Source organism: Meles meles, chromosome 4, assembly GCF_922984935.1.
Source record: "Meles meles chromosome 4, mMelMel3.1 paternal haplotype, whole genome shotgun sequence".
Classification (NCBI taxonomy): Eukaryota; Metazoa; Chordata; class Mammalia; order Carnivora; family Mustelidae; genus Meles; species Meles meles.
This window is the reverse complement of record NC_060069.1, coordinates 25,143,635-25,265,530: the sequence shown is the minus strand read 5'-3', so window position 1 is coordinate 25,265,530 and position 121,896 is coordinate 25,143,635. Positions and strand designations below refer to the sequence as shown.

At 42.5% G+C, this 121,896-nt stretch overlaps 1 protein-coding gene across 1 annotated transcript; it reads right to left on the bottom strand.

Annotated features, from left to right (window-relative positions):
• Positions 1–10,311: 10,311 nt before the first annotated feature.
• Positions 10,312–98,954, bottom strand: TGFBR2 (transforming growth factor beta receptor 2). Its single transcript, XM_046002105.1, has 7 exons — positions 98,472–98,954; positions 63,757–63,922; positions 59,064–59,254; positions 30,261–31,060; positions 28,455–28,596; positions 15,638–15,765; positions 10,312–13,051 (listed from the first exon to the last, which is right to left on the bottom strand). The coding sequence occupies exons 1-7, from the start codon at positions 98,563–98,565 to the stop codon at positions 12,872–12,874; spliced, it is 1,701 nt and encodes a 566-aa protein (XP_045858061.1). The 5' UTR covers positions 98,566–98,954; the 3' UTR covers positions 10,312–12,871.
• Positions 98,955–121,896: the final 22,942 nt, after the last annotated feature.

Below are 121,896 nucleotides of genomic sequence, written 5' to 3'. Positions count from 1 at the left end.
ACATTTTGAACTGGGCAGCACAAAACAAAAAGTTGTTAGGAGTATTCTATCAACAGGAGCTAGAGTTAGAGAAGACACAGAAGCAGAACAAAGAAATTATTTGATTTGCTATAACTTAAGTGATTGCATTATTTGGGAAAAACTAGTTTGCTGTTTGTGATTGGTTGTTCTTCTTAACTTTGAGGCTTTCATAGAAATTAACCCTGGGTTGAACTTTGGTTTGCTTACTAGGCTACCAAGGCATCTGAGCCGCCTCATTCTACTGGCATCTTTGTTTGATTAATTTAACATGGGATAAACACTACATGGCAGTTAAAATGAATAAGATATGTATCAACATAGATGGATTTCAAAAGCATAATCGTAACTACAGAAAAAAGGTGGTAGAACAATACGTATAGAGTTACACTTAAAGAAATTTAAAAAAAAATTGTACACAGACGGTAACACTCCAGATTGTAGATATACACATTGATGGAAAGGATCCACGTTTAATCCATAACAGGAATGGGGTCTGGGAAGCTCAGTAGGAACAGGAATTAGGAACTAAGGATAGTTACCCAAATGGTGGTGAAATATTTAGAATATTTTGTTTCTTCTTAAATGAAAGGTTAAATTATGCATTAAATATGACAAAGTACATTTATGAAGTCTAGCTATATGGTATAGGCTTGGGTATGTGCTGAATTTTTTTTTTCTAATTAAAAATGAATGAAAACCAGAAAAAGCATGAACAACAACAACAACAAATAAAAAGCCATAGTGTTCAAGAAAATTCCAAGAATTGAAAAGTAGAAACACTGATTAGAAGTGACATTATCTACAGCTGCCTTGCACTGAAATTTGGATAATGAAGCAAAGTAGTCCAGAAGTAGTTTCTATTGCAAAGACAAATCTACTGTGTCCTGAAGGAAATAATACAAATCAATCATTAATGAGTTCCTCATCTTCACCCCACATTACCGGATATCTATCAGGATATCTATCTGGCAATTAGAAAAATATAAATGATCTTCCCTCAAGCCCATGCCATACACCTAACTACATTCTAGAGTAAATAAATAATTATTAAAAGAGAGTGTCACAGAAAATCTTTAAGAAAAGAGCATTGGGTATATTTGTTTGGATTTTTGGAAAGATAGTTATTTTCTAAATCTGAATGCTGGAGAATTCATACGAAAATAGAGTGAGGATTTAGTTCCATATATGTTTTACATTTTGGATATATTAAATACATATTAGCAAAATGAAAAGGGAGATAAAAGCGGGGAAAGTGTGGCAACTATTATAACTTATAAGATCATTTAGCCCTAATAGATAAATATGTAAAGGACATGACAGATAATTCTCAGGAATAAAACTACAATCTCTAAACAAACATGAAAAAAGTTCAACCTTTTATGGAAGAAACACAAATAATATCAACAGTGATGTTTAATCATAGAATATTAAATTTTTTTAAAAAGGGATAATCTGTAAAGCTGGTGAAAGTGCTGGTGTTCTCATGTATTATTGGAAATAAATATAGACACATTATTCTGGGAAATAATTTGGACAGAGATGACAAGAACCATGAAAACATTCATAATTTCTTGTAATTTATCTTAAGGAAATGAAAAGTCCATAAATGTTAATATATGTAAAGATGTTCTTCAAGCCAATATTCCTCATGGTGGAAAATGGAAAATGAGAAATAACAGATAACAGATAAACAGATAACAGATAAAAAAGCAGATAAAAATGCGAGAATGATAAATTAATGAGCATAGATATATGTGGAAGACAAAAAAAATTAAAACGGGATAAAAGTTGTTTGGGGGTTTCTAGGTGGCTTGGTCAGTTAAGGGTCTGCCTCAGCTCAGGTCATGATTCTGGGGTCCTGGGATCCAGCCTCAAGGCTGACTCCTAGCTCAGCAGGGAGCCTGCTTCTCCCTCTTCCCTCTGCTGCTCCTCCAGCTTGTGCTCTCTCACTCTCTTTAGGTCAAATAAATAAGTAAATAAAATCTTTTTTTAAAAAAAGTTGTTTGTTTCCCATGATTCTTCTCAACTTCATATTAGGTTATGCATAGCAGTCTACAGAACTTGTCTACATGATTATCCTCTGACTGTAATTTACTCAATCACTTTCAAAATATTGACTGTTAAATTTTTGAATGTTCAGTGTTTGAATTTAAACTGAGTATTAGCATTTTAAGAAATCACATTTAGTATCAATTACTGAAGATTTATAACTTGTGAATGATTTAATATCTTTACGCAATGCTAGTGCATGAATGATTTAATTTCCTAACACAGTATCTTTATTGTTAACAAAATACTTGTCTCATAAAACAAAACCACAAGGTATTGCTTACATGAACAGCTTTTTTCCTGTCCTGTTCTGTGCCAACGGCAGAGACATTCCTTCCAGTAATCATGACTCGGCATAGTCTAAAGGGGAGGTAGAGTGAAGAGGCATTCCAGCAAAACCAGTTCTGTTTCAGAAATAGGGTCTACTACCCCCAACCAGGAAAAGCTGAAGAAAATATACTGCTTCCTGGTTTTGGAAGATTTTCAGCTGATTCCATTCAGTCCCAAACAAGTTCAAGTGTGAAGGCTGAGAAGTGGGAAGGATTTCAGCTAAAGACCACCACCATTATATTTCTAGGTATAAAGTGTTCCACGCTCTAACTTGAAGGGCTCCTGAGTGCCCTGGGAAATTGAAAAGGAATTACCCACCAAGAACCTCAGATAGTGAATTGTAGTCTGCACTTTACTTTCCAATACTTCAGCACATATATTTGAGATACATATTATATAAAATAACTTTAAAATACAGTCCTCAGATAGATAGCTGCTCCAGTCTCAATAAATATTCCAAGGATGGTTAATTCATATATAATTAAATGTCACACTTCATAGACTGTGACTGTAAAATTGCTCCTGGGTAGGGACTTGAGGATATGGTGGGTTTTAAGGGAGTAGTCCAGGTGCACCAGGAAGCAAATCTGGAGCCGTGGCACCCAATTTTTCCAAAGAAAAATACCAAGTGCCCAGCAAGGCAAGGGACCAGAGTGGAGGCAGACCTGAACAAAGCCAGCAAGTGGGATAGTGGGCACACCAGGGGAAAATCAGGGAGCCAGAACTGTCCCACACGTTGCTCCTTGTTCTTACTGCAGGAAACCCAGAACAATGGTAAAACTTCAAGAGGTTAGCAGGGAAAGAACCCACCAAAATAAAGGCTGAATTTCCCAGCAGTCCAGCAGGATAGGGGCTCAGAATCAAAATTAGGTAGATTTATAGAAAAATAAGACATGTGACATTTCTTACATGCCTGAGTTTGTAATCTGAGGTTAATAACCACTATAATTGAATTAGGATTAGTTATAACGGTAAATTGTTTCTCTTAAAAGTAGGATTCCAGAATGTCCTCCTGGTTTAATTCTGAGAAAAAGATTCCAAAATGGTGAACTGGTGAGTTTATCACACTCACACACACACACAAAAACACACACGTAGAAAACAATTCTAAAAATTCATACAAGTCTAAGGAGTTTATGGAATCTTTTCTCTCCTTTTCTCCCCCTAATTTTCTGTAATATGGTTGTTTTGTAATAGGAAAGAAAGGAAATGAAATAAATATCAGGGGCGCCTGGGTGGCTCAGTGGGTTAAGCGTTTGCCTTCGGCTCAGTTCATGATCCCAGAGTCCTGGGATGGAGCCCCATGTCCTGCTCCTTGCTCAGTGGGGAGCATGCTCCTCACTCTCCCTCTACCTGTAGCTCCCCCTGCTTGTGCTCCCTCTCTCTCTTGTTAGCTCTCTCTGTGTCAAATAAATAAGTAAAATCTTTAATTAAAAAATCAATATTAATGTGAGCACATTAAGACAATGAAAGGAAAGTACTTCATAGGCTCTAAGTATTAGGGGAGTCATAGAGAGAATATAGTTCCATTTTACAGATGAGAGACTGGGACCCACATACTGCAAAGGACCTGTGGCAGTTTTTAGGCATTGCCTAAAAGTCTTCATCAGTTCTCCCATTGGGAGATCTGAGGCCCTGTGTCCTTGCTTAGAATTTGAGTGACTTACAACTGCTTGGTTCAAGAATGTGGGAGAAGTGATGTTCTAAGACTTCCAAGAAAATGTCATAAATGTCCATGCAGTTTCTGCCTGGTTTTCTTGGCACATCTGCTTAGAGGAAGCCAGCTGCCATTAAGAACTCTAGTCCTCTGACACTGCCAGCTGGAAAAGCCATGTGTAGGTGTTCTTGGTGTTCTAGATGATTGTCCCAACTGAGCTCCCAGTCAACAACCAGCATGAACTGCCAAGTGAGGCATCTTGGTCATCCAGCTCAGCTGAGCCATTAGATGATTCTAACTCCAGTCAATATGGAAATTCAATAGCAGAAGAGACCCCAAGTGATCTGTCCAGCCCAAGCCTTTCCCAAATTCCTGACTCACAAAATTTGAGGAAGATAAAATGGTTGCTTTAAGCCATTAGGTTTTACAGTCATTTGCTATGTTAGAATGATGACTAGAATCCCCAAGGTCATGGAACTAAGGGATTGAGAAACAGAACGTAGGCTAGAACCTAACTTCTTATTTTCGCCCTTCCTGGGTTCCAAAAGAATCAGATGGGACACTGGAATAAGGCACATGTGTATTTTCACATAGTCATAGTTTATTGCTAAGCTTGGTACCGATGTGAAATTCCCTAATATGGTTGGAGTGCCATGAACTGCTCCCGACATGGTATCAGGAGCTGTTAAACACAGGATGGCATCCAAGGAAGGTGTAGTGGGTGGGAAAGGACATGCCAACTTCATCGCATTCCCATATTTTTGGAGGACATATGCTGCTGGAAAAATGATGGGTGTGCAAAAAGAACGTGAAGTTATTGACATAAGTGGTAATCCTGAAATGATACTTTATTTGTACAGTACAGACATACCGTGTGTGTGTGTGTTAAGATAGAAAATGAAACCAAATAAAATCTTCAAAGTCAGAGTCCTCTTTGCAGATGCCTCAAGTGACCAAAGGAGAGAGTCTTAGACTTGCAATCATTTCATCTTGAAAGAATTTATACCAGAGGAATTGGCTAAAGCTCTGTATTGGGTTGAATGATGGTCCCCAAAAAGTTATATCCATGTCCTGATCCTTAGACCTGTGAATGTGACCTTATTGGGAGAAATGGTCTTTGCGGAAGGCATTTAGTTAAGAATCTCTAGATGCGATCATCCTGGGTCATCCAGGTGGGCCCTAACTCAAAAGACAAATATCCTTGTAAAGACACACAGAAGAAAAGAAGAAGGTAATGTGAAGATGGAGGTGGAGATTGGAGTGTTGTGGCTAGATGCCAAGAACTGCCAAGAAATGCCTGGAACCAATGGGATCTGGACACATCAAGCTCTAGTCCCGATGATTCCCCGGAGACTTTAGAGGGAACGAGGTCCTGCTGACATCTTGATTTTTGGACTTCTAGACTCCAGAACTGTGAAAGGATAAACTTCTGTTGGCTCAGATAATGATAATTTACACTAGGATTAATTTAATTACAGCAGCCCTAGGGAACAAACATAAGTTCCATGGGAGAGAGTTCTAGGGGAAATTGACAGAGCAAGGTCATCCTGTCAGGGGTAACCATGGTGGCAGGAACATAACTTCCACAGGGGCAGGTATGGGACAGCAGTCAGGTTCTCACTGGAATTTCTCTGCAGAACCTAGGCATTTTTGGCCTCAGGCTATATCATTCCTATAGGTATTCTCAAGGTCAAGAGCCTTCTTGTCTTCCCTCAGAGAACAACCGTTATGTGCTCCACTCTGTGCTAACTTCCCATATAAAATACCGGGTAACACATAGTTCCTGTTTTCAAGGTGCAGGTAGACCTTGGGTGGTACACCACCTTGCATTCAACAAATGTGTGCTGAAGGAAGGAAGGAAATATGGACACGACAGCTTGGAGGAGTGGATGGATTGTACTAAGAGATCCTGGTGCACACTGTAAACTGGCATAAGATACTTATTTTAATTTCCTTACCTGCAAAATGGAGAAAATAATCTCTACCCCATAGGGTTGCCAGGATGATTACCATATACATATATTCTGTTATTAATGAATGAGAAGCTCATGTTCCAGCCAAGTTTCAGCATATCTATCCATGCCCCGCACCCACCAAAATACAGTCTATCTTGCATCAATGATATCCAGAACTTTTCCCAGGCATTTTTATTTAGTGTGTCATTTGATTTTTCTCCAGCTTCCTAATGTAGGTAGGACAGGGAGAGATATCAGGTGAGGCACAAGGGCGAGAGACTAAAGTCAAGGAAGAACAGAGTATGGGTGGGAAGCAAGACTAAACCCGGAGGATGCCTGTCTCCCAGAGCCCTGTATTTACCACCACAGCCATGCCAGGCACACTGAGTGAAAACAGTCCCTTCCAGGATATGGGGTGGTCTGCTCCCAGTTACAGACAAATAAGGCTCATTTTCCTCAATAGCCTATTTTGCCCCCCAATTTGGGGAACACTATGTCTGCAAAATATTACAACAGAGCTTCATTTTCGAGTAGAATGGAAAAAATGATCATTATCATCCTAACAACTAGTGCTTATGTGCACCAATCTCTGTTCTAACTCCTTTTAGAATAGGAACTCTGTTCTTGTGGCAGTTCTTACCATTCTCTTAGGTAGGTCCAACACCCCCTCCCCCCTTTTATGCATTAGGAAGCCAAAGGAGTAAAACGGTTAGGAGGCTTGCACAAAGTCACATAGGTAGTTGGTGGCAGAACTGGGATTTGAACCAAGAGGGTCTGGCTCTAGAGGTCCTGATTTTAATGATTTTGTTATGAATGGTTAGACAAAACGTGAAAATTCAAAGGCATTTCATCTTTTTGATGACCCGATGACATACAGGCTATAGTTACTCTGTTGCTTACCATGTGACTGCATACAGAAGTGATTTTTTTTTTTTTTTAAAGATTTTATTTGTGTAACAGAGAGAGACGCAGACAAAGAGGGAACACTAGCAGGGGGAGTAGGAGAGGGAGAGGCAGGCTTCCTGCTGAGCAGGTAGCCTGATGCGGGGCTCCATCCCAGGACCCTGGGATCATGACTTGAGCTGAAGGCAGACGCTTAATGACCCAGGCACCCCTACAGAAGTGATTTCTAAGGACCACGTGTGTTTGTGTGAGTATGCGCGTGTATGTGGCACACACACAGGCAAGCCTGCATACTGAGTGAAAGAGAGCGAGCATTTCACAGTGTGCAGCTTTAGCTTAATTAGAATGGCAAGACTATTAACAAGTTATTTTGAAATGCAGCAAAGCTCAGGAGGGGTACTAGAATGAAATTCTGCTGTGTGAGGCTGATTGGCAGGCCATGTCATATGAGAAAGTGCATAATCTCGTCTTTATCAGCAGAGTTAGCAAAATGCCTGGGAGCTGTGGCCCCAAACCCATAGTCTGGAGCTATAATTATTCAAGTAAAAAAAAAAAAAAAAAAAGGTAATTGGAAATGTGATAAGCGACGATTAGAAAGCCTATTTCAGGAAGAAAGTGAACAGCATAAGCAGATGCCAATTGTCGAGACTTTTGTGAGCAAGGATGGACACGCTAGTTGAAATGACGTTTCCTGTCTGTCACCTAGCAGAGAGATTTCCTTCCGCACCGCACCCTTAGCGGGTCACCCGCAAAGGGAGCTTAAAATAGAAGTTGCCTCTTGGACACAGAACCTCCTGGGCGCAAAGAAAGTCTGCATTGAAAAGCTGGTGACTGGTATAAGAACCCCTGCTGAGGGCACTTGGAGACTTACTGCCAACCAGGAACGCTCCTGACCTTGCAGTAGCCGGCACTGAAATAGCCCCGGCAAAACGGAGCCTGCGCCGGGGGTCAGAAGACCTTGGCTCCTGTTTTGGCTGAAGCTCTTGGGCTGGAGCCCAGAGTCCAAGTGCCTTTGAGGAATGACTTTCTCTCCCTGGGCTCCCTTATGGCCGACTCCCTCCCCTCCAGTGCGCACATTTTCCTCTTCCCTAGTTTAAGCTAAGGAATCAGGCTCAGGAGCCCCTGGCTGTGCCCTCGTACACCAGATTTTATCTTGTGTTCAAGGTGGGAAGATGGGCTCTGGAATCTCATTGCTTCAGCTCAAATCCTGGCCTAGAGATCGTTAACTGTAGGACTCTTGGGAAAAGCTCACTCTCTGCCTTGGGATCCTCATCACTGACATGGATAAAAGGCTCCATCGCAGGTTTGTGGTGAAGATTAAAGCAGATAAAGTAAAACAGTGAATAGTGTTTGATGCTTCTGAATACTCAATACACGTTAGTGATTAATTCGGATTCATATTTGTGAAACCCCGTTTTGAAGGGGTTTTGTCTTCCTCTGTTGCATGTTAAAATAAAAATAGCCCCACTAAAGCCATTTTTTTAAGGGTTGACGTAATCTGAAGTCATCTGAAGTCCTAATGTACATTTCGCCCATTAGGGAATGCTGTCCACATATATTCACTCATCTTCCAATTGTTCTCATCAAGGCTATAGACAACACTTATCATGTGAGTGGAGAGCAAGCAGACAATAGAAATACCTCCCCTGAGCCAGCAGATCCATGGTGGGGAGATGAGAACAATGACCACGCCCTGTGTAGATGGAGTAGAACGTTTCTTCCTGGTGTGGTCTCTCTTTCCACTGGGTGGGCCAGTTCCCTCAGGAAACAGTATGAGGTAGAGAAAAGCACCAAGCATGATTCCAAATTATTCTAAATTCTAGGACAATTTGGCCTTGTACCCAGATTCTATATCTGTGAGACCCTAGGCTTCTTTCTTGAGTTCTCTCAGCATGACTCCTCACCTGTAAAATGGGCACAGTTCTACCTCAGGGAACTAGCGGGGGGTTAAACGTGATGACACAGCAGAGTTCTCCTCAGACCGCCAACGCACAGGGACAGAAACGTTCCTGTTCTACAGGTCTGTAGCGTGTTCCCAGATCGCTTCCGTGTTGTGAATGCTTTCTAGGGTCTGTCTCAAAATCTCCCTCTTTGTGGACATTCCCTCTTTGTGGAGAAGTGAGTTGGGGGAAATTGGAGGGGGAGACAAACCATGAGAGACTCTGAGAAAAAAACCGAGGGTTTTGGAGGGGAGGGAGGTGGGAGGTTGGGTGAACTTGGTGGTGGGTAGGATGGAGGGCACGTATTGCATGGAGCACTGGGTGTGGTGCATAAACAAGGAACGCTGGAACACTGAAAAAAATAATAATAAATTGGAAAAAAAAATCTCCCTCCTTGTGAAAGCAGCCATTGGCATACTAAACCAACTTAATCTTGGCCAATATGCATTGCAGGCTTTCCACGTTCAAGACAATTCCAAAAACCTTTGCATGTATTCCCATCACACTGGTATCTTGTATAAGATGAGGCCTGTAAAATCCTATTTTATATATAATTAAGCTGAGGCATGGAGAGCATAAGAAATTTATCCAGTTCGTGTAGCTGGTAAATGGAGGAGCAGGTAACCACTAAAATTGCCAAGCTACTGGTTAAGAAAGGACTATAACTCATGCCCACAGTAGTATAGGATATCATCTAGTTCAGTGATTCTTAGTTGGGAACGATTTTGTTCCCTGGGGGACATTTGGGGGTGTTTGGCAACGTTTTTGGTTGTCACAGCTATGGGGTAGGTACCAGGAACATTGTCTGTGACACATGGGACAGGTCCACTTCCCCAATCAAAGAATTATCCACTGCAGAATGTCAGCGGTGCCATTTCTAAACTTCAGCATTATTACATTAAATATGTATAATCTTAACTATTTAGAACTCAGTTGATTACTTAGAAGAAGCAAGATTACAAAACAGGTAGCCTGAAGTTTGGGCAGCAAATCATACCAGAAACCCTTCAAGCAATGACCTGGAACCCACAGCCTAAGGCACATTCATCTATGATGAAGATTAACTGAAAGGAAGAGGAGGAACCATGATGCACAACAGAAGTCAAAAATATACAGTTAATGGCCTGCTGTGTGGGGGAAGAAGAAGATATAAGAAACAGCAACAGTGAGCGTTGGCTGTGCCAGTCATGTGGATGGAAACAGTTCCTGGGACAGGAAAGATGGCAGCTGCAAGGCATAGACTCCATGCCCAGGCCACCAATGATAACTTGTACATCTCATATTATGGATCTTTTGCAATTTTTTTTAAAGGACTCGAGACTGTCAGCTGAAGGAGACAATGAATATGGGAAATGTGGAGAGAATCTGTCCTGTGACTTTTCCAGCATAAACTGTAGAATAACCAAGTGAGTTTAAATGGCTTAATTACAATGAATGGGATCAGGAGGCAGGAAGCTGACCTGAGTATTTTTGCTTTATTCCATCTAATAAACATTTTATTTATATAAAAGACAAACAATGCATAGAATGAAAATAAGTGCTTGAGACATTTGATATAAGAAGAGTATATAGCATTCACATTCCTATTTTAATACATGAGTACTGCTGAAGTGTTCCATAAAAGAATAAAACTTTCCCTTTCTTTATAGTAGTTTAAAAAAATCAGTATTTTTAGGAACTACAGAATGTTATTCCTTGGTCTTTTTCTTGACACAGAAAAAAGAAATAAAACAAGCCACAGTATCATCTGACACTACATTCCAGTTTATGCTGATGACCACTCAGAAGTGATAGTGCTCTTTTGAATCTTGGAAAATCCCATTAATGGACCAGTATTCTACAAATTCACCACTAGAGGCCGATGAGCAACAGCTATTGGGACAGCATCGACAAGCCCTAAGGTGCGTGGAACTTCTGGGCCCTTCCAGGGTACTGCTGGCAAGCTGTCCCGAGCTCTCTCAGCTCACGCCCACTGAGCACGGTGCCTCCGAGGTTCACCTAATCCCCAATCTCTGCATATCTGCTAAAACCTCAACGAGATGAGATCTTCCAAAATCCAAATGGAACTCATCTACTTACTCATTGCCAGTCCTCACTTATATTCCTATTTGGCTGAAAATAGGTAGCTTCGAAAACATTTTAGAAAAAGACTTTTTTTTTTTTTTTTTTTTTGGCAGCATTAACACTTGTTTGTGGATTAACAAGTTCCTATGGAGTATTAAAGCTCATTCTTTATTCTTGCCCACATGGACACAGACTTCCTAACTGCAAATGGGACTCCTGTGTCCCACATTCAAGTCCTTCTGGGCAAATCCTGCAAATGGATAGTAAGGTGGAGAGAAAGATAACCGTGGCAAAAGCTTCTAGATAAGAGCTCCCCTCCCTAATGGGGCGGGGGGCAAAGCTCTTAATATATAGACAAAAATAGATTTGGCTTACCTGGGACCGCTTAGAGGGGATCCCCTTCAGTCCGAAAAAAGACCAACTTCAAATCTAATACCAGACCAGGAATAGGGAGGGACTCAAGCTCACAGAGCCAGAGAAGGACTGAAGGAAAGTACAGTTCTTACAAGAAGCCTTGGTTTGGGGTGGGTTTCATACCCAGATGGGGGTGGGCAGTGGAAAAGGCAAATGTTTACATCGAGAAGTAAAGCAGCTTTATAAGTGTGTCTACACCTTCGTTTTGTGAATAATGTGGACTGGGAAATCGTGGAAACCATCTGCTATCTATCCTCACTTGCGAGATCCAGATTTTTTTTTTTTTTTCAAAATCTCCAAATATTTAAAAAGTGGCTCAATTTTGTCAAATGCCATGCTGGCCAAGCAAAACACATGTTCAGAGTGCCTGAGGAAACACTTCTGACCACGGCAATGCTGTGCGGCTCAAATCCTCCTGACGAGGCCAAAATGTACCTGAGCATTCAGGAGTCAGACAGATGGAATCCACAGGTGTTTGCATAGAAAGCTAGAGACTCGAACCAAGCCTGATGAAAAACCGAACACAGTGAACCCCGGCGGCGGGGGGGATTGGTTCTCTTTAAGGAAAGGGAACAAATTTTTATAGTAGCATGGGAATATAGTAGCATAGTATGGGGGCAGGGGGTAGGGGGTAGAGGGTGGGGCTTAAAGAAAAGAAAGAATGATCTCTCTTTAGTAGAATACGTGATGATTTCCTAAGTGGGGAAATTTGTCCTGATTTTTATGCCTGTGACGCCTGCGAAGGTGAAAAACTGGGCTTGCAGCTTTCAACTCTCAAAGATGGGATAGAGTTTCTGAGCTGGTTGAGGAAAGTGGCTCACAAACCAGATGTGGGCTTGAAGCTCAAGTGAAAAGTCCAGGAACACGCAGGGGCACACAGGAACTCCAGGATCTGGTCCCCAAACAGTGGGATGCTAATTGGCTCCAAAGCCAGAAAAGAACCGCCACGCAGGGAATGACTATTTTGCAAAAGCCAGTGTGGCGTGGCCACGGCGGGCTCTGAGACTCGGAGCCCCTCTCCTAAAGCAGAGCCCCCACCTCGTGCAGGTGGAACGCCAGCGCCCACATTGATTGTCAAGTGCTACTGCTGTCACGGATCCCTTCCTTCTGTGCCTGGTTCCAGAGCTCTCCAAACAAACCAGTTTCCTAGGATATTTGATTTTATTTTCCTTGTCTCCTTCCAGAGTATGGCTGTATATATATAGATATAGACATATATAGATATATATATAAAACATAGCTATTCCATATTTATATACAGGCATTAATAAAGTGCAAATGTTATTGGCTATCTCATTTCCTGAGGAAGTGCTAACACAGCTTATCCTATGACAAAGTCAAAGGCATAGAATGCTTCATGTCACCCACTCCCCGCTGCTGGTGGTTCTGCTCAGCCCCACCAGCTTACAGGGAGGGCAGTGACCCCCTGGGCTTCCAGGAAGCATTGGTTCAGGTTCAGGGACAGCCTCCTGCTGCCTCTTGTTCTTTGGTGACAGGGGCAGCCTCTTCAGACGTAGGCCAGCCTGCCCCCAGAAGAGCTATTTGGTAGTGTTCAGCGAGCCATCTTCCGGAATCTTCTCCTCGGAGCAGCTCCTCCCTGAGAGCCTGTCCAGGTACTCCAGTTCGCTGAAGCGCTCCGCCACGCACTGGGCAGTGAGCCGGGCCTCGGGGTCGTGGTCCCAGCACTCGGTCAGAGTCTCGCACACCATCTGGATGCCCTGCGGTTGGGAGAGAAGGCGCAGACACCTTGACTTGCTGTACCCATTTGCTCCCAGGCACCATTTGATCACCACAGGTCGTGAAATGGAGAGCCAGCACGTTTGATCGTGACAAGGCTTCTCCCGGAGGCCTCTGGGGTACAGAAGCATCCCAATGCTGGAAAACTCCCCTGAAGAATGGCCTTCAATATCCTGTCACCCTTACCTATTTTTTTAGGGCACTTTTTGGCTTTCTTGTTTCGGGTGGTTTTAGGTTCACAGCAAAATCGAGTGGAAAGCACAAAGGGTTTTCACATACCTGCTCCCCCACCACGAACATCTCACATCCGTGTGTTGTATTTGTTTCAAGCAATGAACCAACACGGACACATCCCTACCAACCACAGTCCACAGTTTGGAGTGGGGAATGTGTTAGGGGTTCTGACAAACGTGCGATGACGTGCACGCACCATTACCATATCCCAGAGAGTAAGTTCCCTGCCCTAAAAACCATGTCTCTGTGGTTTTACCTTTCTAAAGTACCTTATAGTTGGGATCCTAGACACATTTCTGTTTAAACAGCACTGAATACCGCAATCAGAGTCAAGTCTAGGCTTTAGTCTGGTTTCATCTTGGAAAGTCACAGTTTCTGTGGACAGCTTCCAACAGCTGCCAAGGATGGTCCCCTGGACCCCACGTCCCGTCCTCCCAACCCCCCAGCAACATCAGACTGCACGGTAGAAGCAGCTGTCTTGTAGGTCAGCTGGGCTAGATTCTAGGCTATGTCAGAGGGTTTCGTCCAACCCCACGAAGGCCCCATTCAAAGGCCCATCAAGGAAATGCTGCCCAGTATGGTGGCAAGGGTTTTCTCTCAAGGCTGTCATTTTTATTTTGCATTGCAAATACTTTCTATCATTTAAAGCCCCTTTTTGGCAATAAAGCAGGCAGGGGTTAAATGGATGGGAAGAAGTAGAACCTGCTCCTGGCAGTTAGAGTCTGGTCTTGTCACCAGTGATCTTTCCCCAGAGTGGCCCAGGCAGACCGGATACATCCCAGCACTTTTCCATACAACATCTACTACCGATAACTTTCCCAACATACCTAGGAGTCTCTCCTTCCCTTCCCAACCTGTGAGTGAATTCATGATGTTGAGTTAATTGTATAATTCACCTAATTGACGGTATTGATTGATGGCCTGTTAAGAGTAGAGTGGTATTGTTGGTACACAAGTAACATTTATTTTACTCTGGCACTATAATTACAGGCAGTAAATTAAATTAAATATTAAGCATTAACTTGAAATCAATAGGGCAACAGATCTCATTAAGAGAAAAAATGTATTATGCAAATTCTTTCCAGAATTTTATCATCATGAATAATGGCTTCATTGCTAGAACTGTACAGCGGAGGAGGCAACAGAATCTGAGAGAAATAACACCGGTGCCTTCTGACTTCAGAGGTAACACAGAACAGCCTTGCCTTTTCAGTCAGAGAGGCTTTGCCTGAAACCCCAGGGGAAGCCCAGGGCCGCGATGGCCTGGTTCGCGCTCTCTCCGCTGACTTCATTAGGGTCTGTCTGCTAAGTGGCTCCAGGCCAGGATCGGCACAGACTGGGCTTCCTGCTCCATCTGTCTTCCTGATTGCGCGTGATTTGTTGTTTCTGTTTCTTATCTCTATTTGCCTGGTCCTGAGGAAAACCTAAGACTTCGCCCCAGCCTTCACTGGATAAGGGAATTCTTCCCAAGGAGGCAATAAAACTATTCACTCCATAGAAAGATCAGCTCTGTCGGTGAGATGGGAGTGCACTGTTCTCTCTCGTTCCTCCTTCACGCTCTCCTGGGTATGTCACATGGCCCTCTCGGCCCTGCCACCCGCCACTTGCTTCTTTTTCTCTGACCACTGACTGCCCTCCTCGAAATGCCCCCAAACAAAGAATCTGGGTTGTTCTCCCTTGCCCTGTTAAGCCCAGAGCCGCTATCCTTCCAGAAATGGCCTAACCTACCATCTCTTGAAAGCAAAAAAAGCAGCAGCCAGGAAGATGTTCCCCACAGACACATTTCCTGTTTGTTCACTTGCACTTTCTTAATTCTCTTGGCTTTCTTCTTTCCTGAACTGGCCTCATCTTTGCAAACTCTGTGCACCCAGCCCAATATGGCCCTGAGCACAAGGCAATGGGCGCCCCCAGTCCAGCCGGCTGACAAACTCTGCTTACTTCTCACTCTGCTAAGTATTTCCTTCTAGAGCTAAAGATTCCCAAGAGAAAATATCTGGAACCCAGAAGGCAACAAAACATAAACACTCTATATAAAGTCTTAGAGGCTGCAAACAAAATATCTCAACCCAGAAACAAGCGGGCTTGCAAAGTGGGACAGATACCCCTCAAGCGATTATCTGAGAGCCTTCTTTGAATGTCGTGTCTATCTGCTGCTTGGAACTCAGAACAACAGGTCCACACCATTTGACTGAAATTTTCCTTATAAACAAAACCTAACAGGACCCTAGAACACAAAGGGACCTAGATTAAAGCCCAATATTCTACAATCCGCTCCTCCCTTAGAGGCTACTTCAGAGAAATCTTATTCTCCCCTCCTAATGGCCGTTCCTTACCTGGTGGTTGAGCCAGGAGCTGGGAATTTCTGGTCGCCCTCGGTCTCTCAGCACGTTGTCTTTCATACTCTCAACACAGGGATGCTCCCGCACCTTGGAACCAAATGGAGGCTCATAATCTTTCACTTCTGTTAAAGAGAGCAGGTGAACATGGGGCCATTGAGAAAGGCGTGTGCAGCTGGGGACCTGAGCAGGTTGAAAGCTCTGAATGAGTAGCCTGAGGCACTGAGCATCAAAATATATCTCTGATTACTCTGAGACCCATTTTTAAGAATGGTGGATTAAAATAAGAAGGAAGGAGTGGTTGTGGAAAGAGCTTGAGAGATAGTCAACAGATCATCATCGAGGGCTTGTTATGAGCTAGGTACTGTGCTAACTAACAGCTGGGGACTGTGAAGAACAAGACCAACAAGGTCACTGAGCTTTCATTTCATTTAGTTCTTAAGTTAATTAATTGATTATTTTAGACATAGTGAGAGAGAGAGAAAGAGCACGAGTTGGGGGAGGAGCAGAGGGAGTGGGACAAGCAGACTCCATGTTGAGCTCAGAGCCAGCCTGGGGCTCGATCCCACAACCCTGAGATCATGAACTGAGACGAAATGAAGACTCAGATGCTCAACGGACTGAGTCACTCAGGCCCCCCCCCTGAGGTTACATTTTAATGCAGGCATTCTCAGTGGGGTGATGTTGCTCCAAGGGGGACAAAACTGGTTCTTGGGAGGTAGAAAAATCTTACACATTACGATGATTGGTAGCCTAGTGAAGGTCCCTAGTATATAAACAGGTTTAATGTGTGGTGGTAAACTTCACGGGGATATCTAACCGAAAAGGGAATGAAATTGACACGATATAACATGGATGAACCTTAAGAATGTTATGTTGAGTGAGATAAGGCAGTCATAAGAGGACAAATACTGCATGATTCCGTTTATGAGGTACCTAAAATAGACGAATTCATAGAGACAGAAGTGGAATAGTGGTTGCCAGGGACTGGGAGATGAAGAGATGGAGGGCTGTTGTTTAATGGGTACAGAGTTTCAGTTGAAGGGGGGATGAGAAAGTTCTGGAAATAGACAATGGTGATGGTTATACGACATTGTGAATGTACTTAATACGAGTGAATTCTATCTACACTTAAAAATGGTTGAAAGAGTGAATTTTAGATTATGTGTATTTTTCCACGATGGAAGAAAAAAAAATTGCTATGGAATACTGATTAGGGAAAAAAAATGTCAGGGCACCCGGCTGACTCAGTCGGAGAGAGCATGTGACTCTTGATTTCAGGGTTGTGAGTTCAAGCCCCACGATGGGTGTGGAGCCTACTTACCAAAAAAAGAAAGAAAGAAAGAAAGTAAAAAAAAAAGCAAAGAAAACAAGGTCTATAAAGGCTCCTTACCATAACAATGATGACACAAATGTTGAGCAATGCTGTTTACTGGGATGAGGAGGAGATCCATTAACAACACATCAACAAACAAAATTTATAAAGGTACTTTTCCTTTAGTGATCCATGGGACAAAGAAGAGAGGAGAGGATGATATACCCCTTGCCTAGGGCTTCAGGTTTCTGCTAAAGTCAATCTCTTTACAGAAACTTCCTTGAATATCCTCAAGCCATTCCTGGCCAGAGGTCCCGGGCAGAGCTCTATTTTAGCCTGTACCATATTGTGACACAATCACATGTTTATTTGTCTCATCTAATAAGACTGTGAACATCTGAGGGCAGGTTCCGACTCCCTTTTGTCATTCTTGAATCCCAAGCACCCTTGACAGAACCTCCGATACAAGAGGCTCTCAGCACACACTTTATTGAGGAATGAATGAATGAATGGATGGATGAATGATTTTTAGATCCGGTCCGAAGTGGCAATGCCTCAACTCTAGCTGAACACTAAAACAACACACTAATTTAAGTGGGGGGATCAACACACACATCACCGCGGCGCAGGACAACCTAGAAGATAGAAAACACGCCTGTATTTAAAATGTGTCTGTGATGGAAAGGGGGGATGGGTACTTCTCAGAAAGTAGGACCTTTGGCCTTTAGCAAAATAATCTTGTTTAATGAGTAAAACTTTCAATAATTTGCCCTTCCAGGCTAAGAAGTGAAAAAGCTTTCAAGGCACTTTTTGAACAGGGATGGCCTATTCTTACTGGTTTATTTGTTTTCTCCCCTTTCCCAGAACCCCCTTGCATATTCATCTTCTGTGATACCCCCACCCCCACCCCCAAGTAGAAGAGCGACCAGGACATCGTCTTTTCTCAGGAGATTTGAGATGAAGGCCTCCCATCACATTGAGACAAGCACAAACCATCCTTCTGTGTGTTTACTTTTGTCCTCGAGTGCCATAACGCTTCCTCCTTACTGTTCTAGAGGTGAGAGTGGAAATTTGATCAGCATAATACTCTTCGTTCTTTCTTCCATTCCCTTATCTTCTATAGACTTTAAATTTGTAAGGTCCAAGGCAGAGGCTGAGTCTTGTGTCTTCCAATTCTCCACTTAGTGCTTAAAATTGTGCCATATACATAGCAGGCATTCATTAGATAGGAGTTGGGCTGAATCCAAACGAAAGCAGAGGACTGGCAATCAGAGCTGGTTCTCAGTACAGTTGACTCTGACCTAACCCGTCTCTTCTATAAACGGAAGGGGCTGAACTGGCTGACCTCCATAATTCCTCTCCAGACTTATCTTGTAATCCAATCTAATCGAACAATATGATGACCTCTTAGCACACTGACTTGAGGCATGTATATTCTAATACAGTATAATGGGATAGGATTTGTATAGGATATAAAGTGCTCTTTAGATAATCTATCAGTCCACAGAGTGTCCATTTCCAGCTGTTTTGGCTGCCGTACATACAAGGTATCACTGGCTCCCTGCCCAGATCCCTTTACCCGGCCAGCAGTGCCAGAACTCAGCTGCCACAGGTGTTGAGTTCTGAGGGCTCACACCCTTGCCCTCTCTGGAGAACTGCTGCTGGGCCTGGAGATTTCCAGAAAGTCTCATCCCCACAGGTACCCTGCAGCCAACAATAAATTTATGTAGGGGTTTTCATAGTCTAACCCTTTGCCTCTGCAGGGAGATGGCAGTGGGCAATTCACCTTCTAGAGTTCCCCCATGAGATCAGGCCAAGGCTAGAACTCTTCAAACTACAGGTTTGCTGAGCTTCTCCCATTCCTGCTTCTCTTACTCCCTTCCTCTGAGACCTATCCTCAATGAACTATTGCACAAAAATCTTTGTGTCAGACTAGTTCTAGTAAAACTGGCCTAAGGCAGCTGCCAAAGAAGTGCTTTCTCTTTAGGTCAATCTCTCAGCGAAACTGCCCCCTCTGACCCCAGTTAAAGAGCCACCCTGAGGAAGACTTGCTAGGGCTTCTTCTTGAGAAACTGAATGTACTAACCCACCAATGATTCTCCCAGCACAGTGCTCAGAAAGGGGCAGGGGATGACCATGGTCAGGGAAGGAAAATGGCAGGATCAGAATCAATCCCAGGTGTCGATCTCATGGCTGAGATTCCTTCACAACAAAGGAAACCATCTTCATAGTTGAGGTTATAACCCAGGGCCAATTTATTTCATTTCTAGTCCTAATCTTCAAAGTCACATAAACCACAGTGTCTAATTTTTCAAGTTCTGTGGGGACCAAAGCAGGTTTCCATGGGGAATGGGGGAGCACTCAAGAGAGGCCCGCACAGGGCATCAGGGTCAGGCTTGTTTTCTGGGTAAAGGAAAAGTCATGAATGCGCCTTTGGAAAAGAAGACAAAGACGACAGTCCTTTCCCAGAGCAAGAGAATTTTAACTGGATTACTTCCTACTTTTCCTAAAACCTTGGAAAGTTGTGAGATTCTCTAGTATCCCTAAGGGGTATGAGGCCTGTTTCCATTATGTGACTTGTGGGAGAGTTCATAGGGAAGGAAGGTCAAGGACAGCCTGAAAGCAGCTGGCCCTGAGCCAAGCTGGGAGAATGTGAATCCATGAGTCTCTTTCTAAGTTCAAATTAGACAAGTCTGGGTGAGCATCATTTGACCCAAACAGGCACACCCCAATTCCTGAACAGTGAAGTAGTCTTTCAGGTGAGGAACCAAGATGGAGACTTAAAACACATGCATGTTTAAAAAAAGTAAAAAGAAGGGTGCCTGGGTAGTTCAGTTGGTTAAGCGTCCAACTCTTGATTTCAGCGCAGGTCATGACCTCAGGATCCTGAGATAGAGCCCCACGTTGGGCTCTGTGCTGGGCATGGCACCTGATTATGATTCTCTCCCTCTTCCTCTTCCACTCCCTCCCCTGTCTCTTTCTTAAAAAAAAAAAATAAAAAAAAAAAAAAACATATGCATGTTTTAAGCTGACCTTTCTTCAACTCGCGGCGGATGTCCTACTTATATAATACATATTTTCCAAGACAGCTAATTTTTGTCTTTTTTTGGTCTTACTGTGGATTTTTACAATTCCTCTTTCTTTGCTCTTTGCCCACAGTTTAAGCACACTATTCCCACCTATTTTTTTAGTCATGCTCTAGAATGATTACCTACACTTGGCAGCGCCCCTCGGCCACCAGCTTTAATATCTGATCGTGGCAGCATGAAAACCACCGTCAACCAGTAATGCCTTTTTCCCCCCTTTTCCCCTGTTTTGTGGCTGTAAAGGCAATGTCATTCTCAGACCTCCACCCCGATGCAGAGGATAACCGCTGACAGACATTATGCTGGAGGCCTTTTCTTCCTGGAGCGCCTTGTGCTAACTGCTCCTCAGGTCTGCCCAGAGGCCCTCAGGACACAGAGCACATCTGCTTTGTCTCCAGCGGAAGGAGGCGGCCACAGACACCTGGGTGGAGGCCTTAATTCGGGAGCAGGGGTTTGAGGGCAGGAGGTCTCTGCCAGCCAGGTGGGCACTGAGGGTCCTCCCTGGGACGGGATATCAAGCACAGATACCCGGATGGTCCTGAGGTATTGAGCAGAGCAAGTGATCGGCCAAACCAGGGGCCGGTTTTAGCTCTTTCTCCCATGGTTTCAAGCATCTAGAGGCTGAGACGCTTCAACCACTCTGGCAAAAGTGCTGGGTCCCGATTCCATATCTTTTATCCCTACTTATCCATTATCCTTATCTATTTATTTTTCATGTTGGTGCTTGAAGTATTTTTATTTTAGAAAATGCACGTGAAGGGCACCTGGGTGGCTCAGTCGGTTAAGCATCTGCCTTGGGCTCAGGTTGTGATCCTGGGATCCTGGGATTGAGCCCCACATTGGGTTCCCTGCTCAGCAGGATGCTGCTTCTCCCTCTCCTCCTGGCTTGTGCTCTGCTCTCTCTCTCATTATCTCTATCTCTCTCTCTTTCAAATAAATAAATAAAATATTTTTTTAAAAAAGCAAAGGAAAAAGTGCATGTGATTAAAACTCCAAAATTACTAAATAGACGGATATGGCAAAAGCAAATCTTTCTCCCACTCCTCATCCCTAGTTGCACAAAACTGGCTTAGGTTGAATGCTGGGATTAAAGGTGACTTAAATTTTCCCCTTACTATTTACGAGGAGCCCTTCTCAATCATAAAAGATGAGGTGTTTCACTCCCCAGCTCACTGGAGACTGAAGCTTGAGTAAAATATTGCAGAAACAAATCACAAGACAAATGAAAGCTACTCGGGTGTCGTGGGCAACACCAAACTGCTCTTAAAGTCACAAAACACCCGCTCTGTCCTCATCATATCACAAAGCTGGAACGACCCATCCCAGAACCAGCACCTTCCACGGAACAGGCTTGGAGCGGCACTGCTGTAAATGTTTTTGCAAGGAAGAAATAGGAGTTGCATCTTGACAGAGGAAGTGAATACAAGTTATTAAGCACACTTGAAGCATCTCAAATGAGTCAGACAGGGAATGTCGAAGAAGAGTCTCAGAAGATGTGATCCAACACTTCATTTTACAGTTGAGAAAAGAGAGGCCAGAGCGTGCACTGGATTCCGGGAAGAACACTCAGAATTGCACGCTAGATTACTGGTAACTCTGAAAATGGTTTTCCTTTTTAGGAAGCCTTGCATGCTTTCTCCTCTCTCCTCAAGCATTGCAGTGAGCTCTTTCTCCCCCAGCCAGAACAAGCCCAGCTGGGGCAGCCCCAGGTGGGAACACGCCTGTCACAGATATGACAAATGTGTTCCTCCCTGCCTTGGCCAGCCCTGTACACCGCATGACTGTGAGAAGGCGAAGCTTACAGAACCTAGCGGATGGTGATGGTTTGTAATTTCTAAACGAGTTATGCAAAAGAAGCACTGATTACTAAAGCAGCCCTCTCCTTAACTACTATTATTTACCGACATTAAACCCAAACAGTTGTCCATTTTGGGTTTAGGGAAACAAGTGGGATGGTGGGGGCGGGGGAAAAATGAGCCTCTCACAACTTGGTCTGAGAGCACCAGATCAGGACAGGGTTGGCAAAGGAGCTCGTGCATGGTTTTCTAGAGTCCTCTTTGTGCATTTGATCAAACAGGCCCAGGCTCAGGCCTCTCTTCTATGAAAAGCTGGAGAGCAAGCCAATTAAGGGGTGAGTGGGCTCCCCAACATTACTCAGTCCACTCCCAGAAGACCGCTGGCCACACAACTTTTCATGCCTGCTGGCCCAACTCCATGTGGGACAGGCTGGGCAGCTTGTGTTCACCCTCCAAAACTACCCTAGGAGCTATACTCCACGCAGGATGGAGGGGACTCGGAAGGTAAGCCCCCAGCTTCCTCGTGAGCCAGGTGGTGTGATGCCGAGGTCAAGGTGTGTGTCTGCCTGCACCCGGGGTCCCCGGCAGGACTGAGCTCCAGCTGTCTGCAGTGGTGTCCTGCTTGATAACATGCCATTTCTTGGCCTCCTTCCCTTTCCTGACTCACTTCCCATTCCCTTACTAGCATTTCCTGAGATCACTTCCCAAATAAACTACTTAGGCTCAATTCTTTGTTCCAGGGCCTGAGGCACCCAAACCAAGGCAGATGCTCACACAACAGAATTATTCAATCAAACCACGTCTCTGTCCCACCCTCAGGCTGCTTTCCAGGCCAGGCACACCAAGGCCCACCACCGCCCAATCCCATCCCCACCCCCACCCCCCCCCAAACCTGACTGCCTCAAATAACCTCTTTTCTAAGAAATGTCTTTATTGGGAACAACTTGTTCTTCTTTCCAATGCCCCTTCTGCCGCCTTTCCCCAAAGTTTCACTGGTGGAAACCAGCCTGCACTCCCAGACCCTTGCAGCGTTTTTTAATTTGTCTCGAAGGTTCTGAAGAGAAGCCACGCTTGCCTCTCTCCACCCCCCACCCCTCCCCAGTTCTGGGCGCGCAGAGGGCAAGGCCCTGGGACGCAGCGCAGTCCCTCTGGAAGCCAGCATCTGGAACACAGCTGTTGTTCTGATGTGGTGCCAACCCCACGGAGCAGCAACGCCGTTGACACTTCTCCCAGAAGCAGCGCCCCTGAGTTTTAGATCTGCTTCCAGATTTTACTCCCCTGAAACCCAGGAAAGCAAAGCCTTCTCTCCTGTCTCTCTTCAGCCCTTCTCCCCCACCCCTCTTTGTTGTTGTTCTTGCTTTGGGTCTCTCTTTCCTTTCTTTTTGATTCATGCGTCCTTCCTGTCTGTTCTGCAAGGCAGTGGCAAGCTGACAGTCGGCTCAGGGCCTGTGTTTCTCCTCTGGTGAGACGCTTGCTCTGTGGGCTGCTGTGTGTCAGTTTCTATTCAGAAGCCAAATGGCCAGGGATTTGGAAGTCCGCTTGCTTGTGGGCCTGTTTAGGCTGGGATTTTGGCTGGGGATGATGTGAATATTGTGCCTGCTGTGCTGGCCACAGGGGGCCTTGAAAGGGTCCCCGCCTCCATCCGCCTCCCCCACCACAGACACTTGCATGAACACCAAACAAACCGAGAGCCAGACAGAGATTTCTTTGTAAGACAGAGCCAGGCTCTGCGTTTGTCCTTGCTGAGTGACGACTGTATGACCTTCCTCCTTCTGTATAAGACACGAACAGACCAATCACCTCCTTCTTCCAGTGGCTCTGAGAGACCTGTTTTCTTTACTTTTATATTCTGTCAGGCGATCCAAGTGTCTGAAGTTAGGCCCTCTGCCGTAATCTGTCTCTAACTCTTTATTTTTTCTTCCTAAAATCATATTCGCCTCCTCCCACTGCTGGTATTATATCATGTATCCATTTGTTCACCACTTGTCTTTCAAGAATATTAGCTCTTCAGAGACAACTTGTCCCTTGAGGACAGAGACTGATTTTTGTTTTGTTTTGGTTTGGTTTTAATTTTTTCACTGCTGTGCCTTCAGCATTTTGAATGTGCCTGCCATTTAGCTGGTACTCAATAAATATTTGTTGAAGGAAGGAATGAATGAATAAATAGATCTTCTGACAAAAAAAGAGTAAGAAAGTTATCTCAGACTATAAGGCACTGAGCCCATAACATGCTCAGAAAGGCTTTGGGATTCTGCTGACAGAGATGCACCCAGAGGAGACGGCCATGTCAGGCCCTGGAGACTTTCGTGAGGGAGGCCGTCACCGAACGCTTTGGCCGATACTTCCGGAGAGGCACTGAATTAAAGGCCAGTAGGCACAAAGTCGCACTGGCTGCCCAGTCTGTAATGGTAACAGTGATGGCAGCTGTCTCTTACTTGAGATGTCCTTCGCTGGTCAGGCCGGCAGTGTCCTAGGAAGGCCAGGGCGAGTGGGCTAGAGTCAGACAGAAGGGCTCTGATCCCTGGCCACACAGCTTGCCCAACTCCTGGCACCTCAGTTTTCCCATCTGTAAAATGCAGCCAGTAATCGTGCTCACTTCAGGGTCCTTGGTAGACTGGAGGAGTGGACCCGTGAGGCAAGTGCACAGTCACGGCGGCTACTCCTCCGAAGCTCTCGTCATGATCACACCTGCATCCACCAGGAGGCCTTCCCCTTTTGACCGCCCTCTTCATTTATGACAGCTCATCGCTTGAGCTCCTGGGTGCGAATGGCGCTGGACCAGCTGGTTTCAGAAGAGTGCTACGATCTTCTGTTTGCATTTTCTCATCTGATAAGAGAGACTTCTCCAGCGTGGTGCTCTATCTTTCTCTGTTTCCCCCTGAGCTGTTCTGCACAGAGGAGAGGCTGATCAAGAAGGAACTCAAGGGGACACTCCTGAGTCTTCCCCTTCCTTCCAGAACTGACCTAACCCCCTGTGCCTGACCCTACTGTCGTACTCCCCTCAGCTGACGTGGGCTTTCAGTGCCCTGCCTTACCTTCCTGAAGCACGGGTCACAACTGAATTGCACTTGCCTGTTCAAAAGTCTACTTCAGTTCCCGTTAATAGCATAAGACAAAGCCTAGCATTGGGACCTAAAAGACATTCATAGAAGACCTGCTGTGTGGTACGATGGTGCCTGGGGAGACAAGCCTAGAAAGGTGAGTGGGGGTCAGGTTTAGGATCCATGTCAAGAGTCTGGGCTCAACCACAAAACCAGAATGGAGTCACTTAAAGCCAGGAAACCTGGGGTTTCTCATTTCCTGCAAGATGGTCCCTTGATGCTTGGTATCCTGCTGTATTCAGTTCGATGTTTTGCTACGTAGAATAAAGCCGGAGGGAATATTAGCTGACCTACGTTGCAAAATAAAAAGCTCAATCTACAAGTCATCAGACTAAGTTAAGCTTCATATTCCACCATTTCCTTTTTGGAAACGAGACGGTCAATGAAAAATGGTAATTACACACGTTTTATCTCAGATTGCAGAAAAGAAGGCTTAAGCGTCAAGAAAACCTTTTTATATCCTGTTCTCTTTCTTAGACCTTCAGAATTAAAGCCTCACATTACCTGGAGGGAATTATTATCCATTTTACTTTTAAGGTAAGAGATGTGTCTGCATGCGTACGTTTTTAACAAGTAAAGAAAAAGAAAAAGAAGTCGGTCTTCTCAGTAGGCTACAAACTTCCTGAATGCAAAACCTGTCCTTCTACCCCTGTATCTACAACATTTGGGAGGCAATGCATCTATCTGCAGGCTTTATGCTGTTTCCATGAGACTCTTAAAATACAGAAGAAAAGTTTCTGAAACCAAGACTAGGCTAAGAATCTGTCTTTAATGTTTTAAGATAGATCCCTCCTCAAACAAAAAACCAAAACGCACACACACAAAAACAAAAAACAAACCAAAAAAAATCCCTAAACCAGAAAACAATGCTTTCCAAAAGTTAACGAAAGGACTTAATCCGTGAGTTCACACAGTCAATCAATTGAAGGGCTTTCAGTGGGACCGATGTGAGTGCAGATACATAACTTGGGTTTCTGCAGCCTGAGCGGAAATGGAAGAAAAAGGACCGTGGGCTTAAGATCAAACAAAATGAGAACCGGGATGGCCTCTTTCCGGTTCCCCAAAAGCTGTCTGTTCTTATCCTAAAGGTTATGAAAGGTTTTTTTGAGCAAATGAGATCCTGTTCCTTCCTTGGGAAAACTTGTTTATACTGTATCCGTTTTTAGACCTTGTAAAAGTTGGTGAACTCAGTTCTTCCACACGAGCCCGATTTCTTCCACATTCAGCAAATATCAACAGGAAAGGGCTTCAGTCATTGATAACAATGAGAGCAGGGAGCTCACACAGGGCCTTAATAAGCCGGCTGCGCTGACAGAGGGAAAGACAGAGACACAATCTGCAGCTCATGTTTATAGAATCGCGGGTTTGAAAGGAGAGAGAAGATACCGAAATCTCGGTAAATTTACTCTGACAGTGACAACAGCATCATCTCTTACACAACGCAGACCAGTCTAAGGATTCATTGTGGAACTGTCGAAGCTTTTAAGCAGAAAATTATTCTCCATGGTGGAAACTTGGTTAAACAAATTTCACTGTGCAAGCAAAAACCAAGTTAGTTTTGGAAGTGCTGTTGGGGAAGAAACGCAGGCAAGACAGCCAGATAGGAAGTGCCATCCCTGTGCAGGAACCCAGGCAAATAGGTGACGGGACAGTAAGCTTTCCGGTGGAAAAGAGTGGTCTGGACCCATTCTGGAGGATCGGCTAAGGAAGTTCTGAACAGGATGAAGACTCAGAGCCAGCATGTTTTACCCATGGGTAGTGTGGCCCCGGGATCAAAGCTCTGATGATCTGAGCAACAAAATACATATTGATGATATTAGATACTCATAGAATAAAATAAATATTCACAGCTCCACACCGATATAAATGCATAATAGAAAGAATACATACTGGGGGTGGCGAGGGAAAAGACAGATCTCCCTTAGGGCAGAAGACCTACTACCACCACGGGTAGGAAGGCTAAGAAAACAGGAAATCACTGATAGGCAAACATTAACACAATAATTGTGGCCAACAAGGATGACTGGTGGATCCTAAAATCCGCAGGTAAATTTATGATAAGAAACAGGTCTAGTATCTTTACGAATTAGGCATTTAGTACTTCTGAAACAGGTCAAGGTAGCTTCTTATAAGATATGTATTAACCACAAATGAAAAAAAAAATAGTATCTTTACAGGGGAGAAACCAGGCAGGTACCACCCCAATCCAGGGACCAAACTGAACAGGCACCCTGACGTCTTGTGCCCCCTCCCTGAGCTGCCGAGGAGGGCACAGCATCACTGCTGTGTTCTTCATGCCCCAAAAGCACAATCTCAATCCGACCATGAGAAAACATCAAAGAAACCCAAAGTTGAGAGACTGTCTATGAAAGTCGTAGTCTAACTTCTTCTGAGTGTCAAGGTCAGGAAAGACATACAGAATAAGGAAGTGTCACAGGTTGACCAAGAAGCCATGGACGTTAACTAGAATATAGGGTCCTGGACTGAATTGTGCTCCAGAAAAGGACATTGCTGGGAACTCAGAAACATGAATAACTTGTACGGATTAATTAAGGTATTGTGCCAATGTCAATGACCTGTGTTCAATAGCTGTGCTGTGGTTTAGGTAAGGTGTTAATGGTAGGGGAAGCTGGCAAAGAGTATATGGGAACTCCCTATCCTATTTTTGCAACTGCTCTGTAAGTCTAAAAATATTACAAAACAAAGAGTTAAAAATAAAACTAGAGTTGGCTTGACTTGACTTAGCCACCAGCCAAGACCAAGCTGAGATACGTAAGTTTCTTACATGAGAGCTCAGTCATAGAAACTACTGAGAAGAATGAGAAAAGGATAAAAATCTAGAATTGAGCCATTCTCATGTCCATGGAGATCAGGACAACATTGTCTAAAATAGCGGCATCCCTTCTACACCCCTGAAGAATACCATAGCATTCCTTAAAAACTTCTCTACTAAAGTTTTACAAAGCTAAACAAATATACTAAATCGTTCCACTTGTTTTGCCCAACAAAATAAAGTCATCTCCATAAAAATAAACTTTGAACCAAATCCACTACCTAGACCTTATAATTCTTAAGTTTTAAAAAGAACTCTTAAAATAGAAAATGAAACAAAAATCAGATATTTTCCATTGGATATTTTTATAATATAAATATTTTTATAATATATATAAATAATATTTTCCATTGGATAAGTAGAACTAATTCTTATGAATTGTATTTGTGTTCATCTCTTGCCAGATATTTAAATATCTGGTAAGATGCATCAAAAGAAAAGTAATTATACTTCAGAAAGGGGGATAGAAAGCTTTATGCTCCAAACATGGCTTTCAGCTTAAAATCTAGGCTTTATTAGCACAATTCCCAATCCTCCTGGAATGGCTGTGTACTACCAGATCTCAACTAGTTCTAACTGTGGGGTTAACTCTATCGTACCCCGGAATCATGCTTGAAGTAAGCGGTATGACATCATTTTGAAGACGCATCAAGCCCTGCCCCATGATGGTGGTCCATACATACCTCCCACTGCGTTACAGCGAGATGTCATTTCCCAGAGTACCAGAGCCATGGAGTAGACATCCGTCTGCTTAAAGGATTCAACATTCTCCAAGTTCATCCTGGACTCTAGGACTTCCGGAGCCATGTATCTTGCAGTTCCCACCTAAAGCAATAATAGACATTGAGGCCCATCGTGTAATTCCAGCTGCGTCTTTATTTTGAAAATATAACTGATGTTTGTCCTCTACACATGCAGATGATCTCTGAAAAGTGCAGTGCTCTTTTAAATCATGAGATGGGCAAAGAAAGTTACAGCTTATGAAATTATTTTTAAAAATAGGTTTTCTCTCCCTGAAAACACTTTAAAAAATATAAACAAATCATACCAAAATAAGGAAGTGCCAAACCCCAGAGCTGCTTTATCTAGTTTCGTGATATCTGTCATCGTGTTATACAATGACATCTTCACAGATAACTGGGGAGACAACATCTGAGCTACTTTAGATCTTTATTTTTGCTTTCGCAAATGAACTGTTTTTCTCATTCCCGAAACACCAAGATTTATGGGGGAAATGAGACTCATTGTCATTAGTTTCCGTCACTTAAGGACTGTCTTAATCTTCTTTGTTTACTCTATGATACATTCTAGTGTGCCAAGAATGCAGTATAATTTCATAAAATCTCTAGTAAACTAAACTGCATGAAAGTATTTTTATAATAAAAGACTAAATCTAGACCATTTTATAATTTTGTAGTTTTGTTTGGATTATGATAATGTGAAAACACTGGCATACATAGGAAAAAAGAAAGATATTTCTAGGGAAGGGATCACTTAAATGTCTGGTTTTGCGGCCTGTGTGGCTTCACTAAATAACAGTGAAGTCCGACCTTCTCAAGAAATTAAGGAAGGTCAGGTAAGTTGATATTACTGTCCCAAGGAGTGTTTCTTAATGGTATGTAACAGAAGAAAGTTTTCTTCTTAATAGGTCACTGCATGACTCATTACCCTGTCATATTACTCCGTCCATGTTTCACTCGATATATTTATCTGAACATTGGCTGTGCGGCCGTGGACCCAAGAGGTCAGACTGAGCAGTAACCAAATGGTTCAAAAGCACATACCCCCCACCTCCTTAGAGGAAACAATAGTGCTTTCCAGACTCTACTGTAATCCACATCAAGCTTCCAGTATGTGAAACCATGGGGCACTCTTATTCATAAAGGATGGCTTGGTAATTTCTAGTGACCTTCCGGTATCTCCTTACCCAAAAAGATTTCTATTTTCATCTGTGAGATGCTTCAAAGGAATCACAGAATTGTATGTTCACTCAGTCTGTCAACTCACTCAAATATTTATTGGTCACTTTTGCTGTTCAAGGCATTGTGCTAGAGGGGAGCAAAAATGCAAGCGGATTTGGGCTTGAAGGAGACTGCTTTCTAGAAGGGTAAAAAGAAAGCAAGGTAGCCACCAATAGCTCCAGAGTAGGAAGGGCTGATAAGAAGCAGAAGAGATGAAAAAGACGGAACAAAGCACGAATGGGGTTGTTCAAAGCAATGAAAATCATTTGCAAATGTGAGAGAAATGAAGACCGACTTAAGTTGAAGAACGTCTGTCCTGAATTAGATGGGCTTGGCAGAAACCGGAGGGGAAATGTTCATTAGAAAAGCACGCTGGCAGGACAGAGTGGGGCATGCCGAGGGGCAACTCGTCGGCTAGCATCTCTAGGCAGGTGTCCAGAGCATAGGCTGTTTGAGACAAAAGACATGAGAGATGGGTGGAGAGGTGGCCTAGGCCCCCTACAAGAAAGCGATCCAGGTCTAACTTACCTGCCCACTGTTGGCCAGGTCATCCACAGACAGAGTTGGGTCGAGGCGCAGGGAAAGCCCAAAGTCACACAGGCAGCAGGTCAGGTCATTCTTCACGAGGATATTGGAACTCTTGAGGTCCCTGTGCACGATGGGCATCTTGGGCCTCCCGCACAGGGTGTGGTCGCTGTGCAGGTGAGCGATGCCCCGGGCGAGGGAGCTGCCCAGCTTGCGCAGGTCCTCCCAGCTGATGACGTGCCGTGTGAGGTACTCCTGTAGGTTGCCCTTGGCGTGGAAGGCAGTGATCAGCCAATACTGCTTCCCCAGCTCTGTCTTCCTCTCCTCAGCCGTCAGGAACTGCAGGATGTTCTCATGCTTCAGGTTGATGTCTGAGAAGATGTCCTTCTCCGTCTTCCAGGAGGCATACTCCTCATAAGGGAAGATCTTGACCGCCACGGTCTCGAACTGCTCTGAAGTGTTCTGCTTCAGCTTGGCTTTGTAGACCTCGGCGAAGCGACCTTTCCCCACCAGGGTGTCCAGCTCAATGGGCAGCAGCTCTGTGTTGTGGTTGATGTTGTTGGCGCAGGTAGAGCTGATGTCAGAGCGGTCGTCTTCCAGAATGATGGCCAGGTGCTCGCTGAACTCCATGAGCTTCCGTGGCTTGCTGGTCTCCCAGGACGGGCTCAGCTTCTGCTGCCGGTGAACGCGGTAGCAGTAGAAGGTGATGATGACGGCTATGGCGATTCCCAGAGGCGGCAGGAGGCTGACGCCTGTCACTTGGAATATGACTAACAATAGGTCAGGGTTGTTGGTGGCATATTCTGATGTGGAAACAAAAGGAGGAAGAGAAGAAATTGGGTTCAGTGGGTATGCACGGTCAGAGAATGGGTCCATATCTCCAGCACCTAGATGTTTTAACATCTGCATAGATTTTGTGTATAATAAATTGTGACTTTTTATTCCATGGATGGATGCATCTGTCCAGACTTCCTTGCCCTTGGCCACCTACTCAAGGTCTCCTAGTCTTCCCTCAAAGTTCAGCTTCAATGTCACTCTCTAAAGGAGATCCAGGAAAATGTGGGAAAGTGTTTTATTTTATATATTATCATAACACTCTACATTTTTCCTATGTCACAACTTGGCACAATTTGAATTAAATCACTATGACTCCAGTTATGGGGTCTTTCCCTATTTTCCCTACTTATCCCACCCTCAAAGGACTGACAACTCCATGCTGCCATGGGCCACATCTTCCTTTTTTACTACTGGAAACAGCACTGAGCCCACATCAGGTCCTCAGTAAGTGTTGGATAAATGGATGAAGCATTTATGGGGTGTTAACTAAACCCAGGGCATTATAGGAGGCTTTGGGAATAAAGAAAGAATGACAGCTCCTGCCTCCAAAAGGCTTGTATGGATGGCACAAGGTAAAAATGAAGAGATTGGCACAGTTCTATCATCTTTGTTCTTTTCTATACTCCAGCTTGTCCTGTTCTGACCAACATCCAGGTCACCCTTGAGCAGGTGGTGGGAAGAGAGTGGGGAGAGGAGTCTGTGCAAAAGGGTCTCTTTGGAAGTCAGTTACCTCAGATCCACCCAATATCCCTCCTGCCCCCCCCCCCCAGGTATTATTTTTTCATTTGGGAAAGAGAACTAGAGAGAAAAAGCACAAGGGGGAGGGGGAGAGGGAGAATCAGGCTCCCCAGTGAGCAGGGAGCCTGATGCAGGGCTCGATCCTGGGACCCTGGGATCATGACCTGAGCCGAAAGCAGACGTTTAACCGACTGAGCCACCCAGGTGCCCAACATCCCTCTTTTCAATGTGCATGTGATCTGAAGTTTCGTAGAAGAGGAAATCTTACTGGCAACAGTGGAAATATTACTACAAAGGTGAGAGGAGTAAAAAGAAGGAAATGTAGCCAGTTTTCTAACTGGGACCACTGAGGCAGACCCTGTGCGGTGATGGAGGAGAGTCCTTAACCCCAGCTATCTGACCACACATAGTGTAGTGTGTGTCAGACTTTACTTGGTTGACTCTGGTCACACAGTTTTCCTTTAGGGAAGAAAAACACAAATGGAAACAGCGGCAAGAAACAGTGAAAGGCAGTTATCATTCAGTGAGAGCTTTGTGATGGGCTGTCTCCACTGGGCAAGAATGCCAGAATCTTATTACTTTTATGTGTCACTTATTTTCCCTCACAGGTACCTACTAACAAGGAGATCTCATGATCAGATGCTGGATTCGTTCGTTCAACATAGCGCTGCTGGGTGCCTACTATGGGTATGGCCCTGCCCTCAAAGAGGTTACAACCCAAGGAGAGGATCAGGACACGCACACAGATGCATAGTAACACAGGGCCACCTGGGACAGGCAGGGAATGTGTGCTGCTGTCTACACGCGTTGGTGGAATGTAGAAAAGCTTAGAGAAACAGGGAACCACGGTGGCAAGGACTGTCTCTGAGGTAGTCAGTGGAAGATGGGAAAAAGTCAGTGACAGCCAGAAGGAATATTAGGTTAGAAACTACGAATATATGGTCTACTTGAGGAAGAGCAATTTTCCCAAACCGCCAACTCCAGCAAGGGAACCGAAAGGAAAAATGTGGGTGAAGGAACTGGACATCATGTCAGAGAAAGTATCTGTAATTGTTCAACAGGCAGTCTTCACCTGCTGTAGGTGTTTGATGAGGATACAGTAGTAAGAACATAGTCCAGGTGAAAGGCAGAGAACCATAGCCTCTTGAAGAGAACCCATTACCTAAATCGTATTTGATATCATCACTTAACAAAGCACAGTGAGAAATGAAGCTTGTGGTGTGCTAGTTTGGGGTGCTTGGGTTTTTATTTTGAGGGGTGATTCAGGTTTTACTTGATGTTCTGCCTCATCCTAAGGTCAGTTCTAAGTGGAAACGCCAACTTCCACTGCATATATATTCTAGATGAAAACCTTAGCTCTTAAGTCTATCCAATGGCACTAAAAAAGACCTGGAAAAGTAACCCCAGGACATCTGAATTTCAGAAAACAAGAGGACAAAACAATCACTATTATGGGGAAAGATCTATTAGTGCATGAAAAAGAACAGGAAAGGGGAAACAATATGGCAACTGACTTGAAAACCCAAACTCTTGCTCATACTGGGAGGCATGAATGGGACAAAGGACAGGTGGTGAGAGTGGGGGGTTGGAAGTGACAAGGGGACAAGGCAATGACAGAGAGAACTAGAACTGCAAAAGTAGAAACAGTTCATGTGGACAAGTATGGACTGTCCCCATTGTTCAGCAAAGTATGAGCCTGGAGAGCAAGGGCAAGGGGCCAGATGAAGGAGGTGTCCAAGTGGGAAACAATGTTCCCACCCAGAAACTCTGCCTCTATTATCTGAAGGATCTCATGGATGGGTCTGCTTCAAGCACCCATTTGTCTGCCTCCACACAAGATGCCTTATCATCATAAATCGGCTCGATTCCAGTGTTGCTTGTTTCCCCCAAGAGGAAGTGCGCTCCATAAGGTAAATCTACACATACTGATCACCACGCTATACCCAGTGCCTGGCTCAGAATGGGTACCTACACTGAGTGAATGCTGGTCACAGAAGCTGAATGGATGATGACTTCCACAGGACAAGAGCCCTTACACGTGTTTCTGTTCTAGAGTAGAGCTGACAAACCATGGCCCCAGGGACTATTTTGTACAGTCCCACACATTACAAATGTTTGTTTGTATTTTAAAGAGTTGTTTAGAAAAAGAAAGAGACTAAGAATTCGTGCAGCAGAGACGATACCTGGCCCAGAAAGCCTAAAATATTTACTACCTGGCCCTTCCTACACAAAGTTTGCTGGCCCCTCTTCTATAGATGTTATTTCTTTTAACAACCTCTAAGGCATTGGCAGAATGTGGGGAGACTTCACTTTGGTCCAAGGTGAATACTCTCTTTCACATATGGGGCAACGACAGAACTAGAAAATTAAAAAAACAAAAACAAAAACAAAAAAACATTAATGGCATAATTACTTGGCTGTGTCTTCAATATCCAAAGGAGCACAACACGTTCAAATGAACTGTTCACTTATTGCTGCTAATTTTATTTTGTAATTCCTGGCCGTAGATGAAAAGGATCTGCCTCACTAACTGCTATTCTTTTTCAGGCTAAGGGAAACACAAAAACAGAAATCCCCTGAAATTTATGTATGAAGAAGATTCTAGAAATCACCCCCGCCCCAGTTCAATATCAGAAACCAAAGTTTTACTTTCCCCTCAAATTTCCTGTGATTTCTTTGAAAACCTACATGTAAAAATTTGGTGGGACGGGAATTACTGAATAACATCTGTCAATCTTGAAACTTCAAAGAGGTGGTGAAAAACCCTAACAATAGCAAACCTGGTTAAAAGGGAGCTTTGGGATGTGGTTTTGTCTAAACAGGAGCCACCCACACCCTCTCACAGTATTAACCCTTGGGCTGCTACTAGAAAACCAACAGCTGTAAGTTTACGCACACGTTGGCATCTCCTTCACTCAGAAACTAACAGGAGGCATTTCTTTCGGCCAACCCCCAATTACACGAAAGCCCAGAAATCAAATACTCAGTATAAGCCTGGCTGTGTGCTAAGAGTTTTCTAGAATATTTGTATTGAATCGACAGACAAGCTCTATGAGGCAGATATGACTATGATTGTATCCCCTGTTTCACAGACAGGAAAGCTAAGAGCTGGACAGATTAAATGATTTCTCAAGATCGTCCATTTAGGTAACATAAAGCTGATACTTGAAATGAATTGCCTGACTGGAGACAGACAATTAATCCTGCTCTTAACCTCATGCCATGTTGTCTCTACACTTCACACTGGTGACAGCCAATTAAGAATGACTTTATAAAACTCTCAACTTGGGGCACCTGGGTGGCTCAGTAGGTTAAGCATTTGCCTTCAGCTTGGGTCATGATCCCAGGCCCCACATCTCTCTCTGCTAGCTGCTCTGCCTACCTGTTCTCTCTCTGTCAATAAATAAATGAAATCTTAAAATAAATAAATAAATAAATAAAACCTCTCAACTTGCTAAATTGGTTGCCTTCACTGAGGCCTAGGCTATGTGATTTTTGGTCATCGATTAAGTGATATTGGCCATTCCTAGAGAACGCATCCCAAAGGGCATGTTCTAGGTGTGTGGACCATTCTCTTTGTTTTTTTTTGTTTGTTTGTTTGTTTGTTTTTAAGATTTTTTTTATTTTTTTTTTATTTGACAGAGAGAGATCACAAGTAGGGAGAGAGGCAGGCAGAGAGAGGGGAAGGAAGCAGGCTTCCTGCTGAGCAGAGAGCCCGATGCGGGGCTCGATCCCAGGACCCTGAGATCATGACCTGAGCCGAAGGCAGCGGCTTAACCACTGAGCCACCCAGGTGCCCCTTCTCTTTGGTTTCTAACCAAGAACCGCTATTGAGTGGCGTCCCTGCAAATATGTGTTTTTTCCCTGCCTGGGAAGAGAAAAGTCTTATGCGAGGAAGAACCCTAAAATCTCTTTTGTCAGAGTCTACCCCAGGGCCTACAACATAGGATGCTCAATTCAATTCAAATCCACTGGAATTTTTACATAAACTGTTTCCTCATGTCAGGCGACTAGCACTCAAGACTTGACCTGCACATTACGCTCCCTTGTGACATCACTTCGAGTCAGACACAGGTATTCTCCACTTGTTAGATGTTCCTGTTATGCCACTCGCTCTTACAAAAGACTTACATTAATACCTGTTTTTGCTAAGGGTAAGAAATCCAAAGAGGACTGTCACTTCCACAGAAGGAGGCAAGAAGAGAAAACAGCAGTCAGTGTCTGTTTTGCCATGAGCTGTTACAGAGGGGTCGTCCACCCCAGCAGCCAGACTGGCCCCGCCAAGCTCCTTCCCTGAGGACTGCACTGGGCATCTCAGCGTCCAGTCACTGTAGCTTTGAACTCTGTGAACATCCGTGCTTTATCTCGATTTATTTTGGGCATCCTTTAACAAGATGTGTCCCACAGTATCAGAAAAGCTTCAAAGAGGTTATTTGGGGGGGCGGGGGGTCTGGGAATGCTCAAAAAATGTTTCCAAATAAATTAATGGTAACTGCTTCTTTGCTTTATGCCATTTTGGCTTGCAGAAGGTTTCATAGGAACATTCTCCTTTTGGATAGCAGGGGACACCTGTAAAGTTCTGGGAGGGAAGGATTACAAAGAAGAGTAGAATTTCTCTAAGAGTCATAAAAAGTAAAACTCTCCAGGATAATAGCAAAAGTTATTAGCCTGAGCTCCATGGGCAGAATTCAGCCACTCTGTCAATGTAAATGGGCAAAAATCACATCTTTTTGTTTTTTCCAGCCATTAGCTAAAATTTAACATTTCCTATTAGCATCTGTAGCTACGACTTTGTCACCAATAGGAACCACAGGTATTTTCATGTCTTGTTACATTCGTGGCAGATGTCTTGGTATATCATTTATACTCATCACTGAGACATTTCAGTACCTTAGATCTGATGCTAGATCCTGTCATTTCAAGCATGATTACAGAAGCACATATTACTGTATCACAAATTTATTTTTAAAAATACTGGACAAGTATTTTTCAATATCAGTAATTTTCTTTGAAACCCCATGTATTATATTTTGGGCATTTGAAAAACATCCCTTTGAGAAGGGGTCTACAGGGTTCACCAGACTTCCAAGAAGTCCATGGCACATTCACAAAAAAAAAGCGAAGAACCCTTGGCAGAGGGAAGGCACTGGAACTCGTCTCTGCCAAGATTTCCTAGAGCAGAGATTTTCAGATTCGGCTGTCTCTGGGAAGTTACTAAGGCAGGAAGCTTGTGCCAATGGCACATCCTTCTGGCATGATGTGTTCCGTCCCCCAGGGGCAACTCTGAATTCTCTCAGAGCTTCTGTCCCTTCTGTCCTGCAGACAGGGAGGTCTGCAATGGAAAATGGTGGGAAGGCCTCCTTTGAAATCCCAACAATAATAAAGATAACTAACATAAAATGTGCTTTGGGGAATGAGGCAATTCATTTTATAAGCATCATCTCACTTTATTTCTCTAACAACCAAGTCAGGTTCTATATATTTTTTTTAAATATATTTTATTTATTTGACAGAGAGAAATCACAACTAGGCAGAGAGGCAGGCAGAGAGAGAGGAGGAAGCAGGCTCCCCGTGGAGCAGAGAGCCCGATGTGGGGCTCGATCTCAGGACCCTGGGATCATGACCTGAGCTGAAGGCAGAGGCTTTAACCCACTGAGCCACCCAGGCGCCCCCCAAGTCAGGTTCTATTAATAGCTCTGTTTTCTAGAGAAGGATATTGAGCCTGGGTGGATTCTACAACATTCTTGTTTACTTAGCTTACTTAGGAAACGAAATAAATGTTGCCCTAGTATAAGCTTTCCTGCCAATTTTCTCTGGCTCAGCCAAAGTAGAATTATAGTTGTTAAAGAGAGAGTTTTTGTTCATCATCGTTAACGCTCAGAGCTTGGCGCATAAATAAGGAGACAAGTCAAATTTATTGAGTGGATGAAGGAATAGATTTGATGAATCAATCTGATGAGGAATCATTCTGCAGAGCTGAGCCCCTCTCCTCCAAAGCCCAAATTCCACGGATGAGCCAGGCTCTCTCCTCTCTCTGCTTGGTAAGTGCATGCTTCATAGAACACCAGTTTTCCTCTAAGTTGCGCTAGCACATGGGGACTATAAGCATGAGTACTTGGGATGTGGTTGAAGGAAGAAGCCCTAGACTGGAAACCAGGAGACTGAGATCCTATTTCTGTATCTGTAATTAATCACCATAAAATCTGAGGGAAGTTATTTAACCTCACTGTGACTCAATTTCTTATAAATGTTTATAGTTCTCGGTTCCACTTGAGAAAAAAAAAAAAAATGCCTCATCAATAGAATACTTCCAAAGAAGAAATCAGAGCTTCTTGGCAAAATGTCCAATTCTAGGTCTGGGCTAGCAATAATGAGTTTGGAATATTTTATTATGCCATGTAACAGGAAGCTATCAAAGACTACTAAGGTCATGACAAGAAGACCTGGAAGCCACCTTGAAGAGATTCTCATTGGCCAAGACATGATAGTTTGAAATTTAATGAAGATTTAAAAAAAAACAACACACTGGGATCCATTAAGTATGCTTAAGCTTATGATATCAGAATGATTTAAAAATAATTAACAAGATGGGAATAAGAAATGTTGGTGAGGATGTGGAGAAAGTGGTGCCCTCTTACACCGTTGGGAATACAAGCTGGTGCAGCCACTCTGGAAAACAGTATGGAGGTTCCTCAAGATGCTAAAAATAGAGGTACCCTATGACCCAGCAATTGTACTACTGGGAATTTACCCCAAATATACAGATGCAGTGAAAAGAAGGGGTACATGCACCCCAGTGTTCATAGGAGCAATGTCCATAATTCCCAAACTGTGGAAGGAGCAAAGATGCCCTTCAACAGACAAATGGATAAAGAAGATGTCCATATACACAATGGAATATTACTCAGTCACCAGGAAGTATGAATACCCACCATTTGCTTCAACATGGATGGAACTGGAGGGGATTATGCTGGGTGAAATAAGTCAAGCAGAGAAAGACAGTTATCATACGTTTTCACTTATATGTGAATATAAGAAATAGTGTGGAGGACCACAGGGGAAGGGAGGGAAACCTGAACAGGAAGGAATCGGAGAAGAAGATAAACTATATGAGAATCTTGACTCTTGGAAACAAACTGAGGATTGCAGAAGGGAGTGGGGAGATGGGGTAATGGGGTGATGGGCATTAAGGAGGGCACGGGATGTGATGAGCACTGGGTTTCATACAACTAATGAATCACTGCACACTACATCAAAAACTATATATGTTGGCTAATTGAGTTTAAGTAAAAAAACAATAAAAACTGGGTGGCTCAGTGGTTTAAGCTGCTGCCTTCAGCTCAGGTCATGATCTCAGGGTCCTGGGATCGAGTCCCGCATCAGGCTCTCTGCTTGGCAGGGAGCCTGCTTCCTCCTCTCTCTCTCTCTCTCTGCCTGCCTCTCTCCCTACTTGTGATCTCTATCTGTCAAATAAATAAATAAAATCTTTAAAAAAAAAAAAAAAAGGAAAAAAAAAACCAATACACCAAATCTGCTGGTACTTTGATATTAGACTTCCCAACCTCAAGAACTATGAGAAATAAATGCTGTTTTAGCCAAAACAAACAAACAAAAAAAACCCAAAACAACAACAACAAAAAACAAACCAAACCAAACCAATTTATCAGCTTCTCAGGATAACAGGATATCAGCTCATTACACTGAAAACTAGAAAATGAAGAGAAACATCAAGCATGCATCCTGACTTTTTCACCGGAACCACAGCACAGGGTAACCAAAGAGTTGAAGAAACATCTCCTTATTAAATGATTCCAGCTAACAAATGAAAATTAGCTGATAAGAAATTTTTAACCCTTAATTAATTAAATGGATCTAGGCAGCAAGCATCTATGCCAACTTATATCACAAAATGAGATAATCAGACATAATTACCCTTGATGGAGGAGCAGAGCCCAACCTACAGACTTGCCAAAGAGATCTAAACTGAGTCTGATGAAGCCTCCAGATCCAGCTGCCAATTTGCAAACTATACAGGGAACACAGAAATGCAGCGAATTGTACCATGAATGCAATCAGCAAAGTCCAGACTCTAAAGTAGTACAGATTAAAGGGGTTATGATGTGCTATAAGGGGGAAAAAAAGAGTTGGGGAGGGCAGTAGATTAACAGAAACTGTAGGTATACCAAATTACCAAAATAATAATAATAATAATAATAATAATAATAATAATAATAATAATTAGGACTAAGCTAGTGTCTACAGATGCAAACTTGGATGATAAAGCCATGTAAGGAAACAAAGGAAGTGATAATTACAAAAGAAGAATAGTGGTAACTCTGGAGGGAAGGAGAGCTTTGTGACTGAGTTGAGGAATATGCAAGAACTTCTGGGATATCTGGCAAAGTTATATTCTTTGGGCCTGGGCAGGGGTTACAAGAACGTTAACATTATTTACTAAGTAAGACATTTGTTTCATGTGCTTTTCTGTATTTATATTTTATTTTGGAATGAAAAGAGGTCTTTTTTCAAAAGAGAAATCACAAGAATAATTACAGAGGCCATGCCTTGCTACTGGGCTAAGTATATTATTTTGGATGCTCTTGGGGGAAAAGGAAAGGAGAGACAAAACAAACTTTATTTTGGAGCACCTACTGTGTGCCAGACATTTCCAATATGTAATCTCATTTGATATTCAGAACATCCCTTCAAGTATTCATCCTATCTTAGGGGTTAAGAAATTAATTTCCTTGTCTGAATATATAAGGACTACTACTGGTTCTTTCAAAGGTCCAACCGATGCTGCAAGAAATGTTCTTGCAATGTGGAAGGAAAGGCAGAAGGGAGGTAGAGAGGGAAGGAGAGAAGAAGGAAGAAAGAGAAATTGAGAGTTTGATAAATCACTCAAGGGCAAATAGGGGAGCATGTTTCCCCCAAGTTTGAGCGACTCCAAAGCCTTTGTTCTTTCCATACCCCCAAGCTATCTCCCTAGCAATGAAAGCCAAAGTCTATTTAGTAATTCTGAAACTCTCCAACCAAATGTGCCCCGCATACAGAGGCCAGACCTAGTTGCAAATAAGAAACACTTTGCAAATGTCAGAGTCTTGATAAATAAATATTTTTTAAAGACAAATGTCAAAGATAAATGTTAGTATGCCATAAAAAAATACAAACTGGCAGAAAGCCTCAAGGGGAAATTTCATGGTATACATTCCTTTGGAGCCATTTAAAAGTACACAAGTTGCCGAGTAACACGCACATACACACACGCGCACGCAAATGACCATAAAAACAGGTTGCTCTTAGCCTCTTCCACGTCCTTTCTTATACCCAAATCCAACACTGGTTGCTAAAAGGAACTTCAAACTGAACCTCTATAATTCAGTTTCAAAAAAAAACCTCTCTCTATATATTTGTAAATATTTTTATATTGTAAATATTGTAAAAAAGACAATAAATGTAAAAAAGACAATAAATGAAGGTCAACATAGGAAAAAAGCCACAGGTGGGTCAGTTAATGTGTCTTGATAAAAGCCACATCACCGTAGGTGAATTTGAGAGATGGGCTCCTACTTTTAGTATTTGCAGTAGTTTTGGCAGTTCCTCCACTTAACAAAGGAGTTTGGGGCACAAATTTACCAAGATATTAATTCATCCAAGCAATAGAAAGGGATAGGGATGATTGGTTCCTGTATGCTTTAGTGCGTGGGTAAATAAACACCACATGACAGCCCAGAGATTCTTGAAGATAACGGTGACAGTCTAACCACTAAGCTTTCACACACCAATATCATCTAAAGCAACAGGATATATATGCAACTGGCTGAGATCCAAAGAAGGAAACCATGCTTGAGAGATAAGTTGTGGGGGAGGGGGTGGGGGGAGGGGAATAGGGAGAACTTCCTGTCTCAAGTTATTCTGTTCATTATAATGTCAAAAAGCACAGCACTCATTTACTGAGCACTGACTTCATGCCAAACACTGTGTTTCGCATGGATTAGTTTGAAATCTTACAGCCACACTGCTAGATATGTATTATTTGTTCCCATGCCCTAGAAATGGAAACTGGGAAATGTACATGAAGTGAGCTGAGGTCAGAGCAGAGGAGACTTGTGGGGTAGGTAGTGACACGGACAAAGGGGTGGGGCTTCACTGAAGAGGGATGCTTATGGCGGCTCTCAGGACCTTCAGCCAGCACAGGACTCAACGTAGAAAAGAAGACAGAGAAAAGGACAATAGTCCTGGAAAGTGGACAAGAATAGAGAGCCAAAGAAAAACAGAAGTAAGGAGATGGTAAAGATAAAAGTTGAAATCGGAGAGATAGGAAACAAAGACACAAGTTCGGGGGCAACAACACCCCAAACTGGCCATGCGTACTGACTAATACAACACGTAAGCCTCTGTGAGACTGTTAAGGCATTAAAGCAAAGGTACAGAGGCGCATCATTATAGATACAGCAAAGATTCAAAGCCTCATGGCAACTTTTTGCTAATAAATTTAAAAACTTGACAATAATCATTGAAGTCCTAAAAATATGTATGTGTAACTTACCAAAACTGACCCAGGAAAAACTGTGAAACTTGAATAATCTCATAAATGTTAAAGAAATTGAGTAATAAAACATTTTCCTAATATCTTAATTTTTTTTTTAATCTTTCTCTACCTCTCTCTTGTTTTGAGCCTTTTACTGTCAAATTAGGGTCTTTGGTATTAACATGTCAGAACACACATCTCAGAATTTGAAGTTTGCAGAACTGTCAACCCCCCATGCCAGATTTTCCTAAAATAAAAACACCAGTAGAATCCTTACAAAAATGTTAAGTCTGAATCCAATCAATCTGAGGGAAATGAAATCACTTCTCCCAAGAGATAGGTGCACACCCATGTTCGCTGTAGCATTATTTACAGTAGCCAAGACATGGAAACAACTTAAGTATCCATTGATGGATGAATAGATAAAGAAAATTATATATATATATATATATGTATATATACGTATATACATATGTACATATGTATATACACGTATATATGTATATACGTATATATACATATATATACACACACACACACAATAGGATACTATTAAGCCAGAAAAAGAAGGAAATCCTGCCATTTATGACAACATAGATGGACCTTGAGTGCATTATGCTAGGCAAAATAAGTCACACAGAGAAAGACTAATAGTTTATCATCTATATGTGGAATCTAAAATAAATAAAAAAAAACCTACATGTGTAGATTTGGAGAACAGACTGGTGGTTGCCACGGGTGGGGGTTAAAGGCAGGAGAAATGTATGAAGGTAGTCAAAAGGTACAAGCTTCCAGTTATAAGATACGTCTGGAGGATATAATGTACAACCTAGTGATTCTAAAAATTCTGTACTTCATCTTTGAAAGTTGTTAAGAGAGTAAATCTTAAAGTTCTCATCACAAGAAAAAAATGTTTGTAACCATGTGTGGTGACAGATGTTAACTAGACTTATTGTGGTGATCGTTTCACAATATATACATACAAGGAATCGTTATACTGTACACCTGAAACTGACATAAGGTCAGACGCCAATTACATCTCAATAAGCAAAAAGAATCTCATTAAGCAGAGCTGGCCTGCTCCAAGTCAATATCATGAAAAACAAGAAACACACAGATGAGGCAAAACAACCCCAGGCAGCTGCTGGTCCTTGATGGATTCTGAATTTAAACATCAGTGACCCCACAGCTTTGAGGACATTTGAGTACTGACCATAATCTACACAGACACATGCTCACAGACACACAGGCACATAAAGAGAAATGAGGGTGTAGTAAAATGTTAACACGGTAAATATTGAGAAAGGGAAAGTATACAAAGGTACCGGCCGTCCATGACCCTTTCAACTTCTCTACAAGTTTAAAATGTTTTAAATAAAAAGTGGGGAAGAAGGTAACCCAAAACACTTGAGCAACAGTGATCCCCCAAAAGCCCCAAACACGTACCAGTCCCAGATGAAGCTGACAGCTACCTAACTTGCAGGGAACTGGTCATTTCAATTTTATACAAACTCTTTCAGAAAATAGAAAAAAAAAGTATCATGGCTCAATTCACTTTATGAAAATAAGTACAACCAAATGCAGACAAGAAGAGTATGAGAAAAGAACATTACTGAACAATATCGCTCATGTACAGTGATTTTAATGAGTTTAAAAAAAATAATTCTAACTAAATAGCAAGCCAAATCCATTAGACCACATAAAACAAAGATAAACCAGGAAAGCATCTCTTAGTGCCAAAAACAAATAAAACAACCCACTATCGTTTACCACATTAATAAATTAAAGCAGAAAAACTACATGATCAATTCAGTGGACACAGAGAAAGTGCATGATGATGCTAAACACCTTGATGATATATATCAATGATCTTCAACAAAACTTATCCTAATGGGGAAATGTTAGATGCATTTTCTTTTTTTAAAAAAGATTTATTTATTTGAGAGGGGGAGGGAGAGAGAAGGCGGGGAGAGGTGGAGAGGCACAGAGGGAATCTCAAGCCGAGTCCACGCCAAGTGCAGAGCCTGATGCGGGGCTCGATTTCACAACTCCGACTTCATGACCTAACCTGAAACCAAGAGTCAGAAGCTCAAACCGCGTGAGCCAACCAGGTGCCCCTAGGTGCATTTCTCTTAAAAATTGGAACAGGAGGCCAACCAGAGATATCTCTGCTGAATATGAATTGCAGATCCTCATCAGCACAGTGAAACAAAATGCAAGCATCTGCATTACAATAGAAAGAACTTTTATACCTCGACAGTTTCATCTAGCTTAGTCTTTGACACCTGTTCTCAGTGACTCTTGGTGTCCAGATGTCCCTGTGGTGGCTCCTCCGCTACATTCCAGATTCACTGACATGGGGCTTCTTTTCTGATGAAATAATACGTTTGTAAAGATCATACAGGTATCAGGAAGGACAAGAAGTTCATGTCGTGAGAAGTACTCTTGTTTTCAGTCAAGAAACTATTATTTCCAAACAGACCAACACTAAGTACATTTTGTTGAAACAGCTTATTCGAGGATTTTTATCCCAAGTCTCCCAAAATAACCCAGAGTCATCTTTCTTCACCACGCTGTTTTGTTTGCTGCCTGGGATTTAAGGTCCCTTTACTCTGCTTCAACTATTTCACACAATATTCTGCAGCAGCCACTGTTTAAAGCCCTGAAGTCTGGGCTGCTCCTGGAAGGGGAATTCTCTCGATTGTTCCAGGACTAAGTGATGTACTAATACGTTCATGCTACTTCACCTCTCCACCACAGTGTGGGGGACAGCACATTGAGCTGAGATCCAGTTTCATGACTTTTTCAATGCACATCGAGAAGCTGACTTTTTTGTCAATTTGCGGGGAAATTTAAAAAACAAAACAAAAAAACAAAACAAAACAAAACAAAAACCTAACTCTAGATTCAAACTAGTAACATTTTAAGAGGCAACAGGAAGCTCCAAAAATAAAGTAGATCCTGAGATTAAAAACTTTACAGAAACCGTCCTGTATATTTAGAAGCAGTATAACTTGGTTTTAAAAACACACACACACACACACAAACAAAAACAAACAAACAAAAAACTTTGGAAACTTGATTTTTAGACCTAGCTTTGATTTTTTCTCCTTCCTCGTCTGCATAATGAAGACAACCTGGGACCAGCCCCACTGGGGTTTTTATAAGGCTTACAAGAGATCTTTGCCAAGCCCTTAAGTATTTATCAAGCTCTCTAAGGTAAGGTAGAAAACACTCAAGAAATGTTTGTATTATTTTGCAATGAATCCTAACAAAAAACAATTCTCAATAATAACATATTTTACAGATTTCCAACCAGGGGGGAAAAAATCCTGGTCTGGTAAAGAAGCATTAAAATATCACAAAGTATGTGGTTTGATCAATGTCTTGTTGGCCTCTTTTGTGTCATGTCGAATGATAATGCGGCTTTTAGTGAACCTATCTTCCCCATGACCAACTGAGCTACAAGATTCTCTTTCCTGAAAAAGTGAAATAAGTTGGAAATAAGTTTAAGAAACATAGATTTTGAGAGTTCGAAGTGAAATAGCCATTCTAAAGTAGAAGGTTCATTTAGGAAAGTCGGGAGGTCATCTGGCTGTCCTGGGGAAATGGAGGCATGTGATTTTGGTTTGGATGTCGTCCTCTGAGGGATATAACTCAGCTGGACCATATGCCTAATGAAGCTGGACCCAGCTACAATAAAGAAAATGATAAAAGTGAACCACAGATGCCGCTATCTGCTATACATTTACTGAATATGTTTCATGTAGGTTCATTCAACATGCAAAGAAAGTATTATGGATCCACAGAGCTCTTTAGGGACAGACACACTGGGATCCCAAGACTGCGAGATAAAGGATTTCATAGGAAACACAACAAACTGTCTCTCTTGATTCTGTTATATCCCATATCCTTATCAGTTTTCTTTTGTTCTTGTCCCACCACACATGCATACAAACACACCAATCCTCCATATTTTACACACACACACACACACACACACACACGCACACACTTCCTAACTTGGTAGTTCTAATATCTTACCAACATTTTCTGCATTTTTATAAAAAATTTTGGTGGTGAGAAGGCTCCATAGTTCAGTGGTTAGAGCACGGGTCTTATAAACATTTTGGTGGCATGATAGAGAAAGAATCTCTCCGCCAACCTGCTGCTCAAATTTCCTCAGTTGTACACTTGAAACTAATGTAACACTGTGTATCAACTATACTCAAATTAAAAAAAAGAAAACAAAGTGTTCTCTAGACTAACAACTTCATTAGGCATTACAGGGGTATTCACTTGAAATGCAGAATCTCAGCTCTGTCCTAAATTCCTAAATCAGAATCTGCATGTTACCAAGTTCCCTAGTTGCTTCATTTTCACAGTCCAATTTGAGAAGCAGGGCTTTAGCAAACAGGGACCAAGTTCCTTGGTGCTCTGCCATAGAGATGGACCTGTTTGCAAAGCCTTAGTAGAATTGCACTTAGTGCTAGCCAGTGAGAAAATGGTCCATGAGAATTTATGAAATCAACTGCTGTAGGAGTGCAGAGTGAGATAGGATTTCTCATCCATTGTCCCAACAAAAAGCAAACAACTAAATTCAGGCAAACAACAAGAAATCATTTTAATTAAACAACAGAAGGACAGTGAGCTCACTGGGCATACAAGATTGAATTCAGCTTCCAGAATATTGACAGAACAGTCTGACATTCTGGACAGACTCTGAGGATAATTTTCCCCAATATAATGGAAAATGTCTTCCCTTGTGTCCTTGTGATTGCTTTATGCCAATTATACCTAGTTTAAAACTAACCCATTCCTTAGCCTTTGCATCCTATTCCATTGTCTACCTTACATTAGTTCCTTCCTACGTTTCTCCCCAACAAAAGTACCTTACAGGTGGTCCAGTCTGGTATGACAACCTCTTCTGGAATATTCCTGAGATCAAACCTCTGGTGGAAATGTTACAACAGAAGGACTGCACTTCTCTGTAAATCATCCCATAATCTAATCTCAATAGCTCTAGCTACAGATCTATTAGGATAAAGCCTAAACACTGGGATATTTACAAATTTACTCTTACATTAAGTCAAATGTGGCCTTCCTGCTCATCTATTTACTGATTTTCATGCTGTTCTTTAAAGCAAAGGCAACAAAATGGCTTCTTCTTCTGTGGGATGGAGGTGAGCTCTTGAACCCTTGGTGAGCATTTCATCTGTTTCCCTAAATCACTTATTTTTCAGGTTGTACATCTGTTTCCTTCAATCGCTCTTCAAAAGACTTATACACCAGACTCTGAAGTCTGTCTGCCCAGCACACAGCAGACCCCCACTAAATGACAGGTCCTTTTTCTAAGTGTAAAGTGATCTATTCTCTGAAATCATTCTTGCTATTCCACATTCTCCCTGTTTCACTAGACCCAACTACAATACTTAGAATATGAATTGTTTGGCAAAGATTACATTGGGACTCTTGCCGGCCCTTCGGAGGAGGGCAGTTGAAGACTACTGTTGGTTGGTCAGTTGGTTCTCTTGTTTTGTTTTGACACTCTCTGCCAGATCCTCTGAATTCAAAATGACCTTCACTCACTTGTAAAACCCCGGTCTTTATCTCATGAGCAGAAGCCAAGCTGCTTTGGATGAGCTACTGTTCTGCAATCGATTGCCTGAACCTACATGTCCGATTTTCCATGAATCTGTTAAGTTTCATATCACTGGTCATTCCAGGCCATTAAAACCCTGATTCCGTTTCTGCTGCGGTAGGCCTTCCTTCCATTGCACTTACCATCTTTTACGTTTCTCCTTGGAGTATAGATTTTTGCTACTTTTGTTGCTACGGCTTTGGGAGGGCAACCAACATAATAGAGAGCCTAGACCAAGCCAGGCTTTGTCCGAGAAACAATCACACGTCTTACACATGCCTATTTCACCACCGACAGAGCCACAACCTGACCACTCAGCTTGGATTTTGTTAGGCTCCACCACTTGCCTTGATTTTCCTATTCTTTTTTGGGCTGCCTACCTGGATGTTATCCTCTACTCTGTCTAGGGGCCCTTCATGCTCTCAGAAAACCTGAAAGCAGAGGTATAGTAAGTCATTTCAATATCTTCTCCAACAGGGAGACCAGCCCACTTTAGAAAACGTGTTAATTATTCCCACTATCAATCTCCCTTCGGCCACTTGCAACACATCCTCATTTCTCCTCTGGCCTTTTAGGGGAACCATAACTTGTTACAGATCCTCCTACCTGAGGATCTTCACTTCCTACCATTATGCACACCGCCTCCCCTCGTTTGTCTTTGCCAAAGCAGTGATACCCCAAATATGCCATCCAACTTTCTAGTCAGAGTTTGCCTGCTCTGATGTATGATTTCATCAGTTCTAAAACCTCAGATGCCTCCATTCAGTGAGGCACTTATTTCGAAGCAATTGCTTCTAAGTTATGGACAGCATGAGATTATCCCATAATAAAGAATCCTATTATTCCTCAAGGATACGATAATATAGGGTTTTTTTGTTTTTTTGGTTTTTTTTGGGTTTTTTTGGTGGGGGTTGTTCTTCTCCTCCTCCTCTAACCTGGAAGGCTGAATTTCAGCTACTTCCTGTGGTGGTTCTCATTCTCTAATTGTTACCATCCTTTCCAGGTTATGTGAGGAACATGATGAAAAATATAAAAGTATTTGGCAGAACACACTGTCTTGAGTTCAGTGGTTCCCAACACTGGCTGCATATTAGGATATCTTGGGGAGGTTTTATTTTTCTTCTTCTTTTTTTTAATCCTGATACCAGGCCTCAGACCAATTAAATCTGAAACTGCAGGGCTAAGACCCAGTTAATGAGTAGTTTTTAAAGATTCTCAGGTGTTTCCAAAGTGGAGCCAAAGCAGAGAACAATGACTTCAGCTGAATGGGAGAAATAGGTATTCTGAATAGGATGGGACCTGAAAAAAGAAGGAATGGGAGGAATTTTAATGCCTACATTTAGGATCCATTGTTCTTGATACTGGAACCAGCTATATCCCCATGAGGCAACAGGAGGTATATATTTTTTTAAAGTAAAAATATGAATTATGCCCTTGAAATGATGAAAGGTAACAACAGAGAGACCCCATTCCTCTGTAAATCATTCCATAATCTAATCACAAGAGATCTAGCTGTAGATCTATGAGGATAAGGTCTAAACACTGGGCTATTTAAAATTTTCCTCTTTACATTAAGTCCAATTGGCCTTCCTGTACATCCACTTACTGGTTTTTATACTGTTTTCTAAAGCCAAAGATATACAAAATGGTTCCCTCCTAGTGACTGTATAATGACGGCTGGTAAAATTGATATTTTGCATAATTAGCACCATGCAGGAGTGATTTCAGGATCAGAAAAGGTTTTACAAAAGCATGTCCGCCAGATGTCCAAGCGGTGGTAAATAGAGCCTCTGGAGTTCAGTATGAGCGGAAATGAGAGTCAATTTCATGGTGGTTAGCTAGTGCGTGGGTGTTTTTCCACTGGTGGGACCCTGGGACACTTGTAAAGCAGCAAAAGGGTCTCTGTGGACCCTTCTGGCCGTCACCCACCCATGTGTTGTTTGTGGAACACGAGGAGGTGGTCACGGGGGTGAGGCGAGACAGCAGATGTACCACCTGATCAGACCAACTGTTTAGCTGGTCACTCACATCCAGTGGCTGGGATTCCAAACAGATCGTGTCCTGATTGGATTCCGCTCGGCCATGATTCACATCAAAATGAGGTTCCAGAGTGGAAAGAATCACAACGGGCAACCACATCTGGCCTCAGAGCTTCTTCGTTTACTGTGCTTAGGGAAGGAAAAAAAAAAAAAAAATCTACAGAAGAGAGTTCCTTTGCCCAGAGATGCTACTAATATGTTCTAAGCTGCACTCGACTGAGTCACGATGCCCTCTGGCAGGGATGACCTTTATTATTTTCTTGGCCAGACACGGGTCATAATCACAGTTTCAGAGGCTGCTTTTGAACCCCGCTCATTCACAACCCAAGAACCCTGGAGCCCTGAGTCATCACCTCAAATAACTGATTTCTCTTCCCAGGAATGAAACCAGGGACTTCCAGCCATAATTTTCTTCCTCTTCTAACAACTCTTCGCGACCCTATTTCCACACTTACTTTTGTCTTCTGCATTTTGACCGGAAAGTCAATCTGGTTTGTTTCTCCTAAAACAAAAACGCACAGCTGGCGAGACAGCTTTTGAGTTAGTGTCTGCACAGTTCAAAGGCAGCACACCGAGAACTCCCACAGCTGCCAGACCGCCATTTATTCTTCGTGTTTCTTCCACGCAAGAGCTAAGAGTTTCCCCAAGAAGCCAGTTCCATGATGCTGTGACGGAACCACCCCAGAGTGGGGTTTAAGAGAAAGGGGGCCACACTCCTGGGTCATCTCTGACTCAGAAACCAATAGGACTCAATGCAGTGTGGCTAGGCATGTGACCAATACAGACTGGGTGGCTGGATGGCGCGAGGCCATGTGATTAAGGTCACAATAGGTCCAGGGGGAACCAGCTGGCTGAGATGTTCTGCTAGCAAGTTAAACATAGACAGGAAACCGCGTGTCTGATACTGTAAAAAAATCATTTGTCTTCCTGCCAGAGTTAGGCCTGCAAACCAAAGAGGCTGTTTTCATTTAAAAGAATTTCTACAATGAGAGAGGAAGGACTGGAACGCTGTGGCTACTGGGAGCCCTTGTCTTTCTCCTCTCAGCCTCTCAGGTTCAAGGGCATGCGAACTGCAGAGGTCTGCATGTAGCAGGCACATCAGCAGTGAACGCACATCGGGCGGCAGCCTACTTCGGAAGGTCTGCTTCTCTGCTTAACCACATGGGTTGAACTTGGAGTCAGAAGTGGTTTCTAGAGTCCTCATGTCTAAGTTGACTGCACATAATTGATGTATTTACTGATGGTTCCATCCTGTTTAACAACAACAAAAAAATCTCATGTAACCTATAGATAAGTACAGTAGGGAAGGAGGACAAGAAAAGAAAAGGCGGGGGAGGGAGGGAGGGGTGGAATGAAGATAAATGTGGAATATAAGGCAAGCAGGGTGTCGTCAGGGGCCACGTACTCTCTAGAAGCACGACTCAGTTGGTACGGAAGGGGGATATACAAAAACCATGATGTACGTCAGCGCTGAAGTCTGTTTTTGTAAATGAAGTGTTATTGGAACGCAGCTGCATCCAATTGTTTATACGCCCTCTCTGGCTGCTTCCACCGCAGGGCTGGGGAGCTGGGACAGGGACGGCTCTAGAGCCTGCAGAGCCAAAAAATATTTACTAATGGGTCCTTTAGCAAAGACGTTTGGTGACCTCTACTCTGTATGTTTCAAAGTGTCCTTAAGATCAGAAATGAAGAGGACCCGGTGAGGGAAACACCCTTCCTAAGGGGGGGCAGCTGAGAGAAATTTCTCCTTGCTTCCTCAGGGACAGAACAATACAATGCAACCGTTTCCCCAACAGCATCCCCTACAGTGTACCTATCACCCTGATTTCACTTCTCAAAGCTCCTTGCTTATCTGGCTAAATCCAACAATAAAACATTTGAATCTAGGGGAGCAACAGTAACTATTTACAGCCCAAGTTTATTGAAGACTTGCTCTGGGCCAGGTACTATTTCTAAGTCCCCTACGTGAATAAGGTCATTTATCCTCACAAGAATCCTGTCCAAAGAAGCACGATTTTCCTCCCTACTTTTCAGAGGGGAAAACAGAGGTGAAGCAGTTCATTCAGGGACAGTTTCTTTGTGGCTTACTGGGGATTTGCACTCAGATCATCTTGGGGGGCGGGGGGGAAACATGAGCTTCTCAAAAGATGAGCATCCTGCTGGCCATCCTTTACATTATAAACATCATTTCCCACAAGCCCGTGAAGAATGTCGGCCTGAGGTTGTACTTCTTGCCAAGATTTGTTGAATGGTGAGTCTGTACTTCAGGGACCCGTCCTGTGCCCACAGAACAGACGGCCTCTGAGGTGAGGGGTGCAAACCATCACGGATATAAGCCTGAGGAAAAGCGTATTACCCTCCCCCAGCCCTCCCACCTGACTGTGGAAGGGTGAGGGCATTCCCTGAAGAAGACACAAGATTTTTTTGCTCTGTGGGCAAAAGGTGAAGAACCAACTGGGACATCTTGGGAAACTCATGTCACTCTCTGGAGACCCATTTCTTTGTAAGTAAAATGGCAAGTGTAGCTGAGCTTATTTCATGGGACTCACTTCTGCATAAAAAATTATGAATCTAAAAAGGCAGGAGATAACAAGTGTTGTCAAGGAAGTAGAGGAAAGGAAACTTGTTTTGCACCACTGGTGGGAATGTACATCGGCGCAGCCACTATGGAAAACAGTATGGAGGCTCCTCGAGAAATTAGAAATAGAACTATCATGCAATTCAGCAATCCCACTTCAGAGTAAATAACCAAAGGAAATAAAAACGGGATCTCGAAGACTGTCTGCACTCCCATAGTCACTGCAGCATCATCCACAATGGCTGAGACACAGAAACAACCTAAGTGTCCATTAATGGGTGACTGAATAAAAAAGTCATGGAATACACACACACACACACACACACACACACACACACACACACACACACAATGGAGTATCACTCAGCGATGGGAAAGAAGGGAATTCTGCCATTCACAACACTGATGAAACTTAAGGGCGTTAGGCTAACTGAAATAAGCCAGAAAAAGAAAGACAAATACTACATGGTATCACTTACACATGGACTCTTATATTAAAAAAAAGAAAGTCAAACTCATAAAAAGTAGAAAAGTGGTTGCCAGAGGCTGGAGGGTGGGAGAAATAGAGAGGTTGATAAAAGGTACAAACTTTCATCTGTAAGGTGAATGAGGTCAGAAGATCTAATGTAAAACATGGTAAGTATAGTTGATAAAGGTCTTGTATAATCGAAATTTGCCAAAAGAGTAGAATTTAAATGTTCTCATACATACAAATAAATATGTGAGGTGAAGGACATTATTGATTAGATGAGAGGAATCCCTTCATAATGTATGTGTAGACTTTTTTTGGTTTTATTTATTTGCTTGACAGAGAGAGAGAGAACATAAGCATGAGGAATGGGAGAGGGAGAAGCAGGCTGTCTGCCGAGCAGGGAGCCCAACATGGGGCTGGATCCCAGGATCCTGAGATCATGACCTGACCTGAAGACAGAGCTTAAGTGACTGAGCCACCCAGGCACCCCTGTATATGAATACTTTAAATATCTTACAATTGTACTTGCCTGTTATACCTCAATAAAGCTGAAAAAAGTGGTAAAACATGATGCTAGAAAAAAATAGAACCTAGCGGCACCTGGATGGCTCAGTCAGTTAAATGTCCAACTCTTGATTTCGGCTCAGGTCATGATCTCAGGGTCTCAGGATCAAGCCCTGAATGGAGCTCCACACTAGGTGGGAAGTCTGCTTTGCATTCTTTCTCTCTCTCTTTCTCTCCCTCTGTCCCTCCCCACTCTCTAAAATGAATGAACCTTTTATATATATATATGTATATATATATATATACACACACACATACATACATATATATATTACTTATTTATTTTAAAATTTTATTTTATTTTATTTATAAAATAACATTTTATTATTTTATTTATGAAATGGTATTTTATTATTTTATTTTAAAATTTAAAAAATATTATGTACACACACATATATATATATATATGAAACAAGACAACATATCTGTGAGTGGTTAGCACAGGTGACTAATCTACCACAGACCCCAACCAAGGACCGTGATCATCACTGCTAATGTTGTAATAGTCTGTGAATTTCCATAGCCTGGACCTTGGACAAGGTGTTAGCCTGTTGGCTCTTCAGTTAAGGGGCTGGGTCTCTGGGTCTTGAAACCAGACTTCTCAAAGTTTAGGACTGGAGTTTAATGCTAATTCCCTTTCCTGCAGAGCCATGGGGCCTCTCAATTTCTGGAATGAGCAGTTGGGCTCCAAGTCAGGGGAGAAGTGGAAGGGCCAGGGGTGGAGTCATCTGGGGGCTGGAAGCTGCTAAAAGCCACCTTCTTGCTTTCCACATACCCAGCTCCAGCAGATGATCATAACAAACAACCAAGGAACAAACTGACTCAGGCAAACTTTTTAATGTTACTCTATGTCTTGGCCAGGGCTGGCTGCCCAGGGCTACCAAACAGCTTCTTGGTAGACCCAATTCAGAACATCCTAAAAGCATTCCTAAATGTCTTCTTCCTTTGGGAAATATTAGGGGCCAATCCCACAGACAAATTAACATAAACATTATCATGGAAACAAAAGAAATATTACCTAAAAAGTGCTTGATATCTTCATGCATCTGCTAGCACCAAGTTTGTGGAGTATATAAATGAATTTTTTACTTTACTAACATCGTTCAAAGACAGTCAAGTTTCACGGCAGAGTTCTGCTACACAATACATGAATGGACTGAGTACAGTATCTTTAGCTTATGTCCAAATGCCCAGATTTAAGACCAAATGTATTCCTCTTGGGCTGATTAGCTCAGCAAGACACCAGCATGAAACTAACAAGACTCATCTCTGGTTCCATGCCTTGCTGTGTGGGTGAGTTCACACCAGGGCTTTTTACTCTTCAGTGTGCAAAGAAATCACCAAGGACATTGTTACAGGGAAGATGCTGATAGGACAGGTCCAGGAGGTTGCATGTGTCTTACAAGCTCCCTGGTAAGCCTGCCGCCACTGGGGAGCCAAGATTTTGGGTATGAAAAGTTTTCAGCATTCAGAGCACTTGTGCTCCTTGGCACAGCATTCCCCTTCTTCGGGGAGGAAAGAGAAAGACAGAAGTCACCTGCTGGGTGCTGGCTACTGAGCCGAGCTCTCCCAGAATCACCTTCTCTACCCCCCACAGTCAGCCTAGGCAATAGGTCCCCCTATCAGCACTAGGGGATCGAGAGCAGCATGGCCATTCAGTGAGAAAGGCACGTGGCCTGATGTGAGCTTTCTGTTGAAAAGAAGAAGAGGAGTGCATCTCTTTAGCGAGGACAGCGTCATTACCCTCATCACCGATCTGAGTGGCACTTGTGAGTCTTTCCAGTTTTATTTAGCTGCTTCCTGCTGTGATTCTGAGTCAAAACAGGAACAAGGTGTCTCATTTATCATATCATCCGGCGATGGGAGGGATGTGGTTAGCTGTGATTAGAAATCCTAGACTCGACATGCCCCTTGCCTCTCTGAAGGCACGTGGAGGATGAGGCACAGAAATGCATTGGGATCTCAACGCTCTGCTGGCACGCCCTGGTCGAAACACTGCTATGTGACCTCAGTGCCGGAGCAGACCTAGGCTGCACGGTCCTGTCCACGGCTCATGCAGAAGTCCCAGACCCTATACAAAGAGCCCCCATAAAACCAGCAGCCACCGGTGACTCCTCACGCTGGACTGGGCACTGATGCAAGTGGTTGCCTGCATCTATCTATTCAATCCTGACAATATCACGAAACCCCCACCCCGCCCCTTTATTTCCATTTCACACATGAGAGGACAGAAGCAGGGAGACATCGGGTAACTGGCCCAAGTTGGCAAAGCTATTTAAGTAGCAGGTCGGGCCCTCAGTGCATCGAAAGCCATCTCGAGATTTCATTCTTGACCAATCACGTGGCACTAGTCCTCTCTTTCCTAAAACTGCAACAATCACCTTGCTCAGCAAATGAAGGGTCTTCGCTGCCCTTGGAAACTGCTGATGGAATGAATAAAACGGAATGGTTTTGTTTGATTCTTAAAGTTTCAGTGGGAGATCAATAACCGCATAATGTCTTTGCAAAGTGCGTATGTCATCTGCAAGCGAGCAGAGCAGCTGTTGGATCTGGAGTCCCTCTTCCCGCTCAGTCTTGGAGACTGACAGGTCTCCTTTGACAAACAGCTGTCACTAAGCCATCAATAAGGACTAACACAAATGCCCACCCTTCTAGCTGGAATCTGAGGTCTGGGTGAGTCCAGGGGGCAGACCCTGTTTTCTTGGAATTCTACACAACAGCTTTTGACAAAAGGGAGGATCCATTCTCCCTGAATGTCAGCTATCAGGAATCATAGCCCTGAAAATAAAGATTTGCATTTAAGAAGAAAATCTTGGGTCTCACCTCTTCCCCTTATTTATTTCCCTTATTTATTTATTTTAAAGATTTTATTTATTTATTTGACAGAAATCACAAGTAGGCAGAGAAGCAGGCAGAGAGAGGAGGAGGCAGGCTCCCTGCTGAGCAGAGAGCTTGATATGGGGCTCCATCCCAGGACCCTGAGATCATGACCTGAGCCAAAGGCAGAGGCTTTAACCCACTGAGCCACCTGGGCACTCCTCCCTTAATTTTTTAAAAAAGATTACTTATTATTTTAGAGAAAGACTGAGATCATGGAAGGCAGGGGCAGAGGGAGGAAGAGAGAGAATCTCAAGCAGACTCCTCCACTGAACACAGAGCCTAAGGCAGGACTTGGTCCCACAACCCCGATATCATGACCTGAGCCGAAATCAAGAGTCGGATGCTTAACCGACTTTCCCTTAAGTTTTTAAGAAAAATGGAAGAAAAATGGAAGATGTAAGTAATGGTCATTTGCTGAGTTTGCAGATCAGAAATGTGGTAACAAGAACAAAGTACTATACTAATAAAAATACAGCTTAAAACACTTTAGAGTGTTCGTGTTTGTCATTTTATTTGACTTGGAGTGGAGAAATAAAAACTGCTTCAAGAGATTTCATTTCTTAGTGTAAGAGAGAGATGGTGGCAATGAGAGGGGAAGTGGGTCCACAAATGTTGCTAATTATAGGGTATTTTAGGTGGGGGGGTTATTTTATGCAGAGAAGGGAGATGTCTAAAAAGCAAACATTCCCTGGAGCATTTCAGGAGACTCTGAAGTCATCCAGCAACCGAGGCATTAGCTGCATTGGATTTCCTGAGCTGTACATGAGAAACTGCCTTTATGCTGATTATCTCACCTCACAGGGAAAGAAATACTCTGACAATGAGTAAGAGGGAAAATATAGAAATGAGCCCATGATTATCACCTGAGTTGAAATACACTGAAAGCTGAAGTCATGAATATCTTAAGAGTTTAGAGTAATATATATATATAATATATTATAAATTATATAATAATATAAATATAAGAAATATATGCTATATAATATAATGTAAAATATATATTATAATATGTATTTATATAAATGTAAATACATATAGTATATATATTTAATTTATAATGTAAATTATAATTTATAATAATAATAATTTATAATATACATATGTATAGTCCCTTTAGACAAAATAAACTCTTCCATTGTGGATAAGCCAGGACACAAAAGGAGAGAAATTTTCATGGATGATAATAAACTTGTTTGGATACTCTGCTATTAGAGATTAATTCCTTTGGCTTAAACCAGGAGTTCTTTGAAAAGGTGAACTACTTGGGGAAAGTTAACATGATATCAGTCAGGATATCAGCTGTTACCATGCTGTAGTGTGATTTAATATAGTTACATCTTCCCTCCTTACCCAAATTACATTTTAAAAAATAAAAGAAATGGAGTATTTTGGGATGAGAAATAGGAGGGAGGAGTCATTTTAGAAGGTGTTGCTCTGACAAGATGAACATGTCTGATTTTGTACACTGAGAAGTTAACACTGGTAAGGGGTTGGACAAGAAGAGCAGAGAAATGGCAGTAGGTGAAGGACACAGAGAGAGAAAAAGGTGGGTCGGCAGTGCTGGCGAGACATCATTTTCCATAGTTGGGATACACATAGTAGCAAGGATAGTGTGTAAACCCAGAACTTGGTTCTAAACGAATTTCGTTTTCAATCAGACCTGTTTGGAGCTAAAATAATCTTTCCCCACTCTGAATTTACATTCCTAAAACCAAGAGAATATTATTTTCACTATCACACTGGCAAAATTAAAAGGCTTATGATCTCCAGTGTTAAAGTAGGGGCATGGAAATCCACATACTCAGAGTATCTTAGTGGGAAGGAGAACAACTTAAAATTAAAACTTAGAGAACAACTTTAATTAAAAATTAAAACTTAAAGAACAACTTTAAATCTGGTGATCCAGATTTAAAATGTGTCTAACTTCTGATTCAAAATTTCATGTCTAGATATGGAATTGAAGTCCTATTTTGCAGAAATATTAGCACAGACATACAAGAGATTTGTACAAAGATATTTAATTAAGCATTGAGTGGAAAAATGAAAACACCTACATAATCCACCAATAGGGGAATGTTAAATCAGTCAAAGAAGATAATCCACACTACGGAGTTTCTAGACAATAATTAAGAGGCATGAAGTATAACAATATGCATTGTTCTGTTTAAAAGGAGTAAAAGTGTTTGGGTGAAAAAAATATTGTCAAATAATACTGTATGATCAACTCTTTGCACTGAAAGGTAGATGAGTATATGAGATGGATGGACAGACAGATGGACAGATGGATGGATAGATGGATGGGTAGATGGATGGATGGATGGATGGATGGATGGAGTGGGTTAGGAATGAGGGGCTGAGGTTCATGTACTTCCATTTAAAAATTCTTACATACTGTTGAACTGTTCGAATTTTTGATAAGGAACATACACTATTTTGTAGAAGAAGGAGTCTGAGACCACAGGCCAGGGACACAGAGATGCACATAGAGGAAGCTGGTCTCCTGACCCTCAAGGGAAGAAAACTCACCTTCAGAGAAGATGATGTGATCATTGCACTCATCGGAGCTACAGGAACACATGAAGAAAGTTTCGCCCAACACCTTTTTTTCCTTCATAATACACTTTGGAGAAGCAGCATCTTCGAGAGCGATTCCGTGGTAAGTGTCCTTGGGGTCATGGCAAAGCGTCTCTAGTGTTATGTTCTCATCATTCTTTCTCCTACGGTGCAGAGGTTCGTGGCAGGGGAGAGAAGAGAAAAAAGAGAATGGGTGAATATGGCCTCCTGGACAGAAAAGTAATCTGGACTCTAGATTCGAGCAATAGCAGCTGGTTCCTGTTCTCCCATGTTAACAGGTTGTCCTCTAGTCTCCTGTGCTTTTTCTACTCATTTCGGTTTTTCCATTGCGTATTCTCAAAACCCACTTATGAGTGTAAACGAGAAGTCTTTCCTTAGGCACTGTCCGGCTGGAGAACCTTACATATTAAATCTTAATTAAACCAGGAGAGAGGAAGTCATGGTCAACCGAAGACTGCGAGGTCCTCAGGGTTAAACCTTCCATCCTGAACGCCCTGCCAGGCTCACACTGCGTTCCCAGTTTATCTCACAGGATCAAGGTCAGGTCTAACTCAACTGTGCTCCAAGAGCATTCCTGGGAACGTCGTGGCAGCTCCTCGCATCTGTTTGCTGGGCCCCAGAGGGCTCTGTGTGAGGGAGTGTCCCATGTCAGCTGCTGGCTGTGTGGACAGCATGGAACATGCTTCCTAGATGAAACACTGACAGTTTCCCCGACTCACAGAAAGGAACGGAAGGGGAAAAAAATGAAAACACATGGGAAAGAACTGCAAGGTGTTCTTTGTTTACGGTTCAGTGAAATATTTTATGCTGTCATGAACAAATTACTTCTACATGTAGCATCCCTTCACTTCATATATCTGAAGTCTACCCTAGCTAAGGGCTCCGAGAAGCTCTCCTGTGGCATTTTACCGAGGCCCTAGAAAGTGCTCAGTGGGATCTACGTGTACATTACATTTAAAAATGACATGATTAATGCCCACTATTATAACTGCAAAAGCCAAAAGAAAACTCTGGCATCCTTGGAAAAGTACATCGTTCTCTGCCTCTTTCAATCTACTTCTCTCATAAACTTGCCCTCTTGCATGACTGCGTCCAACACCAAGGTTGTGCTGACCTCTTTCCTCCCATCTCTGACCTTTTCAGAGGCAACCTGTTGTCTTAAATGGTCCTCTCTACCTCGGGAGGGGGAGTCTAGGAAGGGCTAATCAGGCCTGAACTATTTGAACAGAATCTTCCCTGGGAAGGATTCTGAGTGCCCACATGCCTGCTCACACTCACCAGCCACTCCCCTCCCCCCACAAGCTCACTGCTTGCAGCAAACAAAATGGCAGGCAGGCAGGAAGTGAGGAGTAGAGTAAGTCCAGCCTTCACCTGGAAAACAGGCGGGTCCATATCCCCAGAGAAAGGGTAATTTTGACGGCAACACTGCTAGAGTGCTTTCTTCTGGGACACTAAAGGACGGTCTGTCAAAAGGGGATGAGAAGAGCAGGAGGGCGGGGCAGATGGAACAGTTGAACTAGGAACAGAGTCAATGTGGCTGACATCCATGCAACCCAGAGCTGGCTCCCTCAGAGGCAGGCGTGCCCTTGCTGAAGGAGTTCAGGGGTTCTGGTTCTCAAACTAACACTCCAGCGGGTGCAAGAGGGGCCTGCCCTAGCTAAGCAGGCCTCTACTGGAAAAGGAAGCAGCCAAATCGGAATCTTTATTCTAGTGTGGCTAGCAGGGAACTATGTGATACTTGGCATGACCACACAACAAACTATGTATGTTTAAAAATCCACTTATCCTTAACTCCAAAACTCCTGGGAAGTCTTGGCAAAATGACAGCCATGAAACAAGAGCACCTTCCTCCCTGTCCCCACAGCGTGTGTGTGTTTGTGCTCACACAACAGTGCCCAACAGGGTTGTTTTCTGGGTTGGGTCACAGAATGAAGGCTCTCTGAGTCTTCCGTGCCCCCAGGTAAAAGCATGATGTTTCTTCCTTGGGAAGCTTCTAGAGGCCAAGGAACTGAATGAGGAAGTAACTGGGCTCCCTGAAGTAAAGCTACTCTATAACCACTGGGCAGTCCTTCCAAAGCCTCTTGCCTCACCCATCACTGTTTAGAGGACTAATGTCGCAGAGAGGAAATTCAGTTGGAATACTTGAGCCAGAGGAAAGTCCTTCACTGGTTTCTCTACTCACTCCTGCAACAGTGCTCCCTGGCAGGCACAGCCAACTTTGCAAAACTTTGGATACAGCTGAGCCTAGGAAGGGAAAACCCAATGAACCAAACACAGACTTTTTCTTTGTCCTGAAACGTTTGCTCTGAGCCAGTGAAGAGGTTTGTCACTATCTACTCACAAAAAACCCACGATGATAAAATTAATTTTGGTTCCACAGGATTTTTATCCTTGGAAAGAACTTACACGTTTGACGTGGTATGGGTACCCAGCTGCCATCAGTGAAACGAACAAACGAATCAGTGAATGAATGAAAAGAATGCTAAGACTCATAAAGGCACTGCAGTGTACTATCAGGGGAGAGCCTTTTTTCAGTTTCTATACCTGGCTGTTCCTTTGGGTTCCCTGGAAACAGACCCTAAGTCTGTGAGATTTCTGTACAGAGAGTTTTCGGAGAGGCACCTGTAAGGGAAGCAGCACCGCACACAGTAGGGGTGTGGAACCACAGTGCAGATCACAGCCACTGACTCACTGATCCCTCGGAAGATGGCGGGTCAGAGCTGTAGCAAAGGAGGCCAAGTGGCCGGCATTTTGGAACCCGGCATCGACCAGTCATGGGATGCTGGCTGCCTATGGAGAGGAGCACACTTGAGGAGGGGTCAAAAGAGGGAAGAAACTCCAGGCAGGGCAGGTGACAACATTCACTGCATTAACTCTTTACAGTGGAAACCGTGAGGAGACGGGGGGGAGGAGGGGGCCGTTCCTCTTCCCTACATGCTCACATTTCCTGAGACAGCGAATAATGTAACGCCTCATTACAGAGACTTGATTCACATTGAATCAATGGGGTTTGTATGGTGTGTCAAGGAAAAAAATGCCTTTATTGGATGAGCCTGTGTGGGGTAGCAGAAGTAAGCTCTCACGCCACAGTGCATATTCACGTAAAGATGATCAGCAGAGAACAGAAGCAAAGAAGGAAGCAGGGAGGTCACCCAATCTGGCATCTCAGTCTTTCCTGCACTAGCCTTGATGGATGGTCCTCCAGCGTTTCCTGAACTTTGACTCCTCAGAGGAGGAAGCCTGTTTTGCTGTTAGGAAACCATGATAGTGAAAACGTTTAAATTTATACTGAAATCTGTCCCCTGGTAAACATTATGGATCCTCTTTCTGCCCTTCGGAATTAACACAGAATAAGTTTATTATATTTTCCTCTCGAGAGCCCTTCCAGGATCTCTCCACAAAACCCAAGTCTTCTCTCTACTGGACTGGCTGTACCTGATTCCATCGGCCATTCCTCACATCTCCACTTCCTAAGCCTGCAGCCCTACGGGCCCCTTTGCCTCTGGACACGATCTTTGTCAAAATCCCTTTTAGAAAAGCAGTGCTAGGAACTGGACCTGAATGAAGCTGGCGGGGACAGCGAGGCGTCACGACAGTACTTTGCTGTTAACATTCTTTTAGTGCTTAAGAAACGAGTTCATCCGCAGTGTGTGTGGAAATTGTTAAGGTTTCCAGATCTATCATCAAGGCTAACTATATGTGGTTAAAAGACTTACTCCCCCAACAAGGGGGGCGGGATATTTGGGTTTATATTCTCAGTTGCCATCTGGCCAGGAGACACCTAGGTTACTTAAAAAGAAAAAAAAAAAAGAAAAAGCTGATAAATTCAAAACATCAGAATAAGTCGGCAAATGTTATATTGCATTAATGAATTTATACATTTTTATAAAATGGGGGCTCTTTTAATCTCTTTTTTCCTTTTATCTCTGTTCAGACTCTCAATCTGTAACATGTAACATGACAGAATCAAAGGATTTGTGAGCACCATATGTGTGTGTGTTAAGGTGGGGGGAATGAAAGGGGAGGGAGAGAGAGAGAGGGAGGGACAGAGAGAGAATATGGAGGGAATGTGATCTAAGAGAAATACATAGTGTTGATCCAAGAAGACGTCGCATGTAACCCATGGTACTGTGAATGAACTGGTCAGGGCTTTGGAGTGAAGAATGGGTTGTCTTTCTGGTTCTCCAAAAAGCTTTCCTTTTTTTTTTTTTTTTTTTTTTTTGTAACAAAGGCTTTCCTCTTCCAACAGCCCACCTTTCATCTCCTCTCCTTCCACAGAACAAGACTGAGATTGCCTCAGAAGAACAAAGCTCCTGGTGTCGCTCTGGGGTATGAAGCAGGTGTCAATTAAAATGACAAGTGGCAAGTGTCTCTCCTTCATAAAAGGAAGAGGCCCCGGATTTATCGTAAATATAAAAGGTCATCTTATATACTGCCACACTCCCATATATAGCGATTCACATGGCTGTGGACGAATCTGAGAATGCACAGAATATCTCTGGAAATTACATGTGATCATTGAAAGAGAGATGGCCTGAAGGAAAGGGACGTGGGAGAGGGCACGGAGACAGCCTGGACTCTAATGTAGCATGGCGTGCGTCACTTGCAAAAGGGGGAAAAGGGAGATTTTCAAAAGCCGCCTTACCAGACAGCCAGACAGACTTCATGTGGCTTCTCACAGATGGAGGTAATGCTGCAGTTGCTCAGGCAGGACTTCTGGTTGTCACAGGTGGAAGATCTCACATCGCAAAATTTGCACAATTGCGGAAATTTGATGACACCATTGTTGTCCGTGACCATCATGTGATTAACTGGGGAGGGAAAAGAAAGACACACTAAGTGAGTATCTCACTGCTAGGCAGCCTGCCAATGAATTCCTGATGATGTTATGCAATTTCAAATGAACCAAATAATGCCTTCACATCAGATTAGAATTTCCTTCATGTACGCAATTTGTAATGAAAGCCGTGGCGGTGGGGGTGGGGGTGGGTGGGGGCGGTGTAGCTGGGGTCGGGGGAGGTTTGAGTAACTTCTTGCTTTTGTCAGTGGTTACCTTAAGGCGCTCTATCTCCAACACAGTTGTTCAATCAAGAACCATAGATCTGCCCAGCACGGTGCTGGGTGGTAAGAGCACAGAGAATACTACCTTAAGGAAATTATCCTTTAGGTGGGTAGACAGACGAAGACACAGATGAGGGTAGGGTAACCCAAGATAGAGAGAAGCACAGAGGATACAGGATCCTGACAAGAGTCACCACCGAGATGGGCAGAGACAGGTCACAATGGTGTAGGGCTGTGCAATGCGAAAGGCTGTTGGCCAACTCAGAGGAGACACTGTCGGTGAGGCAGTTCTCCGACCTGCATAGGAAGAGCTCTAAGACCCTTGCTTGAAAGAGGCTGGTGCTAGGGGCCCCTGGGTGGCTCAGTCAGTTAGGCATCTGCCTTCCACTCAGGTCATGATCTCAGGGTCCTGGGATCGAGTCCTGCAACAGGCTCTCTGCTCAGCGGGGAGTCTGCTTATCCCACTCCCCCTGCGTTCTCTCTCTCAAATAAATAAATCAATCTTAAAAAAAGAGAGAGCGACTGGTTCTAATTTCTCCCATTGCCTTGAGGGAAATCAGGTGATTAACCAACACCGACTGTCTCTGAGACAGAATCCCAAACACTGGTGAGGCTCAGAGCACTGCAGTCCTGCAGGTGAGGAAAAGCTGAGTTCCACCTTGAGAGTCTGCTCTCCGCCACCTCTCTGACTTCATCCCTCACCACCAACCCATTTACTCCTTACTCATTACCTTTTAGGACACATGGGCCTTCGCTGGAAGAAGCCAAGTTCCTTCCTCCTCAGAGCCTTTCCCTTACGATCCCCTTCCTCACCTTTCTGGTCCCCTGTTAACGTCGCCTCTTCATCCTAAAGCAGCCTGTGGGTAACTAGCCCAGGATTCTGTTTTATCTCCTGCACAACTACCTCACTCACTTACTTGTTTATAACCCATCCACCAAAATGTAAGCTCCACGAGCTTTTGTCCGTCTTGCTTACGGACTGGACATCCAGTGTCAAGAAGAGGACCTGCTGCATAGAAGGTATCCGATAGTATTTGTTGAGAGAGTGGGTGGATAGTGACTGAATTTAAGACGTTCACACTTGGCTCTTTATGCCATGTGGGAAAGGATAGAGAACTTCTTCACTCAGATGGGGAGGGTGGGGATTATAAATGCAAATTCATTCACAGTCATCTATAGTATATTAAAGGCAGGACCGTTCTTAGCAAAACACATGCTACACATTGCGAAACCATTAAGAAAGGTGTAACACCAGCTTCCCCATCTCTTCCTCCAACAGATCCATTTCTACTGGCAAAAGTGGAAATTAAAGGGTTGAATTTGGAGAATCAAGTGAAGGAAGACGAGGCTATGAGGCATTTGGTCAACAGACATGAACTTAGAGACACCTACAGACTAGTCTAAGAAAGATTATGTGCCTAGACAAGGTATAGCACAGGACCAACCGCTGGCTATTAGGCAGCTGGGAGGTATGCTTCTGCCAGGGATCTCCCTTGGAAAGGGCTGAGGAGAGGCTCCTCATCTCCTCCCTGTGTCAAGTATGCTCCTGCCTAAAGCCAGACAAACAACTTCAATGCCCTCCCACGGTTTCTCCCTGTCCCGTGAATTTTTGATTTCTGTCATCCACACTTTGCCACAAAACCCTCCTTGTCACTTGGGCATAGCACCTGTTTCCTGGGTCTCTAAAAATACAAACATATATAAATTTAAGATTTGCTTTCTTGTGGTAACATTAAATATAGAAGAAAAAAAAAAAACAACACCCATTCATCCCTCTCAGGCCTCAAGTTCATTTCAGGAAGTGTATTTTTAGGCAACAAACTATTTTGAAATTTGTCTCCCAGACCAAGAGCTCTATGCTAAGCTAAAAATACAGGCCAAAATGCTTTCTGAACTTTGCGTTCAATTTGGGACTAACACAACAATGAATATGTATATTTTTTCTACAATAGTTAAAATTGGATCTATTTGTGAAACAACTAAGTTAACCCCTCAGCTTTCCCTATAGGACATGGGTAAAACAACAAAAATCTGGGTCATGTTTTGTTTATGTGAATTTTTTTAATAGAGTATGTTTCACACAAACATGTATTTGCTGGCTAGGAAGCTTTGTTGTTTTTAAATATAAAATCAGGCCTCCATGAAATGGAATTCAGCCTTCTCACATTTTAGGATTTTAGCCTGTCTTTGTAGTTATCAACTTTGAGGGCATGTTAGAAGCAATCACCTAGGGAGGTTTAAAAAAATAATGAGTCCCACTTCCAGATACACTGATGTAATTATTCTGGAAGGTGGCCTGAGCATCGAGATTTTTCGAAGCTGCCCAGATATTCTAACTTGCACCCAAGGCAGAGAACCCTGCCCTGGAATGAGCTGAAAACAACCTGACTGGTTGAAAACAAAGAAGCGCCTACCCCGCTCCCCCACCGCCCCCCACACACTTTCTGTGACAGCGAAGGCAAAGCCCTTCCATAAATCTGGAGGAGATTCCTTGTGAAAAACAGGGTCTGAAAGCTATGTGATGAACTCTTTTACACCTCAGATGGAAGCGGGTCCTCTGCTGGGCTGGCCAATGCTTTTCTAACACAAGCTAAGAAGTGTGAGGAAAGCGAGAGGAGTCAGGAGTGAAACGAGAGAAGTGCCACCAGTGAGTCTGCTGCTGGAAGCCACAGAGGCGGCCACAGACGTGTTGACAAGCATAAGTGGTTTAGATCTGATGCCTACAAAAGACGATCAACAGTGAAGACACCAAAGGGGGCCATGGAAAAAGAAAAAAAAAGGAGAATGGCCATCAAGCTGCACAGCTCCAGGGGTCACTCAGACCACAGTCTGCGAGCATGGCCCCTGGAGACCTGCAGGTGTATGATGGCGGCTGCCTCCAGCAGGGCCAAGAAAGAGAAGACCTTTGCAGTGAACTCTGGGAGAAAGGCCAACAGCGAACTTCACTCCACACTTGGAGGCGCAGGTCTGTGGGAGAGGGGACGGCATACAATGGGAACTCATACACACTAAGCACCTACTGTGTGCCAGTTAAAGTATGTAAGTCGTCACATACCACATCCTAAGAACCCAGTGAGGAGGCCTCCTTTGTCTCTTTATTATCATAAAAGTGACCACTGCTAAGGTGAACAGACTTTTGAGCTTGACCAGCTTCTTCTTCTCCTTCTCCTTCTTCTTTTTGAAAAATTTGAAAGCCTTTACCCGGGGCGTAGTCGCTATAATTTTTCCCCTCCCTCCCCCCGACAGCCACTCCTTAACTAATTGACCCCAGGAGGCTCCCCACCTTCAGTAATTGTCAGCCTCTGGTTTAAGATTCCCTCGTGAATGTGTGTTGGTGGGATAGGGTGAAGTGTAAGGGGCAAAGCTACCCTTAGGCTGTGCTGAAGATCACCGAATTTGGGTAAAAACTGATGGAGTCACACTGGGGAGAATCGTCCAAGAGACCTACGTACGAAGCTTTGCTCATCATCGCAGAGGGCTGACTTACAGACTCCCTGAAGACCCACAACCCCCGACCGAAGAATCCAAGGACTAGCCCGGTGTCCTCTGGGGTCACAGATAACACCCTAAGTAGTTCCCGCTCCTCAGAGTGGTGTGGAGGGCTCCTGGGAGCAGGAAGGGTGGCGATGGCTACTCACTACAGGCACGATGGCATCTGTGAGCTCCAATCAGCGGGAAAAGTTACCGTTGCAACCACGGGCATCAAACACCTTCTGTTTAATAATGTTTGCGAAGTCTAAGTCATGAAGAATAAATGCATGTATGTGAATAGCCAGGGACAAAGATATTACCCTCAACGGCACAACAAAAGCCATCTAATTAACCCCAGAGGAGACCCTAACCAACTTCACAATGACTTCCAATTCAGGTTAAATGACTCTCCGGCGTCTTCAGCTAATCTGTTCTCATATTAAGGTAGTGTATTTTAGTGTCTCTAGGCCCTCTGTGCCCCGCTGACCATCCCCAGGGAATTTTCTACCCATAACGGACAAATCAGCTCTTCATAATGTCCCCCAAGAAAGAGGTTCCAATAAGAGTGTCTCTCACCTAGAAAGTCATGCGCTGAAGGAAGTGAGCCTGGGCAGCTTCTTTTCAGCATATGATGGGATCACATGGTTCATCATAGTTCACTTCTCTTCAAACAAACCCGTGAGTAATATCAAGCCCTTCAGTCTAGGTCACGCTGCCTTCCTCATTTTAGGGCACATTTTCCCCCAAACTCATTGCCTGGAGACACAAGTTCCAGGTCTTGAGAATATGAATTAAGTAAATGCTTAGCTTTGTCTATTTCTGGAAAAGTACTGTTGTCTTTGAAGGTCAACGATGAGCAGCCTAGTAAGGCTTAGCTTTACTCCAGAAGAATATAGGAATTTTGGATATAAATTCTTAGTCTGTATCGTTGGAATGGTGTCAACTATTAACGGAGCTAGTAGGTAAAAATCTCAAGACTCTACAAAAATTCTTAAATACTTGGCCAGAAAGGCATTCACGTCCATTTGAATTCATGCATCTACCTGCTGTTGTTTAGTGCTGTGTTTTGGGGGGCAATGAAGAATTCATTTATTCTACACACACCTGTGGCTGTCTTGCTGAGTGCTATACGTTTCAGAGCAGGACCACAAAAACTGACCCAACTATGTGCAGCCTCTCAAAGAATAATCCATGGCAACTGGTGAACAGAACTCAGTATGCTTCTCAGATGTTAAGAGGGACACAAAGCTTTTGGGAATACGTTTAACCCACAGGTGTGGGGGTAGTGTATTGGCTCATGCAATAGGGGGGCTGGCAAGTCTGAAATTTATAGGGCAGCCCAGCAGCCTGCAAAGTCAGGCAGGAATGAATGCAGCAGTGTGGAGACAGAAATTGCTTCTCTGGGAAACCTTTTCTGCTCCCAAGGCCTTCCAACTGATTGGAAGAGGCCCAGTCACATTACCGGGGGTAACCTCCTTTATTTACAGTGAGTCGATTGCAGTTAATCACTTTTGCAAAGCACCTTCACAGCAACGCCCAGGTTAATGTTTGATGGAAGAACTGGGCCCTGTAACGTGGCCAAGTCCTCATTAAACTGAGCATTCCAGGTAGGAGCTAAGACTGGTCCCAGGTTATGCCCATGCTACTGAGTCACGTGTTGAGTGGGAAGGCGAGGGTGAACCCAGTTTTTGGCCACTATTTCTCTTTCTCCACTCATGCTGGATCCAGCAAAATTAAATACTATTCCTCAACTTTTTTTTTTTCTTTTTTTTTTTACAGGCATGTCTCATCTTACAGTTCTTTCCATCTGCTTTTCTCTTGAGTCTGGCCTCTTAAACGATCACAGGCCCAGAGGCTCTGATCACCATATGGGCCCAGAATTGAAAGACTTGTTCTCTGAAAGAAGGTTTTTAATTGCAGTTGGCATTTCAGAGTCAGACACTGAGGCAACCATCTGGCAGACAGCCGCCATGGTCTGTGATGCTGGCAACAAACACCCCACGGCCCCCGAGACCAGGTGGGACAAGTGTATGGGCCCGTCACACACGTCCTCCCCTCCAGAACAAAGCAGCAAGTCAAGCAGCCTCAGAGGAGTCCCTTCATGATCCTTCATGAAAGAAAGACATTTCCAAGTGAATAAAATACTTTGGCCAATGACTATGAACGAACAAAAAACACCTCGTGATTAAGTCAAAGATATCTCAGGCATATCCTTCTTCTCTACGGCATACCTGGAGATTCTAACACAAAGTAATACCTACTTTTTCAGTTTTAAAAGTGCTTGAACCCTCATTCTTTAAGTAATTATAAACATCTTGAGAGCAGGGGAGGCGGGCTTTCCTTCAAATGATGGTTCCACATGGTCTCTGGGCACCAGGAACAGTATGAAACCATCACATAGTTAACCTGGAGACCAGGGTTTGGGAAGGAGAGAAATAGAGACAAGCAGCCTGAACCCATCAAGTCTTTCATTTTATTTCAGAACATTTTCATGCAAATGTTCTGTAATAATAATACTTTTTAAAAAAACCTCTCAAGGATGACCTGGTCCATATGCTAAAATCTCTTTTGAAATGGCAGAAAAATCATTCCAGTCAAAATCTAATAGAAAAGATATTTCCTGAACTTTACAGATGGGAAGGCTGAGGGGCCCATGAATGCTCTGGTGTGCATGCCGTTCATATGCCTGGCTTGACCCAGATGAGATTTACAAAAGGCAAGGAGACTTGAGAAGGCAGAGAAAAAGTCCCAGCAGAAGCACAATGGCCCGGAACAGGATCTCAGACTTTGTCCGCCTACTCTTATAATAGAAATAGTCTACTCTAGAAATGAACTGAATAAACTCAAGGCCTGGTTTAAAAACTTAAAAGTCAGGGGCTGGCAAATAAACTAATGAATCTGGACAGGTGTCAACCAGCCTAATGAAACTTCCCTGAAACATAAGTAACTCTGAATGAAATGGAGAGGAGGGGTGTGTGTGCGTGTGCATGCGTGTGTGCTTGCGTGTGTGTGTGCGTGTGTGTGTGTGTTTCTCCCTCTTTGATTTGTTCTACTGAGGAATTTAGCGTCGATGGTTGCAGTTTCTTTCTTTCTTTCTTTTTCCTTTTTAGCTAAAATGAGTTGAATTGTTCATTATGGATTGCTTTAAGGAAACTGCATAAACAAACATAGAAATCTGTATTCACCCAACAAGTAAATCAAGGGATTAAGGCAAGTTTCAAAGGGATTCATCCAACAGGATACTTTAAATTGAAAACTTGACTGTGTCTTTAAAAGACGATTTTTAAGATTTGATTCACAAGGAAGTTTTTTAAAGCCACATATAGAATAAAACAAGCTGTAGCTGAATGGAAAAGTAATTAGCATTTTCTAGTGACAAACATAAAATAACTGAGCTGGGGTTTCAATAGCAAACTTCTCAATTGAACACTCCCCAGCCCCTAGAGCTCCAAATAGCTCCCAATATGCACACTCTGTTTTCTTGCTTAGCCTTGAATTTCTTGGATCGCTGAGGATGAAGTGCAGCTTGAGTTCTCCTAACACTTGCTGAATCTGCTTTCTTTTTTTTGGATATATGTCCCAGAATCAGGTCACATATCAGGTGACAAAACCCAAACATTTAAAATGACTCTTGCAGACGGAAATATCTCTGTTATTGCCAAAGTCAGTATTTCAGGATGCTAGCATTCTTGCCATATTCAAGGAGCTGAAAAACTGTTAGCATTCTCAATTGTTCTTCTTCATCTTTAATAGGGATCTAGTAGAAAAACAGCCCCCAGAGAGATGGGCAGGGGTGAGCAGTTGGCAACAATCACCACCGTCCATACATGTAAATTTTAGTTTAGCATTAAGAAAGCTGAATTTCACAGTGTATTTATCTGGCAAGTCCTAACTGTAGAGACTTTGAGATGAGCCAACCCCAGGAGCATGCAGGGGCGAGGGCTGAGGAAAAGATGAAACCAGCTGAAAACATTAAGCCACATCAATGCAAATGGGATACCATACCAAGTGAAGGAGTATAATTTGGCACTATTTCACGTACTGTCAAAATATTAACTGTTCTTCTGCTGGGAAGTGCTTGAAAGTTGGTACTTTATGTAAAGTAATAGTAACTGAAAAAACATTTCTCCTGAGTCGATACAACTTGGATGGTATACTGTAGCAACAAGGGGAAGGACCCAGAGATTATTGCAAGTAAATATGATTAGCTAACTCCTTGGTGACAGTCAAAACAGCATTGGTAAATAGCCTGATAGAGGCAAGATAATGAGCACATGATTTATGGAGCACTATCGCATTCAAATTCAGCTCAAATAATTTGTTACCAGAAAAATTAGCCGACATAAACCAACAGTATTATGTATCTGCTCTGTGAGCAGCCTTCTATTTAAACCGTGATTGCAAGGGCAGATAGCATAAGACATAATCCTTTTTCCTCAAGATGCTTACGCTCTTGCAGGGAACCAAAAAAAAAAAAAAAAAAAAAAAAAAGAATAAGTACAAAAATGATTTTTATTAAAAGAACCTCAGAAATGGAAAGGTTCTTCATGAAGACTGCTTTTTAATGAAGTTATTCATTTTAGATTTTTAAACAATACTTTATCTCGAAGTGCTGAGGTAGCCTAATGCCAAATTCCAAAACTAATGGAAAATCTGGGAAGGGTTTTTTTTTTTTTCTTTTTAAGGTAAAAACTCAGAGAATCAGCAAAACAGACACTTGAGATGATTACTTCAACGAAGTAAGGAATTTGGCCTGCATATCAATTTCCGGTGAGAGCAGGCTTTTCATTTAGAAATTTCTCTGTAGAGGCTTTCTCCCCTTCTCTTCAAAATGTCCTGCAGTGTCCTGGTGCCTGGCTGGTGCCTGAGAGATGTTTCAATTACAGTTGTATCAAGTATGCAAAAATATGGGTCAAAGCAGTTGATTCCCATATTCCCGCTATGGAAAAGGACGAGGAATATCTTAGCACACAGGCAAAATACTGTTTTGAGGGGTGAGGCCTCAGATGCTTGGTTTCTGACCATCAGGTGACCCAGGAGTAGACCCGTTTGGGAAACATTGGAGCAGGAACTGTAGGAGCCACGTACAGTCCCCGGAGGTCCTCTGTCCCAAGTGTTAAAATGAGGATATTTCGCACGAAAAGCCGTATTTCCAACTCCATTTAAGAAAATAAAAAGACGTGGCAACAATGGGTCTACAGAGTCCCTTGAGGACAGCCCGCAGTCAGCTGGAAACGGGGGGTGGGCCCTTGAAGTGGCACGAGGATCCGTGTTGTCCTCCCTGCTACTCCTTCTGGCCCCAGCAGCCATCTGAATTTTTACCGTTAATGATTTTTTTTAACATGTTCATTCAATTATTTCTTCCACTCTTGGAAGTCTATTTAATTTCTTAAAGATTTTATTTTGTATTTATTTGAGACAAAGAGAGGTGGGGGGTGGACGCAAAGGAAGAGGGAGAAGCAGACTCCCCACTGAGCAGAGAGTCCACTGTTGTACTCTATCCCAGGACCCTGAGATCATGGCCCGAGGCAAAACAGAGTCATACGCTTAGCCAGCTGAGCCACCCTGGTGCTCCCAGTATTGGAGGTTTAACTGGAATGCAAAAATTCATGTGTAACTCTCTAATATGGATATTTTCCAATATGTACTTGATTCATGAATATGGACACTCATATTTCAGTTCAAGGAAAAGGAGAATTTTCTACTTGAGGAGTCAGATATGGATGGGAACATCATCATCACCATCATCATAATGCTAGTAATCATAATAGGTATTTCTACACCATTTATTGAATGCAGACCAAATGCCTAGCTCAATACGAAGTGTTGCGATGATTATTTTGTTTACTCATCACAACCGCCATGTAATTTTGTCATTGCCATTTTATAGATGGGGAAATTAAGGGTCAAAGAGGTAAAATAACAATCCAAGGTCAATGAGAGACAGTTCATGAGAAACAAAGCCAAGGGTCAGAAGAAAACTGTCAGCCCTCCTGATCCTAGCAGTGTGATAGCCATCCCCATTGTAAAGGTTCTTGGGCAGAACTTTATGCTCCCTCTGGCAGAAGGCAAAGACAGGGTGTGGCTAGAAGGAGTTGGGTAGAAGGCAGGTAGGGGCAGAGGAGCAGTATGTTTCTTAGAAAAGAGCTTTGGTTCTTTGCAACTACTTCACTCATCTGGGGAGACATATATAATAGAGGCAGCTTGGTGAAGTACAACGGTTTTAAAGTCAAAGACTTCAGAGTTCAGGTTCTGCCGTTAATCAGGGCCATGGGACCCAAGGCAAACCACTAGACTTCTCAGAACCCCATTTCTTGATCTATGGAACGGTACTCTCTAGGGTCAGGATGAAGAGGAAGCAGGCTTGGACTACATGTGAAGTCGTCTGGACAACAGAAAGTGCCACACAAGCACTCTGGTTAGGAAAGTAACACGGTGTGCAACACTCTCTCTCAAAAGAAAATTACAGGAACGGCATGACAAGATAATTAAGAGTTTGGTAAATCTATTCCTACTCATCAACAGAATGCAGCAGTTTGATGACTTCTACAAAATATTTCAGGAAATTTGACTGAACAGACACACTGAAATATAGTAACTTTATTACCAGCACGATCCAAAGCTTTCAAAGAAATCCAGTGGAATCAACCACTGCTACAGTCAAGTTCCCAAGAGTGCTGGGATCTTTAAACACCATACCAGAGCCAGATCATCTGGTTTTAAAATATTGTTCATCACCAGCTTATTAGGTCTGGCAAATAGCTAGTAACTTAAGGATTGAGTTCGATTCTCGAATCCTCTGCTGACTCTTGCACAATATTCACCAGGGAGAGCTGATCTGCCTTGGTTTTGAGGCGCTTCGTGTGTTATTTGGCAACACGCTAATAAAATTAATGAGTTTGACAAGCAGAGATGGGGAAGCACTGAGGCGCCTGAAGATTATGGAATTCTAACATGTTGAAATGAAGTTACGTGTGGCCTTCTTTCTCAGGGAAATAAAACCCGCACAGTTTGACTCACAGCTGATGAGAAAATGGGAGAATATGAGCAACAATTTGACTAGATTTTTAAGTATCTAGTTAAGAAGTGTTCCGTGCCATTCAGATATATGGAAAGCAATATTCCTTAATCTCTTCTCCTTGAAGCCATTTACTCATGTAAAAATTAATTATGTGATATTGCTATAGAATTTCCACTGGAGGAGAGCTCACACTGGGAGTCAGAAGCAGCCTGCAGCAGGGAAGAATCTGGACCCACAGTGCGCGGGCTTTGGGTCCTCCAGGAAGCTACTCAACCACTCTCCGTGGCCAACTTTTGACCAGTCAGAGAGGTAGGCTGAATAGGATGATCTTCAAATCCCTTCCATTTTGGAAAATACTCACATTTCAACCCCCAGAAGTTAAGAGAGCTCAATCATTCAAACGTGCCCCAGCCTGACCTGGCATTTCTGGTTAAACAGAACGAGATGCTATGTTTTATCTTATAAGAAAAATGGCTTCAGGACGATCAAGCAGAGTGGTTTAAGTTTTGTGATCTCTGCACACTGAGAAACCCACTCTGCAATTTTGGGGGGTCCATATCCCCTGTTCACAGTCGGGCTTAAACTGATCACTGCAGCGGGTCCATGTTGCAGAATGAACACTCGTGCATCCCGAGGTTGGAAAGAAGGAAAATTATGTCTGATGACAAAGGATCACTTTCCATTTAGCTCTTGGAGGCATTTCCTCTAATTTTATGGGGGATGTGGAAGAAATTCTGGTTTCGAGCACAGACATTCACTCTAGCAGTTTAGAAAAACAACCTCCAGCATTAGAAAAATCTCTGTTTACTCTGAATCCATTTCTGGGCCCTGCTTGAATGGTAAGTCATAATAAGACATATGATTGTACAAAAACATCCTATTACTTGATCTATACTTAGATTACGTCTGACAAATGGCTATGGAAGATTAGCATTATTGCTTCCATTTTACAGAAGAGGGAAGCATTTAAAATAACTTGCTGAGGTGGGCTGACAGTGGGCTGTAAGCTTCATGGGGTCAAGGACCATCATCTATCTTGTTCCAAGGTGGACAGCCTTGGCCCAGGGTGTGTCACAAAACAGGGGCTCAATAAATGTTAAATTAAAAGCCAAAAATTCTAAATCAAGCTCCTTCTACTATGCTATCTATTTAGGGCTGATTTTCCCTAAAGTAAAAATTAAGGCAAAGAAATTACAGTCAATTTTAAGGAAATGAAAGTAAAAACCACTCCTGGTATAGTTTTAGCATTATATTAATAAACTGTGATCCATTTCTAAAAAAATTCGGGGAGACTTTTAACTGACGAGTAGCAGCCAAACTGCCCTTGCCTAGTCGGCATAAGAGAACTAAAAGGCACGTTCAGATTCACTTTGGTTAGTAAGATAACACCAAATACTTTGAAACCTCCCCTTCGTGTTTTTCAAACAGAGGAAGTGAAATAAAAAAGGAAACGTGTTTTAAGTATTGTGAAGCCTTCAAGAAGGGCCAACAAAGGGTAGGAAATTTGAAATGAAATCTGAGAATCTGCCCTTAAACTGGGCAACTTTGCTTGTTTTCTCACAGTGCAGTTGGATGAGAAAGTGTGAGGTGGATTTATGCCTTTCCTGGGCATTACTCATCGCTGTCATGACCTTAATGTTATTTGCGGTAAACAGCAGAGAGGGCCCTCGTAAGGTAGAGGAGCTGCGATTTGTGTGATGCTCTCCTCCACTGAGTAAAAAGTCAACCTCCCTCCACGCCCTAACAACCCCACCGAAGTTGGTGAGAAGACAGAATTTACGTAAGGGTGTTGTTTTCACTGTCAGCAGGCTGTGGAGGAGTCAAGATCGACTCTGGTAGTCATTTCGATACAGAAAATGAGAGCCATACCCACAGCTGTGAGCTGCCTCTTTCCTGCCACTGGTACTGGAATACAGTTGGCTCCTTCCACCACTGGGAACAGCCATATTTGCCTACGAAAATAACATTCATTACTAGGGCTAAGCGTACAGTAAGTAATTCAAACTTCGAAATGTTTTGAATTGTCTTTGGGAGGTCAAATGACAATACCTTTGAGTTCTTCAGAAGACTTTTGATACACACTCTCATAGGCAGCGAACTTCTGCCCCTTGGATTTGCCCCCCACTCAAATAATCTGACTCGTTCAACCTCCCTAGTGCTGGAAACTGCCCAGTGCTGGAATGAGAGCTGAGATGTGTGAATTGCTGCATGGCCCCTAGTGGTGACCAAGAAATCACATCTGTACTACACTGTGTGGTCTCTCATCCATCTTTTTTTTTTTTTTTAAAGATTTTATTTATTTATTTGACAGACAGAGATCACAAGTAGGCAGAGAGGCAGGCAGAGAGAGAGAGGAGGAAGCAGGCTCCCTGCAGTCTCTCATCCATCTTAATCTAACCTTTTTACCAACACCAACGGGGTTGTGGACTGACTCCTTATCTTGAGGAGTCTAATCTAGAAATATGTGCCTATAAATGTAAAAAATAAATAAATAAATAAGAGAGAGAGAAGCAAAAATGAGAGACCATGGGGATATGGCGATGGTATGAAGAGGTAATACGAACACTCTGGTTTTAGGACATTAGGACTTGCTATTCCCTCCAATTGGAACATTCTTACTCCAGATAGATGTCTTCTTCAGATAGCAGTATGACAACCCTTCACCATCAGTCTCTGCCCCTCACCCTGCACTTCACATCCCCAACATATTAGCAGAATCTTGTTTGCTAGCTTGAGCATAATAGGCTTTGTTTCGTTCATTGCTTTAGTCTAGAATCTTCAATGTTGACTGGCATGCGGTAGTTGACACACAATAAACACGTGTTTTCAGTTTTTCATAACCCTCTGTGCTGCGACGCCATGTTTCATATCCCTTCCTTAGGTTCCTAGAGAAAACGTCTACTTTTCTGACAAATTCCTCTTATTTGTAAAATAATAATAAGAATGCAAATTTACAGTTGTTGGACAAGGAATAAAGATATGTTCACAGAGGAAATAGGACAATGGAAAAAAAAAAAAAGCATGTTGAACCCAGTTGTGGAGAGTGTGAACAATCTGTGCAGCATCTAATAGTATAAAAATAAAAAGCTCAAGTTTCCATTAATCAAAATTAGCAGTATAAAGAAGTCAGTTCAGAAGTCAAGAGAAATTCTTTTCTGGGAAGGACTGGTTCACAAAGGTAGAAGATCATGGGGCAGGGCCCCTGGGTGGTTCAGTCAGTTAAGCATCTGCCTTCACCTAGGTCATGATTCCAGGGTCCTGGGATCGAGTTCCACATGGGGCTCTCTGCTCCGTGGGGAGTCTGTTTTTCCCCCTCCCTCGGCCCCCTCCCTGTTCATTCTCTCTCTCTCTCTCTCTCAAATAAATAAATAAATAAAATCTTAAAAAAAAAAAAAAAAGACCACGGGGCACTCAAAAGAAGATGCTTTCTGAAGCCAAGGGTCTGGTCTGGTGCCGCACTGTGTAATATGTGTAATATGTAATACGTATAATATGGGGTCCAGGAGTACACATGGCTTTCTAAATTTAAATAACTTAATTCATAAACATAAATATCTAATGTAAAATAAAATCACATGTTTGGTTTCAAGTAGCACTAGTCATTTTTAAGTGCTTAGTAGCCATGTGTCACCAGAAGAGATGTAGAACATTTTCATCACGATAGAATGTTCTATTGGACAACACTGATCTGAAGAAATCCCAAAAAACCTGGGCTTCTCAGCTTCCAGAGAGCTCTGACATCAGAGGCTAAAGGGACACGGAAGGAGAAGTAGGGCAGAGCCAGAAAAGAAGTGCCACGAGGAAAAGACTTGTCTACTGGCTTGGATGGCCTTTGTAATCAAAGTTCCATCCCGACTTCTTAAGGCATGTGTTATGTAGGAAACGATGGGCGATCTGTAGTATTTACTGCTGAGGTAGGGACACAAGACAATTAAGGACTAGATCTAGAGTTCCCTAGTAAACTCATAAACCATGAGTGGCAGCAACAGAAGGTTCCAGAAGTGAGAAAAATGGGCCAAAATCAGTTTGCAACAAGTTAAAACCTGTGGGGGCTCAAGTCAGCTGGCAAAGCCTCTCAAAATGCAAATCCCTGCACCTAAGATAAAAGAATGTTATAAAAAAAAAAAAAGTGAGGTTCATCTGACTCCTACGGTATCAAGTAATTCTTACTAAGCCCCATGTCAATGACTGAAACATAAAGCAGAGCCGAGGCACACAGATTGAGTTTCTAGTCAAAGCCTACATAAGCCTAAAGCAAGGAAATTAACATTTGAGAAAAAAATACTGGCTTCTTTTCCAAGGTTTTCTGGAAGGTTTAAGTCAGGGCATGTCAAGTAAGGGTGAGTTTGCATAAGAACATAGGAGAGGGATGACCGATGGGGGAGAGAATTTATTCACAGGGGAAAATCCCAATGGCCTCAGGGAAAGCCACTTTGCTAGACTCTTTTGGGGGAAGCTAAATCTAATAAAAAGCATTCCTCCAGGGCAAGTTTTCTCCCTGGAGACTTCAACCTGCCTCCTTAGCTTCTTTTTTTATCCAATATTTCCAGGATAAGTTTGAATGTTTTATAATCCCTACTGCTCCACGGCTATCGACTTTAAGCACTTTTTTTTCTTGCAAGACAATGCTATTTTTATAGCCCTTTTAAGATTAAAACTAAAAACACGATGATAAAAAGAGGCCTGGCTGGATCCACCCGGAACAAAGTATTATAATTAAAGTGTACTACTAAAGGGTATTTCCATAAACATTAGGATATCATGTGTCCAGGACAGAAACAGCCTACAATTCCCAAGTACAGGTATGGAAAGAGATAAATCATGTAATCAGCCCCACTAGGACTACAGAGGCTAAGAAATTACCTGACAGTGCTCCTTCAGAGGACCTGAAAAGAAAGAGGATTTTAAATGATCTTCTGTAACTGTTCTGTCCATTATGGTAGCCAATAACCACGTGTGGCTATTTACATTTAAGTGTAATGGAAATACAACAGTATTTTAAACTCGGTTCCTTTGTCACACCTGCCACATTTCAAACCCCAGGTGGCTAACGGTTAGCGCAGTGGAGAGCACAGATATAAGATACTGTCATCATTGCAGAAAGTTCTAGTAAACAGCGCTGCTGTCTAAAAGAGTTACACAATTTGTCCCGATATTGTCATGGTGATTAAAAAGTAACAAGCTCCCTAAACACCACATTTCTGGGCTATTGGCATCATTCTCCACTCTAGTAAATTCCTTGCAATGGTTTATATAAGTTGTCCAATCAACCCAACCTCCCTAGTCTCAAGCCCATTAAAACGGCATTAGATATAATAAAAGTAATTCATTGAGGCTCTACCCAACTGAAACTCCACAAATTCTTCAGATTTCTAAAAGTATGAAGCATATGTTGGAGATACTTGGGGTGTGAACGCGTCAGGAAAAGGTCTATGAGTGAGGCCCCGGCAAAAGAAAGCACCCCTTTGGAATTAATGCATTTGTACCCTTGCTTGGTTTGTTCACACCTCATTCCAGAGGATTCAGCAGACGCCCTCGTACGGAGTGAGAGCTGTACCAAACCTAAACAGAAGGTGGAAATGTTAGAAGTTCTGGGACACTTCAGAGCTTCCCCATATAGCTTTTGAGGTACCATGAAGGAACTGGTGTTCTAAAAAATCATGAGGTGCTGACGGTGGACCCCTAAGCAGGGTCCAGGTGCCGATCAGGTGCAAGGGCAGGATGTGATGGGTGCCCCTGCCCTCGGCTAACTGCAGAGGCTGCCACTGGGGGCAAAGAGGAAAGGCATTCACAGCCTTCACATCACAGACTCTTGGTTTTGAGATGGCTCCATTATGCCATGTCCCCACTTAAATTGCCAGTGACTCAGAGAATTAAGCCACCACAACATGGCCTGGTATTTAAGGCCCCCATAGTCTGATTATTTTTCTGCTGAGCAATCCCTAACCAGAAACTCTATGGTGCGTTAACTCCTTCTGCCTTCCTCACGCCTGGCATTTCCACCTCCCCACAGGACCTCCCATCCCCAGGGTGGTCTGCCCAGGACTCAGAAAGAGTTCAGTGCCTCTTTCAGCCGTTGTGGGGGGTTATTCTGACTGGAGAGGGACTCAGAAAATGGCTTCTCCAAGGACACCGGTGTCTGCCATCTTCCACGAGGAGAGGCCCAAGACAGAGAGTGTGCTGACTGCCCACGTCAGCTGTGGCTTAGGAAAGATGGAAACCTCCTCTGTGTGGCCAGTGGGAGTGTATCCAACTCAAGCTTCTCCCCAGCTGTGCCTCAGTTTCCCTGAAGCAAGCGCAGAAACACCACTGATGATGAGTGGACAATGAATGATACCACAAGGGGGTGTCCAGCCTTTCCGAGCCAGGTCAACTGTCTGTTCCTTTGGAAAGCCACCCACCCGCAACCCATCCTACAGTGCTCCGGTCCCTCTGGCCTTGATTTTCAAACACGAGTACTGTGAGACAGGCTTTTCCAAGAGCATTTAACCCTGCTCTGCTGGTGAGTTTCCAGAAGGAAAGGGATTTTTGGTTCTCCTTTAGTTCTGTAACAAAGCTTTTCTTTTATTTGCTATACTGGATTTAGAGTCAGAAGGTGGGATCTTCTGACCCTTATCAATGGTACTGCTTTGCTGAGGGGCTTTAAGTGAATACCTTGACTTCTCTGTTCAAATCCTCTATTTGTAGCAATCAGTGCTTCTCAACCTGGGTTCCACCACAGAACCATGTGGGGATTTTTCCAAGCAATACTGATGCCAGGGCCCTACACCAGAGCGAATGATTCAGAACTTCAGGGGTTTGGCTCGGGCGCTGGATTATTTTAAAAGCTCCCCAGATGATTCTTATGTGTAGCCAGAAGTAGAAAAAAAAGTAAATAAATAAGGTTCGGGAAAGGATTTATTCTGTATGGCGCAAAGAACTAAACAGGAACAAACTTGGGGGTTAGAGAAAACGGACAGTCCCAGAGAGAGGAAGGAGGGCAGGCTGTTTCGCAGCTTGGTCTGGCTGCTAGGAAAGTCGCAAAGGGCATTATAACAGAACATTTTAATCAGTGTATATATCTTTTATATATCCCTTTTTAAAAAAAAAGATTTTCTTTATTTGAGAGAAAGAGAGGGAGCATGAGCAGGGGGAGGGGCAGAGGCAGAGGGAGAAGCAGGCTCCCCACTGAGCGGGGAGCCCAATGCAGGGCTTGATCCCAGGACTTTGGGATCATGACCTGAACTGAAGGCAGACGCTTAACCGACTGAGCCACCCTGGAGCCCCTCAAGTGATTTTCTTATGTGACTCAAACTCTAATAATGTTTTGGGATGAGGCAGGAATCATCAACATAATTGGTGTCAAGGTATTTGGTTGCTATTGCACAAATTCTCCTTGGAAGTTCATTTTTAGCTTAATTTTTTAGTAAGAGTTTTACAAATTTCTATCTTTTTAAAGGGTGGAAATCCTTTACTAATCACCAAGGGCACAATAAGTTTGAAGGAAGATCTGTCCAAAGACCTGAGGAGAAGATTTCTTGAGAAAGCTGAATTTTTTAAAGGGCTTTCATGGCAAAATGAATAATGATTTCAGAAAAGTCAAACCTAAGAAAGTGTATCTCCCTTTAGATAAATTACCAATGAAATCAGTAAGATAAATAGTTCCTTAAATCAGAGTTAACAGTTGTGGATAAGCCTTTCCATCATAAAATCTCCAAGTTAAATAGATACAACACAAAAAAATAACTTTTAAGTCAATATAGTCCTACAATTTAATTTCTCTTCCTAGTCTCTGATTTTTTTTCTTTCTTATGCCATTTAGATACTAAGCACTACCCATGTACCACATCTGAAGAAGGACCATCTCTGAGATGTTCAAAATTTGGATATTTTTCTAAATATAATTACATCTGCTTTAACAGGAAACAGTATATACAAATTACCATTTTTTAAAAGATGACATAAAAAGGTAGCCCTCTAGCAGATTTACTATGGCATCCCTTTTATTTTTTATTTATTTTTTTTTAAAGATTTTTTATTTACTTATTTGACAGAGAGAGATCACAAGTAGGCAGAGAGGCAGGCAGAGAGGCAGGCAGAGAGAGAGGGAAGCAGGCCTGCTGCTGAGCAGAGAGCCCGATGCGGGACTCGATCCCAGGACCCTGAGATCATGACCTGAGCCGAAGGCAGCGGCTTTAACCACTGAGCCACCCAGGCGCCCCTATGGCATCCCTTTTAAATAAGAAGTACACAAAAAGGTAACTGAAATCTATTCTAATTTGAAGGTCTCTCCACTTCCCATATAAATTCATGAACCCAGTCATTCCTTAAAGAAGCTGATCTCTTCTGGGAAATTTTCACAGAGGTAGAAGGATCAGAATTATCCTTAATCCCAAGTCCACTGGAAAATAATCCTGATGAATAATGGTGGAAAAGAGGAGAAAGAAGTCCATACTGTTTTGGGAGCTGATTTAACCTGTTTCCTTAACCAAAATGGAGTAAACGACATCATGACTCAACTTCCCTTTTGATGCTGTGGGGGAAATGGCATTTTATAGAACAAATTGCAGGCAGGCAGGAGTCACCAGTTACCTTCATGTGGCTGGCAAACAATTGCAGTTTCTGCTCATCAGGTGATTCTTTACCATCGCCTTTGAAAATGTCAGTCAAATAAGAAGGCTTTGCTACTCCTCAAGATATAAGTTCTCTTATATAAAAGTAATTTAAATAAATCCTAGATGTCTGTGTTTCTTCTGTTCTGCCAGTCAAAACAATCGTGTTCTTCTCCAAATCTTTACTCAGACATTCATCTTTAAGAAGTTCTGGGAAAGGAAGCCAAAGACAACACTTGACCTCTAGGCCTATATGGCGAAGACACACCCTTCCTGTGTAAAGACATCCATCTCCCTGATCATGTGAAGGACCTTGAAGCTCTGGAGAAGAGCAAAAGGACAGGACTGTGGCAACGACCACAGTCTTTTATAAATGGTAACCTGTGTCTACTGGTAGGCATGACACGACCCTCAAAAAGGCAGACCACACAGTGTGTAGAAGAAAAACTGCCCCACAAGAAAAGGAGAAAAAGAAAAATGACTCATTACATAGCCTTGAACTCTAGTAAGACTCGAGGACAAAGCCCTCAGAGAAGTGTGTCTTGAAGGAGGGAATTCTCCCGTCCTCAATATGGTTTCCGATTTTTGAGGCAAAGAACAGGGCTTCTGATGTGAACCCTACCATGCCCTCTATTACAAGTTAGCTACGGAAATATAAAAACACAATAGGACCGTAGTGTTTGTCTTCCATTTACCTAGAAAATAAGGCAGCAAGGGAGCTTGAGATCAGAAAATGGTAAAATGACAGAAACACAAATTTGTGAGTCTTTACAATGCCTCAGATGGTTTCATCTTTCTGGGCTTCCGTTTCCATATTATCTGTAAAACAGGGTAATTATACCTACTCAGAGGGTTGTTTCCAAAATTAAATATGACATCCAGGTGAAAGAGTTTACATAAAACACTCTATTAACATAAAGGACTATTAAAAAATTATTATAGCCAGACATGGTCAACATGTTTTCTTCAAAGTTATCACACCAGCCTTTTTTCCTACCGGTGCTCTTTCCCCCCTAAGCCTCCAAAAGAATAAAGTTATTCAAATCCCTGCTCTTTTCTGTTTTCCTGACACTAGTTTTTTAATCTGCCTGGACAGGCTGGCAAATGACTATTTTTACGATGTTTGTTGTGCTTTTCATATTCATTTAACAGCCATTTTAACAACAAGGGACATTTTATATGTTCCCAGGAGATATGTGCCAGAGGGGGCTGTGGGCAGAAATGTTCACAAACATCTGGACCTTCCACTGCAGCCCTGGTCACTGCTGATAAAGGGCACACAAGTGGCTGCTTTCAGCTACCGCCGCCAGCCCCTTCACTGGCTCTAAACTTCAAGGCACTTCCATTCGGAGAGCACAAGTGCCACGGTGGGCTCCACGGTCACTTCCTGTGACTGGGAAGAAGCGACACGGGACCAGTTTTTCCCAGGATTTTCAGGGACTCCCTCTCAAGACTCTCTTTTCTCATTATTATTACCGTTAATATTAACTGAAGTATTAACTTGACATTATACATTAGCTTCAGGGGTACAACAGAGTGATTTGACAGTTGGCACCTGACAAAATGCTCACCATGACTTGCTTTAACATAAATTTCGTTAAAGTACTGATCGTACATTGTGTCAAAGGTCAAGGTGAAGAGTCCCCTTCCAGAACGTAAAGATGAATGTCTGAATCAAAGTAGAGAGAGAAAAACAAAACTGTCTGGACTGGCAGAATATGAGTCACACAGACATCTACCATTCAGTCAGTCGCTTTTTTTTTTTTTTTTAAGATTTTTCTTTATTTATTCGACAGCACAAGTAGGCAGAGAGAGAGGGGAAGCAGGCTCCCTGCTGAGCAGAGAGCCCAATGCGGGGCTCAATCCCAGGACTCTGGGATCATGATCTGAGCTGAAGGCAGAGGCGTAACCCACTGAGCCACTCAGGCGCCCCAGTCAGTCACTTTTAAGAAGGAGTTATACCTTGAGGAGTAACAAAGCCATTAAGCTTGGAGTACAGGTAACTGTAGTTCCAACAGTTATTCAAAAAGTAAAAATGGGACTATCAAGAAACCAGGTTCCTTCCCTGGCCCTGAAGATACCATAAGTATTACATTAATAAGCTGGTAGCTGGTAACAGGAGACACTATTGAGTTTGGCCAAACGCTTCACACAGCGCTGCATAAGTGATTACGTAATGGCCACAAACATCCTCACCAACGGCATCATCGAAATCTTGAAAGAGAAATGTTTTCAGCAGTTCTGAAAGCTAACCAACAGTGCATCAAATTAAAAATATTCTATCTCGACCATTTCCCTTAAGTGCCACAGAATATTAAGACAGAAAATTCTTGTTTCATCTCCTTATTCCCCAAGATAGTACAGATAGGGCATTGTTAGTCCATGCCTAAGTAATGTTATGAAGTCAGGGGAGCTCCCCAATTTCCCTGGAAGAGGGGCTCCCTGGGTGACAATCCGGCTGGAAGAGAGGCAGGAGCCATGTCTGGAAACTGTGCGTTAAAGTCAGGAGTCACCTTTGCAACAGGGGATGTCTTCCTCAGGCAGGTAGAAAGGTGTCTCCCAACGCTCTCCATTGCACCTAGACCTCTTCGTTCAACTACCCCTTCTCCAACTATCCCAGTGATAGGAGATAATCTACAATTCATTAAAAAATGAAAGGCAGGCGTGGCAAAAAAAAAAAAAATCTTCTGAGTCAGATAATATGATTTACTTTATGACTTTTTTGGGCGCCTACAGGCATAATACGTTGGGTCTTCTACAAAAGATGTACACACAAGAGGAGAGATGAATCAAAGGCAGTCTGTGACGGAGGGAAAAGCAACAGGCCTTAACACCCACAGACTGCAGCTCACCCAAATTCACAGAAGCTAAAGACTGAAGGCACAGGGAACCTCCTCTGCAAAGAGAAATTTACACGCATCAGATCATTCAAAATTTCCCACAAGCCCATTGTTCCCTCAATGTGGCTTTATTATAAATGACAAAGCCCCTGATGACACACTTGGTGGTGAGAAGGTAAACAGTCGGGGGGGAAAAAAAAAGCATATACAAATTTAAATATAAATACATAAATAGAAATATAAATTATTTATATATGTGTGTGTGCGTGTGTGTGTGTGTATGTGTGTGTGTGTGTATAACCTATAATCCCATCTTGGATTTATAAACAGTTTCTCTGGCCTTTAAAAGTAATGAATTCTAAACAGCAACAATGTTTCAGCGAGAACACACAGTGAGTGCTGGGGAAGAATCAGACGGAAGATTCTCCCTTAAAGAATTTTCATTCTAAGGGGCACATGCATACAGGCACACATGAAGAGCCACCTGAGTGTGGAAGCCAGGCCTATTGGTGAGGCTGTGAAGAGGAAAAAGGAGGGATATCTGACTGGAATGACTAGCTGAAGAGCCAAGAGAGGAAATGGCATTTACTCAGGTGTTGTTTTAGCATGTGGAGGATTGTAGGACATGGGTAGAGAATGGGAAATTTGGGATAACAGTCACCACTTAGAAAATCTAAAAGCAGAAGGATGTGTGAGGATGTCCAGTTCAAAGGGAACTAGGGCCTGAGACATGTACAAGATCAGAAAGGGAAAAGGGGGAGAGGCCTGGCCTCATTCATGCATGGAATCATCTAACTGGTCCTGGGACCCCAAGATGCATCTTAAGCAACAAGGATATTGACACAGCCCCTGACCTCAAGGAGAAAGTCAGGGCCGTGTAATCAGTCACCTGGGATCCACAGAGAAGATCATGGAATGCTCGCTATCAGGAGCCAGCTATTCAAAATGTTACCTGGGGAGAAGATTTAACCGATGGCCATGGATATGTATTAAAGAGAAAAGGGACGAAGGGCATCCATAGGCAGAAACCAAAGAGCTTCTTAAACCAGACAGAAAACACGAGTTCAGACTCGCATTGTGGTAGCATGATTTAAGAGTAAAAATGAAACCAAGTGGTTATGTATTTCATGTAACAGCATTCCTGTTGTAAAAATTTGTCTGATTACGAGATTCTAGGTAATAAGATTTACAGTTATTATGATGAATAAGTTGAGATTTGATGCAAAAGGCAGCAACATGAGATACAGGTTTCTATGGAAAGTTTTTTCTGTTTCTTGTTTTTGTTTTTTTTTTGCCAAGTACAGTTACAGTGTCAGAAGGAAAAAAAATAGGTAATAAAATTATTTGAAAAAAGTCAGAAAGAGGTGTGAGAACTGATTGTTGTTACTGGCTGAGACCAATAATTCTTAAAGGCAAAAGTAACAGAGGTGCAAAAAATTGCCTTATGGTGAATAAAATACCAATCACCGAAAAACCCACTGATAGCATGATCAGAACAGACTAAAAAAATGCTGATGGATTCGAGAAAAATTCAATGAGTTCTCACTCAGCTCAAGGCAAAAGACATAAATCTTTTTAATGCCGAAGAGTAGAACCATGTCCTGAAAAACAGTCCTGGCATTAATTCATTAATTTGTTGGGTACATACTTTGTATACAGCACAGTGCTACATGCTTTAAGAAACACCAAGGTATAATAACTCTTAATTAAGGCCTACAAACGGTAAGGCCGTCTATGATTAAATGCCTAATGAGTAAACATGTTAAATGTTATGGGTTCAGCAGAGAAACGGATCTCTAGAATCTACAGTTTTGGGTCAAGGGAAAGAACCATGGAAGATGTTTTGGGTAAACAGACAGGATAAAACTGACTCACTAATTGACTTGACTTGCTGTCAGAGCGTTAGCTTCTGCTAGCTTCAGTGTGTTAGTTACATACAGTTAAAAGGGGGCCTTGTAGCTAGGGAGGAGTCAAAACACCCTCATAATATTAGAAACTACTCTCCCTGGAATCCTTGTCTTCCTTAGGGACAGAAAGAAGTGTGATCTGATTCACCAACACTACTGCAGGTCCTTTGATTCCTCTGTGGAAGATGCTTTAAGGCTACTGGGGCAGCGTGTCGCAAACTTCAGGGCATATGTATATGAATCACCTGGGGATCTTGTTAAAATGCTGGTTCTGAACGGGCCCAACATTCTGCATTTGCAGTAATTCTTAGTGATGCAGGTGCTGCTGGTCTCTGGACCACCCCCTTTGAGTAGCAAGGTATTAAACATCTTCAGCTACTGTTATCAGGGGATGATATGAAAGCATCGTGTTGGGGTCAGAATGCTTGAGCTCCAGATCTGAACCTCAGTGCCTATTCTAACTCATGATCGGTAGATGTTAAGTGAGGCTCATGAAGGGGTGAGAAGTTGGAACAAGCAGGACTTCCCAGAGGTGATGGAAAACAGAAAACAGCAAAAAGGAAGAGACTGGCTGGTCTGGGACTCCTTGGGATAAATAGGTGATAAGAGAGGCAATACAAATTATATAATTAATTAAATTAATTAGAATAATAAATTAATAATAAATTAAATAGAAACTATAAGAATAAAAGAGTGCCCAGAAAGGGCTGCGATTGTTAGAAACTGTTTTACAACAATGTAATTTTAGGGATTCCGGAATAGTGAATGCACAATGCAACTGCCGGTTGTTGTAATGGTTGTTTTTCCTTTTCACACATCTGAGGTCAAATTTTATCATTGTTTTCCCCAATGCAATGCGTTTTGGAGAACAAAACATAAAAGTGATATGAAGTAACAAGATAGTCATTCAAAGCAATAGTTAGATTTCTCCTCTGTGCTAACTGGTGTATGCAGACCATACAGAAATGCAATTATGGGGCTCACAGCTACTCCCCTGCCGAAAAAAGCAGTCTGCAATCTGCCAATCTGTAGCAAATTCTGTCTTTTCTGAGAATATTTTAAGAAAAGTGGTGGACAGATCTTTGAAAGGCAAGAGAAGACTAATTATATTTAGACAAGTTTTTCTTTTCCCAAAAAACATAGAAGCTCCTTTAGGACTTTCTTTTCCTAGACACAGCAAAGCATTTCATAATTCTCTTCCTCAGGAAAAGCCTTCACAGATTCTTCAACCAATTCAGAGGAAGGGGAGAATGAGAACACCATAATTAACAAAAGAGAAATGGCATTACCACCAAAACCAAATAAGCCTTTTTTTTTTTTTTTTTTTTTTTTTTTCAGCAAGGAAGAAGTGTTAGCTCAAGTAAACATGCTATTTAGTTGGGGTGTATGCTCAGGCACCTGTACCAGGAAATTTTCAAAATAACTACGGTTTCGTTCTCTTTTTTCTCCAACAAACTCCAAGTGGATGTTTGCAGTATGTATCTGCTCTGTCCTGGTATGACTTTTGAGTTTTCTACTTCGATTAGTTAAGGATTATGTTTTTACATCAATTTCAATGGTTTCCTCCACTAAAGCTATGAAATGAAACATTTCAGAACAGAAAAAAACTGGAAATCTCATCTAGTTCAACTCTTGCCACTGTACCTAGACAAAAATGAGAACCAGTGAGGCTAAGGAACTTGGCCAGATCACCCAGACACCTTGGTTGCCAGTATAACAAGCTTTAGTCTTCACCAGCTCTCTTGTAGGCAGAGTCTTCATCTCAAACTAAGGGTCAGATCTGGGTTTCATTCAAGATCGAGGTTCTGCGACAATTACATATTGACAACTTCTCGACTTGGCATGGGGCCTCTGAACTAGGAGAAAAAATGAAGGGTTTAGCTAAACCTGGAAAAAGAAGTTTGAGTTTGGTGATGTAACAAGGCAGACTTCAGTCTCTGTATGGGGGTGGGTGGTAGAAGAGGAGGCATTTCTATTTCTTTTTCTAGGCCAAAAAGCAAATCCTACTATTAAGCATAGATTTGGGTCTTGTGAATGTTGAAGCTTTTAAATTTCAGGGGCACCCTAAGAAAAAGAATATAAAAATTAAGAATAGAAATTAAGGTATGAAAGTGAATACTTGAAGTTTAAAATGTCATCTTACAAATTGCAAATTTTAAAAAGCTGCAAATATCACAAACATAAAATTTGAAAAGAAACAATTATTTTTATTAATTAACTGCCTGACATACCTCTGAGATATTTTTACTACCCTTTTTGATTGCATACTCTTTGATTGCCTCTTCCAATGATATTTTGTAATAGTCTCTAAAAAGAGAATCGAAAAATAAATCAGTCTTTCCCCTAGAACTGTTGATCCGAATTTGTAATTTATTTCTGAATAGCTTGGGAAAAAAGTTTCAGCTTCATCATTCATTTTAAGTGGTATACTATAAATGTTCTGAATTGCCTCTAAATTTGGGAAAACCTCTATCAAGTTCCTTTTATATGGTGAGCTATAATATTCAAGGCACAGCAAGATTTCTTAAATATTCTTGGACTTGATTGACACTCACTAACCACATTGCTAGTCTCCCTTCCAAAGCCAGGAGATGGGTCTACACCAGGCATAAGCCTTAAAAGTTATATTCCATTCACTTATGGTGAATCCACCTTGGCATACTATATATATCCCCCCACGTATTCATGCATCCTTTAATTCCCCCAATCCTTCCAAACAAAGGTTTAGTTTTGCTCAGAATACCTAAAAATTCCTTGATGGCATAAATACGCCACGATTTGTCAAGTGATGTATATATTTCATTCTCCCGTTGAGGTCACAAGATAGGCATGACGTTTGATTACCTGGTGTAGGAATCAAACATTATTTTATTTAGCTAAAGAAATTAAATGGGATAATAAATGAAAAACATTAAAGCATTAGAAATATGTTGGATATTACCGTTATTTTTCTTAACCTCTATGTTCTCCCACCACCCATGCTACAATAGAGAACAGTTTATGTCAACTGAGATGACCTAGACTCAGTACAGTATGTAGTATAACAATTGAAGGCCAGGTCCCTAGACCAGACCATCTTGGTTCCAATCCCAAAATAATCACTTGATAACAGGGAAGCCTGTGCTAAGTTTTCTAAACTCCAAAGTGCTTATAATGAGTATTATAAAATCTACCTCTTGGAATTGATTTGAAGGTTAACTAAAGAGAGGAAGTGTTCAGCACGATCTAGGGAGTGGAAGATCTCGGTAAGTGGGCTCCAGACATTAGTGGGAAACTGGTCCAATAAGACTCAAGAATGAAGCTTCCTCAAGAGAGGGACACAGCTCCCCGGGAGCATGAGGCCAATTCAATTTCCCTACATGGAAAAGTTTCATGGAGTTTTAGGATGACCCCTCGTCATCCACAAAGCAGCGGAGTGAGTTTCCTCCGAAGTCAGTGAATCCTCTAATGATTTACAGCTTTCGCAGATAAGACCTGTTGTGGCATAGGCTCAGAGCATGCACCTGACCACATATTTTCCTTCGAAACATTCATGTTTGTTCTGCCAACTCCCTGGCTCTCTAAAATGCATAGTTTTGACAACCTTATACCTTTTATAGTGTCAGAAGGGCTTTTTACTTCTTAACACTGTTCTAATGTTCTTGTTTTCCTTACAGAGGCTTGAGAAGGCCATGGATCACTCAAATAAATATTTACAATAGCAGAAAAAACATCCAGAGAAGTTTCACCTTGCCCTAGTGTTCCCAATACATGTAGGAAATGGCAATACAGCACTGGGAAATCTTTAAAAAAAAAAATGTGTTAAGTGAAATAACAGACAAGACAAGCTAAATTAATAGAACTAAGGTTTCCTTCAAGAAAATACAAACTATGAAAAACTGAATTTCTCAAAGAAGATACAATGTTATGATTACAGAAGGAGTCTTAGCTTTTTTGCTAATGACCAGTCTCTCCAGAAAGAACAGAATACAATCAGCAAAAACCAATCTGGTGCCCCACACCTCTGCAAGGGAATCGTGTTCCAACGGCACTAGAAGACCCAGGGTGAGGGCAAACAGAGGCCCATATACCAAAGATCAAAATATTGGAAATTTATAAATCAAGTGGAGAAACTGTCCCATAAAATAGGTTTTGTCCTACCTTGACTGACAAATGTATCTTTGTAATACTTTGGAAGGCCTAGTATAATTCTGAAACTCTTGAACTACTTAAGTCCCTTTCTGGAACTGGGTGCTTTGGGTTAAACACTGTCCGAGGCCTGGCCAGTAATACCTTCCTCTTTCCACTGCCTGCTCCATCCTGTATCAAGTGGGGCCTTGTAAGATATGCATGGACACCCAAATTGTAACACATCCCTGCACACACCCCACACATACACAGCTCCCCCCTAGCCACCCCTTAGATGCACAGAGGTACCCAAAGGTCCATATAGCCTGTAAAAGTTAACCCAGGGCTATTTGGACAGTGAAGTGTTGTTCCCAGGTACCTGAAATGTGATCTAAAAAAGGGAGGGGTTTGGACTCAGAGGCCCAGAGTCTTCTTACCCCATGGACGGGGGTCTGACTTGAGAAGACCAAAGGCAGTGCCCTCTAAGATCCAGAGCAGAGGCCCCTTTTGCCCACATAGTAGGCCTATATATTAATTGAACTGAAAAAATTGGGGGGGGGGATCTCATCATAAAAGAAGAAAGAAAAGAAAAGAAGAGAAGGAGAAAAGGGAAAGAAGGGAAGGAAAGGAAGAAAAAGAAAAGAAAGGAGAAGAAAGAAAGAAAGAGAGAGAGATAGAGAGGCATGTCTTGACAGCAAACAGCCTTTCCCACCTATATCCTCATATCCTCAGAAGTCATGGGCATTTACTCAGCAACTAAACCCATTCTAATGAACTAAGCTTCAGTCCTGTAAACAAAACAAAGATATTAGGGAACCCTTAGAAGCCTAAAGGGGAGACCTTGAGTTGACTACATCTAAGGAGGCAATAGCTTCCTGTTGAGTGCAGGACCTAAAAAGCTGATCACAGCAAGTAAAAGGCCAGATCCTATCACAAGGAGAAGAATCTTAACCACCTACAAGTTTTCAAATTAGTGGGACCTCAAAAGTCAAGTCATCCCATCTGCCTCTGTTATGTTGGATAAATTCTGTTCTTTCTGCCCTCACCAACAGTTGTTTGAGACCTGTACACAGATGCTGGTCCTACGTGCTTGGAATGTGGGATGTATAATACAACAGCTTTGAAAACGGTGCTTGTCCCACTGCTGCAAATGGTCGAACCATGGGGTCACATGAGGTGGGTCCCGCCACCAGGACTCTGTGATCAGACTAGGAAGAGTAGAGAGAGTTTCCTTCTAAAGAGATGGCCTTATCTTGATTTTCTATGGTACAGAGATACTCAGGAAGGAGGCAGATCACGCAAGCCAAGCAAATCGTGAAATCAGGAGCACTGAATTGATGGTATCAGATGGTAAATTTCCCCTTCTCAAACATGAGGACTCCTTACCCCCTCCCTAACTTCCATCTCAACATAGGTGCTCACAGATGGACTATGAAAGAGCCTCGCTGAATGCAAACAGGGTAAGCTGAGAACGCACGCACACGCATGCACGCACGCCCACACACACGCACACACACATGCACGCATGGGCAAACCTCAAGAGACCTTGAGCAGACCCCACCTTCCCCATCCAGAAATAAAGTTAATAAAACTTATCTTGGAGGCTTCTTCTGAAGATTAAATTAGATAAGTCATGTCAAGCAGCGGGCTCCGAGCAGATTTTCAAATGTTGGTTTCCCTTCCCCCCCCCACCCCCCGGCTCCTCCCTGAGAGGAGCCAGTGTGCCTGCTCAGCATTCTAAACCCTTCTGACACGCCAGGCAGGGAGGGAGACTCATCGTATTGCCTCGGTCAGAAGCAACACACACCTGGGGAGCAAAACGTGACATGAAAAAGAGGTAGCACAAACTAAGTGGTGAGTGTGCTCACCCCTAGTGCATATCTGCTAAGTCATTTCCACTGAAAATCATGTGTTAATTCGGCCGAAGCTACACGCGAGGAGCTGGAGGGCAGAAGCTAACAAGGTGACAGAGTTATGCCTTTATGTGGAAATTGGCTAAATAATGCCATGCTCTAGCCAGGAAGTATGTTTCCTCTGCACCCTATTTTAAACTGTTTTGGTGGTTTGCATCAGACCTAAATAATACCCACACTGCTCTGCAGCAGACAGAAGCTGCCACAGGACCACACTTCCCTTCGACAGACTCTGCTTCACCGCTTATAAACCCAAACATCAAACCCTGATGAAAAAAGAAACTTAAAAGCTAAATTTAGATTTTCAGCACTTCATTTTTAACAAAAGTCTCCTTTCGACAACCTTCTAGAGAAGAAAAAGAGACTGAGAGAGAGAATTCAGTATTTACTGGAAAATTTCTTTGGTGAAACCCTAAAGTTTTGGAATGGCTTAGAATGTCTTACACCAATTCAAAATGTATAGCTAAAGGGACTGCATGAGAACTTTCCAGCATGTTTGTCAGAAGTTGAAGCATCTTTTTCCATATCTCATCAGAATAAAAAAAAAAAAAAAACACCAATTACCTACTATAAAAGCAGCCAAACTGCTTACTTAGATCAGAGCCAAAACTACTCTAAGTTAGAGTAGTTAACTACTCATAGTAGTTAACTAGTAGAGTAGTTAACTAGTAGCTTAGTTAACTACTCTAGTCAAACTACTAGTAGTTAATTACTCTACTAGTTAACTACTAGGGTAGTTAACTTCTCTAATTTAGAGTTACTACTAGTAGTTAACTACTCTACATTAAGTTAGTAAAAGGAAGATTTTACTATTCAGAGCAAACTCTCAATAGATAAGGGCTGCCTGACTGTTAAAATGCTTGCTCTGGATTGTACCAGGAGCTCAGCTCAATGTTTCCTGGGTGCTAGGTGATGTTTCTGGTCCTTCCAGAAACCCTGGATATGGAGACATTAATAAGACACGCCTCCTGCCTTTGAGAGGCTTGATTGGCAAGGGAGTCATGTAAAGATGTAATTTCGGCTATTGTTATGAGCTAAATGAGAGGCCTGTCCTCAGGAGGGGATGTTCAGCTCAACCACTAGGCATTCAAAGGGGTTTCCTTGGGCAGATGACACTTAAATCTGAAAGATGAGGGAAAATTATTCAGGTGGTAGAAGTTCCAGAATGACAGCAGCTTGAACAAAGGCACTACTAAGCTGCTCAGGGAATGTGTATGTAGGATGACCAGGATACAGTGGGAAAGTGTGAGCCTTGGTGGGATGAGAAATCTCAGAATCAAATGGCAACCAGGTCATGGAGGATCCTATTGAGGCCTGAATTCGGAGTTTGAAATAATAATGAAAGCTGGCATTTACTATGTGGCAGGCACTGGGCTAAGCACTTCAAAGCATTATTTCATTTAATCTTCATCATAACTCCAGAATCCCCATTTTACAAATGGATATGGGGGTTAGAGAAGGAAGGGGACTGTGTCCCCTTACACAGCCAGTAAATGGAAGCTGGGTCTGGAACCCAGGAGGCCTCTATTCCAAAACTCGTATCTCGAAGCTTCTCCTCAAAAGAAAGATTAGATGGGCACATTGGGTCCACCACACCAGCCACAGAATGGACGACTGGGGCGGGGGCCTATAACATGGCAGGCATAGAAAAGAACAGATGAACAAAAAGGAAGACATTCAGAGGGACTGCGAAAAAAACGTTCATCTTGCTCCCCTCCGAGTACATTCAACAACCAACAGCTTTTGTAAAGGGGGAGTCTAGAAAATAAACCACCAGTATTCATTAACGCTCCCAAGCACACAGGGTTAAACTATGTGTCCTGGTCTTTGCCCTCCCATATGTTCAACTGTCTTACTCATTTGGGATAGTGTCTCCAGGTCTGATTCTCCTGCCTGGTGCAAGGAGATGCTCTATAGATACGCTGAGAAGGACCAATTAGTAATAGCTGCTTTTTACAGTGGCACCAATGAGGTGTCATTCTTAATTGGAAAAATGGGGTTAAAAAATAAAGAAAAATTTTAAAAGTTGTGTTGATAACTAAGGATTGGAAAACTCAAATGGAAATCATGTAGCAGTTGAGGCAGCTACACAGACAATAATAAGGACTCATCACCATGGGGTGCTACCTTATAAAAAGGCAATAAATCCAAAACAGGATTTTGTATAGACCACAACTGATGTTACTAAAGGAAGTAGCCAGGGGGGTCAAAATTTGTTTTCCGAAAAGCCATAGACCAAAGATCAAATTCTGGGCCTAGTAATCACTAGTCTCTGACCTTGACAAAAATAAATACATCATTAATATGATTTTAGGTAAGAAGTTTATCTGTATGATACTTTTACCAACACTGAGTCCTCAACAGAAATCTCTTGTTAGGTTATTTGAAAAGTACCGGCCACATTTTCCAGATCTGAAGAGTTTTCTAACATTTAAGATTTCCCCCTGAAGAGTCATTACTTAATTTGGGGCATTGAGGAAGGGTGGAGCTACAAAACAAATTTAAAAAGGCTTTAAGTACATTTCTTAGTGAAGTTTGTTCTTATACTGAAATCCTTGGCCCACTTATCAATCTATGGAACAGAAGATGGACTTTTCTGGGGGGCCTAAAAGGATGTTGCTAGGCATCTCATTTCCTCATATCTTATCACACAGGAAGATATTTTGAAAAATGTCTTGACGGTTTAGCAGTTATTTTAGAAAAATCCTGAAACTGCTTACTTATATGGAAAATAAAAATGGAATTGGAAGTAGGTTTCTCATTTTCATTATAGCTACCTTCAATCTTCTAGTATCTTTGAAAATTTAATTTCAAATGAATGCAAATTCCAAAATGATTCCTTAGTTCAAATTTGGAGACTTTAATTCCATCAAATATGAAATCTGTGGGTTGTTTAAAACTATTCAAAAGCCCAAATAAAAAGCCACTAGGCTTTTAAGTTAATTGTTTAGAAATGTGTATATAGATGAAATGAAACTGACTCATGAACTACTGAGTCTGGAATTTGAAAATTCATAAATCTTATCCTTGTAAACAAAATCTAACGAAATCAAGGTCGGCTGATCTCCTTCTTTCCTAGCTTGAAACAAAAGTTTTAATGATTTTTAACATTTTTTTTACATTTATGATGTAAATTTTTTTACATTTAATGATTTTTTAACATTTTTTTGTTTACAACAGTGTTTCTTCCTCATGCCATTCAAAACTCCCATCTCCATGCCACCTTCAAGAAGAAATGTCATTTTTAAAAAGTTCTCAATTCACTTCAAATACTCCGAGGCCTACCATTTAGAACCTGGAGCTTATTTCTTCTAGACAAACCTAAAGGTAAGTCTGTCGGTGGCCCTGGTAAATAAAGCAAGCTCCTCAGGGTGATGTACGCTATCAGAGTACCTCCAAGTCACCAAAGGGAAAGAGAGCGACAAGATGTCACAGATGAAGGGGATGTAAAGTCATCCAAATCTAACCATTTTACAGATGAGGAAGCTGAGGCCCTCAAGGTCCAAGTACTCAGTTAACCCAGGCCCCAGCTGCAGATAACCGGGTTATGCAGATCACGGCTGCCAAAAAGTAGTAACTTTTAAAGTCTCAAGGGGGTTCGGTACTTTCCATAACAAATAATTAAGAACTCAATTCTTGCATTTTTCATCTCCGAAACCGTCCAGAGATGGGGAGCTCAGGGACAGTTAGGAATTTAACCTTTCCGTTTCCCTCAAAGGACAGTTGCAGAGAACCATCACCTCCTCCGGCAAGGCAGGGCTGCCTGGCTCCAGGCAACATCTCCAGCACCCAGCACCTAGCACCTAGTGGGCACCGAGTTAATAATTCCCCGCCTGCCACCTGACAATCCCGGCTCCCTACCCTACCCACGCCCAGCCCTCGGTGGAGCTAGATAACTTTCTTTTGGAAATTGCCTGGTTCCGTGAAACTTTCATACACTGACTCGGGGCCGAGAAGCGGGCCTGGGGGAACGTGCGGCGCCTCCAGAGAGCCCAGGCTGCAATCGCGGGCCCCTGAAGGGGGTGTCAGGCCGAGAACTGAGTGGGCACGCAGCATCGCCCCGGGCCGCGGGGACCCCAGGTGCGCCAGCTGCTTTGGCGGCCTCGGCGGCCTCCGCTCCGGGCCGCGGCTCCCCAGCCTCCTTCAGATACCCAAGCAACTTCTCAAACTTCCCTTTCCGGGGGTGGGGGCTCGCCTCGAACGCGGCCGGCACAACGCCTTTCCTGCCCGCACAAAGGGGGCCCGACGTACCCCGCGCCCCTTCCCCTTTAACTTTCCTCCTCTTTTGAAAGAGAAACTCACAGCCCGGCGCCCCGGGGAGCCGCGCTGCGTGGGTGCCGCCGAGGGAACTTTCCCGTTTCCGCCCGAGCGCCCGGCGCCCGGGGCCGACTGTCAAAGCGAAGCGGGGACCCCCCGGCGCCCCGCCGAGCCCACCTGGAGGCCACTCACCCGACTTCTGAACTTCCGGCGGGATCGTGCTGGCGATGCGCGTCCACAGGATGATGTGCAGCGGCCACAGGCCCCTGAGCAGCCCCCGACCCATGGCAGCCCCCGCCGCTCGTCATAGACCGAGCCCCGAGCGCAGCGGACGGCGCCTCCCGGAGCCCCTGCTGCGCCTCCGCGCCGCGCCCTCTCGGGACCCCGCGCCGGCCGTCCGGGCAGATGCGCGGGCCAGATGTGGCGCCGCTCGCCAGCCGGGAGGGGGCCTGGAGGCCGGCAGGGCGCGGGGAGGCCCCCGGCGGCCGAGGGGAGCTGCGCAGGAGGCCGGCTCCTGCCCCTGGCGAGCGCGCGCGCGGGGGTGTCTTCGGTCGGTGAGCGCGAGTGACTCACTCAACTTCACCCGGGCGCCGCGGGGGAAACAGGAAACTCCTCGCCAACAGCTGGGCAGGACCTCTCGCCGCCCGAGAGCCTTCTCCCTCCACTCGGCTTCCAGCCCTCCTCTCTCTCCTGACTGCCAATCATGTCCCTGAGACCGGCCCCTCCGAGGGCTTTGGCAAACTTTCAGCTGCCCCCACCGCCCTCGGGAGTTCCTGGCTCCAAGTATTTGCCCCGGCGTGACTGAGGGCACGCGTTCCAGAAAGGAGCTGAACACACAAAGTGTGTACACTTCCCAGAGCACCCCAGGGAGCATCTTCCGCCTCCCCAAGACCTTCTTTGCATTGTTCCCAGGTGCTCCAGAACTGTGTTTTCCAGCTCCCAAGAGTGGATGCTGAAATCGGAGTTGTGAGCACATTTCTGTTTCAAATCGAATAGTAAGGATTGCCTCACTGAACTTTGGTTTCGGTTACATAGACACATGCCGCCACATTGTAAAATGTTTTGCTTATGGTAGGTCGAAGCCCGGAAGTTTTTTGTGGGTTTTTGTTTTGTTTTATTTTGTTTTGTTTTTAGTTTTTTGTTTTTTCTCAAACTTTACTGGGCAAAGAGACCACCTGAGTATCTTGTGAAAATGCGGGTTCTGATCCGGGACATCCATGGTGCCACATTTCTGATGCGCTCTTGAGCACTGCCTCCCTTTTGGAATTGCCTCCGCAAGGGTAAAAGAACAGCCGCCACAGAGTGACAGTGGTGGGACATTTTATGTTGAGACTGTATGGAGTATGGCAGAAAATGTAAATGGAAAGTAGCCTGGGAGTCAGCTCAGTGCCGGGGTTTGCATTCCAAACCCTGTGACAAGAGACAACACTTAGCTTCTCCTCTGTGGAAGGGGAAACAAAGGCAGCAGGACAGGATAGACTTTCAACCCTCCCTTCTTGCCAGGGTGACCAAGTTTGCCCTCAGAGATCCTGAGGTTTAAACCTTTGAGGTGTAATTATTAAAGAAGCCCCTTCTTCTTTCTCACACACCTCGGATGGGTAAGGAATTATATGCTCTTCTTACTTCCAGCTCTCAAAGACTTAAGTTCTGTAAGGGTTTGCTGGCCAGGAGATCTTCCAGTAGGCTACGCAATGAACTTCCTTTATCTGAGAGAAAGATTTGCCAAGGCAGGTGGCCAGGCTCGCTGGGAAGAAAAGCAAATAGCTCTCCTCGGAAACCCAACTCCAGAAAACGTCCCTGTATATCTAAGTATTCATTTGTTTGATCCCAGAAACTTCAAGTCTCCTCACCATTGGTCCCCCCAACACTGAGGCTGCCTCTGAAGGTCTCTTAGGAAAAGATCACTTCCCAGCTCTTGTGTTCAGGAAGGGCAGGGAAATCAGGAGCACTGGGCATTTTCTTGCTTACCAAACAACCTTGCCTTACCAAACAGGCTTCCCGCTAATGCGGGGGCCACTTTAGTCATGGTGGAGAGTTGTGCTCAAAATCTGCTTCTTGCCATTTCCTCCACTTCCACCCCGCCCGTGCCACTGTCATCCCTAGGGCGGGAGATCTCCTAACCACCCATCCCCAGTCATGGGCATTCTGGGCCCAGTCACCTAGTTTCTTAGCTAAGGGCTTAAGTCCACTTTTCAAAATGCAAACCTAATTATACCAAGCCTCTGATTAAATTCATTCAATGGCTTCCCACTGCTCTTGAGATGGAGGTTAGAAACCAGATCCTTCAATGCCCTTCCTCTCTGGTACCCTTTCACTGGGCTTCTCTTCCTCTCCAGCTGAGAGCCTTCCCCAGATGCGTAGAGCATACCCACGATTCCTCCTGCACAGAACCTTTCCCAGGGCACCCTTCCCTTTCTCCTTCCTTTCTTTTCTCTTTACCCAACCAACTTCTGGTCTTGCTTAGACCCATCCTAACTTCCTGGATGGACAAGCTTTCCCTGATCTCCCTGAATAGATCTTTTATTACAGGTTCTCTTGGCACCTTACACTTCTCATTGTTAGCACTTAGCACAGCTTTGGTTTTGTGATGATTTTGTGTCGTTCTTTCACTTTTATTCCTCTCCCCCACTCAAGTCCAACTTTTCTGAGGACAGGGATTACATTTTCCCCCTCGACTCACTGTTGTATCCTTAGTACCAAGCACATAATAGGTGTTCAAAAAATACCTGTTGGATCAAGGAAAGAAGGAGGTCGTAAAGATTCAGAAGAAAACTGGACTTCATCATCCTCACTATTTCACAACTCCGGAGAAGGCATTCTATTACCTACTGAATTGAGATGTAAACAGGCTAAGGGTGATGTCACTATTACTTCCTTTTCTTTAAGAAGGAGAAGTGTGTGGGGTTTTTTTTTTCTTTTTTTCTAAATTTGCCCAAGTTCCTCCAGGCAGTATACATATACTTCCTTATTCCCCAAAACACACTAAGAGGTAAATAAAAATGTCCAAGGGATTCTAAAGGCTTTCTTCTCTACACTTATTGCCAAGACAGATGTTTTTCGCTGTTAGAGGACAGGTTTCAGATACTCAAGTCCATAGTGGAGTATTTAACTGGTGGTCTTTGTCATCATGTATCACGAATGTTGATTTTAATTTTGTTTGCCTTTAGCATTTCTGACTTAATCCCCAATCTCCTGTGAAATCGAGAGTCTGATGTCAGTATTGCCAAGTGCAAACTCATCCTTTAGAAGCCATCACAATGAAATCAGAGATGTGTAAACTCACACATATTGCAATTTGGTGATCTGAAAAATTTGTCAATATGACCTTCCTTTTGAGATTCTTGCTGAAAGAGAAGTCTGATACTCTCCATTAAAACTTTGTTTTCAGAGGCGCCTGCGTGGCTCAGTTGGTTAAGCCACTCACTGCCTTCAGCTCAAGTCATGCTCCCTGAGTCCAGGGATCCAGTCTGGCATGGGGCTCCCCGCTCTGTGGGGAGTCTGCTTCTCCCTCTGACTTTCTCCCCTCTCATGCTCTCTCTCACTCTCTCTCTCTCAAATAAATAAATAAAATCTTTAAAGAAAACAACAACAACATTGTTTTCACACACAGTTGTATATTTGATGCAATACAATTTTCTGCTAATATACATATGCAAAAATTGGGTCATTTGCAGATAGAAACAAAAATTAAAAGCTCAACTCAGGACTTAAAAAACAAAGAGAGTAATTTTTAGGCCCTTACCAAGTTGAAAAACAATAAAACCCAAGTCAAGCCAAAGTTGAACAGCTTGAGTGTCTCCATATTTCCAGTTCTATGAACTCGGAACACACGAAACAATTGGACTGAATCAAAATGTAGCTAATTTAAGCCCTGCATTTTCCAGTTGTGATGAGACAAGAACTTTCTACTCCCCTGAACTTCTTGACATGCAGCTGTTGAGGTTACTGGCAACCAAAGCAGTTGACAGGGACTCCTTTCCATATAAATCAAGCATTCTGCATTCTCAGCTCTTAGCTCCTGACCAATTTTCCTTCTATTGTGAAGCAGACCAGATGAGCACTGAGACAATAGTGAATGTGGGAGGATCACTCCCCTCCTCCTTTCAGACTCCTCCACAGGTTAGCTCCTCCAGGAAATAGTCTGTGATTCCTCCAGCTTAAAGACCCCTCCTCTCCCAAGGAGAACTCTAAGAGCATTTAGTTTATTTAGCCATACATATTTTTTAAAATATTTATCCCATTCTGATATGGAGTACATTATAATTATTCATCAGTTTCTGGAATCCTACCCCACCAATTAAAAGGTCCTTAGAAACATAGATTATTCCCTTTTCAACCTTGAACCACACTTGGTGCCCGACAGTACTCGATGTATGTTTCCTGTCTTCGATAAGGGAAAAAGGGGGAAAAAATGAGAGTATTTGTTTTTCTAATCCGTCCCCTTGCTTGTAATTCTTCACAGATATTAATAAAAACTGCAAGTGTACTACTTGTTTAGAGAAAGTATGAATAGTTTCTTTTGGAGAAAACATAGCTTTGTTTCAAGTTACAAAAATAATATATGGTAACCACAGGTAGAAAAAAAATCTGAAATACAGATAAGCCAAAGGCAAAAAATAAAGATCCTTCACTCTCTCACCCAAAGATAATCACTTGTTAACATTTGGGAGCACGTCCTTGCTGTACTATTCTAAGCTTCGCTTTACGGGTGAAGAAACTGAGGATTACAGAGATTAAGAAGTTGGCAGAGGTCACATAGCTAGTAAGGGACAGAGCGCAGGTTTAAACAGAGACCTGTCTCTAGCTTCAGAGTCCACACTCTAGAGAGTGTTGACAAAGGGGTTGATCGTAACCAGTGGACCAGCCTGATCACCACAGTATCTTGGGTGACTAAAGGTTGATCAGAGCCATCCTTTACTATCGCTACTTCCTCATCTCTTATTCATTAATCAACCCATGGCAGTCACTTCTCCATTGGAAAGTTCTTTAGTTCAGCTCATCTTGTCTTCAACTTGTACAACCAGTGGGCACGTTCCAGTCAGTGGCTTACCTGCCTCCTTTCACTATTGCCTTGGATACCGCTGGTATGCTCACCTCTCTTCCTTGCATTTCTCTTCTTTGACTTCCATGTTGCTTTTGCATTTTTATGTTACAGACTGCATAATACTCCCCCCCAAATTCATATGTTGAAATCTTAACCTACAATATGACTATATTTGAAGATAGGAATGTTAATGAGGTAATGAATGTTAAATGAGCTCATAAGTTTGGGGCCCTAACCCAATGTGACTGATATCCTCACAAGAAGAGAAAGGGACACCAGGCAAACACACACAGAGAACACACAGAGAACAGGCCATGGGAAGACGTAGTGGAAGGCAGCCATCTGCAAGCCAAGAAGAGAGGCCTCAAAAGAAGCCAAACCACCAACACCTTGATCTTGAACCTCCAGCCTCCAGAACTGTGAGAAAGAAATTTCTGTTGTTTAAGCCACCCAGTCTGTGGTATTTTATGACGGCAGTGTTAGCAGACTAGGACACCCCCTTTCCTGCTTGCTCTTCCAGCTGTTCCTTCTCAATATTTCAATAAGTTTATTTTCCTCCACTCACTGGTGGGATGCTAGTCCTTACCACTTCTGTTCTCTGCCCCTCTCATCGTCCCTGGGAGCACATCTATTTCTGTGGCTGTGCTAATACATGATTATTTCCAAATCTAATCATCAAGCTCTAATTTCTCACCTAAGCTACCATTATTCCAATCACCTACTCGACTGGGGCTGCACACACTTGTTATTCTGAAATTGGACTCCAAAGTGTATGTCCACTTGGTATATTCCCCGTATTTAGAAATGACTCTAACTCCACTGGGTAACCCAGTACAGAAACATTAAAAATCGGCTAAAAGTTTGCTTCTATTTTACCCTCCTGAACTAAGTAGGCATTGTGGTCTATCTATTCACTTTCTATGTATCTTTTGAGTCTGTGCTGTCCTTATACTACCACTGACATATTTTAGTTCTGTCTCTCATAACTTTACAGAAGATTCCTTCAGTTTCTTCAACTGCTTGCCTCTCTGGTTTTACCACATCCCACTACATCCTCCACTGTGACCAAATAGTCCCCTCCTAAAGCACAAGAATAACAATCACATTTAAAATTATCCAACAGCTTCCCACTGCCTTCAGGATAGAATTTCAACCCACCGATCCATTTACGCATCCCACCAGCATCTGATCCTCCACTATGACCCAAATACTGTGTTAAGCACTGAAAACATGAGGGCTCAGAAAATGTAATCCGGGCCTTAATTGAAGGGCATTAGCCTGTCCTTATGATCTAATGTGAAACAGAGATAAGGAGACAAATAATACGAATAAATCTGATAATATGATTGCCACGATGGTGATAAGCTCAGGGTACCTCAGGAGCAGGCACTAGACTAGAGACCATAAAGAAGCCTGAGAGTGAGAGAAGACTGCCCAGAAGCAGTGCTTTTTGGCCTGAATCTTGAAGTATAGTCACGTGAAGGCATAAAGAAGGGTGCTGCAGACACACAGATCAGCAGCGCAGAGACAAGCAGAAGTATGATCATAGAGTGGGTAGGGAAATGTAAAGACTTCACATACCCAGAGTCTAGATTTGAAGGGATTTTAGATTGTATTTTTTGGCCCCAATTCTGCACCCCTCCCTGAATTCATGCTCTTTGCCTTGTGAGTTGGAGTCCCTTCTGCTAGAAGCAAAGGGTTCTTAAAGGCAAAAACTATCATAGGATTTGTCATGGGGCTAAAGATGAGGAGGACAATGCAGCTCTAATTTAGATTTTTGGTATTATTTACAATTTGGTTGTATATGCAATTACAGAATATGGCCAACAACATGGGTTACTTGTACAAAATTAATTCTTCCCCTTCCTACTTTGCTATTAGAGTCTAATTTTGTTTAGGATATGGATTTAACCGTATCTTTGGGAAAGAGCCCATCCTTGGTTGAGGGTTAGTATGTAATCCAATTCTGGGCAAAGAAATGTAAGAAGATACTGGATTGGGGCTTGTGAGAAAGTTTCCTTTCCAAGGAAAGCCACTCTGCCCACTTCTGTTTCCTACCTTTGAATATGATTGGGGAAGGGCAAAGCAGTTAGAAGTGATATAATCACGTTTCAACAATGACAGAAGGCCAAAAGTATCACAGAGTAGAACCACTGAACCAATACAAACAATCACCTCAACTTGGCCATTGTCCAAGTATGGTAGATAGTCTTCACAGGTGGTTATGATCCCTTCCTTCCCTCACTGACTTAGAGTTGCTCCTCACATCAAGAGGTGAGATGGAGCCCATTTTCTCTTTCTTCTCTTCCTGAATCTGGTCTAGCTTTATAACTTGCTTCCACCAATAAAACCTGTTAGATATGATAAAATGCCTATTCTAGGACTGGTCTCAGAGACTTCTTCTCTCAGAAACCACTTACCAGGTGAGAAAGTCCGAATACCCTGCAACCATCATGCTGTGGGGAAGCCCAGGTTAGCCACAGGAGAGGCCATGTGGCGAATGAGATACCCAGCCAGTCACCACTTATTCCAGTCCTCCTGCTTAAAGCACCAAACATGTGAGTGAAGAAGCCATCTTGGACGTTCCAGTCCTAGCAAATGCTGGAGAGCATGGAATCAGCAAGGTGATCTCAGTCCAGATTGCAGAATCACAAGACATCCTAAACTGATATTACATAAATTGTTAGTTCCAGTCAAAATTATTTCTAACTAATAGGGAGAAGTCTGCCAGTGAAATGGAAAGAAGGAGATGTTCCGGTCACCACATGGCTGTCAATCTGTGTACCAAATACAAAACCACATCAAGGATGAATTAAGAATTGTACATTGTCTCCAGTTATCTTGTGAGTCACACGATTATATCTTTATGTATTCGTATTCATAAGGAAATACATATCCACATGTGTTTGTATTGATTATATATTGCAAACATGTAAATATATCAAAGTTTCGTGAATTCCTTTTAATGATTATCCATTTTTGCACATTATTAAAAGGGAATCTCAAAGCCCAAGAGTGGCTCAGAATAGCTTGAGATTTGAGAAGACCTTTTTTGTGTGTGTGTCAGGCTAAAGAGTTTGTACGTCATATTTCAGGTGATAAAAGACATTGAAGAAGATTTGGATCAAGGGAGGGAGATGATCAAAGCTAATCAGATAAGATTTTCAAAATAGTGATTAGAAAGTCTGGAGGATGCATCTGAGGGCATAAGACTACGGTAGGAAAACAAGTGTGGAATAACACAGCTAAGCCCAAGGAGCATGGGAATGGAGAGTAATCAACAGGTAAGAAAGAGTTCCTTTTGGCAGAACTGGTGTCTGTATTGAGATAGGGATGAAGCAGAGGGATATTTTTGCTGCAGTTGGGTCCTGAAGCATCCACGCTCAATAATTGTAACTCACATGGGTTGTCCTGCCCACCTATTATTATGGGCTACCCACTTTTCTGGGATTTTTTTTTTTTTTTTGTATAAATAAATGCCTGTACTCCTCACAACAATCCCATGACGTAGGCAGTATTATCATACCCACTTTATAGGTGGGGAAACTGAACCACAGAGAGGTAAAAAAGGAGCCAGAATTCCAGCCCAGTGGAGACCCCCTGCAGAGCCCAGGCACTAAGCCACTTTGTCATCTGCCCCATTGCACTAGTGATCCCTCAGTTTCCCCCACCAGACCGTGACATTCTTTTTTTTTTTTTTTAAGATTTTATTTATTTATTTGACAGAGAGAGAGATCACAAGTAGGCAGAGAGGCAGGCAGAGAGAGAGGAGGAAGCAGGCTCCCCGCGGAGCAGAGATCCCGATGCAGGGCTTGATCCCAGGACCCTGAGATCATGACCTGAGCCGAAGGCAGCAGCTTAATCCACTGAGCCACCCAGGCGCCCCAGACTGTGACATTCTTAAGGTGGGGACTGTGTTTTTCACACCTTTAGCTTCCTGTGTGTAATCCGTATTCGTTGCTCAATAAAAACCCGTGAATGACAAGATGATTCAATGAATAAACATAACATATAACATTCAAGAACTGAGATACAGCTGAGTGGGAATCTGGGAAATAAAATCTGTAACCCTCTCCATGCCTGGCTACCCGATGAGGCTAGAAGTGCTTGCCATGGAATGTAAACACCAGCATAAACTTCTTAAAATGTTGAGAAATGTTTCCTATACGTGAAAATGGTACAAATAGGTGAAAATATGTTTTTACCTCCCAAGAGAAGTTTTTTTTTGTTTTTTTTGTTTTTAAGATTTTATTTATTTATTTGAGAGAAAGAGAGTGAGAGAGAGAGAGAGAGAGAATGAGCAGGGACAGTGGCAGAGGGACAAGGAGAAGGAATCTCCCCACTGAGCAGAAAGCCTGACAGGGGGCTCCACCTCAGGACCCCAGGATCATGACCTGGGCCTAAGGCAAACGCTTAACTGACTGAGCCACCCAGGTGCCCCAAGATTTATGTTTTTGACAGTTATATTAATCAATTTCAACCTGGTGAGTGTTCATCTTTAATTTTTAAGTGTTTTTTAAAAAAGAAAATTGTAACAAAATTACAGAAATGCTGGATAACTTCAGTCTCGTTTTAACATTATTTTCTCAGCTCCAAAATCATTCAGTTGAGTAAATAGCTATTAACTGAATTATAAGACTTGAAAGTTAGACACTTAATCAAACGTAAGTTATTGCTTTAATTACAACAAACTGTTTTAATTGTTCATTTCACAAAAGTACTAAATTGCTTAATAGTACTGGTTCATTGACTTAAAAAATTATACCTTAAGGTGGATTTATTTAGTTGGTTTCAGGAAAAAATAATGACATAACCATATTAAGAGCTACATTTAATTTGTAATTTGATCCCACGGTATTACACATCTTAGAGCATGTAATATGCATGTGTGCTAATTAGATTCAGTGAATATTTGAGATTTTCTGGTGAAACTTTTGTACCCTAGTCAAAGATAAATATTTTGAGAGTAGTGGTAACATTTAGGAAGCTCTTATGAAATGATTACACTCAGATAAATTCCAGAAGATCTGCTGAGTGTTATCATGGAGGTCAGAAATTGAATTTTCATTGGTGAAATGATTGCTGCTCAATGTATGTAAATTGGCTTAAAGGAGGGAGCCCCAGCCCTAACCCAGTATACTGTGTTTGGCCACTTTTGGAAGATTCTGACCCTTGATCTCAGATTAACTGAACCCTACTGCTAAAAAATGGTCACATTTTCCTGGAGTGACTATTTCCTGCAAAATACTTTCAGGGTGTGTGAAAGGACAGAGAGCAGAGTCTTTACCTTTCCTCAGAGGAGATCAATGTCGGTTTGCTTAATAAATACGTGTACGTGTAGCTGAATTCAATCCGAGACTTACTTCCATTGTTAAGTGTTCCCCGGTAGCGAGGATCTGGGGAGACCTCCAGTACTCAACCCATCTCTAACTTCTTCCATCTACCAAACATAAGCAAATATTTGGCAATGACAAAATGCCTTGAGTCAGTTCACAGCAGTTCTATGAACGCAGAAGCTTTAGATTAACTGCTCAGGACGATTGCAAAGAATATTTGGTAACAAAACACTTAACGCTTTAGTGTATCTGGGGTGAAGAATTCACAGTGTGATATGTGCTCTTTCATAATCATTTGCGAAAGTCTCGAGAGATTATTAATTATTAACTCACTGAATCATTGGAAAAGCATGTGCCACCTTGTGCCTTCAGGCATTTCAAAGGGATGCCTTCTTCCTGAAGTTGACAATAGACGTCCAGGTTCTTGTTTAGAATTGCCATGGTAAATGCTTATCTCCAAGTCATAACAACATCAAACCATCTGCTCCATGCAGTCATTGTTCACCTAAAGGCTATCAGAATGCTCCTAGTTCTTTAGGATGCCGGAGGAAGTAGTTCAGAGCGGCTTCCTTTGAAATTTATCATTATCATTTTGCCTCCACACACAAAATAAACTCCTAAAAGACAATTAAAACATTGGGCTATTTTCCCAACACTTAATGTTTTATTTGACTGATTTTATAGACACCTTTTATTATGCTCTACTTTTTTTTTCATCTCAGCCATCTGCTCCCATGAAACATATTTGCTTCTTTTATGGAGAACACCCGTATTCCCTAGGACGTTTTTCTCTAAGAAAGCGAGATCATGGTTTTACCACAGAACTTTTATAGGGTTTCGAATCAGGTCTCCTTTATGTAAATATCTTTTACAGAAAAATAACAATTCTGTACGTAAAAATTCTACTTCTGGGTGAAGTGTACAATCTCTAGTCAAACCTAAAAATAACATTGGTGTAGTATTTTCCAATTTAGAAAGAGATTCCGCACACACGATCTTATTTGTGTCTCCGGGAAACCATGTGACGTAGACGGGGCAGGAATTGTTAACTCCATCTTGCAGATGATGAAAATGACATTCCAAGACATTCGGTGACTCGCCCGAGGCTACACAGCTAGAGCAGGATTACAGATTGTAAAGGTTTACAGCTAGTAAAGGCCAGAACACAGATTGGTTACCTGACTCTTCTTTCTTCTCTTCCTCAGGGACTTTTTAAACTCTCTTTTTTGCTGGTTTCCACATCTCTACACTGGGTTCTCATCTCTGCTGATATGCCAAAGTCCACCCTTGAAGTCCAAGTACTGTCCCTTGCTTCCAGAAGGGTCCAGAAGTACCCTGGGAGCATTACAACAGCCCATGCAGTATAGTGACTGATAATTAGTGGACAGTAGCTTCACACCCAGAGGACCCCTGGGGGACTGTCTGTCCAGCACTGTCATCTTTAAGGGAGTCAGGGTGGGGGGTGGACAGTGGAGCCCTGGTGAGGGGAGAGGAGGGGGATGCCATCCAATCTGACCCCTGCTCTTTGCACTCCCATAATGCCCCACTGTTGCTCTCTCCTTGCTCCACAGCCTCAGACTCTACTGATCATGAGGTCAGTTCTTGAACCAGTAAATGACCTTTTGGAATGTGATTCTTTGCTGCTTCTCATAAATGTGGCCTCTCTCTTCCCTATACACAAGGCTACAGCATACTTTTCTCCAAAACAGGAGATCTTAATCTGGAATTCATGGAATTTACCATGATGTGCAGAATTTTGTGTGAATTTACATAAACATGTTGTTCAAAAGAGGGGATCATAACTTTCATCAGATTTTCAAAGGGGTTTGTGATATAAAAAACTTGCTAATGATATTTAGAGTGAGTGATAGATCTGGGAACCAGACCCAATCCATCTCACTCTAGAGTCCTTATTCTTGGCCCTTTTCCTGATCTTCTACCTTCTAACTGGGAGACCTGAGCGATTCACCCAACGTTGCTGAATCTTATTGATTGCAAGGTTAAAGTCAGATTGATAATCACACTAGACTTCCACTTTGCAGAAGATGGCACAGATTTACTTTTCCCTATTCCTCCTGATAAGTACTACTAAAAACCTTGGATACTACGTGTAAGAAAACATAGGAAGACCATGGAAGGTGGAGAGAAGAAGTAAGATGATCTAAGGACTTTGAACCTGAGGACCACACGGTGGTGAATTTCCCAATTCCTGCCTCCTCTCCTCCCCAACTCCTCCCCGAGGCCCATAAAGCTCACATTTAGAGCTAAAGAAGCCCACAGCCTGAAATATCAATAGGTAAGACAAAGAAGAAGAAGAAGGAGAAGAAAAAGAAGAAGAAGAAGAAAAGAATTCCTCCAATCAGACTCCTCTCTTTAGCCAAAAGACTAGAAAAGAGAAAAAGTATCAAGACATAAATTTCAGACTCCATCGAATACTACATAAAAATGTTGTGGCTCCACCCCCATCCATGCTGGCAAAAACCAAATGTGGAGCATAGATCTCCATGCTTATGAAGTTGGAATGAGGGACCCCAATACCCTCACCAAGGTGCTATTAGAGAAGGCCAAGTAGAAAGATAGGACTTTTGTCCAATAGAGAGACCCATTCTGCTCCCTCCTGCTTTTGTGCTGTCAGTGGAGACCACGTAGAGAGCCTGAACTTCTACTTCCATCCTGTGGTAATAAAGTGTCTCTACCCATCCCCAGTGGGGTTGTGTCAGAAGAGAGTTCCTGGAGATTCAGAAATTTTACTGTTGCCCTGAAGTAATAAGGCACGTCACTAGATACCACATGGGGATTGGAATTTCCACCTGCATCCAGCAATGAGAATTTTCCCACCCCACAATCAGGGGTCAGTGGAGGTCAGTTTGGCATCCTCGACTCTGACTTCAGTGCTGTTCCTGTCACTGACAGCAACAGCGTGGTGCCCCTCAAATTATTGGAGCAGTATTGAAAACAAAGCAGACACACATACACACACCCCCCAATCTTTAAACAGAAGATTTAAATAAGAGCCAGAGTTTTATAACATAATTTAAAAAGTTCAGGTTGCTATAGATTATCACTCACACCAAGAACAAGGAAGATCTCAAATTGAATGAAAAAAGAGAATTAATAAATGCCAACACCGGGTTGATGGGCAAATGATACAATTCTGGCCAAACAAGATGTTTGCTGGTCGGGTAAGAAATGTCTTCTGCCAAAGAGTTTCGTTGCTCTCCAAAGAGATGCACAAGTTCTACTTTTGGTCTTATGGGCATGACTACTTGAGGAGATGGTTTAAGCCATTAAGGGATAATACTGAAGGAAAACATCCCCCCCCCCCACACACACAAGGAATTTTGGTCCTTAAGGATGTCATCAAGTGACTGAGTTAATCAATTCTGGTCTTCTCAAAGGTGAAGCTCTTGTTCTTATTGTTAAAGAATTTGAATTGGGTTTCATGTTACTTGTAGCTGAACTCACCATGAACGAGAAAATATTATTATCCCCACTTTGTTGCTGAGGAACTGTGTCCAAGGCCTCCACAACTGAGCTGTAACAGATCTTGGATCTGAGCCCCCATAATTCCAAGAGTTTTTATCACTCACATTACTTATCACACAGTAGTACACTTACTGGTCTCTTCCCTATCCCTTCTCCTAGACTGTAATTTCCTTATAGGTAAGTTTTATAACATCAAATCTGTGAGTCTTTTCGGTGTTGGGACTATATATTGTTATGGTATTATACAACAAGATGTGGCATTAAGGCAAGTAAATAGTGCACCTTAGAAATATATATATATATATTTTCTTCTTTGGTAGTGGATCTTCTGGTGGCCTCTGAAAAATTTCTTTCATCTCCTTTCCCCTGCAGAACAGGGATAAGGTTTATATGAGATTGGCCAGGCTACTAGTTCTAGAAGTCACATCTGACCCAGGTCCATCAAAATAATTCCAACTTCTTTGGAGCATTTATAGTTTTAGAAATCATAATATGATGAAGGATACAATGCGAAGCTTAACACTTTAAATTCTTGGTTTGGAGAAAAGTAGTATCCTTCACCCACAAGGATAGAAGTCAGGAGAAAGCTCTGGAAACAGCTAGCAGTCATCTTCCTACCATGAGGAAAGCCAGCCTAAGGATGAGATAAAAGCACAAAAGAGGGAAAAGCTGAAAGAATTGAAGGGAAATGAGCCCTGATGATACTGTGAGTCTTTGGGTCAAACCAAATGTAAAGCCTGCCTTAATTCTGAGCTTTCCAATCTTGTGAGTCAATACTTTCTTTCATTATATTTGAGTTGGACTTTCTACTGCATATAATATAAAGACTCCTTACTGATATAATCTTAATTACATTTTAAATTAAAACCTATTCCAAATAAAAGATCACATTGCAAATTGTGTAAATATAGACTCCAGTCTGCATTATTCAGCTATAATAATGGCATTTATTACTTGTGCTCCTTTTCAGTTACATTTTTGAAGTATTATAATTCTAAATCTAATTTTGTATTGCTTGGCTATAAACCATTTAAGAATTTTAGGAAGTGAAGTGTGAATATTAACCTAAAAAGACAAAAATGAAATTTTATCTCTGTACAATTAATTTCCCTTTGAATATCTGTCAAATCATGATTTGGGCATAAATACAAATCCTATATAACAAAGAGAAACAAGGTCAGCATTTCATTGCAGTTAGGGCTGGGATTCTGAAATCATGACCCTCCTATCCATTGTAGAAACTTAAATCTAATAACCCTGCGAGCTCTGTTCCTTTTCTCAGAAATAAAATATTTGTGAGGAAATCTATTCTTTTACCTCTAAGCATTACATACATATACACACAAGCATATCCACACACATGCATGTATAATTATGAGGTTTATTTTTCCTGGGGAGAACAGAAATGTGAGCTTTTAAGATCTTGATATTGTACTTGTTGAAGGAATTACGGAGAGCTGGCAAAAATTTCTGGCAGATCTTATAAAGAGTTCAGTTTCTTTGGGCAATCTTCCTTTGGAAAAATTTAGAGATTTGTTGGGAGATGAAGTGGTGATGCTACTTGAATATTCTGTTCAAAAACTGAAATCCACATATAAAGCTTGCAGGCAAGGAATAGATATTTAAAAAGGAAAAAAAAAATCCATTCTTTGGCTGTTATGTTGAAAGTGAGTTCAATAGCCATAGGACTGCTATGAAGTTAGTGGCACAATGCTGAGAAACAAATGGACTCTTCTCTTTGTCTTTATGAAAACTTGGCTCTCCTCTTAAGAGAGCTTTATGACCTTTCACAATCAAAATTTAACCATAAGCCATTAATATGACTACTTGGTCTTGCTCACAAGTGGTAGCTAAATGACTTAATGGAACCTGTCTACTTTTATCTGCTTTTATCTCTGATTCTTCCACTTGACTTTGGTCTTGATAAAGAATTAAGATTTGAGCAAGCCTTCAAAAGGAATGGCAGAGCAAAAGAAAGAGTGACTGGCAGGTAATGAGACCAGAGAGGCAATCTGGTCTTCTCATGAAAGAGTTTTATTTTATCTTTATCAAGACAGCTCTAGGGTCCCCCCAAAGAACTTAGGCAAAAAAGACCCCCTTGGTGTGGTCAGGTAGGATTATTCCCTTAAGGGAGGTTGGTGAAATTCTAAAAGAGAGTCCTCCCTCTCCCAAAACCCTCTCCCAGCTTCCTGTAGCCTGGATGAATTTCCCTCTGCTCTTCATCTCCCACCACCAATCCTGGACATTCTATCTTCTTTCATAGGCCAGGGGTCTCCAAAAATTTTTAGTTACCTTTATCAGCTAGAAAAAAAGTGAAAGCAACCTAATTTTCTCTCACACAGAATAAGCTCTGAGACTGACCTTCAAGGGCTAGCGTGATGGGTCCAGTATCATAAGCTCTTTCTAGCTTTCTGCTCCTCTATCTTTTCTGTGGCTTTTATCCTCAAAGCAGCAAGGTGGCTACCAGGGATATAGCCATCAGTTCTGTGCCTAAGAAGGAATAAAAGGAAAATCAAAAGAGCTATAGTCTAGCTTTCTACTCTCTCTTGCAAGGAAGCTTCCCAGAAGTTCCATCCAACAACTTCATCTAATTGTCCAGACTGTAGTCACTTGACCATACATAGATGCAAAGGAGGCTGGGGAATGTAGCTCCTTAGCTGGATATGGTACCACACCCAACAAATATGATAGAAGGAAATGCTTTTGAATTTTTTTCCCTAGTCAAAACAGCTACAGTTCCTCTCTAAAATATTTGAAACAATGCATCATCTCTTGCACATCTGCCCGTTACTAGTTTCCCAAAATGTATTTCTTCATGTATCCCTGTATCACAGAGGAATTTAGTACATAGTGTAAACAGAGATGAATATTTTTATACAGCAGCACAACACCTTCCCACACTGTGTCATTTGTGTTTAGTTTGTCTCTTTCACACCTCCATCAATGTCTTCTGTGCCTTTCCTGAAAGTTTGTTGGCAAAAGCTTTTTAGTTTGTTGTCAATTGCACCTTAATGTCATTTTAGCCATTTTTACTCTGGAAACAAAAAATAAGCAGTTATAATTGTTGAGTGGCATTTTGTAAAACACTGGATTGAGCATATGGTGACTTAAACCTCACTGGATAGCCTGGATGTTTAGTTCTTAGTTGTCTCGTTAGTCATGTTTTCATACTAATATTAGCTCTAAATTCAAGCTGCTTCCCTTAAGGAATTTTTGGCATGTTGCTCCAAGCCCAGCTTCTATGTTGTTAGCATGACACAGCCCTGTGCCTTAAACAGTTCGGATAAGTACTGCCAGTGAGTTAATATAAGCTATGTTTGTACTTTAATATTTCTAGTAGCCACATTGATAGATATAAAAAGAAACAAGTAAGATTAATCTTAATAATATATATTGTTTAATCTAACAGATCTAAAACATAATGCATAACTTAAAAATTATTAATGAGATACCTTATACATTTTTTGTACTAAATCTTTGATTTTCATTATATATTTTACACTTATGATACATGGCAATTTAAACTACATTTTGAGTGCTCAATAGCCACATATGACAAATGGCTACTGTATTGGTCAGCACAGGCCTATAACCTGGGGGATATAGCTATATCCTGAAGATAAGGACATCGGTCTTCTGGCTTCCTAAACTTAAGGTCAATTCCAAGGATACATTTCTCAGATAATCCTGTTTAGGATTAAGTTGCTTCCCTATTGTAATGAAAGATGTTGATGCAAATATGTGGCTATTTGACCCAACTTCTCCCCCTGACCCCTCCCCCCCATTCCAAAATGTGTCTCAATGGTCATACAATTTCATTGGTAGATATGAATCTTACTGACCTGGCTTACCTCCTGACATATGCAAATAAGGCCTCATATATTCAGCATACCCTCGATAATTATTATCCCAGAAATATCCATGTCCTTTCCTGAGTCCAAGATCACTTTGCTCTAGGTCTTATAGTAATCATCGAAACCTGACCTTTAAATAGTTGCTCATGCTTTGTGCTTCTCTGACCCAGATTTCCCAATAAAGTCCATTGTCTTAACTCCATCTCATAACTCAGGAAGTTTCAGCCAAGAGTACCCATAACATCTTCAAACACAAGGACTTACACTGGTTCACACAATGGGAAGAACAGAGACAGGGAAGGTATCAGGGATGGACCAATCATGCTTTCAGGCACTGTCTTGAGTTGGGTTCCCAAGAAAAAGAATGTGAGATAGGCATTTGAGTCCACGTGGTTTATGGAGGAAGAACTCTCTGCAGAAAAGGCGTCAGTAAATAAAGAGACAGGGAAAGGAGCTCAGCAGAGGCACCATATCAGCTGGATTAGTTTCTGCCTGGTTGCTCAGGGAGCTCTCCCTGAAGCAGTAATTGTACCACAAAGCAGTCTTACTGTGAGTTAAGAAGGTAGCCTTTCATACCACTGTGCTAGTCAATCATTTGCTCGAAGTTATTTTAGGGATGGAAGGGTGCATAACTTTTGAGACGGGGCTCTTGTGTACCTCATTCACCAAGGGCAATTCTCAGGAGAGAAGGGCAACTGTTAGCTCTTTGCCGACAACACTCCTAGCAGTGGCATATGTCAATGTGGTAAAGCACGGGACCAGAGCAGGGTACCCACAGCATCCACTGGCTGCATTTTTCTGTGTTTCTCCAGTTTATAGGCTTCCCTGTGTATGGAGTTCATCTTCAGCATTTGTCTCATGGTTTCATAATGGCTGCCAGAAACCACTGGGGAAACCTACTTTTTACTCCATATTCCTGGGGAGTCAGAGCATTAGAGTCCCTCTGGGTCTCTCAGATGAGTTAGGAAAACTCCCAGAAGCCCCCCAATAATTTTCTCTTATTGTTTATTGGTCAAAAAATGATCATGTGATCGTTCCTGAAACTTTCATTAACAAGAAGAGTGGGATTACATTGAAACCAGTCAGGTTCCTGCTTGATCTGAGGTCACTACCCACCTAAGGAGGAGAGGAATAGATAATGGTGTACCAGCCACCAGGTACAACTCACTCTGAGATAGAGCCTGAGAGATTAATTTTGGTCAAAATATAAGGAACTGTTAACGGTTTCTAGGAAAGTGATCATTTCAGGAAATTTTTTCTTTTATGACACAAAAAGGGGAGGATTCAGCCCAAGAATATTTTCACAGAATTTAGTGTCACATGGTACAAATGGGAGCCATTGCAACTCCATGTTTGTAATAAGTTAGTAAAAGAAACATAAAGAGGAAAACTTATATAATGTAATATATATAATCATTGTAATAATTATAGTATTAGTATGTATTATTATATATAACAATGTGTGTATGTATATATATGCAAGTCTTATAGTTGATGAACTGAAATGGTTAATGATTACCGGATGTCTATAATGTAGAAAAGCATATAACTGTACACTTATATATTTGAGTACATTTATTCCCATTTACACTACAAAGTAAAACAGATTTCATCATGAATTAGATCTTGGATTTTGTTCCCAGATATCCTATTAGTTGTGTGATCCTCGGGAACTTGTTTACCTTCTCTGAATTTCACTTTATTTCCATAATATAAAGATCTGTATGTATTTCTCTACTTAGATAGAGGTAATGTGACATAATGAACTAATGAATATAAGTCTTGTGAAGCATAAACTCACATATTTTATGATCTCTTTACTACGGTACCATTGCAATAGGAAATTGGCTCGGGGACATTCTGTTCTAGAATATTTGTACAGCTCCAATAATGTTCCAGGTACTGAGTCTGATACTTTTAAATATAACACATTTAACTACTAAATATAGTATCTGCGTGTGCCAGGTTTAGTTTCCATTTAGCTTTCACCTTGTTTCCTGGAACATTCGCTGTTGGAATTCTGGACTGTCATGTAAGAAATGTGATCACCCTGCAGCCACCATGATGGTGAGGTCTTGGGGAGAAGACCTCCCACAGAGAGAGGCCCCAAGGCTGCATCAAGAGGGATGCCAGTGAGCCCAGTCATGTGAGTCTTCTCAGCTCTTGCACCAGACGTGTAAGTCTTTACAAAGTTCCAGCCCCATCCATTCAAGTCAACCCCAGCCACTGGAGCCTCCCCAGTCAACTTTCCAGACAATGAAGCACAAACCATATTGGCTATACCCTGTTTGAATTCCTGACCAGACAGTTCACAGCAAAATAACATAGTCATTGATACACCATTACTACATTCTTGGGTGGTGTGTTAGGCAGTAATAAATAATCAGAACAGTTTCTTACTTGGTTTCCACAAACTCCTGTATAATCCCATTTTTATGGGTGGGAACTAAGAAAGAATTTCGGTAACTTTAGTTCTACCATCGACAGTGGCACAGATCTAAGACTTGAACTCAAGTCGGGCAGAACCTTTGTACTTCTAACCTCCACGAAGCTGACCTTTGAGGAAGGGCACACATGTGGTGAGCTTGCTGAGTCCACAGGGTGAAGGGTCAGAAGGAGAAACATGTACTCCCGCTTCCGTGCTTGTTGGTTTCCAGGCTGTGGGCAAGATGATCATTTGGGGAGCTGAATCCTTCACATTTGTTATTATCTGCCTCAGACATCTTAATTAAAAGCTCTGGAAGCCTATATCATACAATCAAAACTCTAAGCGCTTTTCTCTCCTTGGGAAAAAAAAATGTAAACTAAAATTTCTGTCCAGTCTTCAAATTCCAGCTATGGATGTCTGCTCTTGATTTAAACCTACTTTCTCTCTGAGAGTCCAAGTTTCCCAACAAGACAAGAACAAATAAAAGGGAGTTGGTGTCACCTGTGTGAAAGAGGGAGGGGGAGATGACAATGCCCTGATAAGGGCCTGGGTTGATGGTTCTGTAGGAGAGGGGTTAAGGGACCTTAAGTTAAAACTTGTTTGAACTTGAAAAATTCTTTCTTAAAACCCCAGGAGAAGGTCTTTAGACTCTCACAGTGCACGTTGCTCTATAAGGCTCCCACAATAAAAATAAGAACAGTTACGAGAGTGAGAACAAGAAAGCAAAGGGAGGGTGTGTGAAATAGGGCACATTTCATCCACTAATATTTTTGATGGAAAAAGAACTTACTCCCTCAATTTTCTTAGATAGAGAAACCAAGGCCAGAGGGCCCATGTGGTGTTGCTGAGGCAGCAGGTGGCCAATAGAAGCAGTGCCTGAAGATTTCTCCATTCTGCACTCCTGCTCCCTAAGAGTGGCCCAGCTTTACTTTTATATTGTTCCTATTTATTTTTGTTCAATGCCATTGTTATGACTGATGTTTACTTTGTATCCAGTTGGGCCGCTTTGGTTCTGTGTGGCCATATGATTGAGCAGCTGTGATTGAGCTTCTAAATCATCTATGGAAGACTCCATTTAGGTGCTTCGCATACGTTATTTCATTTAACTCTCACAGTTCCCTGAGGTCAGTTTCCATATCTCTCTAATTACACGAAGATTTGACTTTTGAAGAGGTTAAGTTACCCTGGAAATGGTAAAGCTCTGGCTTGAATGCCCATTCAGCTTCTCCCAAAGTCTATGTTAATTCCACTGTGCCAGTGTTTTCTGGCAAACGAGATGACTTTAGATAGTTCTAGGATGGACGTGACGTATTGCAATATTTATGTGTCGATTTTAGTGTGCATTAGAAAAATAACACACATAAAGCTCAAATATTCACAGATGTTTTTTCTTAAAATGGTGTTAAGGTATTTGGGGCACCTGGGTGGCTCAGTGGATTAAGCCACTGCCTTCGGCTCGGGTCATGATCTCGGGGTCCTGGGATTGAGCCCTGCGTCGGGCTCTCTGCTCAGCAGGGAGCCTGCCTCCCCTACCCTCTCTGCCTGCCTCTCTGCCTACTTATGATCTCTCTCTGTCAAATAAATAAATAAAGTCTTAAAAAAAAAGATATTTATGTACACTTAAAGCGTGTGAAGTTAAAATATTTACAGAATAATCACACAGATAATATAAAATAGGTTAGGCAAAAATAGGAAGTGGTATGCAATGAAGCTGAAGTTTGACAAACTCTAATATACTAGGCTGTCATGATATCATTGATTACAATTGGCTATTGAAGGATTTCCAAAGAATTCATTCAGATTTACTGATACTTAACACGAGTGAGGAGTGGTTTTAAAGCCTATCAGTTAGGGGTGGCTCAATTGTTAAGCAGGTCATGACTTTGACTCAGGTCATGATCCCAGGGTGGTGGAATCGAGCCCTACATCAGGCTCCCTGTCCAGTGAGGAACCTACTTCTTCCTCTCCCTCTGCCTGCTGCTCTCCTTACTTGTATATAAAATCTTAAAAAATAAATAAAGTCTATCAATGGTATTAAGGTTAGAGTATGTGCTTAAAGAAAATGCATGGCTCCTTTAAACATACCTGTTTATTTAGTCAAATGTACATCTCACGTATTCACAAAAGCATTGTTCTCAGATGAGAGCATGATTCATCCATCCATCCACCAGTGGTATTTATAGGCACCTGAAATGTAGTAGGAATAGTATAATTAATGAATATTTCCCATGTTATAGGAACTCATGCCTACTGGAGAAGACAATCATGTAAATGTTTTTTCATAACATATTTACTTGTGGGCAAAGTGCTATGGGATCAGCTAAGAAGCAAATAACCCTCTAACTCTCCAGGAGTGGGACCTCTGTGAAAATATCACAGTGCAGAGAATTCTATTATTGATCATGAGTTGCCACTAAATTCTCTCCGGGTGGGGGGGGGGAGGGCAGGTGAAAACCCCTTACCCACATCTGATAAATCTTGGGAATCTAGTTTGGGATAAAGGCAGAACGTGGTACTTTACAAGGTAAAAGATTTAGCATAATTGTCACCTGGAGCTTACCCCACTTAACACCACCTTCTCTTCACTAGGTAATATTATTTCTGGTATATTCTGAAGTAAAAGGATTCATAACAACAATGGTTTGAAAAGAAACACAGAGTAATTGATTAATACTTTTTAATTACATTAATGTATTCTTTGAACAAAGAAGAGAATGTGTACAATCATATTGTCCACTACAATAATGAATAACAACATGACAGTTCATTTTTGAGGCTTAATTTCTGAAAATTTATCTATGAATTCATCAAAATTAATTTTCTTCATGCATGCCTGGAGAAATGAGTGTCCTTAGAGTTTTCAACCTGCTTTATTCACTGTTGATCAGCGCACATACTTTATTAATTTTAATTTCCAAGAATTGCTTTCACATTAAGCAATATATATGCAAATACTTAGGAAACACCTTAAATGTGGGGATAAATTTGGCAGAAATTATAAAAATTCCATTTTATAGGAAATCCCCCAAAATACAACTAACCATATATTCGTTTCTTTAGGACAGTGTGACTGCTTCTAGGGGCTTTAAACAAATGTCCCTGCAGCTGAAGAATTATAAACAGAAAGGAAAACACAACACGATGACAGAATAGGTCGCTCAAGTTGTTTCTTATCTTTACAATCACTGGACCATCATTATTTATTTCCAAGTTGCTGTTTAAATACAGGAATATGTAGTCCAGCAGATGTTGGACATAGGAACTTAGCCCAAAACCATCTCAAAGGATTTCAACCTGCTGCTTATTCTCAAAGTGTATTCCTACACAGCGGGGTCTAGGTGTCCGGGTCAGGCTGTCTAACAGACTCCCTGAGTTTCACATAGAAATAAAATATGCAAATTTTCTGCTTACACATATATTTTAAAAATTCAGTTACAGCCACAGCAATAGTTTAGAACTTAACGTATTT

Coding starts and splice junctions, on each gene's coding strand:
- TGFBR2 (XM_046002105.1), bottom strand. CDS start 98,565: ATGGGTCGGGGGCTGCTCAGGGGCCTGTGGCCGCTGCACATCATCCTG. Junction 31,061..59,063: donor TCACATCATCTTCTCTGAAG/GTGAGTTTTCTT, acceptor TTTCCACATCAG/AATATGCCACCAACAACCCT. Junction 28,597..30,260: donor ACCTGGCCAACAGTGGGCAG/GTAAGTTAGACC, acceptor TTATTGCTTTAG/GTGGGAACTGCAAGATACAT.